General features: G+C 43.9%; 4 protein-coding genes and 1 pseudogene across 6 annotated transcripts in view; all 5 read left to right on the forward strand.

The window, feature by feature from the left end:
• The window catches only part of BRS3 (bombesin receptor subtype 3), a 6655-nt gene extending 5981 nt beyond the window's left edge, over positions 1-674 (forward strand). The window contains exon 3 of the mRNA XM_050964860.1: positions 1-674. This exon is cut by the window's left edge and continues 876 nt beyond it. The gene's annotated coding sequence lies outside the window, so the exon portion shown is untranslated.
• Positions 675-11004: 10330 nt separating this feature from the next.
• HTATSF1 (HIV-1 Tat specific factor 1) lies at positions 11005-30489 on the forward strand. The gene is made up of 9 exons (XM_050964858.1): positions 11005-11318; positions 14912-15110; positions 15457-15504; positions 17486-17640; positions 18690-18853; positions 19934-20033; positions 24011-24100; positions 24719-24856; positions 25340-30489. Exons 1-9 carry the CDS (start codon positions 11145-11147, stop codon positions 25619-25621), a joined length of 1350 nt encoding a protein of 449 aa, XP_050820815.1. The 5' UTR covers positions 11005-11144; the 3' UTR covers positions 25622-30489.
• An 87-nt stretch (positions 30490-30576) lies between these two features.
• Positions 30577-44552, forward strand: VGLL1 (vestigial like family member 1). 3 transcript variants are annotated; one of them, XM_050964869.1, is made up of 5 exons: positions 30577-31482; positions 36431-36660; positions 37475-37891; positions 41371-41430; positions 41985-44552. In XM_050964869.1, exons 2-5 carry the CDS (start codon positions 36450-36452, stop codon positions 42023-42025), a joined length of 729 nt encoding a protein of 242 aa, XP_050820826.1. In that variant the 5' UTR covers positions 30577-31482; positions 36431-36449; the 3' UTR covers positions 42026-44552. The 3 variants fall into 3 exon arrangements, with proteins under 3 accessions (XP_050820826.1, XP_050820828.1, XP_050820827.1); XM_050964870.1 differs by lacking the exon at positions 30577-31482 and adding an exon at positions 34988-35107; XM_050964871.1 differs by lacking the exon at positions 41371-41430.
• Positions 44553-62610: 18058 nt separating this feature from the next.
• On the forward strand, positions 62611-80665 carry LOC127056881 (opsin-3-like; annotated as a pseudogene).
• A 28695-nt stretch (positions 80666-109360) lies between these two features.
• Positions 109361-126341, forward strand: CD40LG (CD40 ligand). The gene is made up of 5 exons (XM_050964865.1): positions 109361-109572; positions 113036-113173; positions 117070-117115; positions 119106-119171; positions 123974-126341. The coding sequence occupies exons 1-5, from the start codon at positions 109417-109419 to the stop codon at positions 124342-124344; spliced, it is 777 nt and encodes a 258-aa protein (XP_050820822.1). The 5' UTR covers positions 109361-109416; the 3' UTR covers positions 124345-126341.
• Positions 126342-139524: the final 13183 nt, after the last annotated feature.

The raw sequence follows: 139524 nt of genomic DNA on the forward strand, positions 1-139524 counted from the left end.
AATGACAAACCACAGAGGTTTCTTATTTTGTCACTTTCCTTGCACCAAATATTGAACAATGGTCAAAACTCTGGCGTGAAAGTTTAGGGGGAGGTTGTTTAATTTCAGTTTATGAAAAAAAATAAACTACGCTGAAAGCGATAGCACAATGATGAGACAGTGCTAAGCCCTGGTCTACACTACAAACATATGTCAGTATAACAGCATTGCTCAGGGGGGTGGAAAATCCACATCTGGCACTCACATCTGTTCAATGGGGATAATCATACTTACCCACCTTTGTTCAGTACTTTGAGCTCTATAGATCAAAAATTCCTATAAAAGTACTAAGTGTTATTATTTAGTATTTGATTTTTCCTCCCTTGATCAATATATCTATCCTATCAACTCAACAGTCAGTAAGAGCTAGAACAGGTGCTGGGAGTTAGTTTGCTTCAAAGCAGTAGTTTTCAAACTTTTTTTCTGGAAACCCAGTTGAAGAAAATTGTTGATGCACATGACACAATAGAGCTGGGGATGAGGGGTCTGGGGTGTGGGAGGGGCTCAGGGCTGGGGCAGAGGATTGGGTGCAGGAGGGGGTTAAGGCTCTGGCGTGGGGGTGCAGGCTCTGGGGTAGGGCCAGGGATGAGGGATTTGGGGTGCAGGAAGGGGCTCCAGGTTTGGGGGGCTCAGGGCTGGGGCAGGGGATTGGGGCATAAGGTTGGGGGGCAGACTTACCTCAGGCAGCTCCCGGTCAGTGACACAGCACGGGTGCTAAGGCAGGCTTCCTGTCTGTCCTGGCACCACAGACCGCGCTGCATCCCGGAAGCAGCCAGCAGCAGGTCCGACTCCTAGGAGGAGGTGTGCAAAGAGCTCCGTGCAGCTCTTGCCCACAGACACCACTATCCTCAGCTCCCATTGGCCGTAAACCGGCCAATGGGAGTGCAGAGCCAGTGCTTGGGGAGGGGGCAGCACACAGAGCCCTGTGGCGCTCCCCCATCCGCCACCCTGCCTAGGAGCCAGACCTGCTGCTGGCCGCGGCGCAGCCTGGTGTCAGAACAGTTAGGGACTAGCCTGCTTTAGCCGGGCAGCACCGCCGCTGGGACTTTCAACGGCCTAGTTGGCAGTGCTGACCAGAGCCACTGAGACCCAGTGCCGTCCAGTACTGGGTCACGACCTGGTTTGAAAACCACTGCTTTATAGTAAGTGTTAGATTTTTGTTTTCCAGGTTATTAGAATAAGTTTCTTTCATAATGGAAGGTCCCCTTGCTCTCAAGTCAATTGACCTTGATGAGAGACATACCTGCCAGACAATAATGTCTGTAGACAAGAGTCTGTATAGCGCTGAAAAGCTCAAGATGACTATTGGCATGGGTCATCTTCCTGTCAGGGAATGCTGGGAAGCCAGTCTTCCTGCTCACAGAGTTACAAAAGTCCCAGAAGACAAACATTTTATGACACTTCTAAGACCTGAACTAGAATTTTGCTTTACAGGAGATGAGTCAGGAAATCCCTATGGACCTTCCATTGGCCAAACTGAGGAAACAGAATTTCCATCTGAATAAGGAAACTGGGGAGGAATTTATAGAACAGAGAATATAGTGTAGGTGTTAGCATGACAAAATATGGTATGTAGGCAGGATGGAGAAATCCTATATTTTATTTCCTAATCAGAAGGGAAATTAACTATTGAAGATGCAACACATTTGAGCAGCAATTACTTGTACTGCCCCTAGCAACAGCGACCAGTGTGTAGAAAATTGGAACACTGGATGGATGGATGAAATGCTCCTGCAAAATTTGGGGGTTTGACTGTATTGTGTAGACAGTGCATATATATCCTCTCTCTGCTTACCTTCCTGATACTGAATAGCAAAACCAAACTGTGCAAATACTAAAGTAATTCTAATGAACCCTTTTTGTCTGCCTTAAACTACCCATTTAAACCCATCAAACCTGGCCTTATGTCATTGTAATTCTGCATGTGTCATTCTGGAGGCTTCAAGCACTAACTTTCATATGACTACTAAGAGCCAGATTCCCAACTCTGTTACACCATTACTGAAATCAATGGAAATATATTTTAGCATAAAACTACAATTTTATGGAGAATAAGGCTCCGGAATCTTCTCTTACCCTCTGTGTCTTGATACAGCACATTCACTTGTGCAGAACCAGCTTCCTCTTAGCCTCCTGTGCATTCCGGGGGGAAAAGGCTCATGGTCAGGGCCTTCCTGAACCCCAGTGATCCTCACTTGCCAGGAAATTCTTGGATGTCAGAGCAGAACAGGACTCAGCTGGGCCGTAGCCAGGATAAGGGGAACGTAAAAGTGCCTTCAAGTCATGTTTTCCCTCCCTTGCTAGTCCTGCACCAAGCACAGCTTGGATGGAGTAAAGAATCAGGCCCCATGTACCTTGAACAACGTTTAGATGCCCCCCTTCCCTTTGCCTCTAATAGGGCTATGGGATAGGCCTACAATTGATTAAAAAACCCACACAAATATGAACAAACTTATCTTCACGGAGTTGAACATGGGGAACTTTAAACAAAAGAAAGCATTCTTTCCTCACCTAGAGTTTGCGTTTAAATTCCATACTTTCATACCCCCGTTTCTGAAGGGCCTCTGGAAAGTGAATCTGCCATGTGTTTCCAAACTTTGACACTTTCTCTGCTGAAGGCTAAACTGTAGAGTACATAATCTTTGGTTTCAGAGTAGCCGCCGTGTTAGTCTATATCCGCAAAAAGAATAGGAGTTCTTGTGGCACCCTAGAGACTAACAAATTTATTTCAGCATAAGCTTTCATGGGCTACAGCTCACTTCTTCAGATGCAATCTTTGGGTTCTCCTCACAACAGCCCCTAGAAACGGCAGCTTCTAAGATTCACCGTTTTTCTTGCTTTGCATTAGTTACTTTTTGCCTTCTGTATCTATTGTTCTAAATGAGCTAATTTGTTGCTATTGTATGCTGTTATAAATGTATGTTTCTGCTGGACATTGTACATTGACAGTTAGGGATCAATTATATTGCAGGCAGGGGCGGCTCCAGGCACCAGCACGCCAAGTGCGTGCCTGGGGCGGCAAGCCATGGAGGGTGCTCTGCTGGTCGCAGTGAGGGCGGCAGGCAGGCTGCATTCGGCGGCATGCCTGCGTGTGGCTTCGGCGGACTTCCTGCAGGCTGCCGCCGAATTCGCGGGACCGGTGACTTCCCGCAGGCAAGCCGCCAAAGGCAGCCTGCCTGCCGTGCTTGAGGCGGCAAAATACCTAGAGCCACCTCTGATTGCAGGCCATGACAGGACCTAACTATTCCATCTGTCAGTGACTGGGATGTAGGCAGTTGTGCCCAGTGCTTGAAGCAGGAGTTATGCCTACTAGTTAGAGCAGGAGTCAATAGCCAGGGTCAGAAACAGAGGCTGAGGACAGATGCCAGAGCCAAAGGTCAAAGCCAAAGTCAGAAATTGGTGTCAAAGGTCAGAACCAAGTTACCTGGAGGCAAGGCAGGAGCAGGACTGCGTCTGAGGTATGTGTTATCATAGCAATGAGCAGCCACCAAACTGCTGAGCTTAAGAGCTGGTCTGTGGACTCTTCCCAACAAACAGGCCACGTAAGACAATCATGTGGTCTACTACGGGCCAGCTGCACTCATTAGGTTGCCCAGAGACTGGCTCTGCTGCAGGCCCAGATTCTTGACACCATCATATAACACACTATATGGTTTTATCATTCTACCTTTTTTCAACAATAGTTATATTTGTACTCTCATGATACAATGTATCAGTGATGTATTGGTTAATATTTACTTTATCTGAACAATCTGAAGTTACTACTCCATCTATCCACCTAACAATCCATATGTAATTAATAATATCTCTCTAGACTACCAACATTAGATGTAGGGAAAAGGTGTTAAGGTTTCCTTCGCAATCTTTTCTTAATGTTTCTTTCTAGAAAGCAGATTATCAGCGAAATTCAGCCCTGGGCAATGCAGATCTAAATCTACTCAAGTTAAGGTTGTGATGCCCACTTACACTAGCACTGAATGTGATTTAGAAAAGAATTGTGACATGATGGAGTCTGGATTTGTAATACAAATTCATATTGAGATAGAGAATATAATATGCAAAATATGTAAAAACAAAAAATAATTGAAAACTAGGGGCTCAATTTTGCAAAGCCTTACTTGCGTAAGTGCTACTCATGTAACATGAAGGCTTGCAGGATGGGACCCTATATTATTTTATGAATGAGATATATGCCCAGGTTGCTTTCTTTTGCATGTAACATATAATTTCATCTAATGATGTTTTAATTTGTTTGTGCACATTTAATAGCCCTGTTAACTATAAAGACCCCAATTCAGCATAGGACTTAGTGGGGTTTAAGAACATGCTTAGATGCTTTGCTAAATCAGGGCCAAAGTCTTTCTTCAGGCTGAAAAGTATTAATCAGCTGAACTTAAAACATTTCTATCCTCCAGTAAAATAATTCCAGTATCTCTTCACTTATCAAGGGGTTCCTTAATTAAATGACCCTTGGCTCCAAATCCTGGCTTTCAGTTTTGTGGAACTTGCTTGTAGTATTTGCACTATTAGTAATTTATAAATATATTTAAAAAATATTATGTTTAAACCAAAATGTTTTTTAAAATGACAATCATTACAATATGACTGCTTTTTAGGTGTTGTAAACATTACCTGCTTGAATGAGTAGAAGTGTAGACATTGTTAAAAGAACTGTTGCTAACATTAATATTATCAGTATTTCAATTTGTGCTTATCATCATGTAAGATATTGGCTTGGGCCTGAAACTACCTTTCATTCAGAAAAGCAAACCAAATCATATCAAAGCATGCATATATTGTAAGAAGCTGAATCTCTGGCAAACAGAAATGCTAAAGTTATTTCATAAAAATCACCAATTTTTAATTATTTTTCTCTTACGTTTCTGAGAAAAGCGTCTTATTTTACTGTAAGTAGATTAACATGGGCTGCCTGCTGACAGTAATGTATTTCTGCTAAGCATATTACAATTAAAGAATAAACTAAAGTTGCACACAGCTAAAGCATTTGTACTTTTCAATCACTGGTACTTATTAAAAAGAATACAAGCTCTATGTAGTGGATGATTCTTGGCTCTGCAGCAGATGCTCTATTCAGCAGAAAGGTAAGCTATTTCATGGAAGTAATTTTCTTTGTGAACACGGACAGTATCGGCCTGAATTTTTAACAAAATGGCCCTGATCCTGTCATTTTTATGCAGCTAAGACTGCCATTGAATGTAATTGGAATCTTATGTGCATAAGGACTACAAGATCAGCCCTAGGGTAAAGCACAACCCAGAGTACCTCTCTGCAAACTCAAGAGTGGCCATTTAGATTTGCCCAAAGGCATTTTCCCTTAAAATATATTCTTCTGAATTCTGTGATTACTAAACGGTGAAATCCTGAGGTCCCATTGAAGGAAATGACAAGTCACTTCACTGGAGCCAGAATTCACACTATATTTTTACTAACTGTCACATTCAGAGCATTAATAATCAACTCTGAAGAGCTGGGAACCCCTTTTATCAATGAATGGAGTCACAGCAAGCCATCAAACTATCATGGTGCAACATCCTAACATTCCTTTGTAGTATGATGCTGATTTGAGATGGCACAGCCCCATCACATATTGATGCAATGCCATGATGCAAACATTGTTGTAAGATACTGACTCTCTGAAACTCCCTTCAATAAAACACAAAAATTTCCTCTCTCTCTTCACTCCACCTTTGGCTGCTATCAGCTCACCAGGAGATCAAAATGCAAGAGTTAGCATACAAGGACATCTGATCTCTTCTAGAGATGATTAGGTAAATAAACTCATCAATGCATTATACTATATATTTCACATTTAACATACGTATGTGTGTGTATACTTGAATGTATGGTGTTTTGTAAAATTTTATCTGAATGAGTTTGGGATGGCTGGAGTACTTACGAATTGTATAGGTCATTCAAAAAATCAAACCTTATATCACAATATATTCTCAGGCTATTGTTTAATATCACAGATTTTAAAGAGAAATTATTTTAGAGAGTTTTAAAAACAATTTATTGATACTATTTTAATATGTTTCTGCTTGTAAAATGAAACACCATTAGTACAATAAATCCAACAGCAGTCTGTGAGAAGGAAAATTTATAACAGATTTCTGAAACCTCTAAAATAGCTTTTCTATATATAACAATGTAGCAATTTGCAATCTGCTATATCATGAGCTAGTAAAAAGTACTGTGTTCCACTGTAAATTATCCCTGACGATTCAAGATATTGGATTTTAAACCCATCATTGCTCCAAAACTTAATAGTGTGTGTCCTGTGTCTTGGGCCAGGACAGAGGAAATCCATGTTTGGGGAAAGGGGGGAAAACAAAACCAAACCACACATTTTTAAGTGGTATCTCTTTGAATTTGCTGTGCAGTTGGAAGTGTAAGAAGTAATCTCAGTAGAGACAGATTATTGGGCTGGTTACACTGTCAGCCAATTTATCACATGGTTCTGCAGTTTATCATCACTGGACATCATCACTACACATAGTGAGCCAGTGGATGTTTTACAGCCGTAACACATATGATACGGATAATGTCCTGCATTCAATAAATAATCCAACTCCGTGGAAATTACTAATAAATTACAAATAGTTTCATTTTATTCAATTATTTTAGAATATATATGAGAACAGACAACCGCATGGAAATTAATCAGACAAAATACAAGAAGGAACCTCGCAATCTTCTGAAACAGCACGTGACAACTGAAAAACCAGTTGTGTTTTGGCTTTCATTTCCTTGAAAAGTATGCCACACATCATAAAATGTTGTAATCCTAACAGCAAAATACAGTAATACATATCATTTAGATGGTCAATGCTAGCCTATACTTATTTTGTTTAAACAGAACGGTCATGTATGATTAAAAATGGGGACTAGCATGGAAAATATGTTTCTTACTTATACCTCCTGTATGTTGGCTAAGTTGTTTGCAGGCTGCAGTTTCAGCAGAAAATATGCTGTTTGTTTTGTCCAATTAAAAACAGACAGGAAACCTGTGCTGGACAATCAGAAGGAGCGCAAGATAAACTAATAAAGTAAATAAATAGACGTTTGTACCAAGTCATAGATGAAGAGGAATTTAAAACTTCACATTTAATGCTCTTAAAAAATGTACCGTTAGGTCTAGAGACTGAAGTCCTTTAATTATTCATTGACTGATTACATCACAGAGAGCAGGGCAAGCATTCCTCACACTGCCCGGCCAGCAGGCCTAAGCTTCAACCTGGAGGAACCATGTTTATGTGTGAGAGGATAGTTTGTTTTCCACACTTATTTAATGCTCGGTCTCTATACTGAAATTGACAACAGTGGTGCTAATTAGTGTCAGATGTGGGGTGGTACTCTGATGTGGACATTTATCTAGTGTCAGTTCAGTTTCCAGTAAACAGGTCATCCAACAGGCACATGATGGTATCTTTTGGACATGTAGTGCCTGACTTTACGAAATGCTGAGTACCAGCAATGTATATTGCTCAGTCCCTCTGAGAATCAGACTCAATGATCTGGGATGGTCTCCTGCTCTGCCCTGAGGTGGAAAGCTCTATTAACCCATTACCACTCTCCAAGTCCTCCATAAATATGAGTTAAATACTTACTATATTTGCCAAAGATACAGATACAGGAAACTGTTACACACAGATCTGACAAAACAATCAAAGCAGTATAAAATGTAAGCTGTATTCTCTTTACAGCATTCAGAGACATTACTTAGTATTGATGTTTTTTCCCCCCTGCCTCCAAACAAACATCAGAATCAGTTTTTGTAAATGCTTACAATAATCTGATCTCAGTGACTCTACACTTTCACCAGTTTAATTGAAGTCATAATCTGGATCAGCAGATGTCAAATTCCCTTAACTGGATCATTATAGTTCTTCCCTCAATCCTCTAATTTAGGCTATGCTGAGCTTCCTGGATTAAAACAACACTCCATGGCAGAGGTTCCCAAACTTGTTCCGCCGTTTGTGCAGGGAAAGCCCCTGGCGGGCCAAGCCGGTTTGTTTACCTGCCCCGTCCATAGGTTCGACCGATCGCGGCTCCCAGCGGCTGCAGTTTGCTGCTCCAGGCCAATGGGAGCTGCTGGAAGCGGCGTGGGCCGAGGGACATACTGGCTGCCTCTTCCAGCAGCTCCCATTGGCCTGGTGCAGCGAACTGCGGCCAGTGGGAGCCGCGATTGGCCAAACCTGCGGAGGCTGCAGGTAAACAAACCGGCTCGGCCTACCAGGGGCTTTCCCTGTACAAGCAGTAGAACAAGTTTGGGAACCACTGCTCCATAGAAACTGCTTTTTTCCTGGCATACGTGTTGATGTTTTTATTCAAAGATATGAAAATAAAATTTAGGTTAATTAAAAAATTGATGTTCATCTTGGGAGCTTTGAAACAAAAGTAACTCAAATGCCTCTCAAGCTGTCTGTTTTTACAATCACTTACAAACTATCTTTGGACCACTATTATCATAGCTCTGCCAAAAGAAAATTCGTGAAAGATGGAAGATGATGTCACTAACTACACATTAGATGTTCTTTGTATACCAGCCAGAGATGACTTAAAGTCTATATTTATAGCAGTAGCATTCTTATATGACAGTCTGTTAACTGATCTCTGTCTCTCCTCAGAGCTTTACTTTGATTTTACTACCATTCCAGTGTATATGACAGTAAAGATATATTTGTTCCTAGAATACTGATTTCCAAAAAGCTTCTAGACTGCATATCTTTCCCACTGTAGGGTAAAAAGTTTGTTTTGCAACTGCAGCAATCAACAGTTGCCAATCTGTATGGATTTGTTCAACGAAGTTTTTATTTAGAAAAAGAGTTCAAATAAGTTGTATAAATACTTCAGTTTTGTAGTCTTAAGCCAAAATTCATATAACAAAAAAAGTCTACATAATATGCTTTCTATAATGCACCTAAAAATAAAGTTTTCTATTCATATTCTTTTGCAAATAAACATACTTGCAACTCAAAAAGTCTGATCATCTTCTGAAAATCACTAGATGATTTGGTCACAGTTTAGGGCAACTGCATCTGTATTCCCCCTCCATGGTCCAGCAAGGACACCTACTTTTAGACTTCTGGCTCCCAGCTGTCACCTCTCTTGCGTGGAGAGGTATGTCTCTTTCCCTTCTGATTGGGGGCTGCACACTCCCAATAATAAATACGGAGGTATCAATTCCAGGAGAGGAAAAGCTGCTTTTGTAATAAGCCAGCCACTCCCAGTCCCTATTCAAGCCCAAATTAATGGTGTTAAATTTGCAAATGAATTTTAGTTCTGCTGAATTGACACCTCCTCATCTGTTACTGGGAGTGGACTACATCCACCCTGATCGAATTGGCCATTAGCACTGGTTCTCCACTTGTGAGGTAACTCCCTTCTCTTCATGTGTCATTATATAATACCTGCATCTGTAACTTTCACTCCATGGATCTGAAGAAGTGAGGTTTTTTACCCAAGAAATCTTACGCCCAAATAAATCTGTTAGTCTTTAAGTTGCTACTGGACTCCTTCTTGTTTTTGTGGATACAGACTGACATGGCTACTCCCTGATACTTGATACCAGATACAATGAAGACCTAATCAGGACGCATTGCCATTTTCTGCATAAATGTGACAGCACACACAAAACACATTTCCATATTAAGAGTATAAATGAAGACTGGTAAAATGACACTGTCTTTCTTACCTTGGTGAGAAGTGAGATGTCCTCTGCTATCCTTTGAAATGAACATCAGGCAGGTGTGAATGAGAGACATGTGAAGGCTAGTCTTGATTTTGATGGGACTAGTTAGCATCCTTTGAGCTAAACCAGCTGCACAAGTCTATTGCCCAACAGCATATGCTTCTGTTGCATGATTGGAGAGATTCCTGCTGAGGAATCGCTAACGGGGCAGTGGGCACAGTGGACAAGATAAACGGTAGCATCATGGCACAACAGCAATGACATCAGCACAATGGCATCTCAAGAACATCAAGATATCACCACTAGGCATGCCTGAGGCGGGCATATGTGACAGCACAGCCAGGCCAAGATGATGGCCCACAAGGGATTAGGACATAAATTACAGCAATGGGGCCCGAGAGTGACAAAGGAAATGGAGTGTGTTCAAAGTCCCTGCGGCAGGGCAGACTCTGGTGAGCTCACACCATGCAGAACAAGGACCAGAGGAGCAGAACGGACTGTGCAAGGGACCTCCGGTGTGAGAGGAAGGGTTTGCCTGCCCTGAGCAGGTTCAAAGGCTCCTTTCCCAAAGTTGAATGGAGCAGGACACCAGGTCAGTGGTGCCCACGTCTTTTATTAAGGCAACCCACCAGCTGCACTTTGCCTTGTTTTGCACCCCACCATTACCCATTTACACCCTCTGCTCTGCTCCCGCCCAAAAGGGAAGCCCTGGGGAGCAAAGGGGCTGGACAGCTCACACCCCCCCCCTTTGCCCCACAGCAGCAGCCTGTTCTAGGCCTCGCTGCCTGGTGCAGGAGGTCACCTTGCTGCTGAGGTGAGGTTTGGTTTGGCCTGGCCTGGCCACCCTCCCTCGTGACCCAAGCAGCACCACAACATGCACTGGGTCACGCCTGGGGTGGGGGCCTGGGAAAGGGGCCCTGCTGTGCGTTGGGCTCCCCCAGGGAATATGTGTTTGCCTAGGCCCTGCACTGGTTTGGGATCAATCTAGAACCTTCCCAGGCCCCGCCCTTGAGGAAATACGGCGCTAGGCCACGCCCCAGGCGGGAAAAAAAGCCACGGCCTGCCTGCTCCCCGGAGGGGGCCATCGCTCTCTCTGTGCCTCTCATTGGCCCGCAGCTGACCACGTGCTGGCCCAGCCCTTGCCCGTTGGGCACGTCCATTCCATACCCCCCTACACTCTCTCAGAATGGTTCCTCCCATCCCGTCTCTTCCGGGGTGGGGCAGGCAGGCGGCAGAGAGGTCACTTCCGCTCTTGCGCATTGAGACCCGGGCCGGGCGGCAAATAAAGGGGGCTCGGTGGGTAGCGGCTGCCTCCCTGAGGGGAGGCAGGGGCTCGTTGCTCGCGAGGCTTCTGAGCTGCGGGTGGAGGCGTGTTCCGCGGCCCGCGTGCACGATGAGCGGCGGCGGCTCGGACGGGAACGAGGAGTTCTACCAGCAGCTGCGGCTCCAGCAGCTGTACGAGGCCCGCCGCAGCGGCGAGGCCGAGCCCGACCCCTTCACCTACGTGGACCCGGCGGATGGGACGGCCTACGAGTGGGACCGAGAAAAGAAGGCCTGGTTCCCTAAGGTGCGGCGGGCCGACTGGCCAGGGCCTCCCGGGGGGCGGGGCGCGAGGGTAGCAGGTGTCCCTGGTTCCCCCTGTGTTCCTGAGCCTTTCCCGTTGGCTAATGCCGTTCAGGAGCGGGGCTCCAGGCCGAGCGGGGGCAGGCGCACCAGAGCCCCAGAGGGGCTGGCGTGTCACGGCGGAGGGGGCCGATGCCTTTGCAGCACGAGAAAGCATTGGCCGCCTTTAGCTGCTGTATCTCATTGCAGGCTCATGTTTAATTTACAGTCTTCCCTCGGCCCCAGGTGTCTCAGCATTACTCTGTCCCGGCTTTCTCTTTCCCGCGGTGCTGCCTTGTATAACGGTACAGGTGCCTTGATATCTGGGTGATAACAATATGGGGGGGGGGGGGCGGCAAAAGGCTCTGATAGTTCTTAGGGCTTCCTTGAAGTTTGCCTTTGCAGATGATTTTTGTTTCAGCATCAATCTGCAGCAATGTTTTTACAAGTTTCAGAAATTTCTGGAATAATACCTATTTATATATACTGTGGGATAAGCCTTCCTAAAGAGCTGTGGGAAGATAATATATGGAGATATACCTGTCTCGTACACCTGGAAGGGATCCTGAAAGGTCATTGTGTCCAGCCCGCTGCCTTCACTCAAGGGACCAAGTACTGATTTTGCCCCAGATCCCTAAGACACTAAGTGGCCCCCTCAAGGATTGAACTCATAACCCTGGGATTTGATAGAATTAAGAGCTAATTAAATACAGGAGTTGTTAATCCCTGTGCAGCTCAGTTATGAGAATAGCTCAGGTGACTGGCTGAATTCACACTTGATCAGAATTTCTGCTGCTGTACAGATGCAGACATTAGGGATAGGGGATTATATGGTGGGTCAGTAATTTGCAAGCAACTTCCCACCCTTTCATAGAGCACTGCATATGGAGTTTTTTCCTTAGCCATGACGTAACCATAGGTCTGTGTCTGAAGTTTGGTATGCTTTCCCATTTTTTGTGTGTGGATCATACCTAATCATTTTAAGTTTTTTGATTTCTTAAGAGATAAGTATATCTTCCAGTATTCTTTTGCTCATGGTTTGTGCTTCCCCTAAATGAACCTGATGACTAGATGTGCATTGAAATAATGATCTCTTAATGTTCCACCAGAACAGGATTGAGGGCCATTGGTAAGCTACTGTGTGAGAGCAGCAAAGAATCCTGTGGCACCTTATAGACTAACAGATGTTTTGGAGCATGAGCTTTCGTGTTAGTCTATAAGGTGCCACAGGACTCTTCACTGCTTTTACAGATCCAGACTAACACGGCTACCCCTCTGATAATTGTGTGAGAATTTGCACTTGCCTGTGCTGGGGAGAGAGGATTTAGGTTTTTAATGTTTTGATTGGAACCTTTCACAGCTTGAAAATTCACTCTTGGAGTACAGTAGCTGCTATTATGTTCATGGCTGGTATTATAATGAAGTTGTCTGCTTAATATTCCAGAAGATCAGTCCTAGCAACAGTTGTTTTCCCTTTATCTTCCTGGTTTGGATAATATGTCTCAGCTGGCCTTGGGTAAATGGAATATCAAATATATTAATATTCCACTGAGGTTTTTTATTAATAACCCCTTTAACAAAAATTGTTTTACACTAGCAACCAGTCCAGTTTCAAGAAATAAAACAAAGTTGGTAATGTATTCGGAAGTAATTTTAAGTTCATTTTGTTGGAACATTTTTCTTCCCACTCAAATCTAAAAATTATGCTGCTGCAGGACAACTAGTTAGAGGTATTGATTCATTGATTTATTACGTTATTTGATAAACAAAAACTCTTAACTATTCACTGAAAAATTCAAAACAATTTAAAAAACACTTTTAAGATAGAATTCAGCACCCATGAAAGTCGTGAGCTGTTGAGATTGGCTGGAGCCAAATATAGTGCAGATTACCGTAATGTGAGAGGGGTACAAGTGGGTTTTTTACCCATGAAAGCATGTTCCCAAATAAATCTGTTAGTCTTTATGAACGAGGAACCTGGTGGCACCTTAATATAAGATTCTTCAAAGGTCAACGCATCCCTCCTAAATTAGGCCTGGGCCTTTTTAGATGGACAGACTTTCTATTGTGTAACCAAACTCTTGCACTTGTGATATACTAGTGATTTCTAAACACTGGAATTTAGTGTTATATGGTTCTGCAGCAATTTGGCAAATTACTAAACTCCAGAAAACTTTATATTAAGATTAATTCTGTGTTGGAGAAAGATGACTGTCATTGACAATTCCTTACTGTGTTTTCCACTACATGCATCCGATGAAGTGGGCTGTAGCCCTTGAAAGCTTATGCTCAAATAAATTTGTTAGTCTCTGAGGTGCCACGAGTACTCCTGTTCTTTTTGTGGATAGACTAACACTGCTGCTACTCTGAAAATTGACAGTTCTGCATCTCTTTCTTTGCCATGGGCATATCCTTGTTAAGATAAGAGTTTTCCAAACAAAACCTTTATGTTGAGACTCAAATAATCTATATAAAAGTTCAGGTAGGCTGTAGTGATTTAATTAGTTACCAGTTATCATGCAAGCATGGAGTTATTCAGAATCCCTACTATCTCACTCTTGTATTTTTGAACACAGATGAAACTCCTAGCATATAGGTTAGTTCAGGAAAACCTAACCTTTTCTTACAAAGCTGAGTTCTCATCTTTGAAGAGGCTGTCTGAAAACTTAACCATATTGACAGTGGAAAAGTTGGTTTAAACAATGAGAGATTGTAACCATTTTGGGACACTAAAATGTCAAACTAAACTTCAACTAGTATGTTTTCTTGTCCTGTTACAACTATACAGTACTGCAAATGGTTTGTAAAAACCTTGTACTAAAACTTATCTAGCAACAAATAAGATATTGTAAGTTTTGCATCTAATTTAATATAGTAAATTTTTGTGTGAAAGACAAATTTAGACACTGCTCATACACTCTACAGGGAAGTTTGGTTGGGAGGGAAACAGCTAACGTTCAGGTAATAGTCTGAGCCAAAGATTATGATCTTTGACTTAATTGTGTATTAGTGCATATTGCCTATACTAAGATTTACACTATCTATTAACATCAATCAGTCTTGTTTGAAAATCTTTCTTCAAGAAGACAGAGGTCCACATTGTCAGTCAATTTAATAGTCAGTGTTTTGCTTCTTGGCTGCCTGTCAGTGTCACTTCTCCTTGCTCGTGGTTGAGAGCAATTGAATTCTGTTCTTAGTATTACATTATGGGTTTCTTTCTGCCTCAGACAAATCTAACTTGGTAAGTGAAAGTATTAAAAGTTTCCCCTTGAAAAAAGGGGCCACTAATGAAATGTGTTTAAGTTCTTCTGCAATGTAGAAAAAGTTACTGAATAGCGTGTGCAGACTTCTCAGTATGGCTTTACTAATATCTGGTATTTGTAAATTTTCAACTGCAGTGTCCATTTGAGCCTTTATATTTTCCCCTGTAGGTGAAGGCATCTGGATTACTGTTTTAGTAGTTATCTTCAGAAATTCAGCACCAGTAAACTTGTAATTGTGCTCTGGGGTTTATGTTTGAACTCTATTATAGATTAATATCTAACATTCCTTTTCTAGGTGACTGAAGACTTCCTGGCAACATATCATGCTAACTATGGCTTCCCTACAAATAGTTTAGACAGTTCCTCTGCTTCAAAGACTGAAAGTAAGCCAGCTGTGGATTCTAGGACAGCAGGAGCACAGCAGTCGACAAATAAAAAAGCACCCCAACAAACAGATTCTAAACAAAAAGGAGAAAAAAGAAAACTTGATGCAGGTAAGGGTCTCCATTTTGCATAAGCTGGAAAATGTACAATATTTAAGAAAAAATGAGCAAATGTAATTGTGCATTAGTATTATTCACAGTAGAGATGCTCAGGCATCTGTTCTGAAAATTCTTGAAACACTTCTGAAATTGCATAGCACTTACTAGGTTCTAAAAACCTATATTTCTAATGTGAAATATAATCAAATTACTAATAGTGTTCTGAGCTCTCTTGGGTTAAGTGGAAGCTTCTTGGAAATTTAGTTAGTGAAACTGGTAAATGAGAGCTTAATGTTTAAAATCCTGTTCTATTTCTAGGGGTTTAGCACAACTTTTACAATTATGATTCTGTTTTTAGGATGGTTTCATGTTGAAGATGACAAAAACACAAATGTGTATGTGACGGGTAAGTCATCACTTTTTTTTTAAATATAGTGCCAAAGGTGTGTTAAGCAATTTATATAAATATTTCTGCTCCAGAATACTTAATAGTGTGGATCTCATTTTAGGACATTGTCTCACTGATTGACTCCCTCTTCTCACCTTCATAATTGCATGGCCTACTTATGCTCACATTTATGATTGTATAACATCCCTGTGACAACTACAGCAGTTGCTGAGATGGAAAAGTAGTACTGGGAAAGTGTTGAATAAATTTACCTATTTAAATACAATGTAGCTGGCTGAAAGTGGGGGAGAGAGCCCAGTGTGGCCAGCCAGTACTCCAAGAACCACCAGCAAGTGCTCCATAGGTTGCGGTGGTACATGGACACAACTCATTAATCATTGATCTAGACCAGTAGTTCTCAACCGGGGGTCCCTACAGGGCTGTGAGCAGGTTTCAGGATGTCTGCCAATTAGGGCCAGCATTAGACTCACTGGGATCCTCAGCAGAAAGCCGAAGTCCTACTGCATGGGGATGAAGCCCGAGGCCCTGACCCTGCCACCCGGGGATGAAGCCAGAGTCTGAGCAATGCAGCTTTGTGGGGGCCCCTGTGGCATAGGGCTCTAGGCAGTTGCCCTGCTTGCTGCTTTCTAAAACTGGCACAGCTGGGCTATGGAGCTTTTATAGTATGTTGGGGGTGGGGGGCCCAGAAAGAAAAAGGTTGAGAACCCCTGGGCTAGACTAGGACAAGATAATGTTTTCACCCCTCTTAGCCAATGGAGGCAAAAAACAGAATAAACAGGGGAAGGGAAGACAATTTTACAGCAATACAATATTTGTGAAACTACATTGTATCTTTTGCACCTTCTCATGCTTGTTCTTAGCCCAAAGATGAATTTGTTTGAAAAGGTAATACAACTGCTTGTTTTTTGAGTTACATGAGCACAAGAAAAACATGCACGTGAAGCAGCATATCTTAAAACATGGAACTCTCCTTTCTCTAGGCTTAGCTACCTCAGGAATTTTTCATAATTTAAAAATATTTCAAATGCTGTTTTTCTTCTGTTCAAATAACTCATTTGTTTAAAAAAATTCAAACTTTGGTATGTACAAAGTCTCTTAAATGAAGGCATGTTGTACTAAATTAGAAAAAATGGTAAGAATGACCAATGTGCTGGCTATGCAGTGTCTAACTTTCTGTTCCAGTTAAACTGTAGATACCTAAATGTGTGCACCATGAAAAAAACTGTGCATTGGTTAATACAGGGGTAGGCAACCTATGTCACGGATACTGAAGGCGGCACGCAAGCTGATTTTTCAATGGCACTCACACTGCCCGGGTCCTGGCCACCGGTCTGGGGGGCTCTGCATTTTAATTTAATTATCAGTGAAGCTTCTAAAACATTTTAAAAACCTTATTTACTTTACATACAACAATAGTTTAGTTTTTTATTACAGACTTATAGAAAGAGACCTTCTAAAAACGTTAAAATGTATTACTGGCATGCAAAACCTTAAATCAGAACGAATAAATGAAGACTCGGCACCCCACTTCTGAAAGGTTGCCAACCCCTAGGTTAATATATTTATATGCACATAGGTTAATGTGTTTGCTGTGTCATTGTTTTGGGATATTAAGGAAACTAAGTCCAAAAACACTTAATGCAACAGAGACTTTTCTGAGTTTTCTGATCTGTGGATGTAGTTAATGGTTACTACAGAAACCATAACATTTCCACAATTCACTTGCTTAAAAAGCAAAAAGATTACCAAACATTCAATTAACAGGAAATAAAACATATTCTCAAAACTAAATTTACTTAACAAAACTATATTTATTTTTGTGCATGTAAAATCTCACCCAGAACATTGCACTGACAGGTATTTTTCATTTTATGACTGATTCATTCTTGTTTCCTCTCGGTGGTGGTGGAAAAAGTGGATTTGGAATTCACTATATAAATACATTCTAGATTTTTATATGGTTGAATTTACTTTGCAGGTTTGCCTCCAGACATTACAAAGGATGAGTTTATACAAGTTATGTCAAAGTGTGGTATTATTATGCGAGATCCTCAGACAGAAGAACATAAAATTAAACTTTATAAAGACAAGCAAGGAAATCTTAAAGGAGATGGCCTCTGTTGTTATCTCAAGGTCAGTGGTGTACTCAGTGTAATATTACTTTTTTTTTTTTTGTTGTTGGCTCTGCTTCATGACAAAGTAGTTCTTTATTGTCAGATATGAAAGGCTGCAATTTTTCTCCGACATGGAGAGCTCTCTCTAGCTCAAAAGCTTCTCTCTTTCACCAACAGAAGTTGGTCAAATAAAAGACACTACCTCACTCACCTTCTCTCTCTAATATCCTGGGACCAGCATGGCTACAACACTTTTCTGACACTTACCAACCACTGTTGGTTTTTATTAGATGTTGCTGATAGAGGGCTCTGAGTGGGCATTTTGATGCCTTAAGATGACCACTGATCATAGTTGTTCACAATCTTTACCTTCTTCCCTCACAGTCCATTGTATGCACCTGTTTTCACTCATTTTACTTAATTGCAAGCTCTTTGGGTTAGGGACCATCTTTTGTTATGTTTGTACAGTGTCTTCCACAGCAGGATTCTATGCACTACAAATATTAAATAATTAATACACGGGGGCAGAATTCAGAAAAGCTGCATCACAACATTATGGGCATAGTATTGTCACAATAGTTTTTCTGAATTCTGTTACTGATTTGTATTTTCAGAATGCAGGCTGCACAACACTGACTGAGGTATTTAACCTTGAGGATCTTTCCAATTGACTTTCAAGGAGGCTTAGACTCAGGACTTTATCACTTTTGAAAGTGGAACTTAGGTCTTTTTGAAAATTTTCTCTTTAAATTTTTCCCTATAATTATAATAGCTCACTGGAACTGTCATAGTTCAGTTTTTAGAAATGATTGGAATGAAGAGAAGTGGTGACTTGGTGAACAGCAGTTTAGTGGGGGAGGGTGAGTCTGTTAAGTACACTGGTGAAATGTGTGTTTTGGGCCAGAGTCAAGCAATACTAAAAGTGTAGCCCCTTTTTTAACATGAATTTTTGTAAACCAGTTCAAGCTTTGTTTGGTTGAAGCGGAATTCATTTTTAATTTTTTAATCAAAACCTTCTCATTGATGCTTGTTTTAAGGCTTACTATAATTTGATTTATCTTCAAATAGCGAGAATCAGTTGAGCTTGCATTAAGACTTCTGGATGAGGATGAGATTAGAGGCTACAAATTGCATGTTGAAGTAGCAAAGTTTCAACTAAAGGGGGAGTATGATGCAAGCAAAAAGAAGAAGAAATGCAAAGACTACAAGAAGAGGCTGTCTCAACAACAAAAGTTTGTAACTTCTTTCAGTAAAATGTTTTTTCTAAATGTCTTAGCTAAAACAGTTTTTCATAGTCATTTATTCAATGTTATACCAACCATGAAAGATCAAAGATTAGGTTTAGAGTTATTTCATTGGGGTGGGGTGAGGAATATAAGTTAAATGCTGGCATCTTGAAAGTCCCTTGGATTGTCATGTTTGGTTGGAGTCCATAGAAAACCAAAGACTTCCATTACTTTCTTCTGGACAGAGTGTTACAGTTGAGAGGCAGAAAGTGTTGGTGTGTGTGGTTTTGTTTTTTTAAACGTGATGGAAGTTTCTCTTCCTGAGTTATTGAATCTACGGAACCCTGTAAAGTCACTTTAATCTCTTGTGATTAACGTTGATCCTGTAAGGAGACAGGACTGTTTAGCTTCCTGTATGTTACTGTTAGTTAAATTTAATAATTGCATTACACGTACAATTCTAAAGCAGTTAGCATGAAGTTCCAATTGGTAAATGAACAAGTACACTGCTTTCTATTTTTGCCTGTTTATATACGGACATCTGCCTTCAGCATTCAAATGTTTTTATTTTAAAAAAATTTCTTATGTGGAGGTGAATTACCTTTTGGGGAATCTTTAGATGTTTGTTGTACTTTAAAGCTGGTATTCTGTTAACGTTTCTTTTAAGTGAGTCGTAGTCTGAACTGTAACATTAGGTGACTTCAAATATTTTGTCCTAAATTGTTCAAGGTACTTAATAGCCCAGTTATGTCTCCCTGCCTCCTTTTCTTATCCCATGTTCAGCTGCAGCCTACAGAATATTTCTGAATGTTCACTGACTGCTGAAGTTAAATTTGGCTTGTCTCTGTATTATGACATTCTTATGCATGTTTATGGTATTTGAAGCTGCTTTACTAGAGGACAGTGATTAACTTGCTGGTCACTTTTCTATTCTATTTTCTAGAACATTTTAAATAATTCTTTAGAACCAAAGTAGCTGTCACTACTGAAATCTGTATGTCAAATTAATGATTTTTTTTTTCAACAAATACTTGTAGAACCTGAAGAAAGGTGCAACAATGTCTTACTATTGCTTCATTTCATTAGACAGTTGGATTGGAGGCCTGAGAAGAAAGATGGTGCAGCTCGAAAGCGACATGAGCGTGTTGTTATCATCAGAAACATGTTCCACCCAAAGGATTTTGAGGTAGGAAAAACTAAATAATAGATGAAGCTGGTAGTGCGGCAATAGTCAACATCATCCATCATTTACCATTATAAGACCCTGTTTTCAGTTGCTTATAACGTTGCTAAATGTTAACTTTTCAGGCAAAAATCTTCCATGCCAAGTGTCTGCCTCAGCCTGAATGTTTTTGAAAATTTCAGCTAATATGGTTCATCTACTTCCAAGAACAAAGCTAGGGAGAATATTGCCTTGCCCATGTGTGGTTTTATTTTTTTGTTTTTGTTTAAAAAACCTTAGCATCTTCCTTGAGAAGCTCGAATGCCTCCGTGGTTTATAGCAGGGGCTTGAAATTTGGCTGTATGTGTCTTGCTGCTATCATAGATGCCATTTGCCATCCCCATGGAAACTCTCCAAAATATGGCCAAGTTAAAATTATGAAAATTTACACTTTGCACATGCTCAATAGAGACTTATTTTGATAGCAAATACTCTGAAGATACCATCTGCGCTGAGCATGCTTCATCCCAGGGCTGCTGGAGCTAAGCAGGACTTGCCCTGCAATTGTTGCTCCTGGTTGCTGGAGGTTGTTGTGGCACCAGCTGGTGTGTCTCCCCACACCACCAGCAGGGGACACAGGACACCCTGCCATCAGCCCCTGCTGCCCTCCCTGGCTCTGCACAGCTGTCTCCTCCCTGCAAGCAGCAGCTGGCCCTGCCTGCCTGCTGCTGTGGTCCTACTGCTGGGGAAAGCAGGATTCCACATTAATGTTTTGATTCTGTGGTTCCCTCAGAGTATTCTCACAGCCGCCCCTTCCCACAGACCAAGGAGATCCACTCCCTCCCCTGTATCCAGGCACTGTGTTTGCTGCTGAGAGCTGGCCTGCTCAGCTGGATAGTAGCTATGTGAGCTCTCCACGTTGAGCAGTTTCAGAACTTCCTGGAGTTTTGCAAGGGGAAGGGCGCATGCATGTGCAGCTGGATGCAGGGCACCAGAGTTCAAAACAGCAAGCAGAGCAGTCTCAGTGGGATTGTGGGATACCTCCTGGAGGCCAGTTACGCAACATAATGAAAGCAGTGTCTAAACTGATGTTTCGTCAATCTAACTTTGCTGCCAAAAGCTCTGCATCTCTTCTTGAGGTGGTTTTATTTTGAGGAGCATTGTAGCGTGTACATCTCCACTGTTTTGTTGACAAAAGCTGCCTTTTTGCTAACAAAACTATCATGTAGAAAAGGCCTTAGTTCAACCCACGTTCATGAAATATAACTTTTCTTCACTTTTTCTTTTCCATAAGCTATGCTATCTGTGAATTTATGGTATGAAGACACACACATTTATAGATGCTGATAAATTCTCTCAACCTTCAGGCTTGGGCAGGATTAGTCTAATGGCAGTAATTGCTCTGCTAAAACAAAGGCTGTAGGAACACTGACAGATTGGAAAAAGGTGAGAATGTTTTAATTCAGCAATTGTCTCCTGAAATGCCAGACAAATTTATGGCTCTCTCCAGTGAACTCTGAAGACCTAGAGGTATGTGCTCCAGTTTTCAAAATATATTTTGTCCATTACAACAGTACGTTATATCCCTTTAATGAGGAGCACCATGTATTTAAGACCTGTATTTTAAAAATCTCACTGACCTAGACTAATTTTAGTTTAGGATTCAAAATTAAATTTGTTTGCATGCCAAATTCCAAAACTATCCCTGTGTACCATGGAGAACCCATTCCACAAATACTATAGTGATGTTACATTTCCTCCAGTGAGTTTGAGGTAAAAAAATAATTAAAACTAAACTGTCGCATTGGTCTGAAAGCAGTCTTGACTCTCACTGTTGTAATCTTGACAAGAGCATGCAGTTTTTTTGGTTGCCATTGGCAACTGAGTGGGAGGCAGAAGGAAAGTGGGTTTTCCCTTTTCCCCAGTAAAATAAAGAAAATTACACCTACAAAAAATAAGTTGTCCAAAAGAACACATGCCAGTAATGTTGATTTGGCTGCTAGCATGAATCCCTTAAAGTACTGAGGATTTTAAGTTCCAATATGTAATATCACTTGATTCAGTGGATGAAGGGAAATAGGGAGATTTAATGTTTGCAGTTTAGTAAACTTAGGTAGATCCTTATACTCTTAAATCAAAATGGCTTGGTTGAAAAACCATCACATGGGTTCAAAACTGGCTGAGGCTCTGTCTTCACTACTAGGTGGTGCTTTTTTAGCCTCTCAGTAACTAACATTTGTGGTAAACTAGGTGAGGTCAGTACTATACCACTATGTTGACCTCACCTAGTTTGCACTTCAGTTTTACTGCAAGGTAAAGTCATCGTTGTGTTTACACCCTGAGAACTAATTTGCAAGTTACCTTGTGGTAAAAATCTCACCTTTTTAGTTGTGAAGACTAGGCCTGAAAGCCCATACACAAAGGACAGTGATAAACAGCAGTGCATCTTGATGGAAAGATCTAAGGGAATGCAACAGGGATTGGCGGCAAATGTAATCTAATTAAACATCTTGATTTGGAAGAGGGAGTAAACAACATTAATGAAGCTCAGAAATGATATTAAAGTAGGAGACATTGCAAATACTAGTAGAAAACACTTGAGTGTAGGAAAGAGCAGAAAATTAGAAAGTGAGATTTTGGTTTGGAAAAAACAGTCCAAAATTTGAGAGAAAATGTGAAAAGGAATGCTGCAAGTGTACAAATTAGATCTGAGTTTGCCATGTGATCTGCTAAGTAGTATAGTTCATAGTGGCTGGAGTAGTTTTTTTTGCACTGGTAGCTGTATTGGTCCCAGGCTATAGGTAAGCTCAAAAGCTTGTCGCTTTCGGCAACAGAAGTTGATCCAATAGAAGATAGTACCTCACCCACCTTGTCTTTCTAATAGTTTTGGGCATATTCAGAGACATTGCACCATGCATTAGGAAGGTAATACGTATTCTTCATGTTGCTGGGGCTTGGCCACAATAGGAAGTGTACGCTTCATTTGGGGATAGTTTGACATGGTCTCTTAAGAATACGAGGCTGCCTGGTAAGAGTGGTTTCTTGAATAATTTCACTATTTTCTAGAAAACAGATTTCTAGAAATGTATTTTTAAGTAGCTTTAGGGTATTCCAATCAATGGGGCTTTTATTGTATCCTATTTCAATCAAGAAGTTTCCCTGATACCAATACTAAATTTGCCTTTATTCCACGATTTTATCCCATTTCACAATACTAAATCTCACTCATTCCTCAGAGGGTTTCTTTCTAATTGCTTGTAGATTTGTGCGTCTACCACACATTTAGTCTGAGCTGAGCAGTAACTGAGATGCAGGACCTGACAATGCTCCTTTTTAAAGCACATAGAGTAGTACACTGGGAATGGAAAAAGACAGTCAGAAGTCCTTGGGATTGAGATGTCATTGCAATTTTAGTAAAACCAGAGATGTGTAGACTGGCTTTAATACCAAAATAATCTCAAAAGTGAGTATGTCTGGTCACATTAAAGCCCTTCAGTGCCTCCCTGGTCACTTTTGTTGTTCTCTGAACTTCCTCTATTTCATAAAACTTTATTGGGAGGTGGTGTCTGGAAAAGAATGCAGTACTTGATTCGTAGAGGTAGACTTCTGCTAGTACTCTGAGTGGTCATTTAAACTGTTTCTTATGTTTGGAACAAAGCTTCATGCTTATTTCCAGGGTTCTGGAGTGGAGTCTGGAGCTGGAGCACGGACCAGTAGGTTTTTGCCTGGAGCTGGAGCAATTCAAAACTTTGATTGGTCCAAATCTCTGCTTATTTCTTAATATTTTGGATTGTCATTATTTTGCAACATACTATATAAGGGAAAGTACCCAGTGTTTTTCCTGTATAATACATTGCCACTATTAATCCTTTAAACTATAGGACATAAGAGTGTAAATTCCAGTCTGCAGTTTATACACATTTAAGGGAATTTTCAGCTTTATTTTTTGTTTTAAAAGCTTATTTTTACAACAAATCCATCTATTATGTATTTCTTTACAGGAAGATCCTTTAGTACTGAATGAGATTAGGGAAGACCTGCGGACAGAATGTGAAAAGTTTGGAGAAGTAAAGAAGGTTCTTTTATTTGATGTAGGTATTTTCTATTATGTTGCATGGTCATAATTACTGTACCTTCTCAAAGCAAATATACAAGATGTTCATGCTCCTTTAAAATATAAGATTTCTGGTTCTCTGAAATTTGTTTTTCATGCAATCTTAATTTCATTTTTCAAATGTTCAGTTCTTGAATTTAATTCAGAATTTCTTCCCATTTTAACAAAAGTGAAGTTAAACTGCACATCTGCATATTCCAGCTCCCCCTATGTCTAGATGCAATATTCAGCTTCTCCAACAGATTTGGGGACAGATTCATTAGAAGTTGAAAAGCATGCACCCATGAAAATGCAAATAGCTACATTCAACTATTTTTTTTTTAAAGACTGGACTGTGTACAAAAAGATTTGAAGGAGCTTTGTTTAAAACCTAAAGCTGAAAACCATAATTGTGAAGTACTAAAGATGGTGCTGCTTCAAAATCTGAAAAGAATGGAAGGATACATATTGTAAAAGTATATGCACATGAACAAGCTTGTACATGTCTGCATATAAAACTGTACCTGATCTCTTACAAGGGCAGAGTAAAGATCTTTGGAACAAAATTTAATTCCTGTTTAGAGACGTATATCATAGGGTTTTGTCTTTCTTACAGCGACACCCAGATGGTGTGGCATCTGTTTCATTTAAAGAACCAGAGGAAGCTGATCTGTGCATACAAGCTCTCAATGGAAGGTGGTTTGGTGGTCGTCAGCTAAGTGCTGAAACATGGGATGGCACAACAGATTATCAGGTAATCCTTACTGTTTTTTTTAACCAAATTTTAATTTCTAAAAATTCTTTAACTATGAATCAATTTAATTTTAAAAATAGAGGAAACAAAATCCTAAATTTAAATAAAATTAGGAATTTAAATGTTCTTTTCAAAGAACAAATATTAAGCCTGGCTTAGCCGCAGATGCTAGTTATTTGGGATCCTAGCAGGCCTATTTTTTGCTCTATTAAAAATTGTATTTAATCCAATTTTCAAAGGCCCCAATTATTTTAATTGTACACTGAAGGTAAATTGTTCAGTTACTCATTGCTGTACAAACATTAACAACTAGCACAATGGGCCCTGAGTCAAGTGAAACCTCATGGTATTACTGCAGTCAATGCTAATTATAATAAAGTAGCTGTTGCATAGTTTTAACAAGTGTAAACTACTAATTTTTTTTACACTAAGTGAAAGGTTGGATTTCTGTAGTAATTTTAATTAAGGTTTATTTATACACAGGTGGAAGAGACCTCAAGAGAAAGAGAGGAAAGGCTAAAGCTGTGGGGGTCATTTTTAGGAGAATCTGATGTAGAGAAACAGAAAATTGCAGCTGCTTCAAATTCTGCAGCGAGTAGTGTGAAACTGCCTGAAGATCAGCCTTCAAAAGATAATGGCACATCTAAAGGTGATGTGAATGATGAAGCTCATAAGAGAGAGGATAATGGTGAAGGAATTAATGAAGATGGCACGGCATCAACAGACAGCAGCCTTGCAGGCAGTGATGATGAAACAGATACATAACATCTCTAATATTTTATGAAAGCATGCTTTTTAGGGTGGTGTTTGGATTTCTCTTATCCTGTGCTTCAGGGTGACTACAGACAGTGTTCATGTGTTTATATGCATATTTGATGTCATCAGCTTGTGCTTTGAAATTTTTATTAAAAGCAGTAGTTAATGAAGATCTTAAAGTTCATGTTAATTGGCTATTGTTCAAGCAAAATATCTCAAATTGCCAAGAGCACAGTAGAACTGACCAGGCTTCTTATGTCATATATTTGCTTGTCAGTGTTTAAACTATATAAATGTGAAGTGTATGTGAACTCCAGAGTTTGAACAATTACACAGAATCTAAAAACATTTTAGTAATATACAAAGATATTAAAGTTGATTTTAATGTTTGCTTTAGTTTCCCTACACTTTTGGAACTTGGTATCTTCTCATTAAAGTAACTGGCTTGAGCACTTTTGACAGTTTTACAGAACAGTTGTTGCAGAAAGGCCCAATACATTCACCCTGTGCATGCGTTGCCATATTAGACATTTTAAATAGCATGAAATTGTTGGTCAGTCTACAAAACTGGAAATCTTGCCATAGCCTACACGGAACCACAGATATGTGAGAAGATACTTTAAAATCAGAATGTTCAGTATAGAGGGGGTCTTATGTCCTCCTTGAATCTTCCATTGATGTAAACAAGTTGTGAGTATTTGGAGGAGATTAGCACCCATAAGCTCTTCAGCACCAGAACACTATGTAAATAAAGCTGATCTCTAATCTTCAATTTAAATTCAGATGGTAGAATGAAGTATTTCCATATGCTGAAATCATGTAAAAATTATACATTGACCATAGGGCTTTTGGGGTTCTTTTGCCTTAAATCTAAGAAATGTTTTTTCTCTCTTTGGTAGGGCGGGGAGTCAGTATGAACCATATTCTTTTTTGAGATTGATGCTTTTGGTTTAGTTCACAGCCCGAGGGGCCCCTTCCACCAAAGACTTCATAACATTTAAAAGATTTTAACCTTTAATCCCAAGGTTGTGTCTCACACTATGAATATTGGGGAACATATTTTTCAAAAATTAGCTGCCCTTTTATATTTATATTTTCTTGTTTTACTAGCCATTAAATTGACTTAAACATTTTTGTTCAATTAGGCAAAGATTTTCAAAACAATGCCTAAAGTTAGCCGCCTTAATTAGATGTGTAAAGTAGTCTGAAGTTCAAAAGCGACTTCAATGGATCAGCTTGGATGCTGAGCACTTTTGAACAACATTACTTTAGGCATCCTCTTTACAAATGTTGGCCCTAGTTCCTCAGCATATCTGTTTAAGATTTGGAACTTGCTCTGAATTATTTGTTCATTTGAGGATACTTTTTAAACTTCCAACTGGAATTGTTGATTCTTTTGAAAAAAGAAGATAGCGGGTTGTGAAAGATTATGGTTGTTAGTGCTTGTGTTTCCAACCTGAAGCACTCAATTTTGATAGAGGACCTTGGTTGTCCTTAATTTGTACTGTACTTACCTTTTGATTTTTTTGAAATTCTCTGAAAAACTTCACTGTAGCTAGGTTTTTTTGGTAATCGGTGTGTTTATGTAGGTTATGGCAATAAGTTTGTATAAAATAATACTTGCCATTGTGGTTGCATCTTATTTCCTTATGAGCAACCTAGATAACAGAATAGTAGTTAAGATCATCAGACTTGTAACTCCTGATTGTATTAAATTGATGGATACTTTAATTATAAACTAGTGTGACAATTTAATTTTAAATAAAACACCCTTTAGTGATTTTTTTAAAGCTGATTATATCATTGAGAGGAAACCACTGAATTCTCACTATCTCAGTAGATTCTCTTCCCATCTTTGAGCACATCATGAATTATAAACCTTAGCAAAATAAGTGCTTCTGATTTGTTTAAGGATTCTGTATTGGCTAGCATATAATTATGGATAGTGTCAAATTCAAACTGTCTCTAGCCCATATAGTTCTAAACAAAATGTTCCTGCTGGTACAGTATGTACTTAACCATTCTCATGATTACAAACGTGAATACTTAAAGCTTGTGTGTGCAACATGCAGCTTAATACCATGGGCATTGTTTTCAATGCTTCTCAGTTCTTGCTCCCAAACTCTAGGCTTTGGACCTGTCAAGCTGGCATGCTTTGTTAGATTTCTGGAGGTCCTAATTAATTATATAAAACATTCTCGGCAGTTCAATGTACCAGTTAAAAAGGGAAATTGAAGTTGCTGTAGAGAATGCTTAAATGAATATTTTACAGTACTACAATGCCTTATCAGTTAGTGTCAAATCAAATATAGTTTAGTATTGACTATTTAACAGTATGCTTAAAAACCATGTAAAACTAAGGAATTGATGTATGTACAGTAACTCCCCTCTGTTGATTTTAAAATTTGATTGGCTTGCCTACCTACTGAAATTTTTTTGAGTGGGGTAAGTTTTTTTAAATTTTCCTCATTTCAGACTGGAAACAAAGCAACAACAAAAACTAAACAAAACAAAACTACTTTACTGGCATTTTGAAATAATTTCTAAGAATATAAAAATTATTTTCATGACACTGCCTGAAATTCTGAACCATTTGTTTCCGCTTCTAGCCAAACAACGGTCTACAATGAGATCTTAACATTGAAGTTTGTGCACCTCTCTTCACCTTCCTTTTATGCTTTGACAGAAAAATAGGGAAAATATTTTTTTAAAAGCAGCAGCTTATCCATGATCTATACAAGAATTGTGATAATGATTGGAAAACAAATGGTGAAACAATGACTGTTTCCAGTGGCGTGTTTATATAAATAGTGGTTTTAAGTTAGAATACTTTTCCCTTTTTATTGTATACAATAATTATGAAAATTTTCATAATTCATTAGCTTATAGGGGAAATTACAGTTTGCCATCTGGTTATAGTGAATTACGATCACAAAACATGAATTTGAAGCACATGGTTATGAATTCTAATATTACAGTACAATAAATTAGTGGATAGTGTGGAATTAACTCTGATCTGTGAATGTATTATTGTTTAATAATTTTTTAGACGTCTAGTAAGTGTTTTTATGCCAAGTGACTGTAGTAATAAACTTCTGAAATTCAATATCTACCCCCAAAATAGTTTTACATGGGTACAGTCCAAAAGTAGGAGAAAACTTGAGTCTTGTCACATGACCTGAGACTTACAAAACTCTCACATAACCAGTCCCACTGAAGTAGACTGCTCTTGTGAGTAGTTTTATAGGATTGAGTCTATGATCCCCTCAATTCAGTAAAGATGGCAAGATCAGGATTCAATATGGGTTTCTAGTTTTCCTTATGTTTCATTCCAAAGTGCTGTCAATATAGTGCATGCTTTCAGACCCTACCTTAAACCTTAGCTTTTGAAAGCCGTTTTCCTAATCTGATCTGTGCTGTTTCTGCCTGGATACCTTTATGAAGTTGTTACAGTTAGCAGAGAAAACAGGTCTTGCAGAAGTGAACATTTCAAGAAGTTACCCTTCTCCCCCCCGCCCTTTTTTTTTTAAATATATATATTATAATGTCTTATGAAAAGGCCAACTGTTTCTGGTCTAGCAGTAAATTGTCAGTAAATGATTTGTCAGTAATCAATGTAGCTCAAATTCAAAGACCTGCTTTCTGAAGATCTTGCTCGTAGATTTAAATAGTGGCAAAGCACTGAGTGTATTTAAAAGAATTTAAATACAAAGGGGGGGAATATTAAATAGTTTGCACTTATATAAAGTGTGGATAATATTGCCAAGTTCAAAATAATGAATAGATTAGTATTGAATGGCCAAATCATACTGATCTGTCATTTTATAACTGAATAATAGTCTAATGATTCATAGATGCTTATGTGTATAAGAGGTGGTAAAACTAAACCAATTAAGTACCATGCAAAGATTAGACTGGAAAAGAGGAAAAAAAGCTGCAAAGGAGCAGATTTAAGTATGTTTCACATTTGCATGTACGTGTCTGAAGAGAGGAGGTGTAGGGATAGTTTAGTTTCATTTTGCATCAAAATGTTTGTTGCTCCTGCTGACTTTCACTTTTAAAATACAGCTGGATATACTTAACTCTTAACTGAATTTCAATCCTTAATATGTTTCATTTTGTACAGGGATTGCAATTTGCTTAAAATCATTAATGTATTAAATGCAGTGCATTTTGACCTAAAAACTTGTCCCAGATTTCATTCACAAGGCTAAACTATTTAACTTTTTGAATATTTGATCCCAGTTCACTAAAGTGTACAGGTATTAGATGCTTCATAAAACCACACTGACCTTTGAATAGTAGTGAATCAGTATCCACATCTTAAACTCCTATATTGCAACTTGGCTGAAGTCTTTCTAAGATATCACATGGCTTTAGATTTTTCATTGGACTCAGTTATTTTTTTCTGAATTTGAGAATACGCTGTAGTATGACAAATTAAATTTTATATATATTAAGGAAGTTGTGTTAAATTGATGTGTGAGTGTGCTGGATTATGCAGGGCTTGAAGTTTTTGGTATTAAGGTATTTTGAAAGTGCTATCAAATATGGTTATAGAAATAAAAAATGGCTTTCACAGCTAGTGTTACAATTTTTGCACTGACCCATTATGTAATACTACTGTAGTAATGTAAGATTAAGTCTGTCAATAAATTGAGTTTTTCTAATTGGCTTTTCCCTTAGAGTGAAATTGAATTTACCATTTAAAATTCTCATTCTGAAAAGTACTTTTTTAAAAAAAAAATTCCTTCATACTTATAATTTCTAGCCCTGTGACAGAATCGAAGAAGCTCTTGATTTGTCTTGAATTTTTTTTTGTTTCTTAAAGGGGTTGTGTTTTATACTACCTTTTTAATAAACAAACTTATAAACAAGCCAGTCTTTGCTTCTTTGATCAGTGTTTTTAGGCTAATTCCTCATTTGATTTGTAAGTTTTTTGTTAAGGCAGCATGAATTAATATTTATAAATTGTGGTTGAATAGTAACTTTAATGCATGTGTACATATACACTGATGTTTTAGAGCCAGACTTTGTATCTCTGGTAAGATTACTTTACAATCTATACATTCTATTTTTTCTCTCTTGTGCTATGAAAGTTTCTGAAAATGGATAGGCACACTAAAACCAAACTTAATTCCACCCAGAATTGCAGCTTCTGCTGGGTAGCTTGCATCAAGATGACAGGTAGAATGTGTTTAGGACAGAGAAAGTGAAGTTAAGCAAGCAACCTACCTAACTCTTGTATTCTGTTGAGCAGATACTTTTTTGTTGTACCCACATGCACGGCTATAGCCATCACTTCAGTGGGACCAGAAAGCAGAGGGATGTAAGGTGGGGTAGGAGACAGGGAAAATGGAAAATAAGGCATCTGGGGGTGGCATCTAAGCAATCTTTCCTCTTCAGTGTTGAATACAATCTATATAAGTGACTTCAGGTATGTCTGACCTTTTGTAGGAAGGTAACATTTTTGATCCTGGTCATGTACCCAGTGATTCTTTGCTACTTTTTTTTTTTAAACTAGGAACTGTTCTTCAGTGTAGATATTGTCTCCTTGATTATGTACACATTGTCAACAAAATCCTATTTTTAAAAGCCTATTTTCCTCATTCCTGAAACAACCTAACCTGGTTGACTTGTTGGAGTGCATTTCATGCATTCTTAGTAACAAGCTGAAGGAAACGCCTAATTCAGTCACAGCTAGGGGGTAGAAAGCAGCTAGGGAGCTCATGCACGCTCCCTGGATTCTTCTGCAAAACTGACACATCCGTGCTGGGAAAGGATCACAGACGCCACTGCATACCACAGCATGACTGTTCAGAGTGTGGATAGTCTCCCAGTGGGGCTTAACTGAAGGCAGTAAAAATAAGGTAAGAGAATCCTGTTGTATCAGTACTCTTAGAGTAACTTCTCCACATGTATTTGGAAAAGGGTGAGACTTTCACTGAGCTGTTTGTATGCTGCTTGGAAAAACAGTGAGAGAAAGGAGAATTTTTTTTCCAGGCAGTTCTGGATCTCTGGGCAGCAGGGAACAGAGGGCAAAGTTTTTCCATGAGACACTGTGTTGGAGAACCAGCACAGAGCCTTGTCATCTGCAGCAACTGTAACCATTCGGATTCCCTGGGACTTGCTAGCTACACATCTTGGCTCTCAAAGAGCAAATGAACTTTATACAACCAGAAGGTGGGAATGGACAATGGGATGGATCACTTGATGATTACTTGTTCGTTCCCTCGGGAGCACCTGCACTGGCCACTGTTGGACGACAGGATACTGGGCTAGATGGACCTTTGGTCTGACTCAGTATGGCCGTTCTTATGTTCTTACCTGCACCAAGTCTCACTATAGTTGGGGGAGACCCTGGGGATACATTTTTAAGGCAGTAAGTCTGTCCTTGTATTTCAATAAGAGGTTGTTTTAAAAAAAAATTCTTAAATCCTACCCTGTTTGTACTCTTCCACTCTGAATCAATACATTCCTCTTAAACGCGTTTTGACAGTAGTTTGTGGTAGGCAAGTGAACTAGTGGCTTCTAGCTCTGTGACCATTTGCCCTGGAAGCAATGTATGCTACCTCTTTGTAGTCTTCCTGCTGGAGATGGAGGAGTGGAAAGTTCAGGCTGGGGTGGTTAACATACTGCCCAAATCTTGGCCCTGCCTTTATACTGTCAACCTCCCTATCACCCAAACCTTGTCCAAATGATTCATTCCAGGGGATGGATAGATAGAAATGACCTCAGTCATGATTCTATTGCCATAAGTTGGCTTCAAACAGTATTTCATGGTTTTAGGTGCACAGATACCATGGGTATGAGCATGGTATGGAAAACTAGATAGATACTGATTATTTTCTCATAGGACTTTGTTGTATCTTGTCTAGTGCTGTAACTACGCAGTCCTTTTCATTAAGTGAGAGGAGCTGAAGATGCCTGAGCACTCCTACTGGGGAAAAAACCCTGCCTCCAGATGCAATTTAAAGTCTTGAGTAGCTTGAGGATGGTTAACTAGGGTGATCTAGGGACATTGTGACTTGTAATGAGAGAAGTAGTCCTTTGGCCTGGAAATTGAGTGCTTGACTTTACAATCTTAATGAATTTTTAATGTGTAATCACAAATAACGGAGGAAATCTTGGAACAGGTGTTTTTAAAAGAGCATTCATTAGGGAGAGTTCAATCACAGGGTGCTTGCCATCCCTCTAAAAGCGAGGCATGGGATAGATTTGACTCCTGCAAGTGCTCTGGCAGCAAGTGATCCTGAGCATAATCCCTTCCACTAGCCTGAAAAAATCTGTGGACTCAGATGTAGAGAGACCCACTTAATGATTCATACTAGAATTTACATGATGCTGTAGGCCTGAGATTTCCCAAATCAAGGCTAAGTAAAAGCCACTATTTCTTCACTAAGGTAAATCAGCTGTGCTGTTTGGTGCAGAATATGGACAATGACAGTGGAAAATCAAGTAGGAATATTGTGCTTTTCTGGTGGTGTTGGAGTCCAAGCTCTTTGAGGCTTCTTCTTTGAACCTTCCGTTTATTAATTTCTGTGATAGCACTAGAGGCCCCAATCATGAAGCAGGACCCCTTTGTACTAGGAAATGTGTATAAACATAAGACCTCACATTTTTTAATTGCACCTAATTTTTAGTCTACTTTTTTTATGTCTGCTTTTAACTTCCAGCCATTTGATTTCATTACATCTTTCTGCTAGAGGTAAAGATCAGAAGTGCTAGGATCAGAAATGTAATTCCCACATAGGTATGTAAAGACTGTGATTAAGTCACCTCTTCAGCTTTCTCCTGGATAAGATAAATACTGAGCTGCTTTAGTCTCTCACAGTAAGGCAGGTTTTCCAGACCTCATTATTCAATCTTTTCTAAACCCTTTCCAATTTATGAATATACTTTTTAAAGTGTGGACACCAGAATTGGACACACTATTCTGCTGAAGATTGCACCTATGCTGTATAGAGAGGTAATACCATCTCTCTACTGCCACTGTATATTTCTCTGTTTATACATCCATAGATCTTAGGTTTCAGAGTAGCAGCCATGTTAATCTGTATCCATGAAAAGAACAGGAGTACTTGTGGCATGTTAGTCTCTAACAAATTTATGCTCAAATAAATGTTAGTCTCTAAGATGCCACAAGTACTCTTTTTCATAGATCTTAGCTTTCTTAACTGCAGCATCATACTGGGAGCTCAAGTTGAGTTGGTTATTCACCAGACTCCAAGTCTCTTCAGCATCACTTTCCAAAATGCAGTCCCTCTGCTAATGATTCACATTTAAACTGATGGCAAATTTCATCAGTGCTTACACCTATCCAACAAAAGATTTGTTTAAAATGAGTTAGGGAAATGCTAGTCTCAGTGTGCCTAGTATGAATAAATGCACTCCTAGCAGTGCCTTGAAAAGTCTACTATATGGTAATCAAAGGATTTCTCATATGGCTATTCATACATAGCCTGCCTTGAACAAGGAAAAGCTTACCTAGATAGGGGCAATCATTTGTGTGTGGCAAGATGTGATTTAATCCTGAGTCAGGGTTTGAAAGTTTTTTGGAATTCCCTGACTTGAATATCTGAGCTGGGCCAAGGCTTGTTTCTCCTGCCCGGCGAAATGAAATATAAATTAAAATATACAGAGCATCATCTGTTTGTGTTTGGTTTGTCACTTGATAGTCTAACCTGAATGTGTAAGGAACTACGTGTCTAAGCTCCACTGAAGTAAGTGTCATAAGAGAACATGGGGCAGGGTTTTCCTTTCCCTCTCTGATACAACATTCTTATGTTGACTGTAGCAAGACTCTGGAGCCAGAGCCATTCTCTGAGATCTGTTCCTTAAAGGATCTCAAAGCATTTCCCAGACATTAGTGAATCAATCTTAATACCTCAGAACAGAGTTGGTCAAAAAATCCATCACCACTTTCATTGCAAAATGCTGTTAGTCAGATTCAAGGTGTTCTGTGAGAATGTGTTAACTTTGACAACATTTGAGGGGAAAATTCAAAATGGAGTATTTAGACATCTCATTTTGACTTTAAAATTTTTTTAAACTTTGTAAAATGAAGTTTCAACCTTACTGGCTGAAGTGTTTTGACAAGGTCATTTTGATGTTTCTAAATCACATTAATTTCATCCCAAATCAGGACAAAGTCAAATCTTGAAATATTCCACAAAATAAATTCTAAAATAAATTTCAGAATGTCTAAGTTTCCCGGGGGACAGAAATTCCATTTGCTCACTAGCTCTGTGAGCTAAGAGAAGGTGGTCTCCCATTTTATTAATGGAATAAATGAAGCTCAGAGAGTTGAACTGACTTGCTCCAAGATAACACAATAAGTCAGTATTGCCAACCCTTGTGATTTCAGCCGGAACTGGAAGTTGTCTTGCCACGACTGTGAGAAGCTTCAGCCCTGCCTGGAGGGAAAACCTCTTCTGAGTAGTTGCCTTCCGTACCTGCTCACCTTCTGGGGAAGAGTTGCCAACCAGGACTGATGTAGGAATTAAGACAAAATTTAAGCCTCTCAATTTAGGGGCCAATTATGGGGGGTTTTGTTGTTTTCTGGAAGTCTGACATTTTTGAATTTGTAGCATAGAACTTTTGAGCTCAATTATTGCATCCATGCCACTTACCTTGACCTCTCTGGGAATTGTATGCATGCAACAGGTAATACTGGGACCCCCGTAGTTCTGATTCCCAGGTTCCCATTCTAAACACTAGACCATCCCATCTCCTATAGAGGTTACAAAGAATAGCTCCTATACTACAGTTTGTCCAGTGGTACTAGAGAACAATAACTGATGCCAAGCAGGCACTTGCCAGCACTGGTTTTAAATGATAGAAAATGAGTGCACCAAGCAAACAAATTTAACTTGCAGCTGTTCAGAGACTATAGACACGTGGTCATAAATCTAGGGCTTCTGCAACTGCTTCTGACGCTGGTATGGCATAGCTATTACCTTGTATCCATCTATGTGCTTGTGTGCAAGCAATATTTTTATTACATAAGCTTGAAAGGGCTATTTTAAGCCAACATTGGAGTGTGTTGGGGATCCCTGAAGTGCACACTCTGATCCTCAGGATAAATATTAATTTAACATTAAGTGTAACAGTCGAGTAACTTCTGTAATGGTTCTGTGGCACCACCATGAGACAGCATAGAGTACACTGCCTGAGACACGAGCACAGTGGTTGCTGACTAAGACCATCTTAATACTATTTTTGCCAGCTTGGCCAGATGGACATCATTCCTAGAGCTAATGCCAATAGACCATCAGGCTCCCATTTTGTGACTTGGGTAATACCAGGCAGGACATGTGGAGTCTAGGCACAGTGCCTTCCAAAAGAGGACTGCTTAGTGAGTGAACAGTTTGTGTCTCTGGTTCCCTGCCACCCCACCCTTTCTTTCTGCCTTATTTAGGAGCTCCAGCCATTGATCCTATACATGCACAGAAACTGTGTAGCAGAGAGAAATTTATCCATCCTCATACCACCTTTTGCACCTATAGATTATAAATCTTACTGCAAGGACCAACCTGGCCAGTTGGCATCATTTAGCTCTTTTGTTGGCATTCCTGCACAGATATCCATGTGCACCCATCGAATCTGAGCCAGCAATCGTGTACACACAGGATTTATAGGTCCTTGTGCAAATTGGTGGGAAAAGGGAGAGTGCAGCAAGCAGGAGCCCAGATATAGGATCTGACTCCACTTCTACAGAAAGCGGTCCTTCAAGTCCTACGAGCTTCAGGGGGGAGATGATCAAACCCAACATTGGCAATACAACTTTGGTTCAAAAGTCCTTGTTTTTGTTCATAGGCACTGCTAGTTACTGAAGATGGAAGCAGAAAGGAAAAACTCTCCAACACTGAGTAAAAGCAAACAGCCTGTGAAAACAGAATGGGGGTCTCAGAGTGTTGTATTTACTTACTTTCAAGGGGACCTTAACAGTGTGATAGATGAACACTTTTCTAGAGCGTTAAGAAATGCCAAGAACCCACAAGATCTGAGCACAAAGCACAAGAGTGAGGATGTTACCCTGAAGAAAGGTGAGCAGTTTTCCATCAGTGTGTGTTTCAATGCAATGCTGCTGTTTAACTCACTAGAGAGTTATGCTGGGACATTTAGACACTGAGGGCCAAATTATCAAATTACTTCTATGTAGGCCCATTTTCACAAAGGAGTCCAAATTCTGATCAAGAGTGAAATCATTCTTTCAAAGCCCTGATCTTGTACCTAGGATTTCATGGGTAAGCCATTGGGCCCGCCTGTGTGGATCCCCAGTGAATCTCTGCATGGGTCCAAGGGCAGGATCAGGGCTCTACTTTATGAAGAAAGTCTCCACCTGTCTCCGATGTAGGACATCATTTTAGATCATTTTTTAAAATTAAACTGAAGAGAGTTTGTCTTGCCATGACACGAGAAGCTCCAGCCCTCCACCCAAATTTCTGCTCTCTCTGCAGGGAAACCTCCTCTGATTAACGGCCTTCCCTACCTGCCCACCTCCTGGGAAGAGTAGCCAATCAGGGCTGCTGCAGAATTTAAGACAAAAAAATTCAGACAGACATCGAGGAACCCTATGCCACCTACCCCTCAGAAAAAATGCCTGAGATGTTTCACAGTCACAGTTAGAGGTGGTAGTGACTTTCTAGGTTAGTCTATTTTAGTGTAGATTTGTTTTTTAAAAACTAGTATTGTACTAAATAAGTCAATTATTGTAAGAGTTTCCTTTTATATAATCTGGATGAAATTTTGCAGCCTTTACTTAGATAAAAATTTCCCATAAAAGTTAGTTGGAATTTGTCTTGGAAAAGTAAATAAGAACTTCAATAAAGCTTCCAACACTCTTCTCTTTAAAACTAGATAGCCACATGTCTACCCATCAGTGGAATTTCTCTTCTCATTGGACCAAGTCATATCAATCATCTCCTGCTACAAACACATCGAATTCTGATCTGAATTTGTCGGCTGCTGCTACAGACCACCATCAGGCATCAGTTCTGCGGAATCCTCCTATTCAGCCTGCAGAGTTGTGGCACTTCCCTTCGATAGCTAATCCACATCTTACTGATTCAGGATATCCTCGCTCCTTGCCTGACCCTCATATGGTGCAGGGACCAATGTCTGATGGGAAATACGGTTCTTTTCTTGATTTTCTGCAACAGGAAAGGTGCCCAGCATCTAGCCAGGAATCTGTCGTGAAGCAAAGCTCTAACTCAGCCTGTATTACTGGATCAGCTAGGTTACAAAATATGAGTCAAAGTTTAACTCCTGGGGAAGGTAAGAAAATATTTACTATTCCTTTTATTGTGATTTGCCTTTATAAATGAAAAATAAAAATCTATGCCTGAAGGTGGTAAAAGCAGACTCATTCAGTCTAGCTCCTCTTCAATCCAGTTTATTCTGTAGTTGATCAAATAATGAAACTATAAACCTATCACACACACATTGATTTTCACAGGTACTTTTTAAAAAGTGGGCTATACAGAATTTTCTCTTTCATTACAAGACTGACTTGATTTGCAAGCGAGATATACATATTCAGTTGACCCCTTACATAGAAACCACATAATTCTACTCATCAATATAACCAAACAGCAGAAAGCCTTATACATAGCAACTACTTTTAAGCCATACGATACGATAGCATACTTACAACACTTAGAGATAGAGCTGAATACACAGTGAGCAGAGCACTCCTGAAGGCCACGAGTTAGCTGACACCAGTTCAGGAAGCAAAAAACCAGGGAACTAGACTGGAACTTTTATACCTAATCTTGATGTGATATATTGGACCATAACAAGATTAACACCAGCCTCTTATTCGTATGTGGCATTCTGGATCTCTGTAAATTATGCGCTTAATCACTAAACATCAATTATTTCTTAGACTTCATTAATGCATAGGAATTAACTGCCTAGTTACCAAATTGCCAGAACTCTCTTATTGCAGAATTACTTTTATAATTCTGTGATGTATTGTACCACTGTGGTCACTTCTCTCTCTCTCTCTCTCTCTCTCTCTCTCAGAATAAGAGTGCAGAATTAATGACCTGGGCTTAACTTCTTGGGCCTGCTAACTTCTAATTAAAACTCAGCCCTTTAGCATAACTACTTCCACAAAGTCTCATACTAATAAAATCAGCCTTTAACCCCAGCAAAGCCTAATAACCCCATTACTTGTGTTCTCCGACTTGCCTCCTTATGTTTAGCACAATAAGCAATACACAATCTATATCACACCCCAATAATGTCCCTTTTATAGCAACCTAAAATGATACACAAGACAAGGTCGTAAGTTAACAATTCAGAGCCCTTGGCTGGAAGTATTTTCAACAGAGCATCAATGATATGTACTGTAGTACTTGGGAATTGTGTGTTGGCTGCATAGTGTAGCACTATAATTGTTTCCTCTATAGTTTCATGCACAGCTCTTTCCCCTCTGTGTTATGTTGAGGAGACACCGAATATGTAAGTAAGCGACAATATATTAAGAACACACATAAATGATTGAGCGCCCCTAGCTCTTAGATATCACTTTTCACCAGTAGATTTCAAAGTGGGTAACAGCTGGGTGCGTGCTGGAAGCTCAGAGTATGGCTATAAGTGGAGTAGAATGTTTAGATATTATTTGAGCAATCTGACTATTGTGTAGGCGTTAATTATACCCCATATACAGAAACAAACCACAGCACCCATAAAAAAAAATGTCCATGTGCCTAAGAGTTTTTTTTCCCCTCCCCATTACAACAATAATTGGGCTAAAAGGCTGGTCCTTGAGCCATGCTGGTCTCCCAGCTAGACCCAGGAAACGGCACTAATATTCACTTCAAACACTACTGAATAAATATTTAACGATGTTCAGTAGACTCTATAGACAGGGTGTAATTCACGCTATGGCTATCCCTGTTCCTTTCCAAAAGGGATTAAAGTAGTCCAGGGGTTAAGACACTAGGATTTGGAAGACCTGGGTTCAAGTCCCTGCTCTGCCACAGCTTCCTGTGTGACCTTGGACAAGTCACTTAGGGAACAGAGGGACAGGGAGGTGATCTGTGAAATGGGGTTGATAGCACTGCTACGCTCCCAGAGCTGAAATGAGGATAAATACATTAAAGACTGTGAGACGCTCCAATACTATGGTGATAGGGGGCAGAAACGTATGACAGAACAGCTTCAGACAAACTCAGTCACCAGGAAAATCTGGGGGTTAGTTATTTGTAACATGGTTGCATCCATAGGTGATCCCATTTGGATAGGCGCCAGTCACTGAACAAAAAGATGGTCTCTGCCCTAAAGAGCTTCGTGACCAAAATTTACACCTTTCAGCGACCCATGAGAGAGGAGTTTAGTCCATTTCCCTGGTGCCCACATCAGAGAGTCAGCCACTGCAGTTGGGACTAATTGGCACCATTATTAGTCTCTGACCCACCTAGGACTGAACAGATGTGGACATTGAAGCTCTTCCCTCAATGTCCCTCCAGGCTGGGTTCAACTCGCTGGTGGGGATGCTGGCACTGCTGCTGCCTATGCTATCCCTGTTCTCTGGGAGAACACAGGACTTTTCTAACCAGGGCTGTCAATCTGGCCCCTTCTCCCCATTAATTTCACAAGAAAATGGTTTTTAAAACTCCTTAAAGAGACACTGGGGAATGTGTAGCACATCTGCTATGGGCCAGACAGCTGAATGTCCACAGCAGGAAGGGGCAATGATATATTAACAAAGCAATTCAGAGTAGGTGGTGTTTTTAAAACTATCCAGCCATGAATATAAACAGGGGAACACTCAGCCTCCTGTGCGCCTGGACAGGCTGCCATCCCATCTCTGCAAGGGCTTCCATCATTACTCACATTAGTGGAGCTGAAAAGGAGAGGAGATTCTCAAGTCAGACCGCAGAGTGCATCTTTGTTCTCAGACCCCATAAGGAAAACACAGTGTGTATTTCTGAAACAGAAATTTTTTGCTTTAGGTCCATTAATAGATGGACTTAGCTTTGTGTTTACATTGCACATATATTTCCTAGATTTCTCCTTGCAGGGTGTATTGTTTGCCATTGTTAATATTTGCAAATACTAAGTGATGTTCTTACTACATTAACAATGTGCTCTGGATTTATAGGATTCTAATTAAGGCCTGGCAGTGTGGGTCTGGGTATTAAAGCATATGGAACTCACTCTTACACTAGCAGGAAGCATTTCATGTAGGCTGGGTGAGTGAGCATAGGGTCAGGACAGAGAAGTAATAATGCTAACACCAGAGCTGGTTGAAACTTTAAAAAATTCAAAATGTCAGGGAAAAACTGTTGAGGGGAGGGGGGAAAAGGTTGCCATTTTCCAACTACTGTCTTCCCTTTGAGGATCTCAGGAGGCTTTAATATGTCTGAAAAGCTCTAACAGCTCTGTGACATACCACTGTGCATATGGGCAATCTACAGCACAGAAAAAGTTACATGCTCAAGTTCACACAGTGAGTCATTATAGCTACTCCCCTTGCAGTCTATAATCAGGCCCTAGGAATTCTGATTTCTAGTTCTTGGCTCTAACCAAGAGAGAATACTTCTCAATGCACTAGGGACTTTTTTCTAGACCTGCTGATATTTACATTTATAAAAGCACAGAATGCTGTGCAATGGTCCTGCAACACCTGTGCCAAAAGCTGGGTTGCAAAAGCACAATGTTTCATGTAAGAACTACTGCCTGTGTATTCTACTTTTAGTGTTGTACCACTACAGCTTATCATGTTTTTTCCCCTTAAAATTAAGAAAGGAAAGCCAGCTCCTATCAAAGCCCAGGAAACCCTAGCATCACTCCTGCCAGTTCAGGTAGGTAATGGGACCAGCAGTTACAGTAAAACAGTGTAAATGAAATTGGAATGAGCTCTTGTAATCTTCAACAAGGTGTAGTTCCAGGTGTGTTACATACTTCTAAGAATAGTCATGTTTCTTTGTGGAGATGGTGGTTTGCTATGCTAGTTGGGACACTTCATAGCTGTGTTTCTCAACTATCTGCCTCTAGGGTAGATTTACTTTCATCCTACACAACTCTAGTACGATCTCCTAGTTTTAGTAGAGATGTTAGAAACACCACACCCTGCAGCAGCAGTTACAATATTAGTGCTAGCAGAGCAATAACCCCAGATCCTTCAGGCTTCCACTATTATTGCCGGTATCTCACCTTAGCTCTTTGTCCCACATTTGGGAGGTTGCTCTGGTCACATGGCTTCTTTATACTTTCAGTGATGTGATTTATCTCAGAACTAAAATAGCCCCAATGAAATGACCACCAGGTGCCAAAAAAGAAAATTTATTTAAAACCTTTTAAGAATTCATGTAGGCTCGTGCTGTACTGACTACTTTCATATTGCTGTATTTTTCAGGTATCCAGTCTCAGGCTAGAAGACAAGACTTATACTTTTAGCCAATGGACATTTCTGCTTTATTCCTGAAGAGTTCTTTCTGTGAACTTTTATAATTCGCAATTGTGAATCAGGAGGAAATAGACCACAGCCATTCTGTGTTTTTTCCAATCAGCCAGTTGCATGACTACACATGCTAATATACTATTTTGTAAAAGAGTGATTTACTTCTAAGTAAATAACTTCCAGCCTGTGTGATTCTACCATAGTAGTTTGCCTTGTATAAATGAAATATATTTGACTGGAGAAGCATTGCCCTTGGGCCCTCTAAAGACTCCTAGCACTTTAAAATCCCCCTACAACCCTTTGTTTTCCATCCTTTGGAAAGAATTACCATTATGGGGGGATGCATTCAGTGCCACAAGCTTTCATGTCCTCACACTGGCAAGTTCCCTTACTTGGCAGCTGGATTTGAACTTGTTTAAAATAGCTCAGTTGAGTCTGTTTACAGGAGGACTGAACATGAGAAACAAGCCAACATAGCCAAGTTCATTTCTCCCCCGTCTTTAGAGATTTGGAAACATTAGGGATCCGATACTTGGATTCATACTTTCAATTCCCTTTGGCATCCACTGGAGACTCAAGGCTATACAGAGGCAATGCAGGGTTAGCAAGGTCTCCCCCCCCCCCAAGATTTACTGCTTAGTTGGTGCTGAGCATGCTCAGTAACACTGCTGAAGCCAGCTGCCCTCAGTGTGCCACCCCCACTATCAGCAAGGATGGGTCATTTCTGAGGCTATATTTGTCCCTTAGTGACCAGTTCCATCCTTGGTATATCTGTGCAGCTCCTTGGGGCTTCAGTGAAGTAGCACTAGTGGATCTGGTAGGAATTTTGGGTCTTTACTGAGCAAGATGAATGTGTTCCACAGCAATAGACGTTAGAGCGGAGGATGGCCTATTAAGTCACTGGCCCAGTCTTCCTGTTGATAGTGACTTGTATCCTCCAGCGCTTTATGTGGTTTAATTTTAAAGCAACTTAAGTAATATGACTTGTGAGTAATTATTGCTGGGCAAGTGGCAGTACATGGTAATCCTCTGACCTTGGAGGGATCTTCTTTTCACAAGCATGTCCTATTCATGAATTTCCACACACACACCCCTGCCCACTCCCCTGTGCTGCCTGCCCAGAAGACATACTGCCTGTTGATATTACACACTCATCTCTTAACTTTCACACTGATCATCTCTAGCATACATGTCTGCTGCGATTACTGCATGAAAAAATCTCACCGGATCAGTGTTCAAGTTCACATGTGTAACTACTGCAGTATCTCATGGCAGAAATACTGTACAGGAGCCCTTTCTATCCTTTATGGCATTTGAAAGAAGCCAACTCTCTAATGTAGGGCAACTGGTAGTGCTTTCTACTGGCCTCCGAAAGTATTCAGGAAGTAAAGATCCAGAGTATCTTTTAATATGTACATTTTCCTAATTATAGTCATGCCACTAATTTCTCCTATTCATAAGGTATCTTGAGCTGAATAAGCTCAGAGGACTGAAAATATTCAAAAGTTATGTGGACAAAAAGACGTGATCCAATACACAGGGCCCCTTGCACACTCCCCTTGGTGAGTGGTTCTCATCAATAATCGCCATCTGCTTCAATGGAACTCGTGAGCAACTACTCAGTAGCAGGAATAGGGAGGTCTAACTAATCCACTATTGTTGCTTAAGCTGCTGAATGGTAAGTCATTGGGACTTTTATAAGTTAAGAAGCCCCTCACTTTTGGGCATTTCCCCCCCTTCCCACATATCTACTCTCTGCATTGAAAGATATCCCTCTGGTGCATTAAATGGGTTACTACTTTCATGTGCCATCTCTACATAACCTATAAGCAAATTTTACACTTGAAAATCTAGAGTTTGCAACAGATAGGCTAGATCCTCAGCTAGTATAAATACGCTGAGCTCCATTTACACTAGATGACAATCGGCCACGGTCTTTAAGACTTAGTCTATCCACAGTCATACCCATTTAACTAAGGGTTTTATTATATATTGATTTAGTTGAGTAACACAAAAAGTTGTTCATCACTGTTTAATCCTGGTTTATAGCTGATTGGCTTGCACTGATAAGTTTACAGGCCTGAGCTAAAGACCAGTGACCTGTTTTAAACCCATAAGAATTTATACACAGAAGTTGCACCAGTTTGACTGATTTGTTATACCAGTGCCACTGCTCTGCAAAAACAAAAACACTGAAAACTAACACTTCATATTTAGTCAGAACTGTTTTTCTTCTTCTGATCCAGCATTAGGTGTAGCTTTCCAATATGTTTCTTCTTTGATATTACTACTCCGGCCATTCCAGCTCACATTGCAATGAGTTTTTATCATATCCTTAAAACATATGAATGAAATCTACCCTTACTTCCTGGCTAACACAGGCCAAAGAATTCTCTCCAGTAATTCCTGCATCAAAGCTGATATAGCTTCTGGTAATAACTCAGATGAAATTACAACTTTGAAATTGCAATAGTTAAAATGATTTTCTTTAAAAAACTGAAGATATAAAGATGATAGTATAAAACTGTGAATGTCAAGATTGAAAATTGTAAAAATATAAAAGGTGGTTATATTGCCACTGTCCAGCTTTTTATTTGTCACCAAAACGTTTTTTTAAGGTGTGTATCTTTTACTGGGATGACATGAGGCATGCACCCTTCTCTCATATGTTATACACACACACACACCTCCATCATATACCCATCAACATTCCACTCAGAGAATATTTTAAACACATACAAAGCAGTGCACAGCTACATTAGATTGATTTAGGAAGGGAAGGGAAGGGAAGAGTACCATAGCTATGTGAAAAAACAGAGGGATTTAAGCAGAAAGCAAATTTCCAGGATAGTGGGATTTTATCTTTACTTGTATGTACAAGAACTCTGAGCACTTGTATTTATATCAGTAATGGGTAAGGATTGGTTCCTCTAGGAGAGTTGTCTCCAACCTTTTAAAAGCACAAGATCACTTTTTGAAATTAAAGTGCAACCCAGGATCTACTTTTAAAAAAATGTAGAAACTACAGTAACCACACAAACACCCTTGCCCTGCCCCTTCTCCAAGGCCTCGCCCCACTCATTCCATCTCCCCTCCCTTCATCACTCGCTTTGCCCAGGCTGGGACAGGATTGGGGTGCACAAGGAGATGTGGACTCTGCGAGGGGCTCCAGGCTGAGTCTGGGGCAGGAGGGTGGGGTGCAGGATGGAGTGTAGGGTGCTGGCTCCAGGAGGAGGCTCAGTCAGCAGGTTGGGGTGTAGGGTATAGGCTCTGGGAGGGGTTTGGGGTGCAGCAGGGAGTTCTGGGCTAGGGTGAAAGAGAGGTTCAGGGTGTGGGCTGCAGCTGGGTACTGCTTACCTCAGGCGGCAGCAGTGCACTGGGGGTAAGGCAGGCTCCCTGCATGCCCTGGCCCCACGCTGCTCCCAGAAGCAGCTGGCACATTCAGCAGCAGCTCCTGGGTGGGGGGAGGGGCAGATGGCACCACATGCTGCTCTCACCTGCAGGCACTGCCTCTGAAGCTCCCATTGGCTGGGAATGGGGAACCGCAGCCAATGGGAGCTTCGGGGGTGGTACCTGCAGGTGAGGGCAGCATGCGGCAGAGCTGCCTGCCCCACCCCGCCCCCAGGAGCCATTGCTGGACATGCTGGCTGCTTCTAGGGGCAGCACGGGGCCAGGACAGGCAGGGAGCCTGCCTTAGCACTGCTGCTCTATAGGACTGTTAGTGACCGATCTCCCCTTTTGGCTGCAGGAAGGCTGGCAACCTTATCATGATTGACTTGTCAGTCATGGAGCCTCTGACAGTCTCTCTCAGTCTCAGTGATTGTGATCTACCAGTTGGTGAGCAATGTTCCAGGAGGAAGTATTTCTTCCTTTGGCCATCAGGGAGTGGTCAATACTTCTCCAGATTTGCCCCTATGTTAGCTGGAGGTAGCATGCCGAGTTTTGCTCTTCCTCTAAACAATGTTAGAAACACAAGATGGGTAGAAAATATTGTTTATTGGATCAGCTTCTGGTGGTGAAAGAGAAGCTTTTGAGTTACACAAAACTCTTCCACAAGTCTGGGAAAGGTACTCAGCTAAATACAAGGTTAAACAGCATAAGTATAAGTATTAGCATAAGTACTTAGCACAGACTATGCAAACCATTCAAAGTGCAGTGGCCCATTGAACACCACTGTAGACATATGACAAACCAACAGAAGCTGGTCCAATAAAGGATATTACCTCACCCACTTTGCCTCTGTAATATCCTGGGACCCACACAGCTACAGTGTCTCTCCATTTCAACAATGTTGGTGGTAGAGTGCATTTTTTGCTGCTCCTTTTGACTTTTCATCCACAATTGTATTTCTGATTATGCTGATGTACTGTTCCCTCTGGAAAAGATGTCTTCATTCCCATGCACTACATATTTTCTTCCTAACAAAGGCCTGGCAAAATATTATATCGCCTTCTGTAATTACCATCTGGTGCTTCCCCTGTTTCTGTTCAGTTTCAGCTCCAAATGATTAATCACTATGGTGATGGGAAGAGTACTGAGACATGTCCACTCCTATCTAATAATGGACATCAACCAATGACTTCTGATGTTCTTAAATACTAGTGCAACCTCTCTATTTCCTCCGCCGAAACTGTTTGGTGGGAGTGAGACGGGGAAGTGGGGTCAGAAATGGAAATACTCTCAGGCATTCAAGTCACAGGTAACATCTTGATCAGCACAATCTCAGTAGCAACCTCCCATTTACTAAGAAAGTGACTTTTCCAAGTCAGAATATGCACAAACACACTGATCCAGTCAGCAAAGCATTATGGAAGACATGCCATATTGTTAGAAAGACAAGTGGGTGAGGTGATTGTCACATACCACTCCACGTGAGGTATCATTAAAGTGTGGTCTACGTTACAGAGTTTATAAGCATCTACACTACAATGTTGCTCCTGCTAATATAAGTTGCCCATTACACCGACATAACTTCACCTCCACAAGAGGCACAGAGGTTAGGTTGATGTAGTTAGGTCAACGCAGTGTCAGTGTGGATGCTGTTACTTATATCAGACTGTCAGCCCCGGGCGGTGGTGGGGCTCTGGCTGTCAGTCCTCCCCCCACACTGACAGTTAAATCAGTGGAAGTTCTCCTGGGAGAGCAGGAGGATGTGCACTGCCAACAGAAGGAGCATAGCGTGATCATGTAAAACCGATGCTGTGACTATACATTGACATAACGTAAGTCAACTTAATTTTGTAGTTGAGACTTGCCCTTTATAATTACAATCCATACTCAACGGGGATCATATCCTGAAAGATTTATTTCATGAACCTCCATTTTTGGCCTTCAAACAACCCCCAACCTCTCCAAACACCATCGGAAGCAAGCTCCCCACCAATTCAAAGAAGCACAAGACCAGTGGTCTCCAACTTTTTTAGCCCAAGATCACTTTTTCAATCTAAGGGCAACCCAAGATCTACCTCGCCTCTTCCCCAAAGCCCCACTCCTTCCCCAAAGCCCCCCCCACTCAATCCCCCCTCTCCCCCACCCTCACTCATTTTCACCAGGCTAGGGGTTGGGGTTCAGGAGCAGGTGTGGACTCTGGGTTGGATCCGAGGGGTTTGCAATGTGGGAAGGGGCTCTGGGCTGAGTCTGGGGCAGAGGGTTGGGGTGCAGGAGGGGATGAGGGGTGCAAAATCTAGGAGGAAGTTTGGGTGCAGGAGAGAGCTCAGGGCTGGGGCACAGTGTTGGGGTACAGGAGGGGATACAGGGTGCTGGGGCAGGGGTGCAGGCTCTGAGAAGGGGTCAGGGCTGGAGCAGCATGTTGGGATGCAGGAGAGTGTTTGGGGTGCAGGCTCCGGGAAGACGCTCAGGGATGGAGCTTGGGGTGCAGCCTCCCTTAGGAGCAGCACTTACCTCCGGTGGCTCCCAGTTGGTGGCAGGCACAGCGAGGCTAAGGCAGGCTCTCTGCCTACCCCGGCCCCATGCTGCTCCCGGCCCCTGGGCGGGGAGCACGTGGCTCCGTGCGCTGCCCCTCTCTGCAAGCACTGACCCTGTAGCTCCTCCGGCCAATGGGAGCTGTGAGGGCAGTGCTTGCAGGCAGGAGCAGTGTGCCGGGGGAGACACCTGCCCACCCCCTTTCCCCAGGGCTGTGCTGGCTGCTTCTGGGAGCAGTGTGGGGCCAGTATAAGCAGGGAATCTGCCTTAGAAGCAGCTACACTGTACCGCTGGAGATCATGATCGACTGGGAGATCCTCTAGGATCAACCAGTTGGTGACCACTGCACTAGATCTTGCCAAAACAGACGCAAAACCTGCCGACATATCTCCACTGCTATGATGATCAATACATCTTCCTACCCTGCAACACACCTTTCAAGATCCGTGGGTCCTGCACATGCCTATCATATGTGGTGTACCTCTTCCAGTGCATCAAATGCCCCAAAAATCTGTAGATGAAATGAGAATCATTATGCGCTCGCTTGAAGCACTCACAGAAAGGTGATGACAAAATTACCATACCACCCCTGGGCAAACACTTTTCACAAAACAAATCACTGCATATCTGACCTCTGTCCTTATCCTCAAAGAACCTGTATGAGATCTTCCAAAGATGATCCTAGGCACTTAATTCATACCTTTGCTAGATACTAAAAATCATGGACTTAGTAATGACACTGGATCAGTGGCTCATTACAACAATTTGTAACCTGCCTTTGTGACTGCAGTGGTGTTAGCTGCCCACTTCACCTTGAATGGTCTCTTGCATTGCAACATGTGTTAACTCCTTGTGGTTAACACTCTGTTTCACCTTGCATTTAGTAATGACACAGAATACCTATCCCAGAGCTGAAGAAGAACTTTGTGTGGCTCGAAAGCTTGTCTCTCTCACCAATAGAAGTTGATCCAATGAGATACATTACCTCACCCACCTTGTCTTTCAAATATCCTGGGACCAACACAGATACAACTACACTGCAACCCACATCATTAGGTTTTCAGGCTCCTGTAAACTACCCTAAAAAGAAAATCCCTGCACTCAGTCTTTGGGGAAAGAAGAGAATGTAGTGATCTGAAATACCAGTTCGCTGAGTATGTGTGTTTATCAGTTTACAAACTCTACATGATGAGGATCAGATGAAGGCTCTCCATATTTATTAATGAACTTGTTATAAATTCTTGTAAAGACTCATGACACAGTATTCCAGACAAGTTCTTACACACTGTGGTAAAGCGATCTGCTCTGCCAGCCCTATTAGAAGGCATCACGTTGAAGAATTGTTAAATTCATCACAACTGTTTCATATGTAATCCCGGTGATCGCTGTATATGAAGCTACAATACACTCTTGCCAGATGATCAAATTAAACGACTATATTACCAAAAAGTCTGAAATTCTCTTTTGCTTGTTTATATTTGTAGACAGGCAGGCAGACTTCTGACTCCTTCATGGGTGAGATGACCATATTCCGACTCCTGCCATTATGATGTGATAATTTTCATGGGTGACTGGAAACTGGTTCGATATTCCACCCTGTCTTCTAATCAGTTGTTAACAGTGTTAAAAATAGTCTCCTGCTGTAGTTGCAGATAGAGATTCTTATTACTAGCAAAACAAGCTGAAAGCTTAAGGGGGAGGTGAATATGCTATTGCGTAAATGTGTCCCATCACAGCAAAAGCAACCAACTTTGACAGTGGGCTGCACTGGCAAATTTATTGCCTCTTATTACTACTTACTGCCTATTTTAAATTAGCGCACAGTTAGTCCGGTGCTGATATTTACATTTCAGACGTTTCTTTCACATAGACTAGCATTTGTTTTAATTTTGGTTCAAAGCCTCTCAGGCTGTAGAATGCACTTGACAAAGCAAGCGAGCGCTCACAGAATTATAGCCTCTTATACTGCTAATTCACTCATGCAGTAAGACTGGGCCTAATTCTGCTCTTCCACCAGTGTAAATCAGGAGTAGTTTCACTGAAAGCAATGGAGGAACAGCAGTGTAAAACGGAGGCAAACGAGATCAGAAGCAGCAGGCGCATCAAACAGCTTTCAGGTCAACGATGTCTAGAGGCACCACTAGATGGCACAGAAACCTAGCACAGAGAGAGAGTGAGCACTTTTGGTCACAGTTTTGCTAAAACCAGTATCCATCTGCTTTGTTGACATGGTCCTAATGTGCTGAAGCCAACAAAAATAATGCAATTTAAAGAGGAACACACTGGGTGCTTGAGAGTTCAGATACAGTGTACTTTGCCACAAATTCTAGGTCCATCCATCCATCTTAAGTACTTATATTTCTCACCCTATCATAGCATCTCAGTGCCTCAATCTTTAATGTAACCTCGCTGTGAGGTATAGGAGCGCTATCATCCCCCTTTTTGCAGATGGCAAAAGGAACGCCCATCTCCCAAGCCAAAGACTAGTGTCCTAACCACTGGACCAAAGAATGTCTAGAACCAGGCCCCTTTGATAAAGTATCTCAAGCTGGGCACTCAAAGTCATTTGGTGCTTTGGAAACACTAAGGGTTTGATAGTCCAGATTAGCTATCGCACACTAACTCCCCACATGGACACTCATTCTACACCGAGTGCCTTTGTCCAGTTTGGCTTAATCCACTTTGGAAGTGGATTACAGTAAACCACAGTGTGAGAAGAAATGTCCACATGGGGAGTTAGTGCAGGATACTTGCTACGCATTTTAAAAAAAACAAACCCATACCCCCACCTCCATTTCGCAATAGCTTCCCTATTCAGACAAGGCCTTCGCTCAAGTGCCCAGTAGGTGGTTCCAATTACGTCAAGTTGCACTCATTTACCAAACAGCTTTACCTGCATTAGTTCCCAGCACCTCTTACTTCACTGCGCTGCTCTAACATATGTGGCATGAGATACAGCTCGGAGTAAGGTTTGTTCCCTCCTGTGCAGGTCCAGGGACAGATAGGCATTACTGCTTTTCTCTTCTGCTGAGACTGAAGAGTTGATCCAGCTACAGGTGAGGGTGAGATCCAGCTGGATCCTAGTCCTTCCCATCCATTACCAATGAAATTGTTAGCCAGCCTCCAACAGCACAAACTTTATTTTGAGATACACACTTTCGATTGCAACCTATTTATAGGTATGGCTGGTGACTAGGTATGAGTTTTTTTTTTTTAATTAGCTCATCACCTCCACACTAGAACCCTATGCTGAGCTTCTGAGGCTGGCTGTTTAGAAATTCATCATTTACACAAGCTGCTCAAGGCTTGGTCTACACTTAAAGCTTATATTGGCATTGCTATGTCAGTTAGGAGTCAGCCCCAGAGTCGATGCAGCCATGCTGACAGAGAAGTGCTTTTGTCAGCATAAACATAATTCTGGTGGTGGCATTTCTTCACTGGTAGAAAAGCTCCTTCTGTCAGTGTAAACTGCATCTCTGTCAGGGGATTATGGTGACATACCTATACCAAGAGAGGGTGTGTAGCATAGACACAGCCCAAATCTGCTTTAGTGTCAGAGTCAATAGAGATGGACACTCCTGACTAAAAGTTTAGTCACTTTTCAGAGTATAACTGTCAAAGTTATCCATAATAAATGAGAGACAAGGTGGGTGAGGTCATTTTTTTTACTGTTCCAACTTCTGCTGGTGAAAGAGACAAGCTTTCAAGCAGCAGTAGAATTTGGTCCAATAAAAGAGTCTCATCCACCTTGTCTCTAAAATTCTGGGATCAACATGGCTACAGCAGCAGTGCAAACCCATAATCAATGTCATAAATAACCGCACAGTGCTTTGAAAATAAGTAGTATGTTATTGCTGAGCATTACCATTTCTTAGATTAATTCCCTCCTCCCGCAAGATGCCTGCTTTTTTTTTAAATGAATGAAAGTTAAATAAAAAGGAAGCTGTGATTTGCCATAGATTTATTTTAAATAACTTTATGTAACCTGTTAAAAAGGCACAGTCCCATTAACCTTTCCCTTAGTTTAGTGTGGGGTATCAGATTTAAATGCCGATTACTACTCCCAGTAGTTGACAGGGTTGAACATGCAACCGATCAAGAACAGACTACTTTTAGCTAAAAAGGAAATATTTTTTAAAAAGAAGGATTGTTTATAAGCCAGGCAGTAGGCTTGACCGAACTACAAAAATCAGCTAGGAAACAAATGAAGTTATTATTATAATGCTCCCATTTAACAAAAATAAATGTTTTTAAAAGGAATAGCCCCATTTTTATAAATATGCCATTTTTATGCTTCACTAGTAATTTGAATATCCTTTGTATCTGTCTGGAAATGACAACTGATGCACACAGCTAATTTAAATAGAAATTTACGATGCCCCAGGCTCTTTACAATGCCAGCTATTGGATACATGCAATCTGCAGATTCTACTATCCTTTTTCAGGATGAGATAGTACTTTATTTTGCAGAAAGTCCCACTGAGGAATAAGATCAGGCCTTGGAAATAGCCAGTACCATGTACCACTATTTCTATAAAGAGGTTTTTAATGGACAATAAGATAAGTGTCTAGCTCTCATTGTTGTGAAGAAAAACTCAAACGTGTGACCCTGAGTATAAACAGATGCAGGGACATCTCAGGGTATGTCTTCACTACTGGCCGGATTGGCAGGCAGCAATCGATCCACCAGGGACTGATTTATCGCGTCCAGACTAGATGTGATAAATCAATCCCCTCTGGATCAATTGCTGCCCACCGATCCGGACAGTAGTAAAGACATACCCTCAGAGGCGTAAATGACCCCATTCATTTCACTGAGGGCGTACCATATATCTACACTGCGTAAGCCTGGGCTCTGACTCGGCTTGAGCCCAAACCTCCCTTCTGTCCATACACAAGTCAGACTGACTCACATCAGCAAATGCTCAGGAGGTGGGTCCTGGGATCCTACTAGGGGATGGGTCAGAGCCCAAGTGTCTCTGTTACTCAGGTCCCAGCCCTGTCATTTTGCAGCAGGGACACAGGTCAAGCAGCAGACTCGAGTCAGGTTTGTGTAGTGCAGCATGGATTTGTTAGCATGGCTGTGAGACCCAGATTTACACTGTGGCGTGGATGCTCAAAGGAGGGCTTGGAAACACTGCGTCCACAAGCCTAGGTCCCATAGACCTTGGCTTGGCGTGCAGCATAGACACCCTCATTGGGCAGGGGGTAATTTGAAATGTCAGCATTGTTAACTATTTCATTCCTCAGGACAGGTCTATCCTGAAAATTAGGTCAACCTAGCTACACAGCTCAGGGCTGTGAAAAATTTCAAATCCTGTGCAATATAGGTCGAATCAAACCCCACTGTAGATATAGTTGCTTGATGGAAGAAATCATCAATTGATTAGCTACCGACTCTCAAGGGGTGGATTTACTACAACAATGGAAAGCCCATTCGATCACTGTACTAAGTGCCATGTACACCATATACACAGTAGATTTCAGGTCAGGCTCTTGTACCAGATATGGACTTTCAATAGAGCCTCTTTGTCAGACAGATATAGCAGAGCCATGTCTGCCAGGAGATCATTTCATGTACTGCTTGGAATGGCTGTTGTATGCAGTGTTGCTGCAGTCATGTCAGTCCCAAGACATTAGAAAGACAAGGTGGGAGAGGTAATAGTGTTTATGGGACCAACTTCTGTTGGTGAGAGTTTAAGAAGATTTGGACATTAAGCAGAGCTCTGGGTGACTCAAAACCTTCTCACCAAGAGAAGTTGGCCCAATAAATATTACTTCCCCTAGTTTGTGTCTCTAGGAATGGCGGTTGTGAGCTTAAGTTGAACAGGTCAATGGTTCTCAAACTTCCTTTTTTGTGGATCACTTGAAAATTGTTGAGTGTCTTGGCAGACCACTTAACGATCTTTCCAAATGTTGTTTGTACCATTAGCTAACTATTATAAAGTGCTTTGGATAACAGTGATTTATATTTTATTTATATATATATAACAAAAGCAAAAAACCCACTGTAGCTTGTTTTGTTCTACAAATAAGAGCACACAACTCATATTTTAATATCAGTAGTCTTACCTTTCTAATACAGTGGATGTGCCCTCTCTCCTCTACTGTAGCAGCCCCCGAGCTGTGGCTGGGAAGGAGGGGTTGGGGGGTCTCTCCCCCTCCACAGAGCTGAGGTTGGGAAGGAGGACCATCTCTCCCTGGCAGCCACAGCCCTGGAACTGGGGAAAGTTGCCTCTTTCTCTGGCTGCTGCAGCCCTGTGCATCCCAAATTCACCCCACTGACCCCTCCCACCTACCCACTACTCCTCCCCAAGGCCACCACCTCACCTTATGTGTGTGTCTTCTCCTGGGTCCAGGCACATAATTAGTGGAGCCACACCTGCATGGCTCCACTAATTAGGTGGGTGACCCTTCATTCTGTTGTATGCAGCCACCCAGGCACGCACCTTTGAGGGAACTATTCACGGACCACCTGAAGGGAGCTCATGGTCCACAGACCACAGGTTGAGAACCTCTGGAATAGGTAATATATGGCACCACCTAGTGGTTGAATCGTACAATACAGTTTAGCAGTCTACAGTCCAGCTGTGCTACTGTACCACTTGAGCCTTAGATAAGAAAGGAGAGGGAGAATCATCAGTCTCATTTTGTTACCAGAAGTGGGTGGCACTGGGGAGATATCACCACTTATTCCTTCTTTACCCCATGGACATGATCGTTCCATACTGCAAGTCTTAATGCATGTTATCTATTGTAAACTACATACACTCCAAATAGCATCAGTATGCCACTCTGCCAAATGGAAAAATAAATCGAATTGTTGGAGGGAAGCTGGATGTACTAAATGTCTAAACTGCATCTCTTGTAATCAAGCAGAGTAAAAAATAATCCTGCCTGGATCAATTATTACAAGCCTTCGTTCAGTGCTTGGAGAACTGTCAGTTAATGCATTGGCATAGACTAGTTATACAATGTTCAGTTCTCATTACCAAAATACAGATAATTTTACTTTTCATATTCATGTTTTAAGTGTATTGAGAGCTAATTAATTATTTTTTATCAAATTATATATTACATTCAATGCGCAGGGTTCTGCCCTGAGATCAAACGGAGTTCATTGCCACAACAATCTCTGGTGGAAAAAAGTTTCTGCCTTTTTCATCAGACTTTATTCAACCCAGTTCTTTCTAGCTCTTGGGCCATTTCTTATCTTCATGACATCTGACCATGGTCCTCCTATCAGAGCTGCCACCCAACGCTGCAGATCACCTTAAAGTTGATACACACATACACACACACACACACACACACACACCCACCCACCCACCCCTCTCTCACCTGGAAGAGCAGATGGTTCAGATACAATTGCCAGTGGGCTAGGAGACATCTGAATCACATTTATTTCCCTGATCCATTCCTAGACATGCAATTAAGTTTTTGCCTCTTACTCAAAGCTACTCCCATCTCTAAAATTGAGCTCCGTACATGGCAGCACAGTTTAGTTCATAGAACAGTGTTGTGGGAGATGGAGACCTCTCACTGAGAGGCCATGTGTTTTTAGGAAAGAAGCTCCTCTTTATGGTCTCCAATTTTCCTATGGAATGTGGATAAATACACTAGTATGATTGGCTTACACAGGAGATCTCAAAGAGCAAGTTATTTCAGAGGATGTGCTTAATTTTTTTTTTTAAAGAACAAGTCAGTCAGTCAGTTCTCACAGAAGCTGATCTCTCTCTTTGTCCATTCATCCTGGTTTAAGCCAAGCCTATATTCTAGCCATGTCTCTATTTATAGTATAGGTGGCACAGGTAGTTCTGCGTATAGCAAAGGTTGCCTCAGACTTTCCATTATAAGACCCTGTTTTCAGTCATTTATAATTTTGCCAAACTTTAACCATCTGGGTGGAAGTTCTCCCATGCCAGATATCTGCCTCTTGCTGAATTTTTTGGGAAAGGTCAGCTAAATATGGCAGTGGTGCCTTGGTCAAAGAAACTATTCTGCTGTGGTTGCATTTCCCCCCCAGTAAGTTGGAGCTCTCTAATTTGCTGTGAGATCCTCTGAAGATTTACCAGCACTAAAGTAGACTCCATTCCACATTTTGAAATGGAACCAGAATCTCAACATTCCTTTGTTATCCAGGCAAATTAGACAGGTCTGGCCGATCATGGCTCCCACTGGCCACGGTTCACTGCTCCAGGCCAATGAGGGCTGCTGGAAGCGGAGGCCAGTATGTCTCTCAGCTCACGGCACTTCCTGCAGCCCCCATTGGCCTGTGGTGGCGAACCATGGCCAGTGGGAACCACAATCAGCCAGACCTGTGGACGAGGCAAGTAAACAAACTGGCCTGGCCCACCAGGGGCTTTCCCTACATAAGTGGTGGCTCCAGTTTGAGAAACACTGATATAACTAAGAGCTCTTTACCCCTAGGTCTGTGGTCTCTTAGATAAATGAATGAATGCACCAGGCACAGGGCACTCAATCCTCAGTTGCACCCCATAAGCAGTAGTGGGCACAGTTGTGGGGAAGTTGTCACTGCTGATCACAGGATTGGTTCTATGCCAACCCTAAACACCATGCAGTTTAGAACAAAGTCCCAGGACAGTGTATTGTGCTGGGTTTCTCTCCCTGGTCCAGGCCAAACCAATAATGGGACATATTACATGCTGACCTTTGAGTAGCAGATGTCAGGTTCTCTTCTAAAGCCCTGCTTCCCTAATAAGCTTGGATTTCACTTACTAAGAATCACCCCTTTCTTAGCGCTGCAGTGTCCCTTTTGTTTGCCTATTATTTCCGAAGGGAGAACAGGTCTGTGGGGATGTGTTGTATAGGAAGAATAGTTCAGGTGCCTCCTTTTCTTTGGTCAGGAGTTTGTATAAGAAGAATCCTGAGCATTACTGCTGAGCAGACACAATGCCAACAGAACTGTACTCACATCACGTGGACCCCTATGGAGTCTTTGAGCATCTAATGAGAAACAGACAGACACTGAACCCTTCCATCCATTATCATTAAATGCCTCCCCTGGAACTGATGCAGGGAGCCAGATTATTGAAAGACAAACTAAAAATAACTTTGTTTTAAGTTTTAACAAACATTAGTATTCCTGTTCACTAGAATTCTGCAGGGACTGAGTAATGGGCACTGGGGTTTTAATGATTGAAAAAATTATAGATCTCGCACTTTATAAAGCATCACATTGGTGCTTAACCAAGCTATGCTCTTTGAAGCACCATGTGGAATTTGGTTAATCAAAAGGTTAATACATGTCAGTTTCAATCCCCCAGGTAAGCCAAGTCTAGACTGCTAACCTCAGTCATATTTTCAACTCCACTACCTCTCAGATCAATGTAACAGGCTTGTTTGCACATGGGATACTAAGAATGGGGGACAAGAAGAATTTTCTCAGAATCAAGAGAAGAGCATTAAATAAGTTTATTTGCTACAAAATCATAAGATATTTGTGTTGAAGGGGGAGATTTTCATGAGGCAGCTAAGTACCCAACTCCCATTGAGAATTAAGCACCTGACTTCTGTTTGTGCCTTTGAAAAAAAATCTTCTCCTACATTTTCCCACACTGTCTTATGGTTGTGACTGAATGTGCTCAGAAGTGTTGGGATTTCAGAGCTCCACACATATTCATTTTTTGCCCAAAGGATAGGGGCTACACTAGTTTACACTGAGAGCTGAGCAGGCCCCTGACTGCATCACACTAGAAGGAACATATAGATGGCTTGAAGCTGCCTTTGCCTTCTCCCCGCAAGTCTGTAACTGAGAAGTGGGCCAAGTTTCTTAGCACAGAGTGTGTGCTAGGACTTATGAATAATTGCAAAGAGGAAATTAGACCACATGCTAGTGTTGAACAAGCCATTCCAGTTGAGCAGTGAGACCTTAAATCTCGACAGAAGTTTTTCAAAGAGATAAATTATTCATTTAGACAAATGCCTGGGATCCGAACACAATGATTGCTTGTTGGCATTAGGGTACAATTTGCTAATTGAGCAGAATAAACTGCGTACCACTTCAAGAGGGTCTGAAGTTATTATACTTGGGTTAGTAGCTACAGGTGGGTTGTTATTTGCAAGCTATTTAAAATCTACTCTTCCCTCATGGCTAGTTTTGAAGTCTATTCAGGAAGTACTTTCTCACAGGCGATCAGACAGGCTGTGATGGTGGGTTGTGTTTGAAAACTCACAGCTAGGAAAGGTGAGTGCATGAGACAAAAATCTTATGAATGGTTGTTTTTGAGTTAAGGGGATATTAGGATCAGACTAAGCCAAGCTACTCAAGCCTATCTGCATTGTCATTAAATCATAGTTTCTATCTATGTAATGGGGTACCTATATGACCACCTGTCACTGTAGTATGTGGCCAGGTGACAGGCAGTTTGGCCAAACATTTGCAGAGGCCTTTGAACTGGATTGTCCCTTGATATAAATGAGAGGGTGCTTCTACTCTGTTGCAAAGCCTTATGGCTAGGGCCCTACCAAATTCACAGTCCATTATGGTCAATTTCATGGCCGTAGAAGTTTACCAATGTTTCAAATACATGTTTTCAGATGTTTAAATTTGAAATTTCATGGTGCTGTAACTGTGGGGGTCCCAATCCAACAGAGTGTGTGGGGGCGGGTGTTACTGGACTCTGAAGGCAGCAACCACTGAGCTTCCTGCAGACACAGAGGTTCCCAGAGGTGGGTCTGAAGTCCTCCCCCTCGCCCCACACCAAGAGCAGCTGTCCATCTCTTGCACAAGTCCTGTCCCTTCCCAGCCCTGCAGGAGCTGGGAGCTCATAGCAGCAGGGGGAGATCAAATTTCACAGGGAAGGGCTTATTTGACTGTCCATGATGTGATTTTTACATCTGTAAAATTGGTAGGGCCTTCATTCTACAGTACCATGTGAACAGACCCCCAAGCCTGCCTGGATCTAGCTGTGGCATCAGTATCTGGGAGCCTGTTTTTGTCAAGTGGTGCATAAATGTTTTATCACAAACACATAGTAATCTAGTCAAGCCAACTTACTGTTTGATTATTTTCAAGGGGGGGAGGGCAGGGCAGGGCATGGATATTCTAGACCTGCCCAACCCTCTGTAATTACCCAAATGAGACACAAACCTCAGCAGCATACCAAGGATGCAATAGTAAGATGGGGTAGGTTTAAACCTGAGTAACAGAGGGGTTAATAACACATTGGTCTCTTCTCTTCTTCTCATAAGAACCTATCTGAAGTCAAGCACACTGTGCTGATACTTTGCTAGTCCATCTGAACACATTCAGATTGCTTCATTGAAAAATATAAATGCTAATTAAACAATTACTATAGACAATTAGAGTTAGTCCCTCTCTGGACCTTTCAACTTTGTTTTTTTTTTTTAAGACAGATTTTAATTAAGGTCCCTTGGCTTTAGTGCAACTACCAAAGAAAATGCAATATTTCAGATATATGGTGACATTGTAGTAGTTCCACTTACCGCACACCGTTTTATTGATGCTGGATTAGGGCCATGTTTTCAAAAAGAATTAGCATCAAAAGAGTCTTCCCCCGCCCCCTCAAGGCCTCAACAATTATTGCTGATTGTAATTATGCAGAGGGCTGTATGTCCCAACTTCACTTCTGAACTATAAAATATATTTTAAACAATAATTCAATAGATAATTGCATTTTTCCATAGATTTTTAGTACTTTGAGCCTCATTTGATAACAGCACTGTATTAATATAAAACAGTTTAGTTCTGAGTAAATGACACATAGGGCCAGTCTTTGCAATCAGTGGAAAGATCCATTCCAGTCTACACAGGTTCTTATACCACTCTCTTCACTGAAGTATTGGAACACTTTCAAGTAGTGCTTTAAGCAAGGTGACTAACCTCTACAACGTGTTTGTTCTTTTTGTTTGGGTTTGCCCAAATAAGGGATCAATCAGGATCAAGATTACATGCACATTATACAGAATTCATTCTGTTTCCTGCAATAAAATTAGCATTTGGTAGCCCAAGTTACAAAACTGGACACTAGCTTATGGATTTTAAGGGTACAAAAATGCAACACATGTACCATTTATGCAATATTCCTATGCATGTTGAAAAGAAATTGTTTGTAGGAAAAGCACAAAGCAGCCAGCAAGTTTTTGTTTGGTGCAGCACCAGGTGTCAGACTTCATTTAAATTTTAAGACTTGACTTAACTATAATCTAAGGTTAAGTTTAATGGCTCTACTTTCCCAAATTAGATCTAAACAACACACTTTATTTTCTTAACCTGCATACAGTAGTTCTCCCTTTCTAAGAAAGGGCCTTCTTCATATTGCTTGTGAAGGCAGAACAGGAATCATAGACAAAGTGTGACTAATTCCTAAACACAAGCTGTAATGCTAGTTTGAAGCCAGTGCAGTTACTCCAGAGATTAATTTGGCCTAGTGAAAAAAAAGCTATTTTCATAAACAAAAAATGTGTTTTCCATTTGTCACGCAAGGGCTCTTTCAAAAGAGAAAATTGATTATTTGAATTGCAGTAACACCCACAATACAGTGCATAGGATAGACACCCTCCAAACACATACAGACAGCCTGTGAAGGAGTGGACTCACCGCTGATTCACCACCTCTTAGCTGGGCATAACATAGCAGGCTCTCTTCATCTAGCACACCCTGCTGGCGGTCACTCCAGCCCTGCAGTGGCCTGCTTCCTCTCATGACTTAGCCCTCCAACCAAGTCTCAGGCTCTCCAGGGTCTTCACATCACCTTTTCCAGTGGCTGGTAAGGGAACACATGCCTTCTTTCTTCTCTGAGTTCCAGCCCAGTACCCTTGTAATAAACAGGCAAGATCTGGCTATTCAGGGTCCCTGCATCCTCTTTCTATCTCAGAGAGTCTTCTGGTCTTTCACACAGCCCCTCCCTGGGCTCATAGAGTACCAGGGGTTTATCTCAGGCTCCCTGAAGCCTCAGGTTTCACCTTTCCTTCAGGGCCGTGAGTCACAGGATTCCTCCCTGGAGTTCTCCAACAAACCCCAAACCAACAGCATAACCACAAACCACTTCCATCCCTCCCAGGCTTGAACACTAGTCCTCTCCAGTATGCTGCTCCTCCCCTGAGCACCAGCACTCAAGGATTGCCTCCTGAGAGTCGTGCCCCATAGGACCTCATTCTGCTTTCTCAGGCTTTTTCCCAAGTCTCCTGATTTCTGCCATCCCAGTAACAACACACAAACTTCCCCTCTCCTGGGTCTCCCCTAACTGAGCTCTCTCGGGAAACCTGACTCCTTTCTCGGTGGACCTGCTAATCAACCTGTTTAGTGCCCAAGTGCCAGCTGGTGGGTTGACTGAGCACTCAGGCTCCTGTTAACTTTCAGTACCAGGGTGGGCTTTGCACCACTTAGAGACTATAAGCAAGGGTTGTGCAAAGACAGAACGACTGATAACATCTAAGCAAAATATCACAGATATAGTCTTCCCCAACCCCATTCATTTCCCTGTTTCTAACAATAGGTTGTGAGTCCTCTGCTGTTAGATCTCCATAACTGCAGCCCAAAATAAAGTAGCCCAAAAGCTGACGCTAAATGGATACAGTCAACTTGAACTCCAGCCAGTTTTGAAAACAGAGTTAGAAGGAGTTTAAACTCCTCCTCCTGCCCCTGAGCCATCTGGCCTTGTGAGTGGGTGACCTGTGGCTTGATGCTATAGTTATTAATCAAGTCCTGAACCTGCAACTGACCACTTGATGGCACGCAAGCACAGTCCATGGCAGGATCAGCACCCGATGTCACCACTTTCCTGATTTGATCACAAGGGCTCCAGCTATATGTTTTTCTGAAAGCCCCAGCTCCTGGAATTAGATTATTATTAATTATTCATATTGCAGTAACACCAAGAAGTCCTGGTCATTGGCCAGGACCCCACTGTACTAGGCACTGCCCAAACAGACCAAAAAAATGATCACTGCCCCTAAGAGTGTAAGTTATTATGGGAAAACTTCGCTTTTTTTTTCGGTTTAAATAAAAGCATTGCCCACCTTCATAGCTGGGGAGAAAAGCTTGAAAAAGTGAACTCTAGAGGTACAAAACCAGAAGGCAAATAATCCTAACCCAAGATGTATTATTTAAAGTCTTCTAATGTTTAAGCCAATCTCATGGTTTTTTAAACACATGGAGTTGCATGTAGACACAAACTATGTTTAAAATCATTGCCACCAATGATCAATTACAAAATCGGTTAAAATTTGAAGTGCAAGGACAGGGCTGGAACAGGGAGCTGAGTGCAAGAGTGAATCAGGAGCTCTTGCTTCCTCAACTAAGGTTTTACCCTGAACAATAGAAAGCAAATAGACCATTAGAACCCCCAGAGACGTGGAATGTGGTGTTACCATTCTCACTCACATCATTGGATCTTCTTCAAACTGAGGGACACCCCACAGGCAGCTGTACCTACCAACCCTCAGCTGGAGGAGTTCTCTGTCCCAGCATCACAGGAGCCAATTAACTCCAAAGAAGATACTTTCTGCTGTGGAAACCATCCCAACTGTGATAAACAACACCAAGGAAATCTCTGCTAAATCTACTAATCTGAACACCGGGGGAGGCGGGGAAACAAACAAGGGATTTAGCAACATCAAACTAACTGAATGCCAGGTCTCTGAACAGGTGCAGATTACTGGCCTAGTTGAGAGCATGAAGACTGCAGTAGGTCAAATGGAATAATAACCAGAGCTGACACTGGTGTTTTGTAGATAGCAGGGATTGGCCAGATTTAGGAATGACTTTCTTGCAGAAGACCACCTCCTCCCTCTCTGACAGAACAATGCAAGGGAATCTCCACAATGCTACTTGCAGTTTCTCTCCCAAACAGTCCTGTCCTGACAATGTCGGGCCACAGCAATGAAGTGACTTGCAAGTAACCCAGAAAGTCTGTAACAGAACCAGGAAGGAAATCTCTTAACTCACAGCCGCATGCCTTAGGCACAAGACCAGCCCTTCTCTACCATCACTCCTGGGCTTTATTTGTCCTTTCTCTCCCTCCCCTTCATTGGTATTAGCTCTATTGAAGTGATTAGTGTCTAAATCAGCTCTTTCTAACCACATGTATCTCATTCTTCTTTTTTCCTCCTACTCTTCTCATCTGTTTCTTTTACTCACTGCTTTTTGTAATTAAAGCGCCTGCAGCCAAGATCTGCACAGGTGTAACACAGCAAGATGTTCACCTGCTGCTCGGTACTTTTCTCTGGAGATCTCTTTGCTCTCAAAACGCTTTGCTTTTGAAGCAGCAGGTACAATTGGGTTACAATAAGAATGGCTAAACGATCAAACACTGCTTTCAAAAGTATACATGTCAGATGTCACCCAGAGGTCAGCTCCTAGACAGCGATCATCATTTTAATGATGGAGGGAAAGCGTAGCCTTCTCAGACACCTTTGGGACAATGGCAATAAAGGGATCTGACAATGACCATTTCCTGGGGATAAGTGAACACCACACACTGGGGGCTGGTGTATTTCCTATGGTTGCTCCCCCTGATGCAGCCCCACTGTGAACATGCCCTCCCCGGGCTGAAGTGAAACAGTGGCCTGGCTCAGTGTGAGTGGGGGCATGTTTATAAGTGCTTACAACCTTTAAGCAGGCAGACTTTCCAAGAACTGAATTCAGTGTGTGATCATGCTAAGAAACTAACATGAGCCCTGAGATACAACCTCATAAAATCAATCTGGCTTCATATAATCATCCTAAAACCAGTCTGGCTCCTGTCAGTCCCGAGAGACACAGGACTTGCTCCACTTAGCAACAGGACTCATCTTTTGGAAAGGATGCTTTTTTCAGAAAATCAAGATAGCTTGTTTCTTTTAGGGATCTGTGGTGTATGTGTGTGTTTTCTTCTCTTCCAGTGGCTCTTAGTTTTCCCAGATCATCAGGCAGGCAGTGGACCACACCAGTGAAACAGCTAATAGAGGTACATTCTGTTTAGTGGTCATACAATTCAAACTCATGGCAGATGGTAATAATCGCAAGCACTTATTTTTGAAGGGCTTTACAGTGAGCTAATTAAACCTTGCAACACCAGTCTGTGGGGCATTAGTACCTCCACTTTACAAATGAGGGTACTGAGGGAGAGATGGAGATGTAGGATCACCTTACTGGACTCAGTCCTGCAACTTTACATCTGTGGGACTGCTACATTGGAGTGAACAACAATATCAATTACAAGAACAGGTCTAATGAGACAATTACACATTATAAAACACTACAGGTATCACCAAGGTATATTAATTTCAGTGTTAGTACAGGCTGCAGGATCAAATACTCTAGATCATTAGGGTATATTTAGGTTCCCATCAACATCTGTATGAATATTAGTATATTCTTAGACCCCAGTCCTGCACAGAACTCCTCACAAGTGCAGCCAACCACATGCCCAGAGTTCAAGCAGGATCACTGCCCAGGCTGTGGCTTGAAACATCTGAACTTATTTCATCACCACCGATAGTTAAAGTGACACAGTCAAGTTTAGCATGTATTATGTTCCAAATCACACCTTTTAGAAGATTATTAAACTTGAAAACTTTAAACCTCTTTTCACTAGTCATTGTTTATTTTTTGCTCTCAGCTAGGACAAAGAAAATAGATTAGTTCCTTTCACTGTTTTTTGTCTTTCTAGTCAACTTAACTGACTGCATAATCAGATCCTAGGTTTTTGTACAGTACCATCATTCCTCAGTGTTTGGATTGCAAACACAGAGTTTGATCCTGCATTCATTGTATACTCAAAGGTTTTCAAATTAATGGGAGTTTTGGGTGCAAAAGGAATTTAGCATCAGATCCATTCTTTGTGCCAGTAGACAGTCTGTTTGCCTGTACCTTACTAGCATGCACCTTGCAAAGAGCTGGATCCAACTCCTATTAGAAAATCAGCAGGAAAAACTCCCATTGACCTCTCATAATACAGGGCTGATGTATTCAAGTTAGCCAGAACTGGGAGTACATGGAGGCCTCTGCCTCAAAAGAAGAATCTGTCATTTCCGTCCAAAAATCATTCTGCACTCTCTCACTTGCAATCTTAAATCATATTGTGTCCTATTCTACATTATGCTTGGTTCCAGTATAGGAAAAAACGGGCAAGAACTTTTGAAAGTCACAGTTTAAAAAAAAATTATTTCCTTTGTCTCCCCCACCCAGCACTCCCCTGACCTCAGTCCCTGGTTGATCTCTAATGCTGACCCTACTGTAAACCCAATATGTGAAGGGCAAAGAACTCCCACGTGGCACCTTCCTGACCTCCAGGCAAAGGGAAACCCCAGAATATATTACAATCTAAATTTCACCAAAAATGCACTGGTTTATTTCATGCTCCGATCTGCTCGAGTTACTAGTTAAGATCCCAATCGTGCAAACAGTTTAATAACCTTGCGCACACAAGTAGTGCCCTGGACTCAGTGTGTGTAAAGTTGCTAAGCTCTTTTCCTCTGGCAGGGAAACTATTTCCTAGGGTCTCAACCAAACCCCACGGATCGCCTGTCTGCCCGCCCGGGGAAGAGCTCCCAAGGAACTCCACATCAGCCAGCGAAAGCCAGCTGATCGCTCCAAGCTCCACTCGCTTCATACCAGCACCTGGCAGCGCAGAGTGGTGCCCGCATGTGTCAGAGCAGGCAGCATTGCTCCAGTGTTTGCGGCTCCTTTCATCGTTATTCTGCTTTGCCGACGTTTGAGCCCAGGAAGGGAGGAGGTCGAGGGCCACCTGAGCTCAGGATACGGAGTGATGGAGGCTTCCGCGCAGGGAGGTGGGAGAAATCCAGCCAGACCTTCTGCTGCACCAGGGCAGCCCAGGCAGGTCCCTGCTGCGAGACGGGGGAGTTCTCTGGGGGCGGGGTGCCCAGGGGGCCGGGGCTCTGTGCCTCCACCTGGCCGGAGACAGATGACCCCTTCCTGCCCCGAGGAGTTTCTACGCCTGCTTCCATGGTGCATCTTGGCAGCTGCGAGCACCCGCTAAGATGTAAAGCAGCCAGCGCCTAGGACTCTGTGAGCCAGCTCCAGCCGCCGCCGCGCCGGCTAGCTCCGGGCTGTCTCCTGCTATCTCAGCCGGGTGCTAGGCAGAAGCGCGCAGGGCGCCGCGCCGCGGGGCATCCTCTTCTTCCCTTGGGCGCTAGGGGAGAGGTGCGCAGAGGTCTTGGACACCCCCACCTCCCAACCCATCCCCGCAGCGATCCTGGCCGTGCAGGCGATAGGGGAGAGGCGAGCAAGGTGCAGAAGTCTAGTCCCCACAGCAGGAGCTGGACGAGACGCGTGGCCGGGGGAACCTTGCTGAGGCCCCAAGGCAGAAAAGGGCTGGGCGAAGTGCGCCGTGTGCCAAGGGAGAAGGGAGAACGTGTCAGATGCCCAGCGCTGGGCAGAAGCGCGCAGGGCGCAGCAGTACCTGACTGCCTTGTAGGCTAGAGGTGGCGAGCTGCAGCCTTCCTCGTTGGCGCAGCGAAGAAGGGCGCAGGGTGCTAGAGGAAGAGGGCGCAACTGTACCGGACCCCCCCGCGCAATGGGGAAGGGCTCAGCGTGCTAGAGGTAGAAGGCGCAGCTGTACCAGACCATCCCGCGCAATGGAGAAGGGCGCAGGGCGCTGAGGGGAGAAGGTGCAGCGGTACCAGACCCCCCCCCCTCCTGCGCAATGGAGAAGGGCTCAGGGCGCTAAGGGAAGAAGGTGCAGCGGTACCAGACCCCCCCCCCGCGCAATGGAGAAGGGCGCAGGGCGCTAAGGGAAGAAGGCGCAGCTGTACCAGGACCCCCCCCCCCCGCGCAATGAAAAAGGGCGCAGGGCGCTGAGGGAAGAAGGTGCAGCGGTACCAGACCCCCCCCCTCGCGCAATGAAAAAGGGCGCAGGGCGCTAAGGGAAGAAGGCGCAGCGGTACCAGACCCCCCCCCCCCGCACAATGGAGAAGGGCACAGGGCGCTAGAGGAAGAGGGCGCGGCTGTACCAGACCCCCACGCAAGGGAGAAGGGCGCAGGGGGGAGCAGGCAGCGCCACAGACATGAGGCCGGTCCTGGAGGAGCGGAGCCTCAACCTCACTAACCCCAACCGGGCTTGGGGTTCCGGCAACCTGAGCTTGGAGTGCCGCTGCTGGGCTGGGCGGCTGGGGGCCTGGGGCGCATGGGGCACAGCTGGTGGCTGTGTTTCTGGGCATCATCCTGGTGCTGGGCTGCCTGAACAACCTGCTGGTCCTGCTGATCTTCCTGAAATTTGCGTCCATCTTGACCCCCATTAACCTGATCCTGCTGAACATCAGCCTCAGCGACCTGCTGGTCTGCATCTTCGGGACCCCTTCAGCCTGGCCGCCAGTGTGCGGGGCCACTGGCTCCTGGGCGACGCCGGCTGCAAGTGGTACGGCTTCGCCAATGCCCTCTTTGGTAGGTGTGGCTGCCCAGCTCCCGCTAGTACCGAGGGGAGGAAACAGCCCTGCCGCAGCCCACAGGGGCAGTGCCCGGGCTGAGTCACACTTCCTCTTCCAGGGCGCTGGCAGCGCAGTGCTGATGGGGACAGAGGCCCTGGGTTCCTTGGGGTAAGGATCCCCACCTTGCATGCAGCCACCTCCCGAGTCAGAGCAGAAATATACAGACTGGCAGGGAAAGCAGTGTGTGCTTCCACCCACTGGAAAACCTGGCCCCAGAGACCTGTTAGGACAAGACAACTAGGCCCTCTTGCTAGTGCTGGTTTATTCTGTCTTCTAGGCCAAGATTTTCAAACAGGAGTGTCTACATTTGGGTTCCTAAATCCATAATTAGGCATCTAAATAAAAGTTTGGGCTGATGTTTTAGAGATGCCCAGCATGCACAACTCCTCTGAATTTCAGGGCAGTATGTAAGTGTGCAACACCTCTGCACATCAAGCCTCTTTTACATATGGGTGTAGGAGAGGAACTGAAGGCACCTAACCTTGGAAGTGTTGCCTCTAGTGTTTGGTGGAGGGTCTGATTAATAACAGAGAACAAACTGTCTTGGTTGCCTGTGGTTTGGGGATGGAGAAGGTGAAGTGGAAGGCCGGTGTTGCTGAGTGTGCCCTGTGTGTTGATTTCCAAAGAAGAGTCTGGTTGCTATGGATTTTAGTAAATCATCATTGTCTACAAGGTTTCTTTTAAATCCTTGCATGTCGGACCATAGTTCTGGGCACTTCTCCAGCATTGTTCAGTGGCAGAGATGTGAAACTTTACCTCCATCATCAAGAGAGGGCTCTTTCCGCTTATCTGTCGCTTGCCCGGTAGAGTTCCTTATGGGATGAAACTGTATATGCCTGGTCTTTGCTGAAAGAGGAGTTGTTTCTGGGAAGTTTTAAGTTTTCAGATCTGCGTCTTTTGAACTTAAAACAAGCAGGAAGAACGCTCTTTGCTTTAACAAAAAATTCTGCCATGCATGTTATCCTGGCAATGCTTTGCTAGACACATCATCTATAGATGTTCCGAGTTTTAGGTGACCAAGGAGTTTTAGGGCCGCCTCGACTAAATGTATACAACTGGAGCCCACTCATCCTGTCAGTTGATGTCAGTATGGATTATGGGCACAAATGAAGGGCTAAGCAGGCACCAGATTCTCCTGCCTGTAATTTACTGTTATCACTGGCTCATAGGCCAATCACACTTACTAATATTGATATTTATTTGTATTGCGTAAGTGCCTACAGGGGAGACTAGCACATGGCTCTCACACTTCTGTGCACTCCAGCCCCCTTTCCTCCAGGCAATCACCCATTAACCCTTATCACTTCACCCAGACTCATTCATCTTTGACCTAGTTCCCTGATACTTCACATTCACTCCAGCTGTTGGAAGAGCCCTTCCATGCCATCTACCAAATATCAAAATCCTCTGTGAAACTGAATTGCTTTTCTCCACCCAGCTCTCTTACAGAGGCCTGCATTCAAAATGGCAGCATTTGCTAATAGCTACCACCTAGTGGTACCAAAGCTAGCACAGTTTCCCCCTTTACTTAGGGTTTGTTTACATGGGGAAATAGACCAGAATGGCTGTTTTGTGGTTGCTCCCCAGAGGGATACTATATTCTGGAATAAATCACTTTATTTAAGACAAATTAGCGTGCTTCCAAAGCAAAGCAATTATTCTGGAATAGAGTATCCACATGGGGAGCTATCTGCAATAGCTATTTGGGTCAATTTCCTCATATAGATAAGCTGTAATAACTGTGACCACTAATGTAGCTATGAGTTACGCAGATTTGGGATTTTATAGCTAAAACAAACACATGGGAACAATGCAGAGATGGTCAATATGGGTGATGGTCTACAGCAGGGTTCTCAAACTTCATTACACTGCAACCGCCTTCTGACAACAAAAATTACTACAGGACCCCAGGAGGGGGGACCGAAGCTTGAGTCCACCCACACCCCACCACCCCAGGTGTGGGCAGGGCAAAGCCAAAGCCCCACTGCCCCAGGCTGGGGGGCCAAAGCCCAAGCCCAGGGCTTCAGCCCCAGGCAGGGGGCCTGAAACCTTAGCCCTGCCAACCGGGGCTGAAGCCCTCGGGTTTGGGCTTTGACTTTAGCTCCGGACCCCAGCAAGTCTAAGCCAGTGACCCACTTTGGGGTCCCGACCCACAGTTTGAGAACTGCTGTTCTGTAGTCAGTGGGAGTTTCACATTGACCTCTCTATGGAGGCAGGATCAGCCCCATGGTCTGTCAACAGAAATAAACAAGCGATCAGCAGAAAGTGGTGCTGCCAGGAGCAGGTGGGGACTGATATTTTTATATCCAGATGCATTTTACTGCAGCCATTCTGATAGGGGTTTTTTTTTTGTTTTTTTTTTTTTTTGCTCTCGCAGCAGGATATTTGTTTGAAATTAAAAATCTCAGATTTATTGCACAACCATTTCAAATGCCTGATCCTGCAGCTGTTCCCTTCAGTGAGAAGGGAGTACTCACGAGAGGAAGGGCATCAGAACCGGACTCAAGGGGTTCAACTGGCTGCCTGGTCAGAATCTGTGCACTTTCCATCTATCCCTACCCTGTGTGCTTGCTTCTCTCCCAGTGGGAGAATCTGGAAAAGCCAACTGTGCCCATACTGAGCAGTAGCTCAGACAGACTCATGGGGAGAATCCTGCAGGGCCAAAGTCAGCAAGAGTTGACATGTACCTGCAGTGGGAGTCATGACTGAGTAAGGACTGCAAGACTTGACTCCATGGGAATAACTCCCTTCATCTTTCTAACTCACTAACATCATGCCCATCTTTTTCCCTGCAGGCATTGTCTCTCTGATTTCCCTTTCCATCCTCTCGTACGAACGCTACATCACAGTGCTCAGGAGGCGCATGAAAGTGAACGTGTCCAGCTACCAGAAATCCTGGCTCTTTATTGCAGGGTCTTGGTTATACTCCTTGTTTTGAACTTTGCCTCCTTTGTAAGGCCCAGGCACCACATGCTCAGTAGCAAGGCACTCCAGGTCTCCTAACAATATCTCTTACATCATATGCCTCTTTATCTTCTGCCTTATATTGCCTCTTCTGACAATGATCTATTGTTATGGGAAAATACCGAGAGCAATCCAAATGGTAAGTATCTTCTCTAGCTGCTCTAACATATGGTGGTTGTAACTGCATTCTTCTTTTCTCTGTACTGAATGGGGCTATTCTTAGAGTTCTGCCTGTTGCATGACATGTGATATCCATGTCTGCCTATCAGGAATGAAATCTGCCATAAAGCAATACGCGGGGAGCTATGATCCTGCTCCCACTGAAGTCAATGGGTGTTTTGACAGCGATGCCAAATGCTGGACTTATTGTGTTAGTTCTGGGAGGCTCCATCAGGGAATGGCATGCTCCTTTATGTAAATAAATGTAATAGAAAGATGATTCCCGTGCCAAAGAGCCCATGGTCTGAGTCAGCCTCAATCTACTTTAGTTGTGGTTTGCAGCTATTGGTCTAGATTCACTGTCTGCTCCTAGACTCAACACAGCTGTAAATCCAGTTTAACTGGCCAGGGAAACTGCTGTGTATCTCTGGAGCACAGATGGGAGAGCTAGCAATAAAGACTGTATAGAACACGACAAATATCTACCAGATTATGGAAAGTGAGGGTAATGACTATTACTATGTAGTTAACACATTTCTTGCTGCAGTACCCAGGTGCTCCTGGGTACTGGGTAGCTCAGGTACTTGCTGTTCACAGGACCTAATGGATTGCATTGTTGCACATCAGGCAACATGTTATTACATGTGCAACAATCTACTGTGACATGCTTTGGACAATTCAAGGCTCTGGTCATAAGTAGCTGTAATTGAGTGAGCACATGCGCAGTGTTAAAAGTAGGGATTTTATTTTCACAAAGCTGTGAATGACTCTGTTCACTAGGGCAAGTTATATGTGCTAGGAGCTTTTCAAAGTTAGTGGGGAGACAGTCCCTGTTTTGAAAAGTGCACAGCAAAAAGTGATCAGCAGAAAGTGGTGCCTCCAGAAGCAGTAAGGGACTGGTATTGTTATATCCAGATGTATTTTACTGCATTTGACTCTTCTGTTTCCCCCATCTTTAAAATGGGAATTCAGTGTCACCAACTCTCATGATAAAATTGCAGTCTTGCAATATTTGGTGGCTTTCTTAAAGCCTCAGCTCATGGAGTCATGTTGTAACAGGAGAATCTCAGCTTTCATTTTTTTAAAAGTAGGTTTCTACCTCATGGTTTCAGAGAATATCTTGAAAACTTGAACCATAATGGCTCAAAAACCAGAAGACAAATAAAAAAAATCCCAACTGTATTTATTTTTAACAATCTCATGATTTTTTGGGGAGTTTGATTTATGATTTTTGAAAGTTTGGGATTGGCAATACTGATCCTTGGTAAAGTTCTTTGAGATCTACAGATGAAACCACTGTATAAAAGCCAAGTACTGTTACATGTGTGCATAGTGAATATTTTGTTAGCACTGTATGTGCACACAAACACATACATCAGTAAGGGACTTTAATGTCCTTTTGTTTCTAAGTACTTATACAATACATGGTCCTGCCACAGGATAGGGGGCTGGACTTGATGGCCTCTTGAGGTCTCTTCCAGCTCTATATTTCTATGAATACACTGTAATGGCTCCAAAAGAGAGTACTCAGTTATCGGCTTCTTTAAAAAGTCAATGAGCTAAATTCTGCATTGACTTGAATAGAGTTGCATAGGGTGTAAGACAACACAGAACTGGGCTCCTAATCCTGGTGTATATTACATAAATTGTAATTAACAAGTCAGTCTAACATGGCAGCTCCCAAACACCTTGACACAGCAATTTATTTAAACTTCCTTTACACACAAATCTATGTTTAAGGCTATAACATAGGCCAACAAATGCCATAAGATATAGAGTTCAGGATGATAAACCATGTTTATCTCATATGAGGCCTGATCTAAAACTCACTGAAGTCCACTGGACAAGTATCTAGTGACCTCAGTAAGTTTTGGATCAGGCGCTAGTGTTGCTAGGTATTGTACTATGCATGACATCATCAGTGCACGGATACCATGGTGACAGGTGTATTATAAGTATTTGGCATGTTGTGTAGCACCTACATGCATCTACTGACAGCTCTGGATCTACATCCAGTTGCTGGTTTGACTGATAGTATTTACTTCCCTGGAGCAACATTTTTTGTTTGCTAAAAGGAGGGGCTGAGCAGGGGCTACAATCAAGGCTCAGTTGAAGAGCTTGGTATAAAACACTTTGCCAGAGTACTAAAATAAGAAGAATGCATTTTTAAAAATCAGATGTGTCTGTCAACCTCTGATTTCAGAAGTGTCACCTGCATATGACACACTGCCTCATGCAGCTCCTCCTGGCATTTACACTAAATCTGACTCTATAAGGACATATCCTCAGTGCGGGACAGGTGTCTGCACTGACTTCCAGGTGTATTGGATTAGGATCTAACATACAACAAGTCAGATCCACAGCAGTTTAGAAATGATGTTAGATCATCGATCTATTCACAAATACATGTATTTTGATGCCTCTGTTTTAGTCATGACCCAGAGCTGCTAGGCTGACTTTATGAATACTTCAGGAATTTGTTATTACTAAATGTATCGAGGTGCTAAACTGTTGAACTGGCTTGTGAGAAATACAAGAACTCTTCAGTAATATTGGAAAATGCATCCCTAAAAGATTATGCAACCTGGACAAAGTGTCTCACTACATATGTAGAATTCTGGCCTCTTTCTCGAGGACACTTACCTCTGGTATCATTTTATGAATGAATCGTGGAGGTATTTTTAGCATCTTGAATTGTGGTGTTGCTTTGAGTTCTAGTGGCAAACAGTTATGTAAGAAATCATTCCCCATGGCTTTTAAAATATGCAAAGAACTAGAGACGTGATATGAACACCAGTAGTTCACACATTCTTAGCAGAACGCTCAAAAAGAGAACACAACTGCATTGCAGACAACTTTTTATTTCAGAAAGTTGAAAAAGCTACTGGGGGGAAGCTGTTCTAGACTTGATTTTAACAAATAGGGAGGAACTTGTTGAGAATTTGAAAGTAGAAGGAAGCTTGGGTGAAAGTGATCATGAAATCATAGAATTTGTAATTCTAAGGAAGGGTAGAAGGGAGTACAGCAGAATAGAGACAATGGATTTCAGGAAGGCGGATTTTGGTAAGCTCAGAGAGCTGATAGGTAAGGTCCCATGGGAATCAAGACTGAGGGGAAAAACAACTGAGGAGAGTTGGCAGTTTTTCAAAGGGACGCTATTAAGGGCCCAAAAGCAAGCTTTTCCGATGGTTAGGAAAGATAAAAAATGTGGCAAAAGACCATCTTGGCTTAACCACGAGATCTTGCGTGACCTACAAAATAAAAAGGCGTCATATAAAAAATGGAAACTAGGTCAGATTACAAAGGATGAATATAGGCAAATAACACAGGAATGCAGAGGCAAGATTAGAAAGGCAAAGGCACAAAATGAACTCAAACTAGCTATGGGAATAAAGGGAAACAAGAAGACTTTTTATCAATACATTAGAAGCAAGAGGAAGACCAAGGACAGGGTAGTCCCACCGCTCAGTAAGGAAGGGGAAACAGTAACGGGAGACTTGGAAATGGCAGAGATGCTTAATGACTTCTTTGTTTCGGTCTTCACTGAGAAGTCTGAAGGAATGTCTAATATAGTGAATGCTTATGGGAAGAGGGTAGGTTTAGAAGATAAAATAAAAAAAGAGCAAGTAAAAAATCACTTAGAAAAGTTAGATGCCTGCAAGTCACCCAGGGCCTGATGAAATGCATCCTAGAATACTCAAGGAGTTAATAGAAGAGGTATCTGAGCCTCTGGCTATTATCTTTGGGAAATCATGGGAGACGGGGGAGATTCCAGAAGACTGGAAGGGGGCAAATATAGTGCCCATCTATAAAAAGGGAAATAAAAACAACCCAGGAAACTACAGACCAGTTAGTTTAACTTCTGTGCCAGAGAAGATAATGGAGCAGGTAATTAAAGAAATCATCTGCAAACACTTGGAAGGTGGTAAGGTGATAGGGAATAGCCAGCATGGATTTGTAAAGAACAAATCGTGTCAAACTAATCTGATAGCGTTCTTTGATAGGATAACGAGCCTTGTGGATAAGGGAGAAGCGGTGGATGTGATATACCTAGACTTTAGTAAGGCATTTGATACGGTCTCACATTATATTCTTATAGATAAACTAGGAAAGTACAATTTAGATGGGGCTACTATAAGGTGAGTGCATAACTGGCTGGATAACCGTACTCAGAGAGTAGTTGTTAATGGCTCCCAATCCTGCTGGAAAGATATAACAAGTGGGGTTCCGCAGAGGTCTGTTTTGGGACTGGTTCTGTTCAATATCTTCATCAACGATTTAGATGTTGGCATAGAAAGTACGCTTATTAAGTTTGCAGACGATACCAAACTGGGAGGGATTGCAACTGCTTTGGAGGACAGGGTCAAAATTCAAAATGATGTGGACAAATTGGAGAAATGGTCTGAGGTAAACAGGATGAAGTTCAATAAAGATAAATGCAAAGTGCTCCACTTAGGAAGGAACAATCAGTTTCACACATACAGAATGGGAGGAGACTGTCTAGGAAGGAGTATGGCAGAAAGAGATCTAGGGGTCATAGTAGACCACAAGCTTAATATGAGTCAACAGTGTGATACTGTTGCAAAAAAAAGCAAATGTGATTCTGGGATGCATTAACAGGTGTGTTGTAAACAAGACACGAGAAGTCATTCTTCCGCTTTACTCTGCGCTGGTCAGGCCTCAGCTGGAGTATTGTGTCCAGTTCTGGGCACCGCATTTCAAGAAAGATGTGGAGAAATTGGAGAGGGTCCAGAGAAGAGCAACAAGAATGATTAAAGGTCTTGAGAACATGACCTATGAAGGAAGGCTGAAGGAATTGGGTTTGTTTAGTTTGGAAAAGAGAAGACTGAGAGGGGACATGATAGCAGTTTTCAGGTATCTAAAAGGGTGTCATCAGGAGGAGGGAGAAAACTTGTTCACCTTAGCCTCCAATGATAGAACAAGAAGCAATGGGCTTAAATTGCAGCAAGGGAGATTTAGGTTGGACATTAGGAAAAAGTTCCTAACTGTCAGGGTAGTTAAACACTGGAATAGATTGCCTAGGGAAGTTGTGGAATCTCCATCTCTGGAGATATTTAAGAGTAGGTTAGATAAATGTCTATTAGGGATGGTCTAGACAATATTTGGTCCTGCCATGAGGGCAGGGGACTGGACTCGATGACCTCTCGAGGTCCCTTCCAGTCCTGGAGTCTATGAGTCTACAAATTCACAGAAATCCTCTAAGCTAACCTGCCTTTTATTTTATGCATGTTTAATTCACTGAAGATGAAGTTGTATATATAGGCTGATGTGGAGGAACAGCAGTGGGGTGGGAGACTCCACTGGAAAGTGCTGTCTAAAAATTGATGGTGTATGTGATGCTAAGGAAAGACAGGACAAAAAATGGGCTAGAATGCTTATTTGTGATATTTCTTTTTATTTGTTTTTGAATGTGCTGGGCATAGTAAACTATATTTTTGCTCATCTGTGTGATGAGGTCACCTATTTAACAGTTCTACACTGTACTCTAGTAATGTTCATTAACTACTGTCATTGGCCTGGCTCAGCCAATCACAACTCAGTTTTATATAATTCACATGATGGCATCAGAGAGGCAGTGCGATCTGTTTGGTTAGAATTCAGGAGGAGGCTCCAAGAGCTGCTAAAGCCTAATCCCAGCTCTGAAATGTACCTTCCCTGCCACCTTAGTCAAATCTTAAAAATTCTGTGTTCACCCATCTCTCGAGTGGGGGATAATGGGGTAGACGTTCCAAGTCACAAATAGCACTTGGGTGTCTGAGTTCCACTGACTTTCAATGACAACTGCCTCACCCTATTGTACTTTCTTTCCCATGTCATAAGGATTTGTGGGGACTGAATGATATTTGTTCACTGCTTTGAAAATGTAAAGCACTATGTAAATGTGAGCTATTGATTTATTTATTAACATGCAATAAAATGGTGTACACAGTTGCCTAGTTAGCAGTACATTTCCAAACTGATACCATAATCTAGCTGACAGCTGCTCTGTTCATCTGCAAACTGGAATGCGCAGATCTTCATTGTTTAAGCAAAGTGGTAGGTTGACCTAAGTGTAGAAAAAGAGGAAAACTGTGCATTTGACAATTACACAAGGGCAGTGGGCAGCTATCCAAGCCAGATCTACTAAGCTAAATCTATGCGTTAGTAATCCTTCAGATTTGGCTAGTCCCTTTCAAAGCTAGCATCTTAATAAGTCTAATTTAAGGGGGGGATGCTGGGTGCAGAAAAGCTCTTGTTAGGCATTAACACAGAAATGTTTCCAGATGCCATCAGCGCTGTTATGTAAGTCAGAGCCTTGATGGGCGCACAACATGCCATTTGGATGGAAGGGTCTTGCCATTATTGAGCTCATACAGAGTTGGAATTAACAGGAAACACTAAACAAACACAATGGGCAGATCTTCAGCTGGTATAAATCAGTGCAGCTCTTTTGAAGTCAATGGACCCAGTCTTGCAAACCCATGCTGATGTGAACAGTTCCTTTGAAGCCAAAGGGTCTAATTCATTGAATATGTTTTTTCAGGACAGTCCTAGAGAGATATTGAAATACGCCTGTAACAAATGATATCCAAATTTGGCCCTTCTCCAGCCATATATAACCCTAATAGGATTTGCACTTAGAACCTGTACTGCCAAAGCAGGTTCCCTATGCATTTAGCCAAAGAGATAGTTCAGGTATTTAGAGCAAAATTGTACATCAAAACAGGCTTATCCTATTCCAGTAGAGGTCACTGTTTACATGTATTCTGTGCTAAGTTTGGATGTATCTGTTCTCGGCTTGTTACACCCTGCGATAAGGAAAAAATGGCACAGATAAATGGACTTCTTTTATACAAAAAATTTCATGTTCCTCATATGAGTAGGAATATTAGTGACAGAATAGCTGAGCTATTGCAAATATCAGGATAGTTACATGACAAAATCATTTGCATGTGTCACATAATCCTTCAGCATCTATAAACTTGTTAAATTTAGGACTGAAATAAGCCCCACTCCTGAGTTTCATAAAACTACTTTATTTTAGCAGGTTTCTCAGTTTAATATGACAACGGTTCAGAAGAGGGAACGCCACATACTTTTTATGGTGGTATCCATGGTTACCTGCTACCTCCTCTGCTGGATGCCATATGGGATAGTATCTTTGATTGCAACACTTGGCAAGCCAGGAATAATCACTCCAACAGTAAGCATTGTCCCATCCATTTTGACAAAGACTAGCACATTTGTTAATCCTGTTCTCTGTGTGCTCTTGAACAAACAGGTAAGAATTTCACGTTGTTTGTATTTATTCTGGAATACAATTGCTCCTTCATATTAGATTTGTGATCAGTAAGTGCTATTGTTAAAATATATGTAACAACTTTGTATGGGGACCTGTCTGAAATGAGTTGGGGTGTCTCAGTCCCTTTCTAGTGGACCATTACAACACCAGTCTTATAGCTGGGCTTCCTTAGAAAAGTGATAAAAGTTGGCAGTGATAGATTTGTAACTTGTGCTTCTCTGGAATGGTGACATTTTCCAGCCCTAGCTCTTCTTGTCCTTACATCAGTGTTCTCTTTCATACAGGGCTTTCTATAGGCACCTTCTTTGATTACATTAACAAAGTTCTGGTCAAGGGTCAACCAAATTCTGAGCTGGCATCCTGACTTGTAGCCTAAATTCAGTGTTAGTGATGAGGTTCTATTACTAAAGTAAACTGGCCTCTTTGGTTTTAATTTGGTTTGGGTGGTTTTGTATGTGGGTTTCTTTTTCTTCAGCAAATGGCCCATTCTTGTTGCTATCATCTTTATCTGTGTCAAATATGTAATACTTCAGCCAAAGCCTGCCACATTTCCTAGACCACGGGGATTGCTGTTAAAAGAGGGGTGAGGTTCTTTTGAAAGGGGATCTTCAACCCTTGCATCAGAGTCAGAAGCCTAGTGAATGGGATGCAGTAGGATCTGCTCAGTCCTATGTTTATGAAGAGTTCCTCGTGAAGGAAGTAGATCCTAAAAACAAGAAACCTATATTCTCTCCTTGTGCTTCATGTGGAGCTAAGCTATAGCTTGATAATGAAGTCTGAACAGAAGATCAGTCAAAATAAAGGGAAATCCATCCTTAAAGCTGTATATCTATGAGCAAAGTTGAAAAATTCTAACAGGGAGGTAGGGATTGTCTTGGGGTCTGCATTTGGTTTTCCATTGTGTGTAGTGGCGTATTGTTCCTCCACAGTGACTCCTCCTTCCCTTTTATAGCCGACTTCATTACCCCATCACCTCCTGCACTCTGGAGGGTGTTGCTTTTGAAACAGTCCACATTTTGTCAGCTGATTTGGGTAGCAAAGCTGTGATTAAAAAGGGGACGGCCCTCATATTGGCTGACAGTAGGGTCTAAACTGGGGACTTCCAGAGCTAAAATCATGGGGCTCTACATCTTGAGTTAAAAAGATGGGCTATGTAAGTGGGGGACTGTAACACAGTTGTGTTCTCTGTGGATGGCACATGGAGTGGGACCTGTAATACACATTGACGAATGGGTTACATTAACAGGCTTCTCGGCCAGTTCTTCAGATTTATTATGCACAGGATAAAGTGCAGGGAGCTAGTAATAATATGAAGTTTATTATTCCTCTCTCAGGTTTGTGTGACGTGATCCTTAAGGGGCTGCTCGAGACTATGTTCTTAGCATACGTTCTCCTGAATTTCAGTTTTTCAATTCTTCTTCTTCTTTAGTTCTACAGGTGTTTTATCACTGTAGTAAAAGGTGGACCGTTCCCTCAGCGTACTGAAAACATACTCAGTTCAAAAGAGAGCCAAAACTTTGAGACAGCTGGCCGGATAATGGAGATTCCCCTGTCTCAAACACCGGCGGATGAAAGGCAAAGCAAAAATAACACTCAATGCTCTTCAAAAAACCAAAAGACTCTTGTGGTTAATTACAAAGTTTAGATCAAAAAGCTGCTTTTACAACCCTCCATTCAACTTCTATGTTGGCCCAGCAGTGAAAGAATGTCCCAATTCCCAATAGAAATGAACAATAGGATGAACATAGAAGACATCACCGAGGCCCATGGGACTCCCACTACTCAATGATGTTATGTCTGCCAAGAAGAATAAGATGTGATACAGATCACAGCTGGAGATTGTCGGCTAGCAGCCTTTCACACTTCAGTATACATGCCCTAAATCTTACACATTTAAGAATACCACATGTATGCAAGCTACTGGAATAGACTTCAGCGTTGCCGGTAATACAAACATTACTGGCAAAGAAACATTTCTACCTAGAAACATTAACAAAACGTTTGTGACCCTCTTAATTCTGAAGTAATGGTTGTTCTGTAACGGTTTTTTCTATATCATTTCTGGAATGGTAGATGACCTGTTATTGCCATCAGAAGCTCTGATTCACTAGCACTGAAATCATCTTTCCTGGAAATACCTCTTCTGGGCCAGAGACACTGCAGCATGGTGAACCGAGAGAAATACCTGTGTTATCTATGCTACCTAGTCACAGAGCGAGAAACAGGCTCCTAAAATCCCTTTCTGTCTTTATTTCTAGAGTTTTTGTCTCTAGTCACCTAGCAGCATTTTGTTCATGAACATGTACAAAAATGCTAGACCCCAAGGCTTGAAATCCTAACATGGGGAGCTGCTCGAGCATTGGTTTATCAGCCCCTCAAATCACAATTCTTAGTGTCAGTGCAGAAATGCAAATTGTTTTTAAGCAAAATGACTGTGACTCCACTATAACAATTGCTTAATTGAACCATCCAGCTTTGTGTGGTAGAGCTTCAAAAGCTATCAGATACTGTTTTGTTGATTTAATGTTTTTATCCTCCTCTGCCAGTCAAGAAATATGCTGATCTGAAGTCTGCCTGATATTGCCTGTGTTATGATAAGCTACTCTGATCTCTTCTGGCCTTAAAGTCCAGGAAACAGTAAAGAATGGTTTGTTTCACATTATTTTGCACAGCCTAATTGTCAAAATGCCAATGGTGTGCTTGTTCCCTGTACATGCAGGACAGTACCTGCCCTAAGGAGCTAACCATCTCTGGCTCTTTCTATGCTAGAGTTTTTCTAACATTTCCTTCCGTTGCTTCCAGCTGCACAATTCGACAGGTGGTAGCAACAGTGAGAGTGCTAGAGGAGACAGTGCGGTCAGTTGCTGGCATTTAAAGCATGGTGTCAGGTAGCTCTGTGGCCACCTGAAGTCTGTATTAGGGCTGCAATGGCTGGAGCTGAACCAGCAGTCACTGTGGTGGGGATATTTGAGCAAAGGCTTGCCAATGTAGATGCTCGCTAAATGCCAAGGCTGCTTGCACTGCCCTCTAGTCAAACCTGGTCCTGTATGTTTTTGGACTTGGGTGCAGTAAAGGATGTTCCAACTCAGGAATAGGGTGAACATTAGCAGAAAAGTTTCACTCTTTATTCCACAAGCTTAAAATTACCATTGTTTTCTTCCCATTTACTTTTGTTTGGGAGAAGTGCTAAATAAATTACTGTCCCATATCTGTTAAAGTGGGTATTCACCCACGAACGCTTATGCTCCAATATGTCTGTTAGTCTATAATGTGCCACAGAACTCTTTGTCGCTTTTTGCAGATCCAGACTAACATGGCTACCCCTCTGATACTTGTTCCACTATTGTTCCCCCGGCTCCAGTTGCGTGTGTGAGCTACTTGATATCCAGCTGATATCAAGGCTGCTGTTTGAACCGCAAAGGCTATATAAAGTCTCAGACTCTCACTATTCTGGTAAAAGTGTAACACTCCAAGTGTAACATGGTCCTTCTGTCTCCCCCATTCCTGTTTGTGAATAAGGTGCAATCTTGCCTAGATGAAGGAGAGTTCATCCAGCTGGACTTCTCGCCTCCTGTTAGCACCTAGGCGAGAAGGTGCTAACCATCCCACTCTCCTTTCCCTCCCTGTAGGGCAGAGGTCCAGCCTGGTACCCCAGAACACCAGCTATCCTTCCCCAGCACCAAGGATGGGCAGTCATGCCTCCAGACAGCTAGCTCCACCAGTTTGTCTGCCCGAGCTATCTCGCCTTGTAACAAACACAGCCAGCATTGTCTATTCCCATTCCCAATGTGGCTCCTAACCCCTCTACAACCCAGACTGACCCTAGCACACCAAGCCCTGCGAAGGACGTGATTTCTTACCCCTCAGGACAGTTCAGAGGCACTGCAGTTTCTAAGAACAGGATGCTCATGGCTTTTCCCTGAGCCAGCTGCTGCAATTAACGCTTGTGCCATTTCTCTCATGATTTAGTACTAATTAAACAAGAAATTCTTGGCCAGTGGAGGGCTGTCAGCTTAGCTTTGGGACTGAAAGCAACCAAAGAAAATGCAGTCTTGCTGCTGCTTTCCACAAGCAGGTTCTGAGAAAGGAGTATGGCAATCCTATTGCTGATGGCTGTGTCTGATTGCACTAAATACTATATTCCACATATGAAACATGCATTGTGGCATGGATGTGTTATGTAAATAGTTTAGCATTGTGTTCTGGGCCTTCTGGCAACTTTTGCTGCTTTTTTAACACTCATTTTAAATTAATGGACTCAAAACACTAAATGCTGTGGGTCTGGCAACACACTCTTCTCTACCCCTCCCAGAAATGTTAGGCCAGCAGGGAAAAAAAAGAAGAAAATTATTGATAGATATATTCAAAGGGTCATTCCATTCACCCTTGTAATTTTGACCCAGATGGAACTGGGTGTTGTTAAGGAGGTTCAGACCTTAATAAAATACTGCATTTGTGGTACAGCCTGTGCATAAATAGGCTAGTGCAGATAAGGCTGCTACCATGTCTTTAGCCTCCTCATTGTGTCCTCTGCTTTTAAACTGTACTGTTTCAACACCCATCAGATCAGTAAATGTACTTCCTGCCTGTTAGTAGAATCTGCCCTTGTTACTGGTGGTGAAGGAACACCCACCAGGTGTTAGTGTAGGGTCTGATCCTGCAGTCCCAACTCAGGCAAAATTCCCACTGACTACAGTAAATTGGTCATATTTTAGATCAGCACAAAATGTGAGAATGTAGGTGACATGCTCATCTCCTCAGAAAAAATCCAAGGGGTAGATGTTGACTTAATCCAGCTGCATGGGAGATAAAGACATCTTCATCCCCATGCCTGGTTCTTAGGCGGCTGCTTGCACAGCAGATCTGGGGATCCTGAGGAACTCAGTGCTTGTGTTTTGGATTTTTCATCCATTCCCTGCGCAGCAAATGGATGGGGAAGGGGTGGAGTCTTTGTCTAAGCCTTATATATTTGCTTCATATAATAGGGGTGAAATTCACCCACTGGCAGAGGAATTCCCCATCCTGTCTCCAGCCCTCCAGGAATGTGCCAGCTGGTAGAGATGTCTGGAAATAAGAGGGGAAACAGGTTAGACCAAACTTGACTTCCTTGTTCTGACAAAATTCCATGGAGGATTGTGCAGGAGCAAGGAACTAAGCACAAGGTCCTGAAAGCCTAATCCTGCATTGCTTTGCCTCTGAGTCAGATCCCAAACACCTTATGCATTCTAGGCTTTGAGTCTGGACCCTCTTTTCACTCTCATCTGGATCCATAAACCCATTCCCTTGGCCAGTGCCTGGTTAGAATAAGGAATAGATGTGTCTCTTAAAGCCCCTCACCTGCTGACTGGTGTTGATAGCTATAGAAACAGCAGCATGCTGAGATACTGAACCAGTAACATGACTGCCCTAGCACCCATCAGTTACATCTGTAGAGGAATCAGAGAGGCAACCCCTAGCTCTGAGGATATAAATGGAATCAGGGTTATATAGGTGGAAACGTGGAAATGCAGTTCTCTTCTCTAGCAGTCCTCACCAAATCCTTTGCTACATTCAGGGTTGGAGTTTGGAGGAGCCAGCTATGACATTTACCACCTGATTAATGTGGTGTGTCAAAAAAAGACCAGAATCAAAAACCACCTCTAAGTTTAGAAACTCTTGGATTTTTACAGGTTGCACATGTAAAGAAGAAGGGGGAAAAAAAGAACTGGGAAAAGGAATCCCTGTGTGTATATAACTGAGTGTGTGTGTATATAATATGTTTATTACACAGAGTTCATCAATATACATGACAACACGTTTTGAGTTAGAAAACACATATTATTTCTCATCTTTGTAGTATCAAAGTAATTCTCACAACTCCATGTAATTCCAAATGTCTCCAGCTGTTCCTTTCTTTGACATGTATGCCCTTTTGCTTTTGAATGTTGGAAGTGTGGAACGGATCCAGTGATGGATACTTAATTTTGGAGATGTCGCCCTCCCTGCAGGCTGGTTTTTATAGCACAAGGACTGAGAGCTTTTTTCTTTATTTTTTATTTCCAATGATGCAAATGCTGGTTGATTTTTTAATATTAATAAAAGTAAATCCAGTGTTAATCTCATCTTCTCCTTGTATTTTATTATTTATAGACTAAGTCTTATATTTACTTCACATGATACGGAGAACTTCACCTGCTGGCACTGGTTTTCTATGCTGTAGAGCTCCCCTCACAGTAACTCTGCAGAGGAGGAGCTGCGGCACACTGGACTCTGTGGGAGCTGGGGTTAGTGACATCTCTGAATATGCCTAATAAAGGTTTTAGTGCCAGAAGGGTGTGGATTCAAGGGCCTGTCCTTGCCAATTCCTGTGTGTAAACCAGAGGGCTGTGACAAAATCCCATCCGCTAAAATTCTTGCCAGTGGGTTAAATGATAATCCCATTGAAATCAATAAACTCTGGGCCAGGTCCAAGCCAATACACTGCTCCCATTGACTTCAGAGAAGGCAGCGCTGCCTCCAAAGTGTTGAATAGATACTTCCCCAGCTCCACGTGGTTGAAGGCCTTCTCACCATCTAAAGAGAGTGCTACCACTGGGGCAAGGTGTTCATTTGCTTTGCAACATTTTTTATCCAGCAAGAAGGTGCTCTTGTGGCCAAACCGGTTCTTAAGCGAAGAGAACTGGATTTGGGGGCATGTGGCTGCTGTGCCATCGTTGGAGAGGATGCTGTGTCAGCTCCACTCTGAACATGAAGCCTGATCCATAACCCCATGAAGTCAATGGCCCAGTGATTTCAAGGGCTTTGGATCAGGCCCACGTCCAGTTCCACTAGTCAGGGCACAGCAGAGTCATAGCCCTGCCCTCTCCCTGTCCCCTTTGGACAAGGCAAGTAGTCTTCTGAATTCTTCGGCTCCCTGGGCCCAGGCAGGGGCGGCTCTATGTTTTTTGCTGCCCCAGGCATGGCAGGCTTCTGCGGCAGGTCCGCCAGTCACGCAGATTTGGGAGTGGTTCTGCGGGTGATCTGCCAGTCCTGCGCCTTCATCATACCTGCTGCTGAATTGCCACCAAAACCGCGGGACCAGCGGTCCTCCCGCAGAAACACCCCCGAAGGCTGCCTGACCGCCACCCTCACAGCGACTGGCAGCCCACCCCCCGTGGCTTGCCGCCCCAGGCACGCGCTTGCTGCACTGGTGCCTGGAGCCGCCCCTGGGCCCAGGGCTGCCATTGTGACCAAGTCCCACACTGTTGTGCAGAGAGGAGAGCTCCCCTGCATTCTCTGCCTTGCTGCGTTTACACTAGGGTGACCAGGTAGCAAGCGTGAAAAATTGGACGGAGTGGGGGGGTAATAGGCCTCTATACAAGAAAAAGCCCGAAATATCATGACTGTCCCTAAAAAATTGGGAGACCCGGTTACCCTAGTTTACACCCATGTGTGGGCTGGACACAGTCTTGCCCAGCTTGCTTTCAGGGAGACAACACTCACAGTAAATTGTGCAGATCCGTGACCCTCCCTGTCGTTTCCTCCGTGAGCAATTAAACAGTTAACAAGCTGCATTTAAATTATCCTCCTGGGGCCCCTGAGTTAACCCCTCGCTGAGCTGACTGGAGCAGTTCACACCACTCACAGCTATTGTTCCAGGCCTTCTGCAGACTGAGGCATAGTCTACACTTAAAATTTAGATCTACATAAATCTACATTTTGATTCACACCTCTAAGCACTGTAACTATGCTGACCTAACCCCCAGTACAGATGCAGCTAGGTTGACGGAAGAATACTTTACCAACCTAGCTAGAATGTGGTGGAGAGATACTGAACCTGGCTGAATTTCCTTCCCCAGGGGACAGTTCTGCAGTCTATCCAGATAATTCAGCAGCCTTATGGGAGGCAGCCAAGATTCTCACTTGTTGGTGAGAGGAGGGATCCCAAGCCTTGTGGCCCGTTCTGGGGAGGGGAGTGCACGGTGCTGCCCTCCTGCAATTCCCTTTCCAACCTTCATCCCCTCTCACCACCAGCCTTTGGAATGGCACAGTCAGCAGCTGAAGGGCTCTATGTACTACTATGAGAAGCCAGTGGTTGCCTCAAGAGGCCTGTGAAGATGGCAGAGGGGAAGTTAAACAGGGAAAATGGTGGAATCCCTGCAAACCCCTTCTCAAAAAGAATGATCTTTAAAGTGTTTTTCTTGGGAGACCACCACAGCATCCCAGGGACACGTGCATTGTGGTATGCTGAGCAATCCTCAACTCCCACTATATTTAGCCTTCTAGGACTGGGCCTCAGACAACTCCAAAGGGCAAATCCTCGTAAGTGCAGAGCACCGGAAACTCTCATGGACGTCAGTGAGGGCAGGAGCAGGCCCAGACTTCGAGATGTGCTTGAAGCATCACTTAACCTCTGGACTGAGTGGTAGAAAGTGATCTTGCCTGCAGCAGCATGCATGTTAATGAGCTTTATTTTATTATCTTCTTAACAGAGCCCCTTGCTTTGCAGTTTTAAAACTAGTCTGAGGCCAGCACTCTTTTTCTTGTGTACTTCCAAGTGTCATTGTTAGACAGCCTTTGGAAAATGAATTTACTTGTGCATCCCACTTTAGAGTTTTCCCCAGCGTCACTTGGTGCATCACATTTGCTGCACTGTTAATTTCTTTTCACCAGCCACTTTCCTTACCAAGCAGTGTGTGACTGAGGGTATGTCTACATCTACAATTTTGCAGCGCTGGTTGTTACAGCTGTATTAGTACAGCTGTATAGGGCCAGCGCTGCAGAGTGGCCACACTTACAGCAACCAGCGCCGCAAGTGGTGTTAGATGTGGCCACACTGCAGCGCTGTTGGGCGGCTTCAAGGAGGGTTTGGGGAACGCGAGAGCAAACCGCGGGGAAGCAGGTCTCCTTCCCCGGTTTGCTCCAGTGTTCCCCGAACCCCCCTGCAAACCGCGGGGAAGGAGACCTGCTTGCACGGGGGTTCGGGGAACGCAAGAGCAAACCGGGGAAGGAGACCTGCTTGCTCGGGGGTTCGGGGAACGCGAGAGCAAACCGGGGAAGGAGACCTGCTTGCACGGGGGTTCAGGGAACGCGAGAGCAAACCGGGGAAGGAGACCTGCTTCCCCGCGGTTTGCCCTCGCGTTCCCCGAACCCCCCTGCAAACTGCGGGGAAGGAGACCCGCTTGGGGGGGGATTCGGAGAACACTGGAGCAAACTGCGGGGAAGGAGACCTGCTTGATTACCAGAGAGGCTTCCTCAGGTATGCTGGGATACCTGCTTATTCCACGGAGGTCAAGAAAAGCGCTGGTAAGTGTCTACACTTGATTACCAGCGCTGGATCACCAGCGCTGGATCCTCTACACTCGAGACAAAACGGGAGTACGGCCAGCGCTGCAAACAGGGAGTTGCAGCGCTGGTGATGCCCTGCAGATGTGTACACCTCCTAAGTTGCAGCGCTGTAACCCCCTCACCAGCGCTGCAACTTTGTGATGTAGACAAGCCCTGTGTGAGATGGATGGATGGGTGCATGATGAGTCAGTAGGTGGCAGAGCTGAGCTGGCATCTGACATGCTGCTAGTGATTTAACATTTGCAGTGAAGCATCTTTATAAGGGCTCTCTGCTAGCAGAATCACTTTCTGAAGGCACAGGATAAAAGACGGTTACTTACCTTTGTAACTGTTGTTCTTCGAGATGTGTTGCTCATATCCATTCCAGTTAGGTGTGCGCGCGCCGCGTGCACGTTCGTCGGGAAAACTTTTACCCTAGCAACCCAGTCGGGTCGGCTGGGCGCCCCCTGGAGTGGCGCCGCCATGGCGCCCAATATATATCCCAGCCGACCCGGCCACCCTTCAGTTCCTTCTGCCGGCTACTCCGACAGTGGGGAAGGAGGGTGGGTTTGGAATGGATATGAGCAACACATCTCGAAGAACAACAGTTACAAAGGTAAGTAACCGTCTTTTCTTCTTCGAGTGATTGCTCATATGCATTCCAGTTAGGTGATTCCCAAGCCTTACCTAGGCGGTGGGGTCGGAGCGAGATGTGGCGGTATTTAAAACTGCTACGCCAAAGGCCGCATCATCTCTAGATTGTCTGACTAACGCATAGTGATCGGTGAAAGTGTGTACCGATGACCAGGTCGCCGCACGACATATCTCCTGAATAGGCACGTGCGCCAGGAAGGCCGCTGATGTCGCCTGGGCTCTTGTGGAGTGTGCTGTGAGGTGGCCAGATGGGACACGAGCCAAGTCGTAGCATGTGCGGATGCAAGCAGTCACCCAGGAGGAGATCCTCTGAGAGGATATAGGTTGTCCCCTCATGCGTTCTGCAATCGCTACGAAAAGCTGAGGGGACTTCCGAAACCCCTTGGTTCTCTCGATGTAGAAGGCAAGCGCTCTACGTACATCCAAGGAGTGTAGATGTTGCTCCCGCCGAGAAGAGTGTGGTTTCGGAAAGAAGACGGGAAGGAAGATGTCCTGGTTGGTATGAAAGGTGGACACCACCTTAGGGAGGAACGCCGGGTGGGGTCGTAGATGTACCTTGTCCTTATGGAAGACGGTGTAAGGTGGGTCCACTGTGAGAGCTTTCAGCTCTGAGACCCGTCTGGCCGATGTAATGGCCACCAGGAAAGCTGTCTTCCATGATAGGTGTGTGAGCGAGCATGTCGCCAGTGGCTCGAATGGTGGGAGCATGAGCCTGTTCAGGACTAAGTTAAGGTCCCACGTAGGGGCAGGGCGGCGTACAGGCGGGTATAGTCGCTCCAGTCCTTTAAGAAATCTGGCGACTAGCGGATGAGAAAATATGGAGCGGCCACCTTCACCTGGCCGGAAGGCTGAAATGGCCGCTAAGTGCACCTTTAAGGAGGAAGTTGCCAGGTCCTGCTGTTTAAGGTACCAGAGGTAGTCGAGGATTGTGGAAACTGGGGACTGCGTGGGGTTCACCCCTTGGGAAGCGCACCAGCAAGAGAAGCGTTTCCATTTGGCCCTGTACGTAGAGCGAGTGGAGGGCTTCCTGCTGTTAAGAAGTATATGTTGGACCGGCGTAGAGCAGCTGAGCTCTGCCGAGCTCAGCCATGTAGGAGCCACGCCGTGAGATGAAGGGCTCGCAGGTCCGGGTGGTGAAGCGTGCCATGATCCTGGGTAATTAGGTCTGGATGGAGAGGAAGGTGAATTGGGGGGTCCACAGATAGGTTCATCAAGGTGGTGAACCAGTGTTGTCTGGGCCACGCAGGTGCGATCAGTATCAGGTGAGCCTTGTCTCTGCGCAACTTCAAGAGGACCTTGTGCACCAGGGGGAACGGAGGGAAGGCATACAGGAGATGGCGGGTCCACGGCAGGAGAAATGCATCCGTGATCGACCCCGGGGAGAGACCTTGAAAGGAGCAAAACTCCTGGCACTTCCTGTTGGACCTGGTTGCAAAGAGGTCTATGCGGGGAAACCCCCACCTCTGGAAGATGGAATGGATGACGTCTGGTCTGATCGACCATTCGTGGCAGAGAAAGGATCGGCTGAGGTTGTCCGCCAGCGTGTTCTCGACCCCTGGGAGAAAGGATGCCACTGGGTCTATCGAGTGGGCTATACAGAAGTCCCAGAGTCGAATGGCCTCTTGGCACAGTGGAGATGACCGGGTTCCCCCCTGTTTGTTGATATAATACATGGCCGTTGTGTTGTCCGTGAGTACGGAAACACAACGGCCTTGGAGGTGACGGAGAAATGCCTGGCAGGCAAGGCGGACTGCCCTTAGCTCCCGGACATTTATGTGGAGTGACAGCTCGAGGGTCGACCACAGGCCCTGGGTGCGCAGGTTTCCTAAGTGAGCTCCCCAACCCAGGGATGACGCATCGGTTGTTAGAGTCACCGATGGCTGTTGCGGATGGAATGGCATCCCCGCGCATACCAACGATGGGGTCAGCCACCAGTCGAGGGAGCGGAGAGGATCGGGGGGCACCGTCACTAACACATCCGGGTGGTCTCTGCTTGGTCGGTATACTGAGTGAAGCCACGTTTGGAGGGGCCTCATTCTGAGTCTGGCATGCTTTGTCACGTACGTGCAAGCGGCCATGTGACCGAGGAGTGTGAGGCATGTCCGAGCCGAGGTGAGAGGGGATGCTTGCAAGCTCCGGATGATCGCCCCGATCGCCTGGAAACGAGGTTGAGGTAAGAAGGCCCTGGCCTGAATAGAGTCCAGGGTCGCACCTATGAAGTCCAACCTCTGTGTTGGAACTAGGTTGGACTTCTCGATGTTGACCAGCAGTCCCAGTCGGGAAAAGAGGTCCGTGGCAGCCTCTACATGTCGTCGTACCTGCGACTGGGAGGAACCTTTCAGGAGCCAGTCGTCTAGGTACGGGAAGACGTGGATTTTCCGCCGACGGAGGTAGGCGGCCACGACGGCCATGCACTTGGTGAACACCCTCGGGGCTGTCGAGAGACCGAATGGTAGAACCGTGAACTGGAAGTGTTGATGTGTGACCGTGAAGCGGAGGTACTTCCTGTGCGGTGGGAAGATGGCAATATGGAAGTACGCGTCTTTCATGTCGAGGGCGGCGTACCAGTCTCCAGGATCCAGGGATGGGATAATGGTTCCCAGGGAGATCATACGGAACTTCAACTTGAGCATCCACTTGTTGAGGCCCCGAAGGTCTAGGATGGGTCTGAGACCTCCCTTGGATTTGGGGATCAGGAAATAACGGGAGTAGAATCCCTTGCCTCTCTCGGCTAGAGGTACTTCCTCTATGGCCCCCGCCGCCAGGAGGGAGCGAACCTCCTGTAGAAGGGTTTGCTCGTGAGAGGGGTCCCTGAAGAGGGACTGGGAAGGGGGGCGGGAAGGGGGTGAAGAAGCAAATTGTAGATGGTATCCATGCTTCACTGTGCGTAGCACCCAACGGTCTGACGTTAATTGGGACCACGCTGGGAGGAAGCGGGAGAGGCGGTTGTAGAAAGTAGGGAAAGGATCCTGAATTGAGACTGATAAGCCGTCCCCGGGCGCACCTTCAAAAGCCGGACTTGGGGCCCGGTTGCGACTTGGAAGGCCCTTGGTTCTGGCCTCCCTGGGAGCTGGGTTGGCGTCTGCGTCCCCCGCGTCCACGCCGTCTATTGAGGTCTTGCCTCTGACGGGGTGGGAAGTATGGGCGCCGTGTTTGGGGCCTGAAGGGTCTGCGCTGGGTGGACGGGGTATGCATCCCTAATGAGCGAATAATGACCCTATTGTCTTTTAGGTTTTGCAATTTTGAGTCCGTCTTCTCAGAGAACAAGCCTTTCCCGTCAAAGGGTAGGTCTTGGATCGTGTATTGCAGCTCCGGAGGTAGTGTGGACGCTTGAAGCCAAGAGATGCGCCGCATTGTTACTCCGGACGCAATGGTTCTGGCTGCCGAATCAGCTGCATCGAGGGAGGCCTGGAGGGTAGTCCTGGCCACCTTCTTACCTTCCTCCAGGAATGCATTGAATTCTGGGCGTGAGTCGTGGGGGAGCAGTTCCGCGAACTTGCCCACCTCCACCCATATGTTGTGGTTATAACGCCCTAAAAGGGCCTGCTGGTTGGCCACACGGAGTTGCAAGGCCCCTGCTGAGTAGACCTTGCGACCCATGAGGTCCATGCGCTTGGCCTCTTTGGACTTGGGGGCCGGTGCCTGTTGTCCATGACGCTCCCTGTCATTGACCGACTGGGCCACGAGGGATGAGGGGGGAGGGTGTACATAGAGGTATTCGTACCCCCGAGAGGGTACCATGTACTTCCTCTCCACTCCCTTAGCTGTCGGAGGGATGGAGGCCGGTGACTGCCACAGGTTTTTGGTGGTAGATTGAATAGTCCGTATAAACGGCAGAGCTACCTGGGTAGGGGCATCTGCCGATAGTATGCTCACCACCGGGTCCTGAACCTCCGAGACTTCCTCCACGGGGAGGTTGATATTAAGTGCTACCCTACGGAGGAGGTCCTGGTGGGCCCTGAGATCTATTGGTGGAGGTCCCGATGTTGAAGTCCCCGCCACTGCCTCGTCTGGCGAGGAGGAGGAGGAGACACCGGGGATGATGTCCTCCTGTGCGGTGTCTCGCTGTTCCTCTGTTTCCAGCTCGTGACAGCCCAGTGAGTCTGGACGTGGCTGTTTGTCCGACTCAATCGCGGGAGGTCGGGAAACAGTGGCCTCTGGCACCCGATGCTCTGCGGTAGCGGGACGCGGCTGAGGTAGGGGGGCACCCTGGGTCTGTTGGTAAGCCCATGGTGTCCAGAAGCCCCACTGTTGGGCACTCGTGTCCTGTGTATGTGGGTCTTGAAACTCGCCCAGCGGTACTTCAGGTTCGTAATAACTACCCGCATGGGAGGATGCCGACGTGGCTCTTGATGGCCACGGTGGTGCTGCAAAGGTCGGTGCCGCGGTGCCGACCGACCTCACACCTCTGGATACTGGCGACCGGTGCTGGTATTGGTGGGGAGAGCGAGACCGGGACCTGCGACCGGCTCGGTGCCGGGAGGTCGACCGGGATCGCGAGCGCCGTTGTCTGGATCTGCTCCTGTAGGCGCGGTGCTCCCTGCGGTGCCGTGAGCTGGATCGGTGCTGGGAGTACTCAGTTGACGCACGTGACGTCGACCGGTGCCGGGAGCCTGACCGGTGCCGGGAGCCGGAGCGGTGCCTGGAGCCGGAGCGGTGCCGGGAGCGTGAGCGGTACCGGGGTGATCGGTGCCGAGAGCTCGACCGGTGCCTGGGTGATCGCCGACGAGGTGATCGGTGCCGGGAGCCCGATCGGTACCGGGATCGGGATCGAGATCGGGACCGACGCCGTGAGTCTGAACGTCGTCTTGAAGCTGAGCGTTTGCCGGATCGCGACCTAGAGCGGTGCCGGTCTGTTACACTGACCGAAGCTGGTCTGGTCAGGGTCGGCTTGCCCATAGAACACAGGACCCGCACCGGCGGTGCCGGGGGTAAGGGCATGGGTGCCTCCGTAATGGCGATCAGCTCCCTCGCCGCGGCAAATGTCTCCGGGGTAGTAGGTGTAGAGAGCTCTACCACTGCGTGTACCGGGGAGCTACCAGGTGCCGGACTCGACGGACCTCTCGGGGCCGGAGTCGACGGTACCGGTTTGGGCGGTGCCGCGGCTGGTATCGGTGCCGGGCCATCCGCTGTCTTCGCAGGGTCTGGCTGCGGGGCGGCTGATGGCGAGACGATTTGTGCCTTCGCCGCCTTTGGTCTCGGGGAGGTGGAGCGGCTTTGGCTCGGCTTCGGTGCCGCCTTCTTGGAGGAGGTACTCGGTGCTGCGGTGCCCTTGCTCACCGGCTTGCTTGCGCTCTGAGCCGAGGGCGAAGGTGTCAAGGCCGCTTCCATTAGGAGCTGTCTTAATCTAATGTCCCGCTCCTTTTTGGTCCTTGGCTTAAAGGACTTGCAGATTGAGCACTTAGCAGTTAAGTGCGACTCCCCTAGGCATTTTAAGCAGGAGTCATGAGGGTCTCCCACAGGCATAGGTTTATGGCAAGCCGCACAGGGCTTGAAACCTGATGAGCCGGGCATGGGCTCCGGCTCCCCGTGTGGGGGGAGGGGAGGGGGGGGTACCCCGATCCCCTCGTTACCACTAAAAACTAAACTAAAGCACTAAACTACTAACTATTGACAACTATAAACTATCTATATACAATGAGTAACTATATACCACGAAAGCTAAATGAGCTGCTAGGGAGTGTGGAGTTCAGCGAAGCCGCGCTCCACAGTTCCAACGACCGACACGGGCGGTAAGAAGGAACTGAAGGGTGGCCGGGTCGGCTGGGATATATATTGGGCGCCATGGCGGCGCCACTCCAGGGGGCGCCCAGCCGACCCGACTGGGTTGCTAGGGTAAAAGTTTTCCCGACGAACGTGCACGCGGCGCGCGCACACCTAACTGGAATGCATATGAGCAATCACTCGAAGAAGAATAAAATATTATTGCAATCTCAGGCTAGTGCCTGGCTTTGGCTGAGACGGCTACCATCTCAAAAGCTGGTGGTGGGAGGGGATGAGAGTTGCAGAATTGCAGGAGAGCCTGTGGCAACCAGCATGCAGGCATTATGTTCTGCAATAGTAGTGTCAGTGGCGTTCAGAGCTTCAGCTCCTTATAAAGAAACCCTTACACTGGTGGCCACAAATGCTACAGCTTACAATACTAACACTGCAGTGTCGTGGGCTATTATTACAGTATCAGTCATATTTGTTGTGCCCCAGCCTTGTCTTGCAAGTGGTTCTGTGATACCGGAGCATTAGCGTTGGCCCTGATTATGCTTGGCTTGTGTTCTCTGTTTGGCTTGAGGTACTAAATGGAGCACTCTCTGGGGATTTCAGCAGCATGCAAATTGCCATTTTAGTGCAATGATCCCATCTGCCCCCATACTAATCCTCATGTTAAGTCCCAGACAGGTGGTCAGGTTTTTATGGAGAAGCTAATTTGGGCATGAAGATTTTCCATCATCTTTATGACCAGGGTCTATAAGATTCAGCCTGTGGGGCTGAGTTGCACTGACCCTTGAGTGTCTGCCTTTTCTAGTGGGCTGAGCTCCATTTTTTAACTCAGGAATATCTCATGTTCATGGAAATATTATTGTACGTGAACCTGAGCAGGGACCAAGATCCAGGAAGAAAGGCTGCCCATGCCCCACCGTTTGTCTGAGTGCCCCTCAGTGCAAAGTCACCCAATCCTTTCACAAGAAGTTTTGAAATGATTAAAATGCTTGGGAAAGTGGGTGAATGGTGGCCTTGCGACTAAGGGCATGGCTACATTGCAATCAAAGACCTACAACCCAGCCATGGCTGGCCCAGGTCAGCTGACTTGGGTGCATGAGGCTCAGGCTGCAGGGCTATAAAACTGCATTGTTGACATTGGGGCTCGGGCTGGGATCTGAGACCCCACGACAGGGGGACAGACCCAGAGCCTGGGTTCCAGTTCGAGCCTGAACAGCTACACTACAATTTTATAGCCCTGCAGCCTGAGCCCTGCAAGCCTGAGCCAGCTCTGAGGCTCGGTGCAGCAGGTTTTTCTTCATAGTGTAGTAGACATTCCCGTAGGTGTGTGATAGGGACACAGGAGACCTGCTCCTGACTCAGCTACAGACGCCTTTGGAAGACACAGTCTCTGTGTCTCAGCTCCCCATCAGTACGACAGGGACAATAGCACTACCATGCTTTCTTTACCTTGTCTGTTTAGATTGTAAGCAGAGACTGTCTCTTTTGTGTGAACTCTCAGTGCCTGGAAGGGGGTCCTGATCTCTGCTGGGGCCTCTAGATGCTACCATCATGCACATTTTAAATATTAGTAATAATAAGTGAAAAGATGCTGGAGTGATCAGTGGGTGGAGTTCTTTCTTCACAAAACAGCATCCCCTCCTCAGCAGGCTGGCACACCTGGACTCTGACCTGGATGACCCATCCAACGTCCGAGGGATGTTCTGGCATGAAAGGCCCATCTGGTCGTTAGCCACTCTGCTGAAGTGTGGCTAATGGTGGGGGTAATTTTCATTATATGGAAATCTGTCCATTGGAAGGTGGAGTGAAACTGCCAATTCATATCACAGAGATGCCAGAAGAGCCTTCAGATGGAAACAGCTTTCTAGGAGCAGCCTGTTGCACAGACTCAGATTTCTGTGTGTCCTTGCTCAGTGCAGTTCCCCTCCCATTCCTGACTCCATAGTTAACCAGCTCTCTCAGGCTGAGTGCTGGTTCTGTTCAGGGCCTCTCCACTGGCAAACCAATCACTGCATCCCAGTTCTTATTACTCTATCTGTTGTATGTGCTTACCTGGCTCCCATCCCCCTAGTATCTGAGAACCTCTGCATCTTTAATGTATTCATCCTCACAACCCCCTGTAAGGCAGGGAAGTGCCATCAGCCCCATTGTACAGATGGAGAACAGAGGCAATGAGAGACTAAGACCCAGATCCTCAAAAGGTATTTAGGTGCCTCACTTCCACTGAAATCTATGGCACCTAAATACCATGAGGATCTGGGCCTGTGTGACTTGCTTACTGTATAGCTCTATGTCTATGGTGGAGCAGAGAATTAAATGCAGGTCTGCTGAGTCCAAGGCTGCCATCTTAAGCACTGCACCATCCTTCCTCCATTACTATTATTTTATATTACAGCAGCATCTACCTCATCTGTTATATTAGGTGAGGTACTTGCACACAGTAAGGGACAGTCCCTGCTGTGAAGAGTTTACACTCTAAATTGATGAGCTACACAAAGGAAATATTATCCCCATATTACAGCTGGAGGAGAACACAGGGAGTCTGTGCCAGTGCAGGGGACTGACCCTAAAACTCCTGTGCTAGTGTCATGTCTTAACCCCAAGGTCAGCCTTCCTCCTTAACATGTGCCACCTGCTTATGTAACCCACACTCACCCAGTGTGGCTCTGTCCCAAGTTATTCGTGGTTGGGCCACCCACAGGGCTTGATGAGCATACTATGGTCTTGGCTAACACAGGTAAGTATTTGAGCTCAAGCAGCAGAATCGAGGGCACGCTAACCCACCCTGGGGTCTGTCCTCATGTTAAGAAGAAGAAAATTAATTATTAATATTTCTGCAATGGTTTCCAGAGCAAAGCTAGCATTTATTAACCTAGTGAGGGAGGCCAGGAAATGGATCGAACGCTGAGGCCTAAGAGCCCGATCCTGCAGCTGGTCCTATTCCAGCAAAGCATTTAAGCACATGTTGATCTTAATGGGGAGTTGTTAAGGTTCCTTCCCACTCTGAACTTTAGGGTACAGATGTGGGGACCTGCATGGACACTTCTAAGCTTAATTACTAGCCTAGATCTGGTATCACTGCCACCATCCAGACGTTTCAGTGTCTGGATCACTCCCTTTCCCCCCAAAATCTTCCCCTCCCTGGGTAGACTTGAGAGACTCCTTCACCAATTCCCTAGTGAGTCCAGATCCAATCCCCTTGGATCTTAAAACAAGGAGAAATTAACCATCTCCCCTCCTTCCTCCCACCACTCCCTGGTGAGTCCAGATCCAATCCCCTTGGATCTAAAAACAAGGAAAAATCAATCAGGTATTAAGAAAAAAAAGCCTTTAATTAAAGAAAAGAAAGGTAAAAATCATCTCTGTAAAATCAGGATGGAAAATACTTTACAGGGTAATCAGATTCATATAGCCCAGAGGAATCCTCTCTAGCCTTAGGTTCAAAGTTACAGCAAACAGAGGTAAAATCCTCTCAGCAAAAAGGAACATTTACAAGTTGAGAAAACAAAAATAAGACTAACACGCCTTGCCTGGCTGTTACTTACAAGTTTGAAACATGAGAGACTGGTTCAGAACGATTCGGAGAGCCTGGATTGATGTCTGGTCCCTCTTAGTCCCAAGAGCGAACAATCCCCAAAACAAATAGCACAAACAAAAGACTTTCCCCCACCAAGATTTGAAAGTATCTTGTCCCCTTATTGGTCCTCTGGTCAGGTGTCAGCCAGGTTTACCGAGCTTCTTAACCCTTTACAGGTAAAAGAGGCATTAACCCTTAACTATCTGTTTATGACAGGAGTACTCAAGATGTCATATTTAAGGACATAAGAACAGCCGTACTGGGTCAAACCAAAAGTCCATCTAGCTCAGCATCCTATCTACTGACAGTGACCAATGCCAAGTGCTTCAGAGGGAATGAACAGAACAGGTAATCATCAAGTGATCCATTCCCTGTCGCCCATTCCCAACTGCTGGCAAACAGAGGCTAGGGACACCATTCCTGCCCATCCTTGCTAATAGCCATTGATGGACCTATCCTCCATGAACTTATATTGTTCTTTTTTGAACCCTGTTATATTCTTGGCCTTCACAACATCCTCTGGCAAGGAATTTCACAGGTTGACTGTGCATTGTGTGAAAAATACTTCCTTTTGTTTGTTTTAAACCTGCTACCTATTAATTTCCTTTGGTGACCCCTAGCTCTTGTGTTATGAGGAGTAAATAACAGTAAATAACAGTTCCTTCAGAGCCGCCCAGAGGGGGAGGCAAGTGGAGCAATTTGCCCCAGGCCCCGGACCCCACAGGGGCCCCCACGAGAGTTTTTCGGGGCCCCTGGAGCAGGGTCCTTCACTCGCTCCGGAGGCCCCAGAAAACTCTTGCGGCCCCCCTGCAGAGCTTCTTCCTTTCCTGATCTTCGCTGGTGGAGGGTCCTTCCGCTCCGTAGTGGAAAGACTCCCCGCCACCGAATTACCGCCCAAGTGGGACCCACCACTGAAGTGCAGCTGGGTCTTCGGCAGTAATTTGGCAGTGGAGGGTCTTTCCACTCCGGGACCCACCGCCAAAGTGCCCCGAAGACCCGCTGCTGGTGCCCCCTGCTGCCGAATTACTGCCAAAGACCTGGCTGCACTTCGGTGGCGGGTCCTGCTTCGGTGGTAATTTGGTGGCAAGGGGCCCCCGCTGCGGGTCTTTGGGGCACTTTGGCAGCGGTTCCCGGAGTGGAAGGATCCCCTGCCGCTGAAGTGGGGCCCCCCCGCCGCCAAAGACCCCAGGCTCCCAGAATCCTCTGGGTGGCCCTGAGTTCCTTAATTACTTTCTCCACACCAGTTATGATTTTACAGACTTCTATCATATCCCTGCCCTTTGTCATCTCTTTTCCAAGCTGAAAAGTCCCAGTCTTATTAATCTCTCCTCATACGGAAGCTGTTCCATACCCTTAATCATTTTTGTTGCCCTTTTCTGAACCTCTTCCAATTTCAATATATATATTTTGAGATGGGGCGACCATATCTGCACGCAGTATTCAAGATGTGGCCATATCATGGATTTATATAGAGGCAATATGATATTTTCTGTTTTATTATCTATCCCTTTCTTAATGATTCCCAACATTCTGTTTGCTTTTTTGACTGCCGTTGCACATTGAGTGGATGTTTTCAGAGAACTATCCACAATGACTCCAAGATCTCTTTCTTAAGTGGTAACAGCTAATTTAGACCCCATCATTTTATATGTATAGTTGGGATTATGTTTTTCAATGTACACTACTTTGCATTTATCAGCATTGATTTTCATCTGCCATTTTGTTGCCGAGTCACCCAGTTTTGAGAGATCCTTTTGTAGCTCTTCGCAATCTGCCCGGGACTTAACTATCTTGAGTAGTTTTGTATCATCTGAAAATTTTGCCACCTCACTGTTTACTCTTTTTCCAGATCGTTTATGAATATGTTGAATAGGACTGGTCCCAGTACAGACATCTGTACAGATTCCTGTCGAATCTGCAGGAGTTGCACTCACTGAGTGTTCCTAGTTTTGGTCTTGACATCTGAAGGCAGCAGAAGTTGGGGGATGCTCAGCACCTTGCAAGATGTGGCCTAAATAAGCTAAATTGTGTGAACAAAGCCTGTCCACCATAGATTTGCTGTTAATCTTGTGTCTTTTGCTACTTCATCTATGGGTCAAGACATAGGAGTTAATACTAACGGCAAACCCTTTAAAGATGTGTGACATACCTGATTTGTGGAAAAAACTTTTGTACATGCTAGGGATGGTGACAAAACAGTCCCACAATCATGTTGCTTTTCAGCTTATACCTGTAAATGGAATGGAAGCTTGGCACAGAAGCAAAAGCATAACAGGCCTACGCTGCTGTGTGGAAGGGGAAACTGAGGCACACTGCTCATGGCATTGATGGCTAAACACCAAGATGCCTACACTTTAACCAATGTTGCTATCTGAATTCTGTTAATGATACTACACCCCAACATGTTTTCAGGCACCCAAGGACTAGGAACCCAGAACTTTGCTAAAACACCTAGGAATGACATCATAAGGTTTAAAGGTACTGGAAGGGAGTGTGACCAGAGACAAACAGGGATTTTACTTGTACTCCCTCCACCATGGACAGTGTCCAAGTCTCTGGCCTTAAGTTCAGGAGGAGGGTGTGACATTGCACCCAATACTGTTTTATGGAAATATGCTTATGAATGTAAATATGGCAACTGGAATATGTTTTATGCTACATATGCCATGTAACATATCTCTGCAAAGGTTATGAGCTACTGAATATCTTCATCCTATTTGTATGCATGTATCATTTTTATATCTGAAGTTATGAGCGTTGGATCTGTGCTTGTATTATTTGCTGTAGGAAGCACATAAGGCAGATTTGGTCAACATAGTGTGAAGAGGTTATTCAAGTAATTGGGAGTACTTAACTAGCAATGGACTTTGGGAGATGCCAATCCACATTTGAGCTTTCCTGGGAATGTTCAAACTAACATGTAAACAATGGCATTGGCCTGCAAAAAGCTGAATCATTCATAGACATGGGACTTGCCCAGGTGGCTACAGATTCCATCTTGTTACTGTGATTTTGCACAGGAGAACAAAGGGGTTTCCACCCACCAAGAGAGAATATAAAAGGTCCTGGAAACCCCTCCATTTTGTCTTGAGCTGGCTCAGGAGATAGCCTTTCTACTCTAAAGAGATGCCTGAAAGAAACTGGAACAAAGGACAGTAACTATGCGGGTGTGAATGATTGCTGGACCCAGAGTAGGAAGGAATCTAATCTATGAAAGAAGCTTGTTGGAACATCTCTGAGGGTGAGATTTACCTGCATTTAGTTTCCTACTGTATTAAGCTTAGACTTGTGTGTTTTTGTTTTATCTTGCTTGGCAACTTACTTTGTTCTGTCTGTTATTACTTGGAACCACTTAAATCCTACTTGTTATACTTAATAAAATCACTTTTTGCTTATTAATTAACCCAGAGCAAGTAATTAATACCTTGGGGAGCAAACAGCTGTGCATATCTCTCTATCAGTATTATAGAGGGCAAAAAATTATGAGTTTACCCTGTATAAACTTTATACAGAGTAAAACAGATTTATTCTGGGTTTGGACCCCACTGGGAATTGGGTATCTGGGTGCTGGAGACAGGAGCACTTCTTAAGCTGTTTTCAGTTAAGTCTGCAGCTTGTGGGGGATGTGGTTCAGACCTGGGTCTGTGTTTGTAGCAGGCTAGCGTGTCTGACTTAACAAGACAGGGTACTGAAGTGCCAAGCTGCCAGGGAAGATGGGCTCAGAGGTAGTCTCAGCACTTCAAGTGGTAGTCCCAAAGGGCTTTCTGTGACCCAACCCACCACAGGGGCCTTATTGATTTTGTGTCTCATCCACCATGTAAGCAAAGAAGCCTTTCCAAAATTCTTTGGGCCTGATCCTGCACTGTCCTGCATCTTGTGTTATCACTTACCCTTGTGAAAACCCAGTGCAAAGTGGGTGTCAAATGCTCCCACCATGAAAACAAGTGGAAAATTCTGACCTGGTAGCATTTGACTCCCACGTTGCAGCAGGTGTAAATCACTACACAAAGCACAAGGCAGGGGTTAACCAGCCCCTGCATTTTTAATGTTATTTCCAGCATGTGAAGAATCCCAGGTACAGGTGATGGGGTCACAACAGAAAACAGCTCTAAGTACATTGTGAGTGACCCACTATCTTTGGAGAAGGTCACAGTCTCTGACAGGTTGCTGCAATTGCTCACTCAGCTTGTGTCCTCTTTCAGTGCGCAGTGTGTTTTTGTTTTGCTGATGAACACGGCAGAGATAAAGAACATTGTCACGTATCTATTTCAGGAAAGGCCTAGGAGTAGGAGTGCCAGCGTAATGCTGGGACCCTCCCCACCTACCTTACAGAGTTGCACTGTAGGAAGATGGCGTTGGCACTTAGAAGGGCTGGGGGCCTCCCGCAGCTTTTGCTCTTCCACACACCTACTCTTTTCTGTCACAAGATAAAAGGGCAGAGCCCCACTTGTGCATTTCAGTTCAGCTTTGATGCGCGCAAGCCTCTGAAAACTGTATTGGTGAAAGCTGCTTTCAGCATATGCTAAGCCTGGCCGTGCGCTGCTTGGGGAGCTCGTGGGGTGCCTCTGCCTGATGGGTTCTTCCCCTATGACTCAGACAGCAAGGCTTTGGCAAGGCTAATGCCACAGCGTTGAGCTTTTCCAGGGTCTATTTTTAGGAAGCAGGGAGTGGTAGGTACAGCCGCCTCAGTGAGCAGTTTCTGATGCTATTTGTGTCTCAGTAGATGCAGTGGGATGCAGCATCACTTTTGAGCTGGTGAAAGTCAAAGGTGCCCTCCTGGTGAAAAGACTGTGGTTTTAGTCTTATAATCAAGAAGCTCAGCCAGCAGCACCATGTAATGAGCATTTGGAGTCTTGTGTTCTGCTCTCATCAAAGCCAGGTGTGTGGCCTGAGCTACTTTTCTGTGCCTAGCCCTGGTTAGAGAATAAACCATCATCTAGGGGCCTTCCTCACGCTCCCTGTGACTTGAGCCCCTGGAAGCAGCACTGAATAAACAGACTGCAGTCGCTGTCCCTCCAGACAGATGGGGTGCAGAGTAAGAAAGGTTGGAAGGAAAGAAGAACAGAGACATCTTCCTCCCCGCAGCAGTCAGAAGAGGAGAAGAGGGGCAGGGAAGAAGACAAGATTATGGGAAATATAGTTGCAAAAAGCCTCAGAGTGATTTGGACACAGTATTCTGATGCTACTGTGTCAGCACATCACCCTGCCGTTCTTTTTAATTGCTCTCTGCAACTCCATTTGATGATTGATGGAGTGTTTCTCCAGAACTCAGCCTGACTGCTTTGAAATGTGGAGCCAACCCTGGGACAAAAATATAGTACTGCAGATAGGTCTGCATATGCACCATACTAGCCGAGCGTGTGCTGTGTTCCCTAGAGGAAAAATATCTATTACTGCTGCTAGCTAGCAGAGTTACTTCTCTAGGTCAAGTGGTGGAGGTCTCTGCTGCAGTACTGAAGGCAGAGGTTTCAAACTTGCTGAAGGTTGTTACACATTCTTATATCCACATGCATCAATTCTGTATTTCCACATTCAAATGACAATTTGCAAGTGCAATTCTTGGTTCGTACATGGCCATGATAATGATATATTTTTTTTTAAAACACAGGACTGCGAGCTTCAGACCTTTTCACAATCACTCCTGCGTGTCCTTTCTGTGCTAATGTGGACTAGATATAACTTTCTATAATTAAACCTAGGGAGAATCAAACATAACATTTCTCTTTATGCTGATGGCATTTTGCTGTTTTCTGGCTATATTTGTTTCCTGTTTGCAAAGACCATCCTGAAACTTGGGGCTGATACCTGGTTTTCTAAATATATTGTTAAACTGAGGGCCTTCAAATTCACGTGGCAATGAGAGGTGCTATAAAAAAGTTACAACTGGGGAAGCTAAATTATTAATGCCCTCCATACCCCTGAATCTACATCTTCTTAAAGATTCTACTCCTTGTATCTCCCTCAGCGTTACACCAAACTGCCTTTGAGACTCAAAATAAAATCCTCCCTTTCACTGTATTGCTATTAGCACGTTGCGCTGTGGCATGTTCATTAAGTGCAGAAGACTGTAAAGCATCAGGGGGGCAAGTGGTATATATCAGCTAGCCAGACGCAAACCACTAGTGAGAACACAAAATCACACCTTTCATCAGCATAGTCAATGGTGCACTGCAGCAACCCTACAGTATTTGCCAGAACATCAGGGGAGGCTACCGGATATTTTCTTAGTAAACAATGCTGAATGCTCTAACCATAGCTGTGACAATTTGCTGATCAGTGGAAATACCCTAAGTAGGTCACTCGGCATCCAAGCGATGGATCACATTTTCCCATCCTGTCACATAGCAGGTGGTGATCTGGCTGTGAGAGAACCCTGCCTGGTTTGATTCAGGAGGGGGTTTGTGACTTGGGCCCTGGGATTCTGTTCAAAGGGATCTGGGCGTGAAACCATCCCAAGCCCTGCAGGTCTGCATTGAGGGGTTCAGCTCGACGGATTTCAGTTCCTGTGGGGTATCCTACACAACTAATCCCTCCCCCACCCTTCACATCCTCCACTGGGGCCTTTCTGTGCTCCCAACTGCCCTTTCCCCTCAGACAGTTAAACCACCCACAGGGCCACAGGACCCTTCTGTTACATCCACCAAGTCTTCCATACTGCCGGATGACTGCTTCCACCAAGCATGTTGGGGAGGCTTGCAGCATGAGCTTCTGCCTTCTCGAGGGCCCTGTGGGGACAGGGTGTACCTCCTCAAATCCTCCACTGCCTTGATCTCATCAAACATTGGGCTGGGCAACTGAACACTTTGGCAGGGCCCAGGGGGATGAAACTTTAGGACTGGGTGTTAACAGCATACTAAAACCACTGCAACCTCCTTCTTCTCCCTAGACTTCCCAGCAGCCCCATAGACGCTCATTGATCAAGAGGAGTGACAAGATGGAGCCATTTGGAGACTCCCAGGAGAGCTCCCTCAGTTTGGAGGAGCAAACCACTTATTAACAATGCTCAGTCAGAAAAGGATGGAGCCTCCCAAGAGCAGTTTTGCCCAGCCCCACTGAAGTCCACAAAAGAGTCACCGCCATCTCATGGTCAAGGGTGTCAAAGTCAGCCAGCAGATCTACTGCTAGCATCACCTATTCACTCAGCCAGAGCAGTCTCCGTGCCATGCCTGGGCTGGTACTCAGCCCCACAACAGTTCAAGACCTCAGGCTGCCATGCACTCGGAGAGTTGCTTGGCCATCAGCTTTTCAATAATCTTAATCAGAAAAGGTAGATGAGATACAGGATGGTAATTGGCCAGACTGCCAACTTCAAGTCAGCAGAGGCCAGACTTCTTTAAGAGAAATTGTCAACCTTCCCTCTCTCAAGGGGGGCATTGATAATTGCTGCCAGAATCCCAGATGCACTATTCTCCCATAGAGTCATTGTTCAAGTGACTATGTGCCAAGACTTTCAAAAGTTACTAGTGATTTGGGGTTTTCAACCTGCAACACCAGAAAGGGGCCTGGTTTCAGAAAGTGCTGAGTACCCACCTTTGTAAGTCAGACCCCTTTAAGAGTTTCATGTTGGGCCACCAAAAATGGAGGCCACCCTAAACCACTTTTGAAATCCTGAGCCTTTTGAGTTAAGTTCTAGAAAGTACCATCTCCTCCCTGCAGGGTGCATGTCAAGGGCTTTAAGAGTTTCCGGTGTTATTCAGAGGCTGTGCTCATTTCAGTGAAATAGCTGCTGGTACTTATCCAAAAGATGATTTGAATGAGTTTCATCTGCAGGTGACAGCCAGGGTTTAGGAATATCTGTGCAAAACCTCAGCTGCTGTTCTTTATAAAATGCTTCGTTGTGGTTTCACACATTATTGACATTGAAGGATTCGGGGAAAGTATTAAGTAACGACTTAATGTAGCACTTTTTTCTCTCATTTAAATAGTTTCTTTAAAAACTAGTCAAATTCAGAAGAAACTTTGAAGAAGTCAGGAAAATTGAGGTTACTATCGCATGTGCTTGAAGATCAAGGATGCCTTTGTAGTAAAGGCATTGGGCTGGTATTCAGGGACCTGCATTTGATTCCAGGCTCTGCCACAGATTCCCTGTGTGACCAAGTCACTTAATCTCTGTGAGCCCAGTTCCCCACCTGTAAAATGGGGCAGTCACTGAACCTACTTTCTGTCTGCATTATCTATTTAGATTGTAAACTCTTTGGGGCAGCAACTGTCTCTCAGCACATGTCTAGAATAGGCATAAACATTTGTGTCCTAGCACAAATCTTTACTGAGTGTCCAGTTTAGCATTTGCAAAGGTCTTAATCAACTTGAGTTTAACAGGAACAAACTGCTAGTCTCCAGCTACTCTCAATGTGTGTGTATAATGCCTAGCAAAATGGGGCCTTGAACGCAGTTGGGACCAATCGGCCAAATCCAAAGCGCATTGAAGGCAACGGGAATCTTTCCACTGACTTCAATGGGGTATGTGTCAGGCTCTCTATTGCTACCATAATGCATATAATAATAATATTTGGTTCATACAGTGGGCTTATCCATGTATAATATGCAAGAATAGTAATAGTCCCATCCCTGAAGAGCTGTTTGTCCAAAAGAAAGACAGCCCAAAGACAAGATACACTGGGAAACCCAGAGGTGGGGTAACTTGGGAAGGAGGGGGCTCTCTTTGTTTGCATCTTTTGAATTATAAGTTTGCTTCCTTTGGCCTCGGCAGAGGATGGGGTGATTCAAGAGGCTTTTGAATGAAGAAGGGGCTATGGTTTGGCTAACTGGGATGGGGAACTTTTGTCATATAGAAAAGCAAAGGTAATGTTTAAATCGGATTCCAGGTGTGCAGAAGAAACTTGACCTGGAACAGTTCACTGCAGCAAGGTTTTTTGTGAATGAGCCCAGAATTGCTGTTCTTTGCATTATGGTGGTGCTGAGAGGCCCAAGCTAAGATTAGAGCACTGTTCTGCCAGGAGCTTTATATGTATGTATAGTAAGAGGCAGTCCCAGCCCTGAAGATCTTACAATCTAAATAGAGAAGGATAATAATCCTCATTTTACCAATGGGGAACCCCGAGATAAGGGACTTGCCTCAGGTCATGCAGGAATCTGTGGAGGAGCTAGGAACTGAATGCAGACCTCCCGAGTCCACAGCTAGTGCCTTAACCATAAGGCTGGCCAGCCTTCCGCTGCTATTCTATTACATTCATATGAGATAAGTCTCAGGCAGTATTAGGGCATCCATTTTACTGATCCTAAATTTAGATACAGAGGTTCAGTGACCTGCCCAAGGTCAAACTGAGTTGGTGGCACTGGTACTTGTGCTTACCAGCATTTGCATTTGCAGCAAACAGCTCCCCAACCACACAGGACAGGATGCTGGAGAGTGGGTGTATAGCTGCAGGAAGCTGCGAGCTCAGTTCTGCAAGGTGCTGAGCACCCCTGCAAGGCACTGAGCATCCTCAACTCCAAATGCAGTCAATGCGAGTGGAGCAGCACTCAGTACTTCACAGCTAGCACTCAAGCTCCCGCAGGATCTGGCTCTTTAATTGCCATGTGCACATCAGATAAGATTGTTGCATTTAACAACTTTATATGATGGTTTGATTGCTGCCTGAACAAGAGATCTAACCCTTTGATTTATGTTGCAAACTGCTAATCCCATATTACAGCTACTGCAGACCTGCCTCTCTGCGATGGTGTGATCCACTTTCAGCTACCACACAAAATCTGAACACTCCATCCCACTAATTGCTAATGGTTTAGGAGCCCACAGGATTGCCATGCTTTTGTTACAGCAGTGCTGAAATGGTCCAACTCAGTCCAAAGCCTTATTCGGCTGGACACTGTACAAACACATACTAGGAATCAGTCTCTGCCTTAAAGATTTCCAGGCTAAACAGACAAGACAGAAAATTAAGGGATACCATTTCCTTGTTACAGCTGGAGAAGTGAGGCCCAGAGAAATTTAGTGACATTTGGATCTACATGTCCAAGGTCACACAAGGAGTCTATGGCAGAGCCAAGAAATGAATGCAGATTTCCTGCATCCCAGGCCAGTGCATTAACCATGAGACCAACTTTCCTCTCTACGAATAGAGGGCTTGTTATTCACGATAAGTGCTGATCCCACTCTCCCAACTGCTAGCACTCATGAGCTTTGGTTGCTCCCTAAATGGGTCAAGTTGCAGAAAGATCATGGCAAGGATCTTGATACCAAGAGTCTCTGCTCTATAACAGCTCTCTCCACATCAGGTGATGGGGTGGGGTGGAGGGAAAGGAGAGGAATATGGCCAGTGAGTTTGCAACAGCATGAGGTCACTCGTCAATGCTTTCACTCCCAAGACAGCGGGAGTAAAAAGGTGATGCTTGTGGATAGCTTCTCCATACCTAGGTGGGGGGGACTGCCCCTCTTCTTGGAGATCTCAGTGAAAAGCCTAGAGAGTTTTGCCTGAGCAAGGACTCCAAGATTTGGCCCTCAGATTATTGAAAAGTTGGGACTGGATTTCCAAAGTACTGTCTCTCTTTAAAGACCTGGTCTTTTGAATTCAGTTACTAAACTTCCACTGACTTCAATGTGAGCAGGATTGTCACCTAATTGTGCAAGTGTCATCGGGTCCACTCACCACTGGAGCACCTCCTTCTGGTTGCTCTGGGGATTAGCTAGTTCCAGCTCTGATGCCCACTTCTGTGAGTTCCTCGCCCCATGGTCTCTCTTTCTATTGGACTCAGAGTGCTCCTTCATGACTCAGCCCTCCAACCAGGTCATTATAGCCCATCCCTTCTGATATCAAAGTCCCTCCCTATAAAAATGGCAGTCTTCCCTTCACTGCCCTGACTGTGTCACTCCTCCAGTGGCTGGTAGGGGAACCCGGGTTTGGGTTCCAGTTCAGGGACCCATTCTCCAGCAAAGGTGGCCTATACGCTCCCAGACCATGTTGCTGTTCCCCATGACTCCTTCCTACTTCCCAGCTCTACCTTCTGGCACCCCTCTGCTCTAGGCTTACCAGCCCAAACTCCCTCCTCCCAGGGAGCAACCACAGGCTAGTTGGCATCATAGCCCCAAATACACCTCCCTTCTCTGAGGGAGTGACTACAGACTACTTCCCCCACAGCTTCTTCCTGAAGCCAACTTCCTGTCTTTATAAACCTGGCTGAGTCCTCTACCAGCTGGACATCATCAGCAATTAGGCCTGAGTACACCTGGGCTTTACTCCAGTTGCAGCCCTGGGTCAATTGGCCTAATTTAACCCCTTCAGACCTGTGTGGGGTGGACATTCTGTCACACAGGGCAGACCTTATGGGTGGGTGATGTGGGCAACCGCCCAGGGTGCTGTGACAGGAGGGCACCATAGTCAAGAGGCAAGAAACAGGGTGGGCATGGGGTTTGAGGCAGCAGAAGTGAGCTTGGGGCAATGGGGAGGGGAGGCAGCTGGGCCCTGCAATGACGGGAGGGGTGGGGAGCCCAGAGAGGCAGTGGGTGCCAGGGGCGATGGGTGAGGAGCACAGGCAGCCAGCAGAGGTTGGGGCACCAAAATACAAGTTCACTCAGGATGCCATTTTCCCTAAGGCCAACTCTGCCATCCCATAAAGTCAGAAGATTCATTGAAAACTTGGCTATAAAAGTAAATCGATACTAGAAGACGTAGAACCCAAGACTATGGCTGTTGATATGATAGCACATAAAGGCCTCAACCAAGCCTGGCAGTCCATTTTGCCAGGTGCTGTACAAACACATGGTAAGAGACATTCCTTGCCCTAAAGAGAGACCATCAAAGCAGATACAAGAAGTATTATTACCCCCCATTTTCACATACAGTGAGGTCAGGCATAGAGAGATTATGCAACTTGCCCATGGTCACAAAGGAAGAGACTGTGATAAAGCCAGGAACTGAACTCACATCTCCCGAGTCCTATCTAGGTCCCATCTTTCCTCACTGAGGAAAACAAAAATTAAAGTAAGACTTTTTGTGTGTGTTGGTTTGACTATTTCCCAGTCTTTTACTCTCCACACTGAAATTCAACAGCTTTGCTTGTGGATTTGTTTTCCTCATTTCTTTGAAGCCATCAGCCATGAAATGTTTGTCCTCAGTAGGAAAAAAATAAAGTTCTTTTCTGGAGCATTGCTAGGCAAGTATGAATAGATGGAATAAGAACATTCAACTGACTTCTGATAGAACAATAGGAAAAAGTATGGAAGTGAATGAAAAAAGAAAGTTCAAGTCACCCTTTTTTGTTGTGGGAGATGGTAATGAACAAACCTACCCACTACGAAGGATTTTTTCCAGGAAGTGTGGGTTGTCACAACTATCTATCCCTTAACTATCTTGAGTAGTGTGCTAGCGAGGCAGTTCTCATGCTGCTCCTGCACCCTGCTTTTGAAGGGGAGGCCACAGCCACTTGAACAGAGAATGAACGAATCTTATAGTCCAACGACACCTCGACCTATCAGTACCAGCTCACCTAACACCATGAAAACTTTTATGTGTTTTCTTATTGTATTTATTATAGCACAGACTATTGGGACTGTACTTTTTTGCTTATATCTTCACATGAAGCTGGATAAGGTAAGGTTAGAAATATGATCATGTTAAATGGACTGGTTCTAACAATGATTTATATTTAGCTCAAAGAAAACTAATTAACAACAGCGGAAAATGAGGCAGAATAATGCAAATAGTTGCACTTACATAGAAGCAGCATTTATCGCGTAAACCTTCTTGTTTATGCCTTAATTTTCCACTTAATAAAAGATACGTTGTCATGAAGAGTTTTCCACTTTAATTAACAAAATGATAATAGCATAGCAAGGGGCACTATAGATTATATCAAACTAAACTGCTTATTTTATCAGATTAAATACAGTGACAGTAGAATGATATATTTGTTGGGTTGGTTTGAACAGTTTGACAATTATTCTATGCGATTCATCGGGAGTGAGGTGACATCTTTTATTTTGTGATAGTATTTTAGATTCAGCAGTATTGAACTTTACAGTGATACCTAGCAAGAGGAAGAGATTTCAAAAGCCTTTTAAATATTTGCCTGTGATAATTTTATAGTAAGTTTCACTTTAGGAGAGTAGAGTTTTTTTAAATAAGCATAATCCAAATTATTCTGCTTCATGCTTCTAACAATATTTTTTAAAGAATTCAAAATTTCAAAACTGTTCAAGTTTGCCCTTATTGAAACTGCAGCCAGACTATGCTATGCTTATAGTCGCTTGCCTAAAACTAATTTTAGTCAAGTAAAAAAAATGATGTACAGTAAGTGAGCCAGCTGTGCTTCATATATCAAGTAAAACAACCGAACTGGGTATTAAAAGAAATGATGTACAGTAAGTGAGCCAGCTGTGCTTCATATATCAAGCAAAACAATCGAATTGGGTATAAAATAAAGTGTATTCTCCTTAAAAGGCATGCAGACAATATTTTCTCATTGAAATTAAAAATAAAGATTTTTGCACATTTATAATTTAAATTTAAATGAGCTAATACTGATCCCTAATCATGGAATGTAGAGCTGGGCTCCAAATGTTAAAGTACAAGAGGCAAAAGAGTCTGGAAGATTAAGACTGGGTTAGTTTGCATGCAGAGGATTAGTTTGTAAATTCTGTACCCACCTTGAGTGGTACCTTACTATGCAGTAGTCCCACTGATTTGAATATAACTACTTGTGCAGTATGGTACTACTCAAGAGAAACAAAGCATCACAGTCTGTCTGAATGAATGTAATGACTAGTTATCACAACAAAATATTTCTTCTCCGAGTTATGACATCGACTGTTTTGGTCTAAAAGAAGATGAAATGCAATTGTACACCATAGAAAGAGTCTGAATCTGCCACCCTTACTCATGATGAGTAGTGAGTCTGACCCTGCATTTGGATCCACTAGCATAGATCATGCAGAAGTCTGTTCCAATCACTGAAATGTGTATTGGCACAGGAGTCTGTGTTCCTCCATCCCAATACAGCCTCAATGATTTCAGTGGGACTTCTTACCGATTCAAGGTTCTACTCTACACGACTAAGGGTGGCAGAATCAAGCTCTTCATCAAAATTCACACACAGATACCTAGAGCAACTGATGAAATCTCACCTTCTGCCTTTTGAAAAGGGGAAAAATGTAAATTAATTAGGGCTGTCAAGCGATTAAAAAAATTAATCGCGAGTAATTGTACTGTTAAACAATAGAATACCATTTATTTTAAATATTTTTGGATGTTTACTACTTTTTCAAATATATTAATTTCAATTACAACACAGAATACAAAGTGTACAGTGCTCAGTTTATATTTATTTTTTATTACAAATATTTGCCCTGTAAAAAACAAAATTGTATTTTTCAATTCACCTCATATAAGTACTGTAGTGCAATCTCTTTATCATGAAAGTTGAACTTACAAATGTAGAATTATGTAAAAAAAACCCAAAAACCTGCATTCAAAAATAAAACAATGTAAAACTTTAGAGTCTACATATCCACTCAATCCACTCTTGGTCAGCCAATCACTCAAACATACAAGATTGGTTACAATTTGCAGGAGATAATGCTGCTTGCTTCTTGTTTACAATGTCACCTGAAAGTGAGAACAGGGGTTTGCACGGCACTGTTGGAGCTGGCATTGCAAGATTTTATGTGCCAGATGCACTAAAAATTCATATGTCCCTTCATGCTTCAACCACCATTCCAGAGGACATGCTCCCATGCTGATGATGGGTTCTGCTTAATAATGATCCACAGCAGTGTGGACTGACACATGTTCGTTTTCATCATCTGAGTCAGATGCCACCAGCAGAAGGTTGATTTCCTTTTTTGGTGGTTTGGGTTCTGTAATTTCTGCATTAGAATGTTGCTCTTTTAGGACTTCTAAAAGCATGCTCCACACCTCGTCCCTGTCAGATTTTGAACGGCACTTCAGATTTTGGATAGCATTTGGTCGAGTACTGTAGCTATTTTTAGAAATCTCACATCTGTACATTCTTTGTGTTTTGTCAAATCTGCAGTGAAAGTGTTCTTAAAATGAACATGTGCTGCGTCATCATCCGAGTCTGCTATAACATGAAATATATGCAGAATGCGGGTAAAACAGAGCAGGAGGCATACAATTCTCCTCCCAAGGAGTTCAGTCACAAATTTAATTAATGCATCATTTTTTAAACAAGCATCATCATCATGGAAGCATGTCCTCTGGAATGGTGGCCAAAGCATGACGGGGCATATGAATGTTTAGCATATTTGGCATGTAAATATCTTGCAACATGGGCTACAAAAGTGCCATACCAATGCCTGTTCTCACTTTCAGGTGACATTGTAAATAAGAAGCAGGCAGCAATATCCCCCACCAATGTAAACAAACTTGTTTGTCTGAGCAATTGGCAGAATAAGAAGTAGGACTGAGTGGACTTGTAGGCTCTGAAGTTTGTTTTGTTTTTGAGTGCAGTTACGTAACCAAAAAAAAATCTGCATTTGTAAGTTACACTTTCAGGATGAAGAGATAGCACTTCAGTACTTGTATGAGGTGAATTGAAAAATACTATTTCTTTTATCATTTTTACAGTGCAAATATTTGTAATAAAAATAATAAAATAAAGTGAGCACTGTGCACTTTATATTCTGTGTTGTAATTAAAATCAATATTGAAAATGTAGAAAAACACCCAAAAATATTTAATAAATTTCAATTGGTATTCTATTGTTATAAGTGTGATCAATCATGATTAATTTTTTTAATTGTGATTAATTTTTTTGAGTTAATCACATGAGTTAAATGCAATTAATTGACAGCCCTAAAATTAATACAAAAGATCTGAGAGCAAGTTTCAATTGCTGTTATTCATTTTAGGGACAAAATTCCCATTGAAGTTAATGGGAACTTTGCTTGAGTATGGACTTCAGGATTGGGCGCTTGAGGTATGGTGTAGGGATCTATTGTTTCATGAGACGTTGTTTCAGAATACAGTGAGTTTATTTTCTTTTGTCTGTTGGCCTCTAGCATTCTGTTTACCCTCTCTATTATCTCACTGACAGTTGGAACAGGAGTTGAGCTTACAAGAAGATTATTTGTTCCTCCGAAGAATACAAAAATGTCGGAAACCAGAAGGTGTGAGCTCATCATTATTGGACTGTAAGGAGATCATAAACAGATTCCAGGATCTGCTAGTCAAGGTAAGATGCTACTAAATAAACAAAGAGGCTGATAAAGATTGGCAATGTCACATATGTATGTACACACACACAATATTGCAAAGTTGTATTTAAAAAGTAATATTTGTACACTTCCACATATTGGACCAGATTCTAATCCCATTTTAACTAGAATTAAATTCAGAATAACTCAATTGAAGTAAATAGAATTATTATAAAGTAAGTGTGATCAGAATCTGGCCCATTAAAACAAACATTATAGAGCCTGATTGTACAAACACAAATACCTGTGGGTAATTTTACTCACATAATCTGCTCCAGCTGACAATGGAATGTTTGTCTTAGAAAGTTTGACAATCGTCTGCATTGAATGAAACTTTTAACAGGCATAGGATAAAATGAGATTTCATTATTTATCATGTACTGAAGACAAAGGTATAGGAAAGGCTCAATTATATTGGAGTTCAGTTACTGTGTCTGTTTAGAGTGTGAGCTCCAGAGGGCTCGGATCATGTCTCCTCCATGTTAAATATAGTGCAAGGCAGTGGCGTTGGAACAATGTTTATAGAGGGGAAGCTAAAAGCCATTGAACAAAGCTATAAACCCTGTATATGATGGAAACCACTTCAAGCCAAGGCGTGGTGCCACACTTCCTGCACTCCTAGTTCCAGCACCTCAGTGCATGGTATACCAGTGGCACTTAACACATCATAATTATTACACAGGAGTAACATTATCCAGAACAATATTTGCAATGCGCCAAACATGAAAAATATAGATGACAAAATACTGGGTCACTCTAAGCCCTTCACGATATTTGCTCTTTTTTACATTAAAATGAGTTACATTATGTAACAACAATCTCACCCATTATTTAACAAACAAGACAGTAGCTACAAAAGGGTACACAAGAGGTTGTGTTCTCAGTACCACACTCAGGACATTGAAACCCTAACTCTCATCGGCTTAGTGGGAGTGTTGGAGCTGACGCCCTGCAAGTTGATCTCATATTGTATCCAAGAAAAATTGTTCTCCTTAACCCTTGAGGATAGGACAAGGAGCAATGGGCTTAAATTGTAGCAAGAGAGCTTCAGGTTGGACATTAGGAAAAACTTCTTAACTGTCAGGGTGGTTAAGCACAGGAATAAATTGCCTAGGGAGGTTGTGAAATCTCCATCATTGGAGATTTTTAAAAGCAGGTTAAACAAACACGTGTCAGGAATGGTCTAGATCAGTGGTTCTCAAACTAGGGCCACCACTTGTTCAGGGAAAGCCCCTGGAGGGCTAGGCCGGTTTGTTTACCTGCCGGGTCCGCAGGTTCGGCCGATTGCAGCTCCCACTGGCCATGGTTCACCACTCCAGGCCAATGGGGGCTGCAGGAAGGGCGGCCAGCACATCCCTCGGCCCGCGTTGCTTCCCGCAGCCCCCATTGGCCTGGAGCAGTGAATCATGGCCAGTGGGCACCGCAATCGGCTGAACCTGTGGACACGGCAGGTAAACAAACCTGCCTGGCTGGCCGGGGGCTTTTCCTGAACAAGTGGTGGCCCTACTTTGAGAACCACTAATCTAGATAATATTTAGTCTTGCCATGAGTGCAGAGATTGGATTAGATGACCTGTTAAGGTCCATTCCAGTCCTATGATTCATTAACATTGCTCTGATGCCAGCTTTCATGCAGAACTGGAGGGAGCTCCATTTGTGGGCTGCTGGTAGGATCTGACCCTGTGTGCTAAACAGTGCGCAGAAGGCCTGATTCTCCACTGTCTTGCACCTTACTGACACCTTTGGAAGGTGGGTGTAAAATGCTGTCACTAGTGTGAGATTTGGTAGTGTTTTTACACCCACATTGCACAGGTGTCAATGACTACACAAGTTGCAAAGCGCTTGAGAACTGAGCCCAGACACTGTGCTCATTTTGATTTCTGGGGGTGAGGTGCAGCACATACTGTTTGGCAGCTAGAAAAAAGTCTGCTATTCATGAAGAAGCAAGGCAGCAGGTTGTTCGAGATGCGTGAGAACAGTGTGCATAGCACATCTGAGTCTAAATTCTGCTCGAGCATAGACGCTTTATGTTACGCAGTCCTTGGTTTGCGCATGGAAGCGCAGTGCCATTAATGTTAATGAGAATTCCACGCACAGATCTAAGCTAGCACAGGGCTCCAGATGTTTGATATTAGCTACATGGACACAGATCATCATAGGTTTTTTTAAATTCAGGTACTTAACTATGAGCTCATTGACGAGGCACTAACTAGGATCCATTTGGTATAGTCAGTAAGTTCCTTCTGGCATTTCCCAGTGGATAGAATAGGTGAAGAGAACCAGCTAATGAACTCTGAATTGGTGTCAGACTAGGGGAATGTGCCCTCAATCTGCCTCTCTCTTGGAATAATTAATTAGCAGTGTTTATTCTGTTCTGTAAATATAATAATTTGGCATTTTCTACCTGCATTAAGTGGATTCTGGTGGCAGGCCCATCAGGGGCCCATCAAAGTCAAATGAGAGTCCTTCCGAACGTTTTCAATCAGGCTCTAGTTAATAAAGCAAATCATGCCTGAAACCGACCAGCCTCATCAGTTCTGAATACCCTCTAGTCACGTGTATGAGCTGGAGGAGACCAGCATTGCAGCTCTATGCTATAGCCTTTTAGGAAAGCCTCACACTTCTTGAATTGCCCTGTACAGTCATTCTTCTAAGTGTTTTCAAATACACCTTTCCTGTCACAGCATTTTAATAATATAAAAACTAAAATCAAAGGCTCTTTAAATTGTGAACTACAAATGGAAAGTCAAAACTCTGCTGCACATGACCTCAGCAGAGCTGTTTTCACAAGTTCTGGTGATAGGTATCCCAGAACCGAGAGCCAAAGAGCTCTCAGGGCGAAATTGTAACCTCACTAACATCTTTTGAATACAGTGCTGGGGAACAGGAATAAATGAGGTCAGTAGTAGGTCTTAAATATCTGCTGTACCAAAGCAATGAAAAATACTGCTTACCATAAAAATGAATTCCAATAGGCTGCACTGAAGGGAAGAAAAGATTTCACAACACAGTTGATGAAAATGGGAACTTACTGGCATTTTTCTTTCTGCTTTCTCAAATATTTATCTTATCTTCTCTCCATACCTCAGAAACACTGATAAGGTAGTTCAGGCACTAGAGAGAACCGAGAGGATTACACTCAATGATGATGAGCTGTCAATTTCTTTTATTCAAACCTTGCCAAACAGTAATAACCAATGTCACTTGTAGGGTATTTGTGTTGGAGGGGCACTGTATTGTCCCCCACAAGTGCTATGCTTTGTTTATGTACTAACATTGATTCTGCTAATGCAAGGTCAGAGTGGTTGCCAGAAGAACAAAAAGGGGTGATCTATTCTCCAATCTTTTTCTACTCATGGAATTTTTACTGTATAATGAGGCTGGTAGATAGGGAATGCCTTAGTGTTCTAGGCCTCTGATTTGAAATGCAAGCAGCCCTTCATCCTCCTGTCAGACAAAAGGAATAACATGCAGTTTAATATGGATTAACCTTTAGGGTCAAACTGTTTTGCTCTGTATGGATATTTACATATGAGTAAAGGTTTGGTTCCCTCCCCCTGCCACTATTTTTCATTGTGCTGTCCTACCCTCTAGCTCCCCGAATTTGCTGCCTTTCCTTTCGTACGGCCCTGCAATCCTTTAGGATGATAAGTTTCATGTAAATCTAAAATATTAGAGGTCAAACTCTGCTCTTAGTTATGCTGGTGTCCTTTTACTATGAATATTGTTATATGGTCACAGATAACTCCAAGGGTACTATTCTGATACCTTTGGTTATCACACATACATTGTAGGATGAGATGTGCTATGTTTGGAACACTAATTAAATGTGATTTCAAATCTCTGAATAACCTTTTTTAACGCTCTGGTTTTAGGATACAGAAGTCAGCAAGGATGATGCAAAATTTGAAATGCAAAAAGGTACATTTCTTGATATTCTGGAAACTTTTACTAAACGAAATAAAGTGGAAACTAGGTCTGTCAAGAGACAATTTTCTTTGCATCACTGAAAACATCAAAGATAACATAGGAAATCTGGGAATGGCCTGCACTGTGCTTGGAGCCTGATCTTGCTCCCAGTGAAGTCAATGGCAACGCTCCCATGTAGCAGGTTTTGTTCCTTATGGTTCAGAAGGTCTAGAGTCAGTATCTTAATATCTTTGGCAAACTTTAGCTTTACAGTGTCATTTTGGAACAAGATTTGAGGCATCCTTTGCTCAGCATCTGGCTCTTTCAATGCTATTATATCATGATAGCATGAGGCAGCAGAACATCTCTACTAACGTAAGAAGGATAAGATGTCAGAAGAATAGAAAGTGCTTGCCAGGAAAGTGACCAAAAAGTGCTGAATTGCTAAATCTGCTGGTATAAAAGCCAGTAACGAAGCACTGTTCTGCCAGTGCCCCCATGCAGCTAATCCTTCAGTTTACGTAGGCAGAAAATATTTTACCAACTATTTACTATGTATTGTATGCCCATCATCTGTGTGAGGCCATTGTTCATACCAAACAAATTGAAGAGTTCCTGCTGCTAATTAAAGCCAGCGAGTTAAAGCCCTTTTGAAGTCAGTGGGGCTGTACACCTGCAACCAAAGGGAGGATTGAAACACAGCATATACAGAAGGAGTGTCAAGGTGGCATACATGTAAATACTTATTGGTGGTGTGCATTTTACAGTCCTGCCTGATGGATTCCTGTTGGTGCATCTGTCATATCTTGACTGGGCTCCTATAAGGGAATGTCTTCACTGCAGAGTTAGCCCAGGTGATTAGCACCTGAGTCCGAGCATTCAAGTTAGTCTAGCTCAGATGTGAGCAGCCACACAGCAAAGCTATGCCTGTATTACTGCATCCTCACTGATGCTACACTGACCCATGTGTGTAACTAGGACTGCTGGGGGCACATCTCATAATGCTTGGCACTGCAGTAAATTGAGCCACTCTATAATTTTTTCCCAGTAAATTGTGGGAGGATTTGTCTGTCCTTCTAGGCACATGGGGAATTATGGGAAGGCATTGGAGGACTATCAGCATTCAGTGATTTAGCCTGTGTCCTCTCTGCAAAGTGGGAACATTACCAGCCCGAGTGAAAGTGGAATCCAGGCTCTAACCATCACCCCCAGCCAGCCCAGCTAACCCAGGGTGAAAGCACCATCAAACTTGGGTGAAAGGGTTTTTGCTTGTGGAAGGGAGGGGAGTTAGGGGCAACCTTTGAGTCAGAGCCTGAGCTAACTCTGCAGTGAAGACATTCCCTGCTCACCTCAAGCAGAGGGTGTTAGGGTAAGGCTTATTGAAGTGGTTAGTTGCTGCAGTACACAGCATCCTACTGTCTGGGTGAGGCTGGTTTCTGTGAGCGCATAACACCTTTACACTGTGTGCCCCACAAGAAACCTATTGGTAATTCAGCATGCCAGCAAGCCCTTCAGGGTCTGGGAGTTGGTTATTTAATGCACCATCTGTCACTTCATTTGAACCTTACATTTGACGTTTGATGAGATGTCTCTGCTGTCAGTGCCTTTCAGGGCAGCAGCAAGGCATTCTGAGCGGAAAGTCCCCATCTTGCTGTGCCCATCAAAGCTCGAATTTGCATTTGTACACATGGAAATTTGTACAGGTTTTGTTTGGTCAGACTTTTGACTGAATATTAATTTAGGCTCTGGTCCTGCAGGTCTCAGCATGGGCACAGGGGGCTGCTTCCATAGGGCTCATTGCAAGATTGGGGCCATTAACTCTATTAGACAGGGAAGTTTTCTGTCAGGGATGGGGCTTTTTAAAATCATTCCTGATGATTCTGGCTCTTGTGTACTTTAATATTATTACACAGCACAGTGCGTCCAGGGCAGTTGCTGTACCGTCCAAGATAATGAATAAGGATAAATACATGAATAAATCACTGGCCTTGTTTGATTGCAGATGACAGGCAGCAACCAATTTCAGCTCACCTAATGGGGTTCAAAAACAGCACCAAGAAAGTATCAGGTAAGGAACTCAGCTTTGCCAGACCTTATTCACAAATCAGAGGGGTGGAGAAGGAAACTGGGATTTATAAATGGTGAAATAATCATACTAATTATTATAATAATTGGGAGGGCATATCTAGTGGAGTCTCCCAGGAGTCAATCCTTGCCCAAAGTCACCCAGCAGGCCAGTGGCAGAGCCAGGAATAGCACTCAGATCTCTTGAGTCCCCGTCTTCTGCTCTAGCCCCTGGGCTCACATTTTCCTGTGTGGGGTTTTGCTCTTCAGGGAATCAAACACAGCGGTAACTATGTAGAGTATTATTCTTGAGTATGATGATATTGCATGTAGGCTAACTCCTGCTTGCCTTACTCATGCGTATCTGCCCACTGAACTCCACTGGGTCAATGCACTTGAATAAGGTGGGCTCAATTTGGTCCTATGTGAAGTGTAATTGAAGGGCTACAGAGAGTTAGAAGACAATAATTCTAGCATAGGAGTTTGGTGACAACATAAACTAAACCTTGCAATGAACGTTTTTCCTTTTGCTTCATTCCTGGTTGTTTTCTGTGTTTTTTAATATCATGTTTCCTAGAAATAAATAATAAATTTTCTTTAAGAAAAGGAAATAATGTCATTGTTTTCAAATGGACCACTCTCCTGCTGCAATCTGGCTAAAATACATTTGATCTTGTAGGGCATGTCAGAGGATGCCTACAAGGATTGTGTGCCTTTTGCAGAGAGTGTGTGTGTGGTATATGTGTATGTGTGTGCTTTTTGTAAGGTTATTTCTGGTGGTCATTTTACAAGAAAAATGCTAAACGAAGAATAGCATCATACCAGGGATTGTCAGGGTCAGCTGTGAGCGGAGAGGGTTAGGGCTGGTTTAAGTGAAGGGTAATGTTCGTCATATGCAGAATCTGAAATAGCCCATGGCATAGGCAAAATAAGGCCTAGTCCTGCAAACCCTTCGTCATGAGTGTAGTCCTTAGTCATGCAAAGTGTCTCACTCTTCTCAAGGCTGTCTCCACATTTCCCCTAAAATTTCTCACCTTTGATATCAACAGTGAGAACACTCATTAGATAAGGCGCTGATGGTCACTGGCTTTAAAGGGTATATCTACACTGCAATTAAAAACCCATGACTGGCCTGTGCCAGCTGACTCAGGCTCGCGGGGCTCAGGCTATGCGGCTGCTTAATTGCAGTGTAGATGTTTGGGCTCAGGTTGGAGCCAGACTCTAGGACCCTGCAAGGTGGGAGGGTCCCAGAATTCAAGCTGTAGCTTGAGCCTGAATCTCTCTATTGCAATTAAACAGCCCCTTAGCCAGAGCCCCACGAGCCTGAGGCAGCTGTTGCAGGTCAGCCACGGGTGTCTAACTGTAGTGTAGACAGATCCTTAGTCACTATAATGAATGTATAGACACCACAGAGCCATGTTCTGTACCATCTCAATTACATTTACCTAGAACAGTTTTCTGAAACTGCTCAATATGTTGTGGTCCTGTCTACACTTGCATTTATACCATTTTCATCACTGGTTCGGCTGCACTAATTGTCAGCAATAGGTAAATTTTCTAGAGTAGTCCTGGCCCAGGAGACAGCCTGCAAGAGCAAAGGTGTATGAGTAAGCGTCTGCAAGATCAAACCTATAATCTGGTAAAAATCTCTAAACCTAAGCACATTTCGATTGACTCTGGAGTAACTACCAGTAAACAGAAATTGCTCTTTCCATCTCTGACGCTACAACTCACACAGACTTTATTCCACTTTATAGCTCAACCCATAGCCTTGGGGAAACCTTAGTATCAGATGAAAATCACAAAAAAACTCCCTGTAATCCTATTGATATTATCATGTAAACTAACAAAAACTCAGAAATGAACTAGTTTGGCTGGAACTCAGTGCTTAGACTCAGCCATTAGGGAAAAAGAAAACAAGACGGTAACATGCATATGTATAGATCCCATGCTGAATTATTCCTTCACTAACAGAACTTCTTATTAAAGGACAAGATACCCATCCTGCTCCTATTGCAGTGAATGGTATTTCAGTTTCTCCAGGGTTGGGTTTTTTGTGAGGTAATCAGAAACACTGATACTGGATATTATTTTCATATTAATATCTGAAGCTGGAGTTCATTCTATTCTCTTCACTGGATTATAGAGGGTCACTCAACACATAGCTTGCTCTGGAACAGTCATAACCATCAATGGGATTATTTGTGTGCCCTAAATCCAGAACAGACCGTGAGTGTTTAAATTCTGCTCTGTGCTGTAATGCCATTCTCAGAACTCCATCAGGTCTAGCAAACTTCCAAAAACCTTAGTTATTTATTTTCTACTTCCTTACCTGATTCTCACTCTTTTTTTCCTATTAGGAAAAAAAATCAAGACTTTTTTTTAATTTAAAGTTGAAAATGAGTATTTGCTCGGTAGACTTCAATAGGACTTGATTTTGCATTAGAGAAGTCAATGGGAACATTGTAATTGACTTCAATGGGCACAGGATCAGGTATGTCTATACAGCAACTAGACACCCATGGCTGGCCTGTGCCAGCCAACTTGGGCTCGGGCTGTTTCATTGTTGTGTAGACTTCCGGGCTCGGACTGGAGCCTGAGCTCTAGAATCCTTCTACCTCACAGGGTCCCAGAGCCCAGGCTCCAGTCTGAGCCCAGAAATATTCACAGCAATGAAACAGCCCTGCAGCCCAAGCCCTGCAAGCCTCTTGGCTGGCAGGTGCCAGCCATGAGCGTTTAGCTGCTGGGCAGACATATCCAAAGGGTTCCAGCTGAAGCTCAGGCTCTGCAGCCTAGGGAGAAGGGTGGGCTTCAGAGCTCAAGCTGCAACATCTACACAGCAGTTTTTAGTGCTGTAGTGTGAGACCAAGTCTGCAGCCTGGGGCCCAGATACTCGCTGCTGCAGGCTGTGTAGGTGTGTACTCTGATTGCTTGTCATATTTCGTGTTCTAAATTAGAGAGGGTTTTTAGTTATTTTAGTTTAGTTATTTGACGATGCTCAAGGTGGTTGTATAAGTCAGCCAAGAAAAGGCCCCTCCTGTGCTCTTCTGCTCAGCTCTCTTTGATCTAATGGGTATTTTACCTGAGTAAGGATGTACTCTGAAAATGTCCTTGGCACCTCCACTCACCCCCACTAGCTGTGGCAACTGGTGCACACACAACAGCCCAGCCTGGCATGCAGCAGATAGTGCTGCAGTTGCTGTTGGTGGAGATTTGTGTCTTGCCACAAGAACATTTATGGTACATAAGTTGCTAGGCTCGGAGGCACCCACTACAACTGTAGAGTGAAACCTGCAGCAAGTTTATGTTACACTTCCTCATCTGATTCTCACCCTCTTCAGTAGCTGGAAGAGGGCAATGGAAGGGGGAATCTAAATACAGGGTACAGGTCAGAAACAAATGTCAGCACCTGGGTGTTGAACACACCTGATAACATAAAAACAATCATTCATTTCAGAGGGACTCTTCATGGCTATGAGTCAGCTCCTCTCATAGGCAATGCCCGAGCCCCTGAAGGCTGCATTGATTTCAGTGGAGCTATGCCCATTTACACAGCTGAGAATCTGCCTTTTTGTGTTTATTATTTGTAGCAAAACGTATTATAACCATGACTACTTCTCTGCTGCGTAAAGAAGGCCAAATGCTAAGCCACACACCAGGTCAATCAGAGGGGACAGTGTGGGTTAAGAACCAAAAAAACCCAACTTCCTTCCTGTGTATAAATAACACAGCAGGGCAAAAGGCCACTCTAGTGCTGGGATCCCGTTAGAGCGCAGAGGGGAAGGACAGAATATCCACCTAGAGCTCCCAGTCCAGCTCTAATAATTCCCATCCGCTTGTACCTCACAGACTCATAGACTTTAAGGTCAGAAGGGACCATTATGATCATCTAGTCTGACCTCCTGCACCAGGTCCGGCTTTAGGCTTATTCCACCAATTCCCCCGAATCGGGCCCCACACCTAAGAGGGCCCCGCACCCAGTGAGAATCCCGTCCCTAGCTACAGGCGCCTTTTTAATTTTTACTCACCTGGCAGCGCTCCAGGTCTTCAGCGGCACTTCAGCAGCGGGTCCTTCACTTGCTCTGGGTCTTTGGTGACACTTCGGCGGCGGGTCCTTCAGTGCCGCTGAAGACTTGGAGCGAGTCAAGGACCCACCGCCAAAGTGCCGCCGAAGACTCGGAGCACCGCCCGGTGAGTACAAGCCCCACGTGTTTTACATGTGTGAGGTTTTTTTGTTTTTGTTTAAATCGTACTTGCCAGGGCCCCATCGAAACTGTTCGAATTGGGCCCCGCACTTCCTAAAGCCGGCCCTGTCCTGCACAATGCAGGCCACAGAAACTCACCCATCCACTTCTATAACAAACCCCTCACCTATGTCTGAGTTATTGAAGTCCTCAAATTGTGGTTTGAAGACCTCAAGCTGCAGAGAATCCTGATGACAACTGATACAACTACTTGCCATGAAGAACAAGGATCCCCTTTCTCCCAGAGCAGGAAGAGGGAGCACAGAAAGAGGGAGGCTGTGCTGTGCTGTGCTGTGGGCAGCGCTCATAGCCCCAGAGGAGGAGCATCTGGGCAAGGGCAGGATGGAGACTGGGAAGCTGTGCTGGGGAGCAGTTATCTTGCTACATGCTGTAGATACACTTCGAGAGACAGTTCTTACCACAATGAGCTTACAGTCTAAACAGACAAGAGAGATTCGGGGTGGGACTGATTCCATTCACACGAAATGTTCTAATGGTATTTTTTTTTCCTAATGTGATTTCTGACTCATTCAACTCAAAAGTGATATTTTTCCCTCCACAGTTTTACAATGGCAGAAAACTGGGTATGCCCCTATGAGCAACCTGATATCTTACAAAGGAGGGACATTGAAGGTGGAAAAAGAAGGGCTCTACTACATCTACTCCCAGGTCAGCTTCTGCACCAAGACAGCACCTGGGGCGCCATTTACAGTGTTTATTTATTTGAACCTACCATCAGAAACTGATCGGCTCTTATTAAAGGGACAGGATACACACAGCTCATCCAGTGTTTACTGTGCCCTACAATCCACTCACCTGGGAGGAGTGTTTGAACTCCGGAAAGGTGACATGGTGTTTGTTAATGTGACAGATTCGACTCAAGTGAACTATGATCATGGAAACACATACTTTGGTATGTTTAAACTCTATTGAGAAGTGACCTGCCATGAAGAACAGAACTGCAGGAGGCCCCATCCCAACTTTGTTGAACAAAGTGAATCCTGGTTTCCAATATTTATGTTCCTTTGCATCTTTAGTTTTCTTGTATTTAGTTCTGTATATTTTGTTATTTATTAACTGGGGCAGAATGAGCCCTTAGAACAGAAACAGAACAAAGTTTGGAGCTGTTACTGTGTGCACTTTGTTCTCACCTTTACTCATTGTGGAATGTCTGTACACATCTGTATCATATGTATTTAAGCCTTCCATGCCCTGTGTGCTATTACTTGTCTGACAGAGTGGATATGCTTATTTAGTAGAACATAATATGAGTGTTTCTTTCCAAACAACATTATGTATCTCTCAGAGGACTCCAGTCAGATAGATTATATGTACCTCTTTTTCAATCTGCTTATAAAGTAACAATGGAAAAACTTTAATGGTTTAGAAATATCTTCTCTAGGAAAAAAACAATCAGCAAATTGCCATCCTTAAGCTGTAACTGCCAATGACACATATTTACCATTTAAATCGTATATTTCACCTGAAGTCTCCCCTCTTTTCATCTCTGTATATGTACAATATACAATCAGCAGAGACTTGTACCTTTTATAATCATGTGATATTTGCTGGGGCTTGTTCACACTGGGTGAAATTCACTCTGGAGCAGAAGGGCCTGCACAAGGTCCATGTGCCACTCCTGTCCTCAGAACAGGGCTTCAGTGAGATGTAAATAGTCCTCTGCCCCAGGGTGAATTTCATCCACAGGCCTAGACTGTCCTGTATAGATTTGTGAATGAAGGGGACACTGCTCATGGAACAACCCACACCCATGTGAAAGGGAGCTTCAGCCACCCTCCCGGTACCACGACCCCTTCTCTCCAGGCCCCCTGGACAGTCCTCCTCCATTGGCCCTTATTCCGCACTAGAGGAAGAAATGAGAAGGCAGAAGGCTAGACCAGGCAGGATCCCTTGTCCAGTCCTATGATACACCTCCAAGCTGTATTATCTATTGTGTAGCGCCTCCCCTGGACATTTTGGGGCTAGCACTGCCAGGGTAGGTCCTGTTAGAGAGGCTCCATTGGTGTCACTAGGGCCATAGCTGGTGCAAAGGGACTGGACCTCTATGGACAGGCCCCAGAGCCTTTTTCATGTGGGAACAATGGGTAATATGGGATGTCCTTGCTGAGATTTTCTCCCCGAGACTTTCCTCCCATGGACTGTGAGAGAGGATGATCCAGCCCATAATAAATTAAGACAGTTACATAGCACCTTGCATCCAAAGATCCCAAAAACCAAGAGACTTTTAAGGGTCCTGATCCTGGAACTCTGACTCACTCAAATAGTACTCACTCATGGGAGTAGCTTGGTTGAAGTAAATAAAATTGCTTGTATAAGGGTTGCAGGATTGGGACATAGAATTTTTGCCTGAGTAAAGATTGCAAGATTGGCCCATATAGCATAGCATGGTCACTTGCCCAATCTTCAATATGTAGCCATCTCTGGGATGGAAGGCAGTAGTCTTTACATGCAGAACACACCAATACCAGTGACTGTGGAATTAAGGCCTGATGCTGTACCTACAGATGTCAATGGGAGGCATGCTCAGAATCTGCCAATATAAGTTTATATGTAGTGTTGGTGGCATAACTTCGTTAGAGAATGGAGTCAGTGAAATGTTTTTGTTTGAGTTATGTAAAAATTATTTATTTAATTAAAGCTGTATTATATTAATGGACAAAGGGAGGGAACAACTCAAAGTTACATTGAAAAATAGAAAGTATGCAAGGAATAAACATGACTGTTGTTATGTTTGTTCAGTAATGTTGGAGCCCCAGTATTGAATGTTGAGTTCTGAAGTGCTAAACAGGAAGTGCTGTATTGTTTACACATCACAGCACTGAGCTAATTTGCAGTCTCGCTACAACAGTTGGTGTAGAATTCTGCATACTGTAGTGTTACAAATAACAAACCATTTAGAAATTAACCAATAAAATTTCATTTGTATAGTTTTTAACGTGGTTGCATTTTTTAAAAAATATGCCAGAGTTTGCCACTCTGATTTGGGGTCTAGTGTAGAGTTCTGTACTGTTGCCCATCACTGTATCATCTGAGCACTTACGCTACAGGATACTGTATGTGCTTTCCTAACTGAAGTCATGACACTCAACATTATATGTACTCTTGCAGTTTGACAGGGATTTTGACTTTTCCTCTCTTGCCATACACAATATGCCTGTGCTTCTTTTATCCATGTATTTCCTGTGTATTTTCTGTATGAGTTTCCTCCCATCTCTCTTTTTTGCATAACTTCTTCCTCCTGCAAAAGTTACTCTTCATCAGACGGAAGTGGAAAAGTGAAATTATCTCAGCCAATCAGAGTGCAGTTACGTACAATTCTCTTCACACTGACTCTGTGCAATAACTACGTAGTATGGAAATATATGTACCTTAGCTGGTTGTCAGCCATTATTAGCCAGTTAAAGAACAAGGATCGGTAGAACCACTGGATGGTTATTTCTCACAGATTGTTCTGTGAATGCAACTCTTTGCACTCCCATTTCTTCAATGCAGCAGTGGCGAGTCCTGTGATGGGGGAGAAGAGGCAGCTGCAGCATGTAATACACAGAGGTGTCTGTTGCATTCAACAACCAATATTAAAATAAGAAACAATATGGGATATTTAGCACAAGGGAATTTACAGAGTTTTTTTAATCATTTCACATTGTCAAAGAAACCGAACCCCGCTAAAGGAGCCAATGGGAATGGACAGCAGATATCTCAGGGCCAAAGATCAGCTACAGCTGGGAAACAATTAACTTATCAAGGCTTCTGTCCCTGAAGCAGGGGCTTTTACCAGGTCTCTGCAGCAGTCAAAACCGCTGACCATGAGATACTGCCATCTCACCTGCAAGAGATGGCAGGGATCCAGGGGAAAGCACCATGATCAAGGAACTCCATGGCCTGGTCCCAAGACATCTAAAAGAGCCTAAAGACCTGGGAGGAAGACAGTGGTCGACACTTGCACTGCTCAGGCACGATGGAACTCTCCGCAATAAGGGTAAGGTTCTTCTGTGTGGGACACAGAGCTTTCCTGGGGACTGGTCGGAGACTATGGAACAAACTGCCTAATGTTCTGTGTTCAAGCATAAAAACAGAGAAAGCATAATTCAGGCTTTAATCCTTCCTCCACGTGTAGTGCACTCTGTCCTCAAGCACTTACTGAAAGTAGAGTCCTCTACATTCCTAGCCATTACCCTATACATAATCATACTCTTCATACCGTGACACCCTCACTGAGCAGCGAACTATTGTAGCCCACAGGAACGAAGGACCATTACAAATCCACTACCTTTTGCTCCAAATGCAAGATGCATTTATTTGACAGAGTAATGTGTATTAAAAAACAAACAAACAAACAACCCTACCAAAACAGAACATTCCTCTGCACACACAATTGGCCCCTGGGGAGAGGATGAGAGAACACATAACATGTGACAGATGTTAGTCACTTTGCTTAATGCACTCTACTGAAGCTGCTCAGATACCATGGAGATGAGGATGGTAGAAGAAGCTATATAGAATAGGGTTTCAGGTGTGGCTGTATGACTGTCTTCCACTTGTGCACACTGTTCCTTGCAGGGTGAGATACTGAGACTCACTGGGGGGCATGCGTGAGTTCATGTCGAGGTGGAGCTTTCTAGAGCAGACCTGCAAGGATCAGTACTAAGCTCGGTTAGCCTCTCACTCTCCCTACCCCCAAGACCACCTCTCGCGCTGGTATTTCTGCAAGGTTATAGTTGCAGTGGCTTTGAGGGCACCATTTCTTGATATTCACATGGGTTTAGTGCTTACTCTTCCTTTTTCCTGCCTAATTCCTGTAAAACTCTATATAGAATAGAATACAATAGACACAAGAGTTGCACCAGTAGAATTCATCTTATTTCGGTGGCGGCACCCACGCATCCAAACTCATGTGTGTCTATCACCAAAATATCCTTCAGGTTTTTCAGTGGCACAAAACCCGAATGGTGGACCTATATCGGCACAGCGTCAACATGGACACACAGACATCAGTACTGTATTGCCAACCTCCACAGATCTCCCCTGGCCCATCCCCGGTGTGTGTGGACAATCACTATTGTCCACTCTCCCAAATTTATTAGGCAAGCTGATTCTGGTCTGTACTGAAGAAGCTCTTACCCCCACATCTGCCTGTCTTCTACCCAGCAATTAATTCTGCCCCCCAGCTCCCACCCCCTCAGTTCAGCCCCACCCTTCGAACCTTCAGTTCAGCCCTCCAGTCCTCCTACCTGTATCAGTTCAGCTGGCCTCAGTGCCCAGCACCTCCGTTCAGCCCCCTCAGCCCCATCTATTCAATCCCCACTCAGTTCAGCCCCCTCTGTCCCCCTCCATTCAGCCCCCTTAATCCCCATCTGTTCAGCCACCCTCAGTGCCCAGCACCTCCATTCAGCCCCTTGCTCGGTTCAGCCCTCCAGCCCCTCCTTAGTTCAGCCTCCTCAGTTCAGCCCCCCCTTAGTTCTGTCCCCATCCCCAAGTTCAGCCCCCCAGCCTCACCTCTGCTCCTCCTGGGTTCTTCACACCCCTCTCCAGGCCTAGGGACTGCAGTGGGTCCCCTCCTGGTTCCAGGCGGGGGGCAGCTCATGGGCTGTTCACCCCCCAGTGCCCCTCCCCAGGCGATGCTGCAGGGGGCAGAGGACCCATCCTGTCCCCATTGCTCACAGGAGAGGATGGGGCCACCCCCTCCCCCGCCCCCTCCTGAGGTTGGGGAGGAGAGAGAGAGAGAGAGAGAGCGCGCGCACCAGCGAGCCAGCCTGCAGTAGCTTTGATTGGTTATTCTGTCCCAAGAGGTGGGCAAGCAGGCTGGGCGTCCAATCAGAGGGCTCAAATTCCCCAAAAGGCCAGAGCGCCTCACTTCATGGCCAGAAAGGCTCATGCCCAGGCCAAGGCCCTGTGGCTGAGAAGGTGGCGGTGTCGGGCAGGTGCACACCGACGCCATGCCGGCAGCCCCCCCGCTGCAATCCTACACTGCACCACTCCCGTCAGCCGTGACGCTCCCCCCAGTAATGCCACCAGGGAGAGTGGGATTGTCATAACATTTCTTCCCAGATCTGGACCTTAGCGTCCAAAATATGGGTGTTAGCATGAAAACCTCCAAGCTTAGTTACCAGCTTGGACCTGGTAATTGCTGCCACCAGCTAGGAATTATACAGTGCCTAGCTCACTGTGGTCTCCCCAAAACCTTCCCTGGGGGACCCCCAGACTCAGATGCCTTGAGTCTTACAACAAAGGGAAATAACCCCCTCCCCTTGTTTCCTTGTTACTTCCTCCCAGGCTCCCCTCCCTGGACGACCCTAGGAGATTCCCTGCTTCCAGTCCTGGAAACACAAGTACCAAGAGATCTAATCTCTCTCCCCCTCACCCAGAGGGTATGCAAAGTCAGGCTTAGTAAATCTAACACAGAGATTTTCCCCCTGAGTTCTTCCTCCCACCAATTCCCTGGTGAGCTGCAGACTCAATTCCCTGGAGTCCCCACTAAAGAAAAACTCCAACAGGTCTTAAAAAGAAAGCTTTATATAAAAAAGAAAGAAAAAGACATTAAAAATAGTCTCTGTATAACGGTGAAAATATACAGGATCAATTGCTTAAGAAAAAAATGAATAAACAGCCTTATTCCAAAAGAATACAATTTAACACATTCCAGCAACTACATACATGAAAATACAAAAAAAACAATATAAACCTATTGTCTTACTATCCTTGTACTTACAACTTGGAAACAGAAGATTAGAAAAACTGGAGATAGAAAAATCACTCTCAGAGCCGAGAGAGGGAACAGAACAAGAACAAAGAACTCGCACCCAAAACTTCCCTCCACCCAGATTTGAAAAAGTCTTGTTTCCTGATTGGTCCTCTGGTCAGGTGTTTGGTTCCCTTTGTTAACCCTTTACAGGTAAAAGAACATTAACCCTTAGCTATCTGTTTATGACAGGGATGAGGGTGGGTTTGGGAAGAAGGTGAAGGACTCTGGGATACCTACCCCCAGTGCACCATGACTGTAGTGACAGAGCTGTAGTCTGAGGAGTGGAATTGGAGAGGGAGGATCTGGCTTCAGGAGGGGTTTGTTGCAAAGTGACACCAAATCGCTCCTTATTTTGGGCTTTTTGTAACAGGCGACTTCAACACAAAGTTATAGTTTAAAAACGATTCTAGGAGTGGTTTTGGTGATTGACAGGCATCAAGGTATATGCACTTCATTAGAATTTTACAATCCTCCTGTCCCCACTCCCATTATTTTAAGAAAACACACCCAAGTTTGTGAACTTTCTGGCCCGTCCACTTGACACAGCCTATGTTCCAGTTTTTTGTCCCAAACTGGGATATGCTTCAACGGTTCAATACAGGCATATATCACTTTGAGGCAACAGAGACCATGGAATATGGAGAGAGCAAGGATGACCTTTTTTAATAATGTAAGTACACACAAATTTATTATTTTAATATTTTTCATGTGTCACAATGCTGTATGCAGCAAAACTAGAACTACTAAAAAATGGCATTTATATACCCCCCCCACACACGCACACACTCCCCTTCCTCTGAAATGGGTTGAAATTGTTTTGAAAGGCAGTGTCACTTTTCTTCCCTTTCGTGAGACTTGGCAACATGATCTGGGCCAGGCTGCCAGCTAGCACAGGCCTCTCAGCATGTAATGCTGGCCTCTGTGTATGCTCAGCAAAGATCTGTCCTATAAATTGGTCTGCTTACCACGTCCCTTACAACTAATGGCAGCGATCTGTGTGCAGGACATCGTTAGACTGACCTCACACTTGGTAAGGCAACTCCCATCTTTTCATGTTTTTATACCTGCTCCTGTATTTTCCCCTCCATGCATCCGATGAAGTGGGTTTTAGCCCACAAAAGCTTATGCCCAAATAAATGTGTTAATCTCTAAGGTGCCACAAGGACTCCTCGTTATTTTTGCTGATACAGACTAACACGGCTGCCTCTCTGAAACTGAATGTGTGTCAGCAATGTAATGCAGTTGTGAAAAAGGCTATTATCTTTTTGGGATGTATTAACTGAAGTGTCACATGTAAGACATGGGAGATAATTGGACTGCTCTAATCTACTGGGCACTGGAGAGGCCTCAGCTGGAGTACTGTGTCCAGTTCTGGGTGCCATGCTTCAGAAAAGATGTGGACAAGTTGAAGAGCATCCAGAAGAGAGCAACAGACATGATAAAAGTTTTAGAAAACCTGATCTATGAGGAAAGGTTAAAAAAATTGGGCCTGTTTGGTGTTGAGAAAAGATGACTGAGGGGGAACCTAATAGTGTTGAAATATGTTAAGGACTGTTATAAAGAGGAGGGTGATCAATTGTTCTCCATGCCCACTGAAGAAGCAAGGGAGATTCTGGTTAGATATTAGGAAAATCTTCCTAAGTATAAGGATAGTTAAGTTCTTGAATAGGCTTCCTAGGGAGATTGCAGAATCCTCATCACTGCAGCTTTTTAAGAACAGGTTGGACAAACACCTGTCAGGGATGGTCTAGGTCTGTGGTTCTCAAACTTTTGTACTGGCGACCCCTCTCATATAGCAACCCTCTGAGTGTGACACCCCCCCCTTATAAATTAAAAACACTTTTTAATATATTTAACACCATTATGAATGCTGGAGGCAAAGCAGGGGTTAGGGTGGAGGCTGACAGCTCGCAAACCCCCCTGTAATAACCTTGTGACCCCCTGAGGGGTCCTGACCTCCAGTTTGAGAACCCCTGGTCTAGGTGTATTTGGTTCTGCCTCAGTGCAAGGGGCTGGACTTGATGATCTATTGAGGTCCTTTCCAGTCCTACATACTATGATTCTCTGACCCCTAAATCCTTTTCAGAGTCATTGTTTTCCAGGGCACAGTCCTCCATTCAGTAGGTATGGTCTGTGTTCCTTGTTCTTAGATGTATTAAAATGTATTTTATTTAGATCTAGATCACTCTGTAGGACTGCTCTGTCCTCATACTTATTTACCATTCTTTGTGTCATCCACAAATTTTATCAGCAGTTACTTCCTGATCATCTATGAAATAGTATTGAGCTTAATACTGATCCTTGCAGGACCTTAGTAGAAAGCTCTACCTCGACATGAACTCATGCATGCCCCCTACTGAGTCTCAGTATATATTAATATATGGAGATATACCTATCTCATAGAGCTGGAAGGGACCTTGAAAGATCATCCTGTCCAGCCCCCTGCCTTCTCTAGCAGGGCCAAATACTGATTTTTGCCCCAGATCCCTAAGTGGCCCCCTTAAGAACTGAACTCACAATGCTGGTTTTAGCAGGCCAATGCTCAAACCACTGAGCTATCCCTCACCCCTGAGGGAATGGGGGTGCACAGGTGGAAGACAGTCATGCAGCCACACCTGTGGACAGCATGCAGGGAAACAGCAGCGCTGTTGGGAAAAACATATTTTTCACTGGCTTTTTTTTCATTTTTATTTTATTTTGTTGAAAAACTTGGTCTTTGGTTGCTGAAAACCAAAAAAAAATAATTTTTTTTTAACAAAACCATCTAAAACTTAGATAAAAGTGGACATTTTCTTGTGAAAATGTCCATTTAATCAGAAAGCTGTTTTTGGTTGCAAAAAGATTTTGATGAACATTTTTTCAACCAGCTCCACTAACCAGGCAAATGCCCCTGAAGTTAATGCAGCCTCAGATAGCAGTGACTTCAGGAACATGGGCTACATGGATTGCAAGAGATTCCTTGCTCCTCATATTCTCTGCAGCTTTGGCCATGTCTGAGACAGCCATGTGAACATGGCTCCAGGGCCACTTTGCTCAGAGCAGGGCATCATTGTGCATTTGGGATGGGGGACTCCAACTGGGTCTCTGCTCTCTTTGCACTGGATCTTTCCACCCCTTTCCCTACACTCTGTCTCTAGGACTCTTGGTGGTGCCAGTCTCCTGCCTTGGACTATGGGCTCTTCTTCAGTGCCTTGCCCTTTCTAACGGTTCTTTGTACCGGAGGGAACTGTGGCAGCTTGTATGCACATTATGTAATATCCGTTCTCAGGAAAACACTGAAGCAGTACTAGATAACCATCTGCTCTCTCAAGTAGCACATGTTCTGCTCAGTTCCAGCCTCTCCCTCTCCCCACCCCCAAGCCCACCTCTCACGCTGGTATTTCTGCAAAGTTATGGTTGCAGTGGCTTTGAGGTCACCGTTTCTTGATATTCACAGGGTTTCCTGCCTGGGTTTGATGCTTACTCTTCCTTTTTCCTCTGAAGGGACAATCTGCCTAATTCCTGTCAAATTCCTGTTGCTAGGAAGCCCTGCAATTAGACACAGGGGCAGGGCTGGCTCCAGGCCCCAGCGCACCAAGTGCGTGCTTGGGGAAGCATGCCACGGGGGGCGCTCTGCCGGTTGCTGGGAGGGCGGCAGGCGGCTCCAGTGGACCTCCCTCAGGCGTGCCTGCGGAGGGTCTGCTGGTCCCGCAGCTCCGGTGGAGCATCCGCAGGCACGCCTGAGGGAGGTCCACCGGAGCCGCTGGACCGGCAAGCGGCAGAGCGACCCCCCGCGGTGTGCAGCCGTGCTTGGGGCGGCGAAATGGCTAGAGCCGGCCCTGCACGGGGGGCCTGAGTCTCCATGCCTGTACACCTTGTGCAGTCATTGACACCAATGCAAAGTGGGTGTAAAACTCTGCCAAAGCAGAATCAAGGAAACGTAGGACTGGAAGGGACCTCCAGAGGTCATCTTGTCCAGTCCCCTGAACTTAGGTAGGACTAGATATTATCAAGACCATCCCTAACAAGTGTTTGTCTAACCTGCTCTTAAAAATCTCCACTGACAGAGATTCCACAACCTCCCTAGGCAATTTATTCCAGTGCTTAATCACCCTGACAGTTAGGAAGTTTTTCCTAAATGTCTAATCTAAATCTTCCTTGCTTTCCTAAGCACATTACTTCCTGTCCTCGGTGGTTAAACAAATAATTTATCTCCCTCCTCTTTATAATAACCTTTTCATACTTGAAGACTATGTCTCCCCTCAGTCTTCTCTTCTCCAAACTAACAAACCTAGGTTTTTCCATCTCTCCTTGTAGATCATGCTTTCTAAACCTTCAATCAATTTTGCTGATCTCTTCTGGATTTTTTCCAATTTGTCCACATCTTCCCTGACATGCAGTGCCCAGAACTGGACATAGTCCTCCAGTTGAGGCCTTGTCCATGCTGAGTACAGGGAAAGAATGGGAGCTTTAAATCCATTTTGCTCTGATGTCAGTGGCAACACAAGGTTCAGGGCAACAGGCAACCAGGTTCAGTGCGTATGACCTGGGGGAGGGGAGGGGAGGGGAATTCCCATCCTGCTGCAATTTGGTTTTTTGTGGTCACATTCTTCTTCCCCTGCCATGGGAACAAGCTCATGTTAACATTTCAGTCAGACTTGAGAACCACATTAAACCATTGTGAGGCATCAGAGAGGAGATGGTCTCAAAAGACCAGGTATTTAGAAGGGTTAGATTCTGCTAATAACTTCCTGAGATTTGTGCATATGCAGCTGAGGGGACAGTTGGGTCCCAGACATCTGGCCTCATGATCCAAAGCTGCTTAGGGAAGAGAGGGAAGAGAAACAGACAGACTCTTTCATAGTGATCTGGGGACAAAATACTCAGCTCTGAATCAGGAAGTGCAGAGACTTGAACTTGAATGGAGGGAGCGGTGGCCCCCGTTGCCTCCCAAACGGCTCAGGTTTCCAGCTGAAAATGACCATTTTGACAGAGGCTCATTTTCACAAAGCCTTTCGAAAGGGCTCGTTTGTTCCAAAGCAGAATGAAAACAAATATCAAAACCGCAAAAGTTGCCGGGAAACACCAGTGTTGCCCTGTGCTCAGCTGTGTTCACGCTGCGCAGTTCTGAACACAGTTCAGCCTAAGCACCAAGTATCCCTTCCATGCACCTCACAGCCAAGCCTCAAACATTTGCCTCCACAGCGAGGCTGATGTATTTCTCCTCGCCTTAAAACAAACGCTAGTGCTAGTGTAACCCACACACCTCCTGGGTGTGGTGCTCTGTCCCATCTAGTGGCACCGAGACCACTGAGAGAGAGAGAAAAGAAGTCTGCTCTCACCCTTAGCTAACAGCCAGTTGGCTTATAGCTCATGCACTAAGCTCCAGAGGTCCCAGGTTTGATCCCTCACATCACTGACCTGGTCTGTTGGCATTACACTACCACTTTCGAGTCACTGAAGGAAAGAGCAGTTTACAGCCCTCTACTGTTGTTCAGTATAGCTCCATTTCATGAGTCGGATCCAAAGTCCATGGAAGTCTTTCCACTGATGTCAGATCAAGTGCCACGTGCATTATCAAAGAATAGATGCTCGTCTCTGCCTGCTGTTACTATATGAGATACTTTCTCAGGGAGTCCTGAGGTGTAAGTCACACTGGCACCTTTCTGCCTCAGCAAAAGAGTGATTTGCTGTGTAATAGCCGGCCGGCCAGGCAGCCAAACAAATGCCTTGGGATTCTGTCAGTCCGAACTTTGCCTTACAGGTAACCCTGGGTTCCCCGAGCTCCCAAACCCGCTGGAAGAGCATTCCTCCATACTGGCCACTCTCTGAAATAACCAAGTCTCCAAAGAAACAGAATGCACACCAGCCTGCTGGCTCAGCTGAGGATGGGCACCTCACTGGAACATCACAGCACTGAGATGAATTTACAATAAAACTAGAATAAGTTTAGTAATAAAGAACAGAGATGTACATGATATGAAGCAGAGATGATAGAAACAGAAAATGGTTCCAAATAATTTAAAAGTATGACATGCTTCAAAGCTTTGTCTAAAGCAATTTTCTCACCTAGTTACTTTTCCAGCATCACCAACCCACAAAATCAGGGACCTACTGCTCAGAAATGCAATGAGTGCTGATGCAGCAGTTTTGGCTCACAGCCCCATCCTACCGTGCCTCAGTTTCCCTGCTCTCAGTAGCATGCAGGCTCACATCTTTCCAGCTGTGCCAGAGTCTCACCATTCCCAGGGGTCTTCCCTGCTCTCAATGGACTGTTGGGGTCAGTGAGTCACTGGTACAGCTAGTAAAGCTCTTGAATCTACTGGGAACCATCTGCCGAGTGGTAAGAGATCTGGTTTCACACCTTAAGGGGGTGACAGAACCCTTCACTGGTCTGAGTGAAGGAAACAGGCACAGCTCAAAGCTGCTGTGGCCCAGAATCTACTGTGGGCCAGGACTCCATCAGAAGTAAAGAGGCGTGTCTGTGCCAGGGGCCCAGCTAGGCATGGAGGGCAGAGAGCGCTGGCCAGGGAGGTTCGAGTCGATTGGTCACTCCCTCCCCCTGTGTGAGAGAGGTGTGCTGGAGTGTGTGTGTGTGTGCCACCCCTTCCCATGTGTGGGGTAGAAGTGTGTGTGTGTCACCCCTCCGTGTGTGAACCCTAAAGCCTTAAAGATAAGGAAGTAAATAAAAAGAATCCAACTGTGCAGTATTTCTTTTTAACACAGGCTTAGTCAACTTGATGTTAATTTGAACGTTTGTACTGCATATGATTGCTGTTGAACTCGCTTGAATATGAGTAATTTTACCAGGTGTCCCGTATTTAGCATAGAGAAATATGGTCATCTTATTTAGGATGGTCATTTCAGATATCATTAAACCAATTGTGAGACTGGAGAACAAAGTAGTCAATGCCCTGTCCAGAAAAGAGATGGCAGAGGTGAAGCTTACATCATGGCCAGTGGCCAAAAGGGAGTTGTGACAATCAGGGTCCAGATACCGCATGGTGAGAACAGGGGTCTGAACCCTGAAGGATAAGCAATGAATCAACTGATTGCATACAATATTATTGTCCTATAAAAGTGTATCCAGTAAGGTCTTTTACTGGTGATGAAGATCAGCGTGATCTGTATGTTTCAGCTCTATATGAGGAATTTTGGCTATTTACTGATATGTTTAAGTCTGTGACCAAACAAAGGGAGAAAAAGGCTATCTCCCTGTCTGCGCTGTGAATTAAGCATTGTGGAGTGGAACCAAAACGCTGGAAGCTCTATTTACATAGGAATCAAGGGGAAGAGAAGAACGGTGGCGTGGGATGGGGGGTGGGAGTCATCCTGTCTCTGGCTACAAAAATGAGTTTTTGGAAACATAAGGAGAAGAACAAAAGCCATTTTGGCATCCATCACTGGGGGAATAGAGGTCGGCTCTCTTTGCATCTCCGAACAGTGGGTCCCCCTGCTATGTGGGTTGGTGACGCTGAAGAGAAACTGTAGAGGAGAAAACTGCTTTAGACAGAGCATGGAGCCTGCTAGGAGTCCCCTAGAAGCATGTTATATTTTTATTTTATTTGTAATCATTTTCTGTTTCTATTATCTCTACTTGGCATCACTTAAATCTCTGTTCTTTATTAATAAACTAGTTTTATTATGAACTCATCTCAGTGTGGTTATATAAAACTGAGGTGTGCATCCTCTGCTAAGCAGCAGGCTAGTGAGTGTTCGGTCTCTTTGGAGATAGCAGGCTTGGTAATTTCTGCGTGTCCAGCAAGAGAGCCTGGATTCTGCAGAGGAACACTCTTCCAGCGGGGTTCAGGAATTAGGGGCACCAATAGTTACCTGCCAGGCAAGGACTAGCAGAGTCCTGAGGAGTTTGTTGGGCTAGCTAATGATCTGGAGTGACATGGAGCTGATTCAGTTTAGCAGCTGCAAATCTCTCTCTTGCTGAGGCAGAAGGGTAACAAGGTGACTTACTGTTCTGGACACCCCGTGAAAGCATCACCGGTAGTGTGTCTGTACACTGATTGTCACACTATGCAAGAACTTATTCCCTTCCACAACTACCCTCACAGACACGCTCTCCACTGACTTTAGGCCTGAATTTACACCAGTAAACCACTTATGGGGAGCACCAGTTCCTTTAGGATGGTTGAATTAATTAAAATCACAAGGTACTATTACAAATGTAGTAGAAACGTGGGCATGTACTAGAGGTTTTGTCCAAGTGGGAGACTAACTGAAATCCTGTTGCAAAGAGAAGCAATAAACTCCACCTGGGGAGAAAGTAACATACTGTATAACAGGCAAGTGACTCATGCAGTAGAAAGAACAGATACTTCTCTGTAAAATACCCTAGTTAGAAAACCTTTACAAGAATGAATATGGGGCACAGGCAAGGTTTTGAGACCCAAAGCTTCACTGCTGTCTTCATGTGTCCTAGCTAGAAGGGCTTTTCTCATTTTTCAGAGGGTGACAGGTTAGTGGTAGATATTGCAAGTGCTCGTGCAGGTAAATTACAGCAGATCTGTGCCAGGATTGAGTAATTTGGGATTTGAGAAATCTGGGTACAAGTCCCTGCTCTGCCACAGCCTTTGTGTGACATCTTGGGCAAGTCACTTAGCCTCTCTGTTCCTCTTCTGTACAGTGGGGATAATAGCACTGCTCTGCCTCACAGAGGGTTGTGAAGATAAACACATTAAAAGATAGTGAGACACTCAGATACTACAGTAATGGAGCCATGTAAGAGTACTTACCTAGATAGATGTCCATGCAGGACATCATTACACTGCTAGAAGCCAGTGAGAAAGACCAGAGCTGAGTACTGTAAGCTGGCATGTGAAGGAGCAAATCCTCATCCATGAGAGGCACAAATAGAGCAGAGACTCAACTCCTTTGCTTGCTGGGATATCCCCCAGCATGGAGGAGTGCCCAGTGGACAAAGAACTGGCTGAGCAGGCACTTCCATCCACATCCCTATAGACCAAGCACAGGGGGCATGACGGGAGGAGGATGGGACCATGGCCAGCTGACATAGACTTCAGCAGGCTGTTCTAATCTATGGCTGGAGTCAGGCAGAGACTCAGTGAGTGGCCAGCTCCCCAACAGCCCAGCCCACCACCCCTCCCTGTGCTGCAGAGAATCAGCCTGCAATCACCACACAACTCACCTTCTCCATATAAATCTGGTTGACTGTGGGCAGTATTTTGAACACCTCCAGATTTCACTGTGGCAGGATTTTCAGTAAAATCCACTGATGCCAGAGCCTGCCAACAACCTGTATCCTAGATAAGATAGGACCGAGCCTGCAAACTCTAGCCTTAGATTGACTTCTGTATTGCCATACCAACTCGTTCTTGGTATGGCCTTTGTGCCAAATG

This window comes from Gopherus flavomarginatus, chromosome 8 (genome assembly GCF_025201925.1).
Source record: "Gopherus flavomarginatus isolate rGopFla2 chromosome 8, rGopFla2.mat.asm, whole genome shotgun sequence".
NCBI classification, from domain to species: Eukaryota; Metazoa; Chordata; order Testudines; family Testudinidae; genus Gopherus; species Gopherus flavomarginatus.

Excerpts from the sequence above, each read along its gene's own strand:
- HTATSF1 (XM_050964858.1), top strand. The coding sequence starts at position 11,145 with ATGAGCGGCGGCGGCTCGGACGGGAACGAGGAGTTCTACCAGCAGCTG. Across the intron at positions 15,111-15,456 it reads AAAAAGAAAACTTGATGCAG|GATGGTTTCATGTTGAAGAT; the intron begins GTAAGGGTCTCC and ends TTCTGTTTTTAG. Across the intron at positions 20,034-24,010 it reads TCCACCCAAAGGATTTTGAG|GAAGATCCTTTAGTACTGAA; the intron begins GTAGGAAAAACT and ends ATTTCTTTACAG.
- VGLL1 (XM_050964869.1), top strand. The coding sequence starts at position 36,450 with ATGGAAGCAGAAAGGAAAAACTCTCCAACACTGAGTAAAAGCAAACAG. Across the intron at positions 36,661-37,474 it reads GGATGTTACCCTGAAGAAAG|ATAGCCACATGTCTACCCAT; the intron begins GTGAGCAGTTTT and ends CTTTAAAACTAG. Across the intron at positions 41,431-41,984 it reads CATCACTCCTGCCAGTTCAG|GTATCCAGTCTCAGGCTAGA; the intron begins GTAGGTAATGGG and ends TGTATTTTTCAG.
- CD40LG (XM_050964865.1), top strand. The coding sequence starts at position 109,417 with ATGAACGAATCTTATAGTCCAACGACACCTCGACCTATCAGTACCAGC. Across the intron at positions 109,573-113,035 it reads TTCACATGAAGCTGGATAAG|TTGGAACAGGAGTTGAGCTT; the intron begins GTAAGGTTAGAA and ends TCTCACTGACAG. Across the intron at positions 117,116-119,105 it reads AAAATTTGAAATGCAAAAAG|ATGACAGGCAGCAACCAATT; the intron begins GTACATTTCTTG and ends GTTTGATTGCAG.